Below are 144,179 nucleotides of genomic sequence, written 5' to 3' on the forward strand. Positions count from 1 at the left end.
TGACTCAGACGCCAGGCCAGGACAATCAGTGCCTCGAACACCCAGGACCCATGACTGGCCCAATCAAAGTGAATCCCAAAACTTCTGCTCTCCCAGGAAGAGACTGCCTTTCCACCTGAGCTGGGGCACTAGTGGTGCTATACTCAGCTTATCACCAAAGGAGAGGGAATGTCTGTCTCAGAAGTAAGCCAACAAAGCCAAAAGCTGGAGAGACATAAACACATAAACAGATTTGGTGCATAATTTGAGTGCCTGAAGCCTTGGACTTTTCAGGCTTTTTGGTTTGTTTGTTTTTGAGACAGGGTCCCACTCTGTCACCCAGGCTGAGTAAAGTGGCTCGATCATGGCTCACTGCAGCATCATCCTCCCTGGGCTCAGAAGATCCTCCTGCCTCAGTTTCTTGAGTAGCTGGGACTACAAGGTGCACCACCACGCCTGGCAAATTTTTAAGTTTTTTGTAGAGATGGGTTTTCATGATGTTGCCTAGGCTGATCTCGAACTCCTGGTCTCAAGCGATCCTCCCGCCTTGGCCTCCCAAAGTACTGGGATTACAGGAGTGAGCCATCACACCTGGCCCAGATTTTTCGGTTCTTAAACCATCAGGCTTTCTTCTTGGCTTAACTTAGGTTGGGTTTTCTGTCACATGCAGAAAGAGCCCAAATTTTCCAGATTTTGTTTTAATAATACCTAATTTTATTAAAAAGGACACAATAATCTCAAGTGTTCATATTAATTGTTATATCCTGATGTAACAAGCCAGTTTCTCTTCATTCACTGAGGGTCTATCTGAGTTTCTTCAGGTATTTTGAATCTTTTATCAATGTATGTGTAAGAAGATGGTAAGAGGAACCAATGATGGCTGCTGTCTCGTGACATCCAGTCGCTTGAGAAGGGTTTCTAAATATTCTTAAATAAGCGGCATCTCATCTTCATCCTATTTTACAGTCATTATTGTGACAAAGGCTAAGTCAAAGAACCTGGGGGGAAAAATCAGTGTTCCTTCGCTGGGCACGGTGGCTCACACCTGTAATCCCAACACTTTAGAAAGAGGCCGAGGCAGGCTATCCCTTGAGGTCAGGAGTTTGAGACCAGCCTGGCCGACATGGTGAAACCCTGTTTCCAGTAAAAATCCACAAATTAACCGGTCATGGTGGCATGCGCCTATAGTCCCACCTGCTTGGGTGGCTGAGGCACGAGAATTGCTTGAACCCAGGAGGCAGAGGTTATAGTGAGCCAAGATTGCACCACTGCACTGCAGCTTGAGCTACAGAGCTGAACTCTGTCTCAAAAACAAAACAAAACAGTGTTCCTCTATTCCCTCTTATTGTTTTATTTTATTTATTTATTTTTTTGTAGTGTACTGTTTTGATTTTTTTCTTATTTCCTTTTCTGTATTTTGTCAGTTACATTATTAGTGGTTATCCTGGAGATTATAATTCAACTCTTAAAAATTCAACTCATGCAACAATCAATTTTGAATTCATATCACTTAGCTTCAATCATATACAAAAACTCTTCTCCTATAGCTCCATCCCCTTTTTATGTTATTAGTAATGTCGCAAATGTTTTTTCTTTTCTTTTTCTTTCTTTTTTTTTTTTTTGAGACGGAGTCTCACTCTGTCTCCCAGACTAGAGTGCAGTGGGGAGATCTCGGCTCACAGCAAGCTCCGCCTCCCGGGTTTGTGCCATTCTCCTGCCCCAGCCTCCCAGGTAGCTGGGACTACAGGTGCCTGCTCCCACACCTGGCTACTTTTTTGTATTTTCATTAGAGACAGGGTTTCACCATGTTAGCCAGGATGGTCTGGATCTCCTGACCTCGCCATCCGCCTGCCTTGGCCTCCGAAAGTGCTGGGATTACAGGCGTGAGCCACCGCGCCCGGCCGTATTGTCACAAATTACATCTTTAGACATTATGTGGCAATTAATATACACCTATAATTATTATTTATGCACTTGTGTTTGAAATCATACAGAGAAGAAAAGGAATTACAAACTAAAAATATAATAACACTGGCTTTGTTTTTACCTAGGTAGGTACGTTTACCGGTGCTCTTTATTTCCTCACGTGGTTTCAAGTTACTGTCTAGTGCCCTTTCATTTCCACTTAAAGGACTCCGTTTAGCGTTTCTTGTAGGGTAAGTCTACCAGCTGCACATGTCAGAACAAGGAGGTGGGAACCAACCTAGGGATGTCTGGGAAAGACACTTGGCAGCTCTTTCCTAGAAGCCAAAATTGGAGCCAAACTCCACCAAGCGCCCCATTTGGAACTGGACTCAGAGGGAAGCTGTGATCTCTTCTGCCTCACTAGACCTTTGAACTGGGAGTCAAGGCATCTAAGTTTTTGTTCTGGTTCTGTCCTTAACAAGCCGTATGACTGTGGAAAAAGCTACCTATCTTATTTGGGCCTTTTTCCTTATCTGTAAAATCAGGTATTCCAGATCAGGGGCTGTCAAACTTTTTTTTCTGTAAGAGGACAAATAGTATTTTAGGCTCTGTGGCCGTAAAGTCTGGCACAACTACTCAATTCTGCCATTGTAGTGCAAAAAGTGGCCATGGACAATAGCTGAACAAATGGACATGGCTGTGTCTCAATAAAACTTTATTTATAAAAACAGAAGGCAGGTCAGATTTGGCTTGTGGGCCCTAGTTGGCCAACCCCTATTCTATAATATATAGCCTTGGAGAGTCCTTTTAATTTTAAAATATATAAGGTCTGATGATCTTCATTGTTACGATCAGTGTCCTGTCACTCCTTTATACCATCCTAGGGCATTACCCCTATCAACAATACAATGGTAAGAATCACTGTTATTTTTAGGTGTCTATGGGCCAAGCATTTTTTTTGTACTTTATTCATTCCTCCCAACAAACCTATTAGGTGGATATTTGCTGTGGTCTGAATGTTTGTGTCCCCTACCAAATTCATATGTTGAAATCCTAATGCCTGTGTTGATGGTGTTAGGAGGTGGAGCTTTTGGGAGGTGATTAGGTGATGAGGGTGGATTTAGTGCTCTTCTAAAAGAGACCCGAGGTCAGGTGCGGTGGCTCATGCCTATAATCCCAACACTTTGGGAGGCGGAGGCAGGTGGATTACGAGGTCAGGAGTTCAAGACCAGCCTGGCCAAAATGGTGAAACCCCATCTCTACTAAAAATACAAAAATTAACTGGGCACAGTGGCAGGTGCCTGTAATCCCAACTACTTGGGAGGCTGAGGCAGGATAATCGCTTGAACTTGGGGGGTGGAGGTTGCAGTGAGTCGAGATCAAAGTGAGATTCCATCTCAAAAATAAATAAATAAATAAATAAAAGAGACCCAGAAAGCTCGTTCACCCCTTTCACAATGTGAGGACACAGTGAGAAGGCACCATGTATGAACCAGTAAGCCCTCACCAGGCTGAATCTGTTAGTACCTTGATCTTAGACTTCCCAGCCTCCTGAACTGTGAGCCATAAATCTCTCTTATTATAAGCTACTTCGTTTATGACATTTTCTTATAGCAGTCTGAACAGACAGTACTATTATAATTCCCATTTTACATAAGAAGAAATTAAAGTCAGAGATATCTGCTAATAGATCCAAGGCCACAGAGTTGGTGAGAGCAGAAAGCAGGCCAGTGTGACTCTAAAACCTTTGCTATGCTTTTTCCATCTCACATCATAAATATATATTTATGTATATTTATGTATTTATATATACTTATATATTTATATATACTTATATATGTATATATATTTTATATTTTGTATATATGTATTTTTTTTGAGACAGAATCTTGCTCAATCTTGGCTCACTGAAACCTCCGCCTCCTCATTTCAAGCAATTATCCTGCCTCAGCCTCCTGAGTACCTGGGATCACACGCACCCACCACTACACCTGGCTAATTTTTGTATTTTTAGTAGAGACGGGGTTTCACCATGTTGGCCAGGCTGGTCTGGAACTGCTGACCTCAGGTGATCCACTTACCTCCGCCTCCCAAAGTGCTTGGATTACAGATGTGAGCCACCGTGCCTGGCCTGATTAAAGAATTTTTTAAAAGCACAGTAGAGAATCCAACTGTCTTGACAGGGAGGAAATCAAACCTTAAATACATTAAAGATTAAGAGACAAAAATTCTACGCCAACCCTTTTTTTTTTTTTTGAGATGAGGGGTTTACTATGTTGCCTAGGGTAGAGTCAAACTCTGGGATGTAACAAACTTTCCTCCTCAGTCTCCTGAGGAGCTGGGACTACAGGCACTCCAGGCAGGTGCCTGGCTCCACACAGACTGTTTTTGAATTATAAATACTTCAAGTGATTAGTTACCCCTTAAAAATGCTCTCTCTCAAAATGCAAAGTCAGCAAAAGAACCTGTTGATGCTCTCAAAGAACTTGCCATCTGTTTGGCAAGACATATGAAAGAACTAGTGAACAAAAATACAGTCCCAGATTAACTGCAGAAGTGCTTTCAATTACCCTTCACTTACTGCAGCTGCCAGACAGATGAATGCATTCCCTCAGCACCACACTATACTCTGAGTGCCTCTTGAGAACAGGACATTTGGGTACTGTATTAAGATTCCTTTAGCTGCTGTAGCAGATTATCACAAACATAATAGCTTAAAACACAGATTTATCACATTACAGTTCTGGAGCTCAGAAGTCAAAAATCAGGTTCAGTGGGCTAAAGTCAGGGTCTTGTACAGGCTGTTTCTTTCTGGAGGTCTGAGGGAAAAATTGGTTTCCTTGCCTTTTTCAGCTTCAAGAGGCTGCTAGCTTCCTTGGCTTGTGGCTCTTTCTTGGTGTCACTCCAACTTCTTGCTTCTACCATCATTGCTATGGTTTGGATATTTGTCCCATCCAAACTTCATTTTGAATTTAATCCCCAATGTTGGAGGTGAGGCCTATTGGGAGGCATTTGGGTCATGAAGGCGGATCCCTCATGAATACATTAACGTCCTCCCTCAGGAGCTAGTGAATTCTTACTCTATTAATTCCCATCAGAGCTGGTTGTTTAAAAAGAGTCTGGATAGTCAGGCATGGTGGCATGCACCTGTAGTCCCAGCTACTTGGGAGGCTGAGGCAGGAGGATCATTTGAGTCTAGGCGTTTGAGATTGCAGTGAGTTGTGATGGCACCACTGCACTCCAGCCTGGGCAACAGAGCAAGACCCTGTCTCCAAAAAAAAAAAAAGGTCCTGGCACCTCCCCTACGTTTCCACTTCCTCTCTCACCACGGGATCTCTGCATAAGCCAGTTCCCCTTTTCTTCCCACTGTGAATAGAAGCAGCCTGAGACCCTCACCAGGTGCAGATGCCCAGTCGTTAACTTTCTGAATTGTGAGCCAAATAAACCTCTTAAGAAAAAAAAAAAGATTTCAATAGTTTTTGGAGAACAGGTGGTTTTTGGTTACATAGATAAGTTCTTTAGTGGTGATTTCTGAGATTTTGGTGCACCTGTCACCCAAACAGTATACACTGTACGCAGTGTGTGGTCTTTTATTCTTCACCTCCTTCCCACCCTTCCCCCCAAGTCCCCAAAGTCCATTATTATCATTCTTATGCGTTTGTATCCTCATAGCTTAGCACCCACTCATAAGTGAGAACATATGATATTTGGTTTTCCATTTCTGAGTTACTTCACTTGGAATCATTAAACCTCTTTTTCTTTATAAATTACGCAGCCCTGGGTATATACTTTTATAGCAACACAAAAAGGTTAAGACAGTCACATCTCCTACTACTTACTGACCCTCCTGCCTGCCTCTTACAACGACTTTTGGAAGTACATTGGGCCCATCCAGATAATTCAGGAAAGATCCTTAATTTAATCATACCTGAAAAACCCCTTTTGCCATACAAGAAACATTTGTAAGTTTCTGGAATTAGGACATGAACATCTTTGAGGTGCCATTATTCAGCCCACCACAGATACTATCCCCCATCTTCTCCTCCCACAGTTGAGCTGTATGCCTAAGAGTAGTTGGCTGTGTTTGTTTCTGGACGTGATTTGTGTTTGCTTTGGTAACTAATTTTAAAAATTAAGAAACCAATGAGGCCGGGCGCGATGGCTCACGCCTGTAATCCCAGCACTTTGGGAGGCCGAGGTGGGCGGATCATGAGGTCAGGAGATTGAGACCATCCTGGCTAACATGGTGAAACACCATCTGTACTAAAAATACAAAAAATTAGCTGGGCGTGGTGGCGGGCGCCTGTAGTCCCAGCCACTCGGGAGACTGAGGCAGGAGAATGGCGTGAACCTGGAAAGTGGAGTTTGCAGTGAGCCAAGATTGCGCCACTGCACTCCAGCCTGGGCGACAGAGCAAAAACTCCGTCTCAGAAAAAAAAAAAAAAAAAAAAAAAAGAGACCAATGAAATCTGAGGGCAAAAAGAAAGACTTGCAATGTGTATGGAAAACAAGTAAAATGAACTAAGGTAAGTCACTAAAGAAGTACGGTCACATGGGGTATGTAGCATGTGCCTGTAGTTCCAGCTACTCAGGAGACTGAGGAGGATTGCTTGAGCCCAGGCATTCAAGTCCAACCTGGACAACATAGCAAGGAACTATCTCAAAAAAAGAAAATATGGTCAAATTAGATGTGGCCAGGAAATCTATGGAAGTTTTAGGAAATAATGCACAACTCAAGAAGGATTAATCAATATATATAGGGATGGCTTGTGTAAGAAAGAAGAGGCAGAATATATCTCAAGGGAGATCTACTCAAACAAAAGGACTAGGCCCCGTGTCAAAAAACTGGCCAACAAATGCACATTTAAATGTTCTTAAACATTTAAAGTAGGTATGTTTAAATTATGATTTGCCTGCCTTAACCAACTTTTCAGGTTAACTAAGCAACTTCTTACCAATCCTGATAAGAGGAATCCAATTAAATTTGATTCAGGGTTTTAGAGACAATACTAATCAGTTAATATAATAATTTGGCAGAAAGGTTTAAACAAGAGAGTGGAGCATAAACTGTATCGTGGATGTTATGTGGGATCTGAACGGATGGTTGGGGGTCAAAGCAAGGCATGTGAGATGAAACAAACAGCATACAACTGTAGGGTTAGAAATGAGTAGGAACGGTCATTTCCACCTATAAGGTAGAACCCTGATAACTCCGAGTGTGGTTCTCATTCCAGCAGTATCAGCAACACCTGGGAGCTTGTTAGAACTGCATATAGGGTAAGAGGAGGGACAGGATCAGAAAAAATAATGAATGGGTACTAGGCTTAATACTTGGGTGATGAAATAATCTGTATAACAAACCCTCATGACACAAATTTACTTATGTAACAAACCTGCACATGTACTCGTGAGCTTAAAAGTAAAAAAAAAAGAAAGAAAGAAATGCATCTTTCTGAGCACTCTGGCTCACTCCTGTAATCCTAGCACTTTGGGAGGCTGAGGCAGAAGGATTGCTTGAGCCCAGGAGTTCGAGACCTGCCTGGGCAACATAATGAGACCCTGTCTTTACAAAAAAATACAAAAACTTAGCCAGGTCTGATGGCACATACCTGTAGTCCCAGCTGCTTGGGAAGCTGAGGCGGGAGGATCAATTGAGCCTGGGAGGTTGAGGCTTCAGTGAGCTGTGATCATGCCACTGCACTCCAGCCTGGGCACATAATGAGACCCTGTCTCAAAAAAATAAAAAAGAAAGAAAAAAAAAAGAAATGCATCTTTCAGATCTTTCAGGCCTCAGCCCAGACCCACTGAATCAGAATCTGCAATTTAACAAAACTCCAGGTAATTTAATTGCACACTAACCTGTGAGAAAGGCTGGTTTAGAGAGAGCAAGAGTCTTCCTAAACTGCACTGTAGAGTTAATATGGTACATATAAAACATAATGACAACTGAGTTATTAAGCACCTTCTATAGGCCAGGCAAACTACCAGGTGCTTTGCAAACCTTGTCTTACTTAATTCTGAAAGATCCCAGTCTTGTAAAATAGAATTGATCTTTATTCTCAATAATGAAACTATCTTTTCTGCTTTCTGCCATCCCTTTGGTTGAAGTTGGTATAAAGAATACATTAGTGTCTAAAAAATCTCAAATAATTGCTTTTTGAAATTCAGTATGTAAAATATTTTGACATAATATTTTTTTGCTCCCTTCATTGGCTGGGTTGCAAACTCTTATAGGTAGGAAAATCTCAGACTCTGATAATTTCAACCTATGAGAGAGAGAGAAAAAAAACAAAAAACAAACAAACAAATAAAAAACACCAGGGGAAACTCAAAAGCATTCTGGTTAGGATAGGGTAAAAAATGAATTAAATAAAATCAGCAAGAAATACACTCTATTAAGTGGAATTTGGAAATGATAAATCAGATTGAACCAAATCTTGGGGAGTTTGCAATAAATTCTGGGTATTCCTAAAGTGCTGCATGTCTCAGCAGTTTATGCAAAAAGGGAGGGCCAAACCTTCTCTTTCCAAAGAAGGCATTAAGATAGTCTGCCCTTTCCTTGCCCAGACTGGAAAATATGAAGTCCTTTTACCTTCTTGCTGCTCCCTGAGCTCAGTGCCCAGCCCATACCAAACAGGGTAGAAGGATTACCAGCAGCAACCCCGATGTTGGGATGTTGGGATGTTGGGCAATAGTGGGGCACCATTAGTATGCCTATGCCTCACTCACAAGGGTGGTTTTCAGTAGGCCTCCAGTTCTGACTAAGCTCCTTTCAGCAAGATTCAGCCAGACACTGTGGCACACGCCTGTAGTCCCAGCTACTTAGGAGGCTGCTGCAAGAGGATCGCCTGAACCCAGAAATTTGAGGCTGCAGTGAGCTATGAGTGTGCCACTCCAGCCTGAACAACATTGCAAGACACCAGCCTCTAAAAGAAAACCCAAACAAAATTTAAGAAACAAGAAAGATTCAGTGGTTCTTCACCCACTTGCAGACAGAGGGTCCCTAAAACAGACAGGGTCAAGTGCTGGGTCCTAGTGCTCCTTGCCGCTGTGCTTAATTGTGACAGGAGTGGGGGCTGAGGGGATAGGAGGGCTGGGGTGGGGGTGGGAGGGCATTCCTTTCCCTCAGGCTTTCACAGTGTACGTTTTGTATTCCAGAATCAGAAATCTGAGTGTAGGAAGAAGTGGGTTAGCCCTGGAGAAAGGAAAAGGAGGATCATGGTTCTCTGCAAAGAGCTGGAAGCTAAAAAGCAGGCTGTGTTTACTTACCAACCAGGACTAAGTGGGATCTTTGCCAGCTTCCAATACGGCCTTAAAAGTATATGAAATCCAATAAATATTTCTGCAAAGCAAGAGATCTTCACTGCTTTACTCTCCACCACCTGAATCCTTGCAGGGAGTGTAGTGTGTATCTAATCAATCTATTAAAAAATACTTTAAAAGTTCTATATATGTATCAATATTTAATATTGTTTTTACATTATTTAAATGTTTTTCTAAATAATATTATAGTATATATATTCTGAAGCATTCTATTCAGTGACAAAGAATTATGTTTAGACATTTATATTTATATAGGAAAACTCATAACCTGAATATGTCCTGTGGGATCAAACCACTGACCCTTCCAGGATAGAAGAGACCTAAGGTAGTCAGCTTCCATCAAGTGGCCAGTTGGTCTTGTTGAGGAATGGTGTCACATCAGGGGCTCAGTGTTGGTCTCTGTTGCAGATGTATCGGACATTTGATAATGGCAGCAGCTGGATAAGTCTTGGTAAGGGTTGGAAGTATAGTTAGTCCTCACTTTGCATGATCCCAATATGCACAAATCTTAGTTACCACCACTTAAATCACACCAGAACCCCAACAACATGGTTTAAATTTCAGCTACAACGTTATTAACTGTGCACAATTACACAAAGTACAAACCTCACTGTCAGCTCTTTAGTCCACAAATCACTATGTAAATAACAGATGCATAGCATGATCAATAACCAATCACACCACTCCTTTCAAAGTCCACTGATGATTGGCCACTGCACATATGTTCAGTTCATACACAGCAAAGCATGTAGTTGTGTTGCTGATTTTCCTGTGAATGAAGACACAGGATGATTTACAATAATGGATACTCAAAAGAGGAAATTGGCCAACAAAGATCAAAGCACAGAAAAAGTCCAAAAAGTGGTAACGCTGGAAGTGAACTCTGAATTGAATGAGTTACAGAAAAACAGTTCACTGTGAGGATGTGGCCACTGCGTCATTCAAGAGTCCCAGCTAGAGGAACTTAGAAAGGCAAACTTAACATAAACGAGGAAGGAAGTGTGGCAAAAAGCATGCTGTCGCAGAAGAAGTGGTCCTGGCAGAAACTTCACATTGAAGCAACTCTGGGAGATTTTTCATGATATTGAAGAAACAAAGGATACAACGTGAGAAGCTGATCCAGTCTTAGAAATGACAGCAGTTCATCAAGTCAGAGAAAAGATGCTCTCTCCATGTTGTAAGTTACACAAGAAGGTAAGCACTATCCAAATGACTCTTGTTGTTTCATTTACAATTTATTTACTCTTGCTATTTGTTTTCTTTTTCTTTTTCTTTTTTTTTTGAGAGGGAGTCTTACGCTGTAGCCCAGGCTGGAGTGTAGTGGTGCAATCTCGACTCACTGCAAACTCTGCCTCCAGGTTCAAGCAATTCTCCTGCCTCAGCCTCCCAAGTAGCTGGGATTACGGGTGTGCACCACCATGCCCAGCTAATTTTTATATTTTTAGTGGAGACAAGGTTTCACCATGTTGGCCAGGCTAGTCTCAAACTCTTGACCTCAGGTGATCCACCCGCCTTGGCCTCCTGAATTCCTGGGATTGTAGCCATGATCCACCGTACCCCGCCTACTCTTGCTGTTTATTTTCTATGTTGTTTATTTACGTAGAAATTTAATGTTACTAATGTTTAAGTTACTAACGTTTCAAAACCTTAGATAATATACGTTTACTAGTATATTTTGAGCAAAGAACAATTCATGAATTGGTAGCTCTCAGAACCAAAAGAAATTCAGAATGCTTTATTGCAGCAGCATGGGCAGTGAGCTTCTACACAAAGGGAAGATGAAAGTGTACTTCACTGGATTAGGTGGAAAGACCCTAGTTAGAGGTTAGCTGGTGTTTTCTTATTGGTAGTCTTGAGTTTTGTTTTACTCTTTACATTGGGCTCCAGTCTGCTTACACGTAGGAACCTAAAGTACTAGGCTTGCCTCCATCTTGTTAAAATAAAAATTTCAGCCGAATTAAATTTAAAGGAGTTTAATTAAGCAATGAATGACTCACGAATTGGGCAGCCCCCAGAATCACAGCAGATTCAGAGAGACTCCAGAGAAGGCTTGTGGTTAGAACAAATTTATAAACAGAAAAAGGGAAGTGATGTACAGAAATCAGCAGTGAGGTACAGAAACAGCTGGATTGGTTACAGGTTGGCGTTTGCCTTATTTGAACACAGTTTGAACACTTAGCAGTCTATGAGTGGCTGAAATATGGCTGCTGGGATTGGCCAAAACTCAGCTGTTGTTACAGGCGCATGCTTCTAAATTAGGTTTTCAATTTTGTATGCCTATTAAGCTAGGTTACAGTTTGTCCACAAGGACTCAAATATAGAAGCACGAATTCTTTCTCAGGCCATATTTAGTTTGCTTTAACAGTCTAATGCCCTCCCTGTTAGAATTTTTGTTAAAAACAATTATTCTGTGTTTTTGGTGAGCCTCTTATGAGAGACTGAACAATACTTAGGCATAGGCACCCCTCCCTGTTACCATCACAGGTAAGTTGTCTTTGTCTCTGTGGAACTCACAAGTCATGATGTCAGGCTCATTGAAGAAAGATTCCTTTTGTTGTTTACGTCATTATTGTCACTCTGATCAAGGTGAGTGCATCTAATGTACCGCTGATGGCTGAGAGCATGCATTTAAGACTCTTGACAGAATACAGCAAACCAGGGTGATTACAATGATGACCATCAGGAGGATAATACCAAGAGACTAGAGTATGCTCCTTAGCCAAGGTCCTCATGAATCAAACCAGCTAAAATTGAATAAGTCAAGGAATGAACCAGAGGGGGATTCAACTTGTTTTAACCAGGTGGCCTGTTTGTTAATTTCTTGTGATTGAGTTTCTAATAAAAGAGGTATTTATCCAGGCACAACAGGAGGAATAGGGTAAAATGAGCTTATTGCATAGACTCTTCCTTGTTCAGCCAATAGTCCAATGCAAGCCTATTATCTAAAATTACTTGAGTAAAAGAATTTAGAGATTTTTGTTGGATAGCTATAGCCATAGCTGTAGAACCTGCAATAGTAACTAATGTCAAAGAAAAATTTTTGACCTTTATTTCATTTGTAGTCATCCCAAGCCATGGGAACATGGACCTAACATATGATGCCCCCTTGGCAGGGTTGTCATCTGCTGGTCAGTTTCTTTTTAATCTGTGATGCAGGTTTAGAGGGGTGTACCAATGTTTAGCTTCTGACTGGTTGTGTAGTGACAATGGCACCTTTAAAATCCCTAGTCCCGGCCGGGCACGGTGGCTCAAGCCTGTAATCCCAGCACTTTGGGAGGCCGAGACGGGCGGATCACGAGGTCAGGAGATCGAAACCATCCTGGCTAACACGGTGAAACCCCGTCTCTACTAAAAACAGAAAAAAACTAGCCGGGCGAGGTGGCTGGTGCCTGTAGTCCCAGCTACTCGGGAGGCTGAGGCAGGAGAATGGCGTGAACCCGGGAGGCGGAGCTTGCAGTGAGCGGAGATGGCGCCACTGCACTCCAGCCTGGGGGCAGAGCGAGACTCTGTCTAAAAAAAAAAAAAAAAATCCCTAGTCCCCACTGGCCTTTCATTCTCCATCTGTCAAGATATGGGGTGGTCCAAGCATATGGCTGACAGTTAAATTCTCTGCTGATGAATATGTACGTAGGACATTCCTGAAAGCCTAGGGGGTGGGGGGGAAGGATGTACCTAGGGTGAACAAGGCTCCTCCTTGGGAGACTTCAGTTATGGCGTAATTAGCTGGCATCACCTGTTTCTAACCGAGAGACTGATACTGAGTTATTACGTCCTAGAAGTCTGCCAAAATACCTATGTAGATAGGCATTCTTGTAAATAGCTCTGTTAATGTTCTCCTTTTTGTGCATAGCCTCCTTGCAATATGGTCAGCAGACCTGGCCATCCTATTCCATGGTTGGGTTAAAAAAGAAGAATAAAGGGGTCTAGAAGTTTAACTCTATAAAGGGACCAACGGTATAATCTAAACAGATTGTTGCATTTGGGATTCTGGCAAATTGAGTCACAAGATACACTAATGGGTCTCTAAAAAGCTATGCAAGTATTTTGACTTAGCATGGAAAATCCAGAATTTAGCAAAATTTTCTGCAGAAGCTATAGACTGTGAGATTCTAATTATGGCATTATCATGCTATACACAGATAGAAAGGAAGAGTAAGAAACAGGAGAGAAAAAGAACAGGGGTTCCACGATAGGAAGGGGAGGTTCTTTTTTGAGATGGGGTCTCGCTCAGTCACCCAGGCTGGAGTGCAGTGGCGCGATCTCAGCTCACTGCAAGCTCTGCCTCCCAGGTTCACACCATTCTCCTGCCTCAGCCTCCCGAGTAGCTGGGACTGCAGGCGCCCGCCACCACGCCCAGCTAATTTTTTGTATTTTTAGTAGAGACGGTGTTTCACCGTGTTAGCCAGGATGGTGTCGATCTCCTGACCTCGTGATCCACCCGTCTCAGCCTCCCAAAACGCTGGGATTACAGGCGTGAGCCACCGCGCCCTGCCCAGGAAGAGGAGGTTCTTGATCTCTGATCTTGGGAAAGCCGTCTACATTCAAGATGCCATCTGCTTCGGGGAGAGATGTTCCTGGTCAACTTTACCTTCAGATCCCTAACTGGTCGTCAGTTCTAAGAGTCTGGAAGGGCCCTCTTGAGTTGAGAAACATTGGTCCAAAACTCAAGGCTTTACTGTATTGTAAGTGGTGAGAAGTTGGTGTGGTCCCTTCCAGTGAGACTCAAGGGCAGACTTTCTTTGATATAAATTCCAAAAGACACAGTGTCCAAGTTCTAGACCATGAGGATTCTGATAATCAATCAGTGGGTCACAGAAAGCTACTATTATTACCTGATGGAAATACAGTAAGTTCTCAATTGATGTCATCATTGATAGTGTTTTGGAAACAATGATTTTAAGCAAAACAATGTTCCTTGAATAACGTGTTTCATTCAATGTTGCTTCATTTTAACATTGATGAGAAAAATAAAATTTGTTTTATTATACTTTTTTTTTGCTTAAAGTCACAGTTTCCAAGAGCTGATCAATGATTTTGTGAGAACTTATTGTATGCTTCAGCATAATTTATCAAGGTCTGGCAATACTGAGTCATACCACAGGTTACAAATATGGGAGATACATGAAGCTCTATTATTAAGGGCATAGGTCTTCCAGTACAATTTCATGAGGTGTCATCTTGCACTTTCCAGCATGGGTAGATATAATTGCCATTAAATCCAGTGTTCAAACTTTTGACCAGGCAATCCAGAAGATTCCATCATCTTGGCCAATTTTAGTTTTAGGATGCCATTTGTCCTTCAGCCTTTCCAGAAGACTAGGGATAAGGACAACAGTCATGCTATTTTGTTTGTAAACCTTTAAAAAATTGTTTAATAATTTGTCCAATAGGCCAGGCTTGGTGACTCATGCCTGTAATTCCAGCACTTTGGGAGGCTAAGGCAGGCAGATCACCTGAGGTCAGGAGTTTGAGACCAGCTTGGCCAACATGGTAAAACTTCATCTCTACTTAAAATACAAAAATTAGCCAGATATGGTGGTGCATGCCTGTAATCCCACCTACTTGGGAGCCTGAGGCAGGAGAATCGCTTGAACCCAGGAGGTGAAGGTTGTAGTGAGCCAAGACCATGCCACTGTACCCCAGCCTGGATAACAGAGTGAGACTCTGCCTCAAAAATAACAATAATAATAATAGTAACAATAAATTTGTACAGTAAAATGAGCTCCCCTATCACTGGAAATCTTTCTAGGGATATCCCATAAAGGAAACACATTCTCTGTTTTTTGTTTTTTCGGTGGTTTTTTTTTTTACTACTGTTGTGGCATCAGTTTTCCTGCATGGCAAGGCCTCAGTCCACCCTGAGAACAGGCATACAGTTACAGGAACATACCAATAGCCCATTTAGGGTGGCAACTAAATTAAGTTCTTTTGTAGGTGTTCACATGGTCCAGCAGGTGGTAGAAATGTACTGTTTGAAACCTTAATGATTTTCACAGAATTATGAATCTCATAAATCAGACATGGGTTATAAACCATTTTTGCAACTTTAGAACAATTACTCCACCTATACTTTTTCATAATTTGAACCATATTGTCTACACTATGGTGAGCTGTGGAGTGCAGAGCCTTTAACACTGGTAGTTTTAAGGACTTGGGGAGGACTAGGTGGCTGTCAGGGCCCTCATTGAGTTCATGTTTAGTATTAAATTTGCATCCTTTTAAGTGCCAGTTTTGTTTTTCTAATTCAGATGCATAGGATCGTTTATTGACAAATTATCATAGGTGATTTGATCAGAATTAATGTTATAGAGTTCAACCAAATTGCATACCCTAACATGTTTAGTGACAGCTACCTTAGCGTGGAAATTCACTAAGGCGTTGTCTTGATATTCAGGTTCAGTTTTACAAGTGAGCTTCAGTTTTAATAACAGCAACTTGTGAGGGCAGCAAAATAGCAGAAAGAAGTTCATTTGCCTGGGGCTCATTTTTGGTGGTGGACCCACTAGAAATGAGGAAACCTCTTTGCTTCTAAAACATGCCAAAATCATGGACTACCCCCAAAGGCTTATCTACTGTCTGTATAAATGTTGTCTGATTTGCCCTGAGATATTTGACAGGCCTTGAGTGAGAGCATGCACCTCTGCTAGTTAAGCTGACTTCAACTGGGGAAGAGCTCTCTTTTCTGTTAATTCATTCTGGGTAGTCCAGGCATGCCCTCCTTGGTATTTTACTTCTACATTTTTAGCATAAAATCCATCAGCAAAATGTATTATCTTAAGGTGTTTCATGGGACATCTTATAAATCAATTGAGGAGTCAATAGCTGTGATATGAGATTTACATAGTTGTGGTCCTCACCTTTGTCAAGTAAGGGTAGTAGGGTAGAAGGGTTAAGTAGATTGCAGCATTATTTTATTTATTTATTTATTATTTTATTTTATTTTGAGATGGAGCCTCTGTTGCCCAAGCTGGAGTTCAGTGGCGCAATCTCGGGTTGCTGCAACCTCTGCCTCCCAGGTTCAAGCAATCAACTTGAGGCCAAGAGTTACAGACCAGCCTGGTCACATGGTGAAACCCCATTTCTATTAAAAATATAAAATTAGCTGGGTGTGATGGCACGTGCCTGTAGTCCCAGCTACTTGGGAGGCTGAGGCATGAGAATTGCTTGAGCCTGGGAGGTGGAGACTGCAGTGAACCAAGATCGTATCACTGCACTCCAGCCTGGGCAACAGAGCAAGTCTCCATCACACACAAAAAAGAAGTAAGTTGAATCTATTTCTGACTCTTCCTTAGTATGAGAAAGAACATAGCAGTAGGTTATCAACATATTGAATAAGAGCAGAATTCCTAGGAAATTGCAAATTTGGCAAATCCTGATGTAAAGTCTGAGAAAAATGAGATGGGCCTTGGTAAATCCCTTTGGCATTATAGTCCAATTATATTGTTGATTTTTTTCCAAGTAAAAGCAAATCAGTAGTGACTCCCTTTATCAGCTGGAATACTGTGTGTCCTCACTGTGAACCATTTTAAATTTTGGGGTACCTTATAAAACAAGGTATTAGAATTTGGAACTACTGGTAACCTTAGTATTACAATCTTATTTATTGCATGTAGGTCTTCAACAAATCTCCAACCTTGTCCACTGGGTTTTTAAAGTGGTAGACTGGGGTGTTACAAGGACTAGTGCAAAACATTAGAAATCTTTGTATAATTAATTCCTCTACAATTGGTGACAGCCCCTGAATACATCTGGTTTTAGTGGATATTGAGGTAATTTAGGTAGCAGCTTAGAATGACCTATTTGGGTTTTTTTTCTGTTTTGATTTTTGTAGGTTCAGCACTTTAAATATTTCCTATGTCATTTAAGGGGGAAGCCCACAAATATCTAGGTTCTTCAGAAAGAACAGGTTTTTATAGGTTTGAGTTTCAGTGTTAGCAGCTTCTGCCAGTATGTAACAGAGCAATTCAAGTTCAGGAAAGTTAGGAAATTATAAGATTATCTCTCCTTCCAAAGATAATTTTGTGTAAATTTTTAGCAAGTCTTGTCCCCATAGATTCACTGGGGCAGCATCACAAAGTAAGAAGGCATATTTTTCTGAAAATGGTCCAAGTATCATTTGAACGGGTTCAGACATGGAGACATTTGGACTTGATTTTAAACCTCCACCATGAAACTATTCTTTTTATTGCAAGGAATTTGCTGATTTACGAAGGTGGGGTTTTAAAGTATATAAGGTGGGCCAGGCACGGTAACTCATGCCTGTAATCCCAGCACTTTGGGAGACCAAGTCAGGTGGATCACTTTGAGGTCAAGAGATCAAGACCAGCCTGGCCAACATGGTGAAACCCCGTCTCTACTAAAAATACAAAAATTAGCTGATATGGTGGCATGTGCCTGTAGTCCCAGATAGTCAGAAATTTAAGTAGGAGAATTGCTTGAACCTGGGAGGCAGAGGTTGCAGTGAGCCCAGATTGTGCCACTGCACCCTAGCCTGGGCAACAGAGAGAGACTCCATCTCAAAAAAAATAAGAATAAAAAAATTTAAAGAAGTACATAACGTGGCCAGGCACATTGGCTCACACCTGTAATCATTACACTTTGAGAGGCCAAGGAAGGGAGGATCACTTGAGGCCAGGAGTTTTGAGATCATCCTGAGCAACATAGCAGGACTCCATTTCTACAAAAATGTTTTTTAAAAAATTAGCTAGGCACAGTAGCATGCACCTGTAGTCCTAGCTACTTGAGAGGCTGAGGTGGGAGGATCCCTTGAGCCTAGGAGGTCAGGATTGCAGTGAGCTGTGATCATGCCACTACACTCCAGCCTGGGTGACAGAGTGAGACCCTGCCTCTTAAGACAAAAAAAAAAAAAAAAAGATTAATGGGAAGTCTTATACAATTTTGGTAAATACTAGAGCCACTTTATCTACTTTTTTTTTTTTTCTTTTTGAGACAGGGACTCCCTCTGTCACCCCGGCTCAAGTGCAGTGATGCAATCATAGTTCACTGCAGCCTCAAACTCCTGGGTTTGAGTGATCTTTGCACCTCAGCTTCCCAAATAGCTGGCATTACAGGCATGAATCACCCTGCCTGTTTCCCATTAATCTTAATTTTAATTTCCCCTTGTTCATTTAAAGGTATTATGGAAAAAAACCCTGGGAGCCTCATTAGTGTTATTATTCCAGGAGTCAAACCCTCAGGGGCTTCATCTGGAGGGGAAAATGTTTGGGTCAAAAGAAATGGGTTCATCACATGCCTAGTGCGAGACTGAACAATTTTGGCCAGGCATGGTGGCTCATGCCTGTAATCCCAGCACTTTGGGAGGCTGAGACGGGCGGATCACCTGAGGTCAGGAGTTCGAGACCACCATGGCCAACACAGAGAAACCCTATCTCTACTAAAAATACCAAAATTAGACGGGCATGGTGGTGTGTGCCTGCAGTCCCAGCTGCTGAGGAGGCTGAGGCAGGAGAATCACTTGAACCCAGAAAGTGGAGCCGAGATTGCACCACTGCACTCCAGCCTGGGCGACAGAGTGATACTCTGTCTCAGAAAAAAAAAAAAACTGGACAATTTTGATTCCAGTGGCCTGGCTGTTTACAATAAAGAAGGACATCTAGAGGCACAAGTTTCTTTGGTCCTCCTCCAGTATATTCATGTATTTGAAATCAATACTAAGAGGTCCCAAACTAAAGAAACTTGCGCCTCAAGATGTCTTCCTTTATTGTAGTTGCTGTGAGTATTACTTAAACCAGCCCAATCGTCCCATGTAACTGATGTTTATGGTTTCTTTTGAATAAACATAGAAATTAACCCTCCCAGGCTGGGCATAGTGGCTCATGCTTGTAATCTCAGCACTGTGGGAGGCCGAGGTGAGTGGATCACTTGAGGCCAGGAGTTGGAGACCAGCCTGGCCAACATGGTACAAACCTGTCTCTACTAAAAATACAAAAAAATAAAAAATAAAAAAAATTAGCTGGGCATGGGTGGCGTGCACCTGCAATCCCAGCTACACGGATGGCTGAGGTAAGAGAATCGCTTGAACCTGGGAGGTGGAGGTTGCAGTGAATCAAGATCATGCCACTGCACTCCAGCCTGGACAACAGAGTGAGACTCCGTCTCAAAAAAAAAAGAAAAAGAAATTGACCCTCCCAGTCTTGAAACTTGAGAAAGTTTCATTTGTCTTATCTGAGATCTTTTTTTCAGGAAATCAACCATCAGGCCTCCCAGATAGTATTAAGGAGCTGAAATTTACCAGATGACCACATCTGGACAATGAAATGCCAGACCCTTTGCTCATCATGATTGCCTACTAAGGGGTCCCCAATCCCCAGACCATGGACTGGGATCCATGGCCTGTTAAGAACTGGGCTGCACAGCAGGGAGTGAGTGGAGGGTGAGTGAGCATTACCAACTGAGCTGCATCGGCAGCACCATTAGATTCTCATAGGATCAGGAATGCTGTTGTGAACTGTGCATGCAAGGGATCCAGATAGCACACTTGTTATGAGAATCCAACTAATGCCTGATCATCTGAAGTGGAACAGCTTCATCCTGAAACTGTCCCCTATCCGCCACCATTACCACCATGTGTGGAAGAATTGTCTTCCATGAAACTGGTCCTTGGTGCCAAAAAGGTTGGGGACTGCTGGCTTAACTGACCACCTGCTTCCTGATTGACCAACTCCTCCTCCTTACCCCTTCCTAATTCCTGTTTTCCCACACATGGCTACGTTTCTTCCCTGATACATAAACTTCCAATTTTATTTGGTCAGGGAGATGGATTTGAGACTAAGCTCCCATCTTCTCGGCTGCGGCAACTGATGAAAGCCTTCTTCTGGCCGGGCGCGGTGGCTCAAGCCTGTAATCCCAGCACTTTGGGAGGCCGAGACGGGCGGATCACGAGGTCAGGAGATCGAGACCATCCTGGCTAACACGGTGAAACCCCGTCTCTGCTAAAAAAAAACTACAAAATACTAGCCGGGCGAGGTGGCGGCGCCTGTAGTCCCAGCTACCCGGGAGGCTGAGGCAGGAGAATGGCGTGAACCCGGGAGGCGGAGCTTGCAGTGAGCTGAGATCTGGCCACAGCACTCCAGCCTGGGTGACAGAGGGAGACTCCGTCTCAAAAAAAAATAAAAAAAAGAAAGCCTTCTTCTCTGGCGATACTCACTGTCTCAGTGATTGGCTTTCTGTGCAGTGAGCAGCAGGACCTAAACCAAACCCCTGGCATTTTGGTAACATAAAGACATGAGCCTATTTGCCTCTGTTTGTGTTGTTGTTGTTGTTGTTGCTTTTGAGACAAGGTCTTGCTCTGTCGCCCAGGTTGGAGTGCAGTGGCACAATCAGGGCCCATTGCAGCCTCAACCTCCTGGGCTGAAGTGATCCTCCCACCTCAGTCTCCTGAGTAGCTGGGACTACAGGCCCATGTCATCATGCCTGGCTAATTTTTTCATTTATTTTTGTAGAGATGGGAGTCTCTCTGTGTTGCCCTTTATTTGCCTTTTGATTTTTCTCTTGCTTTAGAATCCTCTCAGAATGTTCAACTAGGGCCACCAATTCAATCATATCTATAACTTTCCATCCTGGTGTATGTTTTCTAATTAAATCACTAAATTTAGGATGAAGTCCATTTACAAATACAGAAGCTAATGCCATTTCAGTCTCTGCAGGAAGCGCCCCTTGTGGTATTTCAAGTCCAGCATGTTTTATAAATAGTGTTTCTAAATGGGCTCTGTAATTTGAAATTGGTTCATCTTTTTCTGTCTATAAGATTGTATGATGGACCAATCAACTTTTTGTGGAAAAATCTTAGGAACTGAATTTGAAAGGCCTTCGGCAATTCTTCCAGCTTTTTTCTGCCTTTCTTTTCAGGAGGTTTGGAGGGTCTTTTACATCCTCTGCAGGCTGGTCCCATTCCACTCCTGCTATCCATCTTCAAGCATCACCAGCTCCCCATAGCACATGAATAAATTGGTAAAGATCAGGGAGTACTGGATCAAGTGTTCCCATAAGATTTCTGAATTCCTTAGTACATTTCCAGGAGGTTTTCTTGGGGCTAGGGAAGTCATTTACAATGGCCCAAGCTCAATTTTAGACCATGGAGTGAAGGTGATTATGGCAGGCATGCCTGCCTGATCAGAGGGTCTCATTTTGCAAGCATTTGCCTAATTCCTTTTTTTCATTGTCTTCAGGGTGAAAGGGTAGCTGGGCAAAAGGGTTAGCGAACTCATAGTATTGAGGTAAGGACAGATAAAGAGAAGTAACAGTCAGGGTTAATTCAGTCAAAGTACAGTCCTTTTTTTTTAATGTCCTGAGTCTGTTGCTTAAGATTTTCCTTTGCCTCCTGTAAGGAATTTTTTAGGGAGACAATTTTTCATTCATTTTATCTTCTAGATGTTTCTTTGTACCAATTAAAAAATGCATCCCATTGCATTTTGGATTCTTTCTTTTCCAATGTACCTCACAGGTGAACGATTTCATCTGGGTGAAAAGTTCCCCATAGTGACCACTCTAATTCTAAGTTATCTTTGTAAGATTAACCAACTTTTCTAAAAATGTGCAAGTCCTGGGTCTGTAATTCTTATACATAAAATTTGCTGGAGTTCCAGAAGATAGAGTGCCAGACTCATTTGATTCAGATGAACCTATTGTCAATAGGTACCTAGCCAAGGCCTATATCTGGATCCAATCCGGTTAATCATCAAATCCAGTTTGATCCTGGACCCTGTTTGCTCAAATGAAATCTGGAGAGCTCAAAATATAATTCATGGAGCTCAGTCTGAGAGGGAATTAATCACAGCCTCCAGTTACAAACAAGAGAACAGTGAGCATAGTGTGATCTATGGCTACCTCCCCTGGTAGCTCTGTGTTCCTGGGGCTGCCAGAGAATGCCTTGGATCCCATTTCTGACACCAAATCTGTTAAAAATAATACCTTTAGACAAAAAAAAGTAATAGAGTTTATTTTATTTATTTATTTATTTATTTTGAGACGGAGTCTGGCTCTGTCGCCCAGGCTGGAGTGCAGTGGCCGGATCTCAGCTCACTGCAAGCTCCGCCTCCCGGGTTTTACACCATTCTCCTGCCTCAGCCTCCAGAGTAGCTGGGACTACAGGCGCCCGCCACCTCGCCCGGCTAGTTTTTTGTATTTTTTTTTTTAGTAGAGACGGGGTTTCACCGTGTTAGCCAGGATGGTCTCGATCTCCTGACCTCATGATTCGCCCATCTTGGCCTCCCAAAGTGCTGGGATTACAGGCTTGAGCCACCGCGCCCGGCCTAGAGTTTATTTTAAACAAAGAACAATTCATGATTTAGGTAGCACTCAGAATCAAAAGAGATTGGGAGTGCTTGGCTACAGCCCTTTTACAAGGAGGGAAGACAATGAAAATGTTCCTGATTGGTTTAGTGTGGGAATGCCCTGGTTAGAGGTCAGTTGGTGTTAGTGTTGTTTTATTGTTTTATATTGGGCTCTGTTTACCTAGAAGCTAAAATACTGGCCTGTCTCTGTTTAATGCCCTCCCTATTATGATTTTTTTAAACAATTAATAAGAGTATACTAAGTAGGCCAGGCGTGGTGGCTCACACCTGAAATCACAGCAATTTGGGAGGCCGAGGTGGGTAGATCACTTGAGGTCAGGAGTTCGAGACCAGCCTGGCCAACATGGTGAAAACCCATCTCTACTAAAAATACAAAAATTAGTGAGGTATGATGGTGGGCACCTGTAATCCCTGCTACTTGGGAGGCTGAGACAGGAGAATCACTTGAACCCAGGAGGTGGAAGTTGCAGTGAGCTGAGATCATCCCACTGCACTCCAGCCTTGGTGACAGGGTGAAGACTCCATCTCAAAAAAGGAAAAAGAAAAAAAAAAAAATATATATATATATACACACATACACACACTAAGCAAATATTAGTTTTACTATGATTTTTCATTTCCTCTTTCATAACTGGCAGAAAGACAGTTTTTAATATTTTGACAAAACTTTTTACAAGTTGCAGAACAATCATAATTCTTCCTATTGAGTATTAAGATCGCTTTGTACTATTCACGATAGCCAAGATACGGAATCAACCTGTAACCATCAACAAATGAATAAAGAAAATGTGGTGTATACCCAGAATGGAATAATCTACAGCAGTCCATTGTGAAAGAGAAGGAAATCCTGTCATTTGTGACAACAAGGATGAATCTGTAGGACATGTAAGTGAAATAAGCCAGGCACAGAAACAGATATCCTTTCAAACACGTGGGAAAAAAAAGAAAAGAAAAAAGACAAATTCTGCATGATTTCACTTATGTGTGGAATGTATAATAGAGTTAAACTCATAAAGAGTAGAGTGGTGGTTACCAGAGTCTGGGGGATGAGGGTTGGATTGGGAAGATGTTGGTTAAAGAGTACAACATTTTAGTCACATTTTAGTCAGGGCTGAGTACAGTGACTCACGCCTGTAATCCCAACACTTTGGGAGGCTGAGGCAGTAGTACTGCTTGAGCTCAGGAGTTCGAGACTAGCCTGGGCAATGTAGGGAGACCCGGTATCTACAAAAAATAAATAAGCCAGCATGGTGGCGCATGCCTGTGTTCCCAGCTATTGGCTTGGTGCAAAAGTTATTGCGGTTTTTGCCATTATTACTTTTAATGACAAACCTGCAATAACTTTTGCATCAATTTAATACTTGAGAGGCTTAGATGGGGGGATCACCTGAGCCTGGGAGGTCGAGGCTGCAGTGAGCCATGATCGTGCCACTGCGCTCCAGCCTGGGTGACAGAGTGAGACTCTATCTCAAAAAATAAAATAAAATTTTAGTCAGACAGGAGGAAAAAGTTCAGGAGATCTATTGTACAACATTGTGACTATAGTCAATACCAATGTATCATACACTTGAAAATAGCTAAGATAGTAGATTTTAAATCTTTTCACCACAAAGTGAGATAGTAGGTATGGTAGCTTGATTTAGACATCCACAAGATATACATATATCAGATCATCATGTTGTATGCCATAGATCAGGAATCCCCAAGTGCCAGACCACGGACTGGTACCAGTCCATGACCTGTTAGGAACCAGGCTGCACAGTAGGAGGTGAGCAACAGGTGAGCAAGCAAAGCTTCATCTGTCTCGGATGCCTGATACATTGCACCTGCTAGTGCATTCACTGCCATTGGTACACTCCCAAGTCATTCCAGTGAAAGATTTAACAATTGAATGGGGCCTGGTGCTGTGGCTCACGTCTGTAATCCCAGCACTTTGGGAGGCCGAGGTGGGTGGATCACGAGGTCAGGATATTGGGACCATCCTGGCTAACACGGTGAAACCCCATCTCTACTACAAATACAGAAAATTAGCCGGGCCTGGTGACAGATGCCTGTAGTCCCAGCTACTTGGGAGGCTGAGGCAGGAGAATGACATGAACCGGGGAGGCAGAGCTTGCAGTGAGCCAAGATCGCGCCACTGCACTCCAGCCTGGGTGACAGAGCGAGACTCCATCTCAAAAACAACAAAACAAAACAAAAAAACAGTTGAATGGCCACCGTGCCAAAGGTGCCTGGGCTCTACCTGCCACCAGTGATGGGGTCCTCACAGCCAACCCAGTGGTGTGTGATCCACTTCCAAAACCATCTTACTGCCTGTTTTCTTGGACCACTCCTGGCATCAACTGTTTCAGGTTAGAGTCACTGGAAATTTGGGTTATAAGATATTTTTTAGAGATCAATACCTATAAAAAATGTGAAAGGAAGCAGGATTGTGCTGAGAAAGAAGATAAACAACAAAGATAACTACAATGTCAGCCCATCAAAGCCTTTGGCCAACCCAGCAGAAAAAGCTGGAGCAGGTGTAGCTTTTCAGAGTCTCCCCAGTTAGGTCAAAATGGCTGCGCCTTTACACCCTCAATTCCCTCAGTCACGGGCTTCGGGCTGTCCTGGGCATGACCTCAGATGAAGTGGCAGCTGAGGCTAGCCTTGTCGGAGCTGACAGCTGAAAGCTGTTTGCTGACCACACTCCCACAGCTGAGCAGCACGCCCTTGCTTGAAGGAAGATTGGATGACACAGCTCTGTCTATCATATTTTGGGGGTCACATTCCTCACACCGAGCTCTGCCTCAAATAGCAACATTGACAGAAATTAATTCCAGTTGCAAACCAATTGTAGAACACTATAAAACCAGAGTACAAGTCTAATAGCATAAATCCAAATCTCATCCTAAGTGGAAAAGAAAGGGTCATTTATTCACACATTAAAAAACAAACAAACAAACAAAAACCTTTGCCATGTCTTTATTACAAATGGAATCACAAAAAATAGTCATGTATATTTTTCTCTTTTAAATCTTCTAGGAAAAAAGGTTGGGCGTGTGGTGGATCACTTCTGTAATCCTAGCACTTTGGGAGGCTGAGGCGAGTAGATTACCTGAGCTCAGGAGTTTGAGACCAGACTGGGCAACATGGCAAAACCTTGTCTCTACTAAAAATAATAATAATTTTAAAAAGCCAGACGTGGTGGCAGGCACCTGCAATCCCAGCTACTAAGGAGGCTGAGGCAGGAGAATTACTTGAACCCGGTTGGCAGAGGTTGCAGTGAGCCGAGATAGCACCACTGCACTCCAGCCTGGGCGACAAAGCAAGACTCTGTCTCCAAAAATTAAAACAAAAGTTAAATTTAAAATAAAATAAATCTTCTAGAAAAAAAAAGGAATAATTTTTCCTTTTCAGTATCACTGGAAAAGCAGAGTCATCTAGTAAACCCTGTTACTAACATGCAGTTAAACTGTACAAAATTAAACACATCTCACATGACTGTCATGGGTTCCCTCTGCAGAGCTGAATCACATCTACAAAAGCAAACTCCCCTAGGAGAATAACAGAAACATGGAAAATGGGAGGAAGGCTCACTGTTACAGACACAGCAGGAAAGGAGCTCGGAGGTTAACCACAGCCTGAATTCCTAACATGCTGAAATAATAGAATGATTTCAGTCCACCAACAAGTGTGTTGTTTTTTTTTTTTGAGACGGAGTCTTGCTCTGCCGCCCAGGCTGGAGTGCAGTGGCCGGCTCTCAGCTCACTGCAAGCTCCGCCTCCCGGGTTCACGCCATTCTCCTGTCTCAGCCTCCCGAGTAGCTGGGACTACAGGCGCCCGCCTCGTCGCCCGGCTAGTTTTTTGTATTTTGTAGTAGAGACGGGGTTTCACCGTATTAGCCAGGATGGTCTCGATTTCCTGACCTCGTGATCCGCCCGTCTCGGCCTCCCAAAGTGCTGGGATTACAGGCTTGAGCCACCGCGCCCGGCCAACAAGTGTTTACTTAGTGTCTTCAGCATTGCCTCTGAGGCTCCAGAGGTCCTGAGGGGACGCTGAGGACCACAGGGACTAAATGACTGCCCCAAGGTCATGTTGCTCATTTCTGGCAAAATTGGGACCAAAACCCAGCCCTCCTGACACAGGATGGTGCTTGTTTCTCTCTTCAGGTTTCTCTTCAGCGCTGAATGATATGTGTGGTATATGTAGGGTTATAAAACAAACCAAGGTAACAGCTTTGCTTCTTTTTTGTTAATTATTATTATACTTTAAGTTCTAGGGTACATGTGCACAATGTGCAGGTTTGTCACATATGTATACATGTGCCATGTTGTTGTGCTACATCCATTAAACTCGTCATTTACATTAGATATATCTCCTAATGCTATCCCTCCCCCCAGCTTTTTGCTTCTTTTCATGATGCTACTCCAGTTTCAAGATCACTGAAGCAGATGCCATCAGTGCGCACTGGCTCTGGGCATGCCTTCCTCCCACCCTGAACCTTCTCTGCCAGAGCTCACATTACCTGTGATCATAACAGAGCCTTGTGTGCCTGGAGATTATCCCTCTCTCCATCCCCTAAAGCAGCCCTTAATCAATGACTGACAGGTATGGAATAGAAATTTTTCCATTCCTGGACCAGGCACTGTGGCTCACGCATGTAATCCCAGCACTTTGGGAGGCCGAGGGGGGCAGATCACCTGAGGTCAGGAGTTCAAGACCAGCCTGGCTAACATGGTGAAGCCCCGTATCTACTAAAAATACAAAAATTAGCCAGGCATAATGGTGGGCGCCTGTAATCCTAGCTACTCAGGAGGCTGAGGCGGGAGAATCGCTTGAACCTGGGAGGCGGGGGTTGCAGTGAGCCAAGATCTCGCCATTGCACTCCATCCTGGGCAACAGAGGGACACTCCGTCTCAAAAAAAAAAAAGTTTCCATTCCTTTTCCTCTGAGGGGACAACTCTGAGATAAGACCTACCCCGTCCCCGAGACAACTCTGCTTGCTGTCACCCCGTTCCCTTATTTGGCCTCTTCCCTTTCCTGCTCCATTTTCTTATTCACCTAATGATTTTTCCTGAGAATGCTCTCTATTTAAACCATTTCATATGGATTATCCTTGTCTCACATGTGCTTCCGAGGAATCCAAAAGAAAAAAAATACCAACTCTGGAATTATTATTATTATTATTACAACCACGTTTTCTTTTTAATTTTATTTTGGTTTTTTATTGCAATATCATGGTTGTACATATTTGTGGGGTACAGGTGCTATTTTGATACAGATATACAATGTGTCATGATAAAAGCAGGGTAAATGGGATATCCATCACCTCCAACATTTATCATTTCTTTATGTTGGGAACATTCTAAACCTTCTAGCTATTTTGAAGTGTATAATAAATGATTGTTAACTATGATTTCCCTACTGTACTATCAAATACTAGAACTTATTCCATTTAACTGTATGTTTGTACCCCTTAACCAACTTCTCTTCATCCTCCACCCCCTTCCCTTCTCAGCCTTTTGTAACTACCATTCTACTCTCTGTCTCCATGAGATCCACTTTTTTAGCTCCCACATGTGAGTGAGAACATGCAATATTAGTGTTTCTGTGCCTGGATTATTTCACTTAACATAATGACCTCCAGTTTTATCCATGTTGCTGCAAATGGTAGGATTTCATTTTTCAATGACGGAATAACTGTTCCATTGTGTATACATACCACATTTTCATCTTCTTTTTTTTTTTTTTGATGGAGTTTCGCTCTTGTTGGCTAGGCTGGAGTGCAATGGTGTGACCTCAGCTCACTGCAACCTCCACCTCCCGGGTACAAGAAATTCTCCTGCCTCAGCCTCCAGGGTAGCTGGGATTACAGGCATGCACCACCACATCTGGCTAATTTTGTATTTTTAGTAGAAACAGGGTTTCTCCATGTTGGTCAAGCTGGTCTCAAACTCTCAACCTCAGGTGATCTGCCCGCCTTGACCTCCCAAAGTGCTGGGATTACAGGCGTGAGCCACAGCGCCCGGCCACACATTTTCTTTATTCATTCATTTTTCAGTGGGCACTTAGTTTGATTCCCTGTCTTGGCTATTATGCCTACTGCTACAATAAACCTGGGAGTGCAGAGATCTCTTTGACGTACTGATTTCCTTTCCTTTCCTTCAGATATATACCCAGCACTTCATATGGTGGTTCTATTTTTAATTTTTTGAGGAACCTCCATACTGTTTTCCATAGTAGCTGTACTACTTTACATTCCCACCAACAGTGTATGAGCATTTCCCTTTCTGACAACCACCCCTTCTTGAGCACTTACTGTGTGGATCTGGGTATCAGAGAACCTTGGTTAAAATCCTGGATCTGCTACTGACTCATTGTGACTTTGGACATGTTATTGAGTCTCTTATATCTAAGTTCCTTTGTAAAACATGGAAAATAATCTCTCTAAAGGATAGTTAAGGACTGTGGGTGTGTGTTGAGGGTACTCAATTAGACAGTGAGCTGGGCTGCATGCAGCCTTGGCACACAGTGAGGCTGCAGCTAAGTAACTTTCCAAAATGTCTATCACTGACATCTGTGGCCACGGAGTAAGTAAATTATTTCCAAGCTTTCTGATCACCAGGGCAAGATAAATAGTGATTTTCTGTATCCCTCATGGGATTAGACCACTGAAAGGTTTTTTTGTTGTTGTTGTTGTTTGGTTTTTTTGAGACAGAGTTTTGCTCTTGTTGCCCAGGCTGGAGTGCATCTTGGCTCACTGCAATCTTCGCCTCCCAGGTGCAAGGAATTCTCTGCCTCAGCCTCCCGAAGAGCTGAGATTACAGGCAGGCACCACCACGCCCAGCTAACTTTGTATTTTTAGTAGAGATGGGGTTTCTCCATGTTGGTCGGGCTGGTCTCGAACTCCCGACCTCAGGTGATCTGCCTGCCTTGGCCTCCCAAAGTGCTGGGATTACAGGCGTGAGCCACCGCACTTGGCCACTGAAGGGCTTTGTAAGCATTTATTGACAGACTGGTGACCATAGCCAGGTAAGCTCCCCAAGAGGATAAGAGTATTCTTGGGACACAGGGGGAAGAATAAACTGAAGGGGAGGGAATGGACCAGTCAAGAACTGGAGCATCAAGTTGGTATATCAAAGGGAAAGGGGGCCTGGTCCACTGAGGTCCTCTGGAGCAGCTGAAGATTTCAAAACAAGATAATGGTGATGAGGGTGGGATGGCCTGGGGGGCACAAATAGAATAGGTGAAACTGGATGTAAAGTGTGGGAATCTGTATTTTCAACAAGCATCCGGGTGATTTGGGGATAAAGCCTAAGTAGAGGATCTTGTTTTTATGAGAATGTTGGGATACAAGAAAATGCAGGGAAAACCTCAGCTGCCCTTGACATGCTAATTTGTATCTGAATTTCCAAGAAATGATGATTGCAACCCCTGCGGGGTTATAATCCAGCCCCCTACTGGGGCAGGTGGACCTTCCACCCCCAGGAATTTTAATTCCTGTGTCATTCATGAATGTATGCTGCCATATTTTTCAAAGCCCTAGGATGGGGCTTTCCTTGGACTAGATGAATCTTTTAAAATAGGTCTGAGCTCTTACTACACTTCCCATCCCTGTTTTATAAATGTAAGGTATTTACTTATTTATTAATACTTATGTAAATCACAATATTCTAACAGTATAAATGAATTCAGTTTTTTATTTTTATTTTTTATTTTTTAGAAGCTCTGAGGAGTGAATCCATAATACAGTTCAAAGAGAGATTTAAATTGCTAATTTCCCGGCACTGGAATGTGGGAAAAGATTGTCACAGATTTAGCATGAAAGCCACGTATTTAACATTCCTATGTAATAACCCTCTCTTAAATTGCATTTTGGTTTGAGAAACAGCAAGAACAAATTCCGCACTAGGGGGAAACTTTGCTGTTGATTTCAGAGGGAATGAGAATTTATGGAGCGCCTCTGCCCACCAGGAAAGAGCTTTCTCTTGAGTCTCCCACATGACTGTGTACTATGTATCACATTGGAAAGAACTTCTCTTTTTCCTAATGCTGTCTGAGTTCTGCATTTTGCTGCCAGAACAGGGAAGTGAAGGGATACATAAGAGACATACATAATAGAAATGTAAAAGACAAGCAATACCACCAGCCGATAGATATAATTTGGAACAAAGATATTTTTATTTGCCTAAGGCTCAGAAAGTCGTGCCAGGTGATGCTGGAAGGAATTAGTTGGCTGCCTCTCCCAAACCACTTCCTTGGTGCTCATTCTCTTTCAGGTGGACAAGATGTGGCATTTTGACTGCTAGCAAATGTCAGATGTCATTGTGACATTTCAATGGCGCAATTGGTGACAATTTAGCCAATTTTTTGGGGCACATTCCACATGCCCCAGGGTCTGGGCTCAGCCCTTTATGTACATAGGCTCATTGATTCTTCCATATTTTCTAGAATGGGATTTTACCCTGGCTGGCACAGAGCAAATGCCCAAAGAATGGTAACTATTGTTTTTAATCATCATTATTATTTTTATAAATAACTTCCATATGAGGTGATGGGAAAATTTCAGATTTTGACTTGGGTCTTGGAAAACAGGTTCAATTTTAGTAGATGGAGGTAAAAGGAGGCAAAGAGTGACCTTATATAAACCCAAAGCTGAAGGAAAGAGGCTCTAAGGGGTATGTGGGTGGTTAGGAGTAAAGTATCTTGTCTGAAATGAAGTTTGTATACAGCAGGCTTATTTGGAGTCATGCCTAACAAGATTACTTTGGGTCTAATTTTGGAGGCTTGGTAGGCCAGGGAGCTTGGACATGAATTTAAAGACAATGGGAACGCACATTAAAGTTTCTGAAACGGCTGGGTGCGGTGGCTCATGCCTGTAATCCCAGCACTTTGGGAGGCTGAGGCAGGCAGATCACCTGAGGTCGGGAGTTTGAGATCAGCCTAACCAACATGTAGAAACCCCATCTCTACTTAAAAAAAAAAAAAAAAAAGCCAGGTGTGGTGGTGCATACCTGTAATCCCAGCTACTCAGGAGGCTAAGGTGGGAGAATCACCTGAACCCGGGAGGCAGAGGTTGCAGTGAGCTGAGATCGTGCCATTGCACTCCAGTCTGGGCAACAAGAGCAAAACTCCATCTCAAAAAAAAAAAAAAAAAACCGTTTCTGAAGGGGGAGCTGTTCTGGAGTATGCAGGAAGGATTGGGGTAGGAGGAGAACAAAGAGAGGAATATGTTTTAGTGATATTGCAGTTATTTCAGGTTAAAAGTGTTAGAGTCAGGGGCTGAACCAGGATATAGGCTATAAAAACAGAAAGGAAGGGATATGTGTGAAAGAAATTAAGAAAGAGGACTTGTTAGGACTTGACGTCAGGTGAAAATTATGAGGAAGATGGATAAGTTAAAGAGGGTATAAAGGTCTTAATCTTGAAAGTATAGTAGTATCATTTCCAGAAAAGGGAGATGATTTTTAGATATAAATTGGTAACCTGACTTTGAACACATTGATTCTGATTAGAGTGGATCATCTCAGTGAGACTGTCTACTAAGCAATTGCAAGTGGAGGATGGGTAAATAGTGTAAACTCTAGGAGAACAGAAGAATGGAGAATCTATTGTGTGGAAAGACTCATTTTTTGTGGGTAGAGGAGGAAGGGAGCCATTGCAGGAGAAGGAGGAGAGGTTTGATATGTGGGAAGAGAAGTGACATAGAAAGTAGCATCACATAAGTCAAGAGAGGAGGTAGATTAAAGCCAGGGGATGGGGAGTGATCAAAAATGAAGAGAAGGCCGGGCGCGGTGGCTCAAGCCTGTAATCCCAGCACTTTGGGAGGCCCAGACGGGCGGATCACGAGGTCAGGAGATCGAGGACCATCCTGGCTAATACGGTGAAACCCCGTCTCTACTAAAAATACAAAAAAACTAGCCGGGCGACGGGGCGGGCGCCTGTAGTCCCAGCTACTCGGGAGGCTGAGACAGGAGAATGGCGTGAACCGGGAGGCGGAGCTTGCAGTGAGCTGAGATCCGCCACTGCACTCCAGCCTGGGCGGCAGAGCAAGACTCCGTCTCAAAAAAAAAAAAAAAAAAAAAAATGAAGAGAAAAGCTTGGGGCAGTAGACATCTGTGGGGGGCACTCCTGTTCTCCTTATCTCCCTGCTTCTGGATGATATATCAGAAGGCATTACTTCTATGATACGTGTTTATAACACCACACTAATTCTGACACCAAATGTGTGTGTGGTTTATTCCCCTAACACCAACCAATTCTTCAACTCTCCAGATGCCAACTGGATGTCCTACCATTTAATTAAATTATGATACTAATTACCAGGAGTTAGCACAGGCCCCACAGGTTAAGGACTCATTCCTAAAGACTTCCCTCACTTCAGATGCCAATCAAAAGTCTGGGCCACTTATACTTCTGTCAATGAGAAGAGTCAAACTCTGTAAAATATTGGAAGAGATTTATTCTGAGCCAAATGTGAGTGACCAGTGGCCTGTGACACAGCCCCAGGAGATCTTGAGAACATGTGCCCAAGGTGATCGGGCTATAGCTTGGTTTTACACATTTTAGGGAGACATAAGACATCCATCAATACATGCAAGATGTACATTGGTTCAGTCTGGAAAGACAGGACAACTTGAAGTTGGGGGGAAGTGGGGAGGGGTTCCAGGTTATAGGTAGATTAAAAGATTTCCTGATTTTCGATTGGTTGAAAGAGTTAAGTTATTGTCTAAACACCTAGAATCAACAGAAGGGAATGTCTGAGTTAGGATAGGGGTTATAGAAACTGATATTCCCACTATGCAGAGGAAGCCTCTAGGTAGCAGGCTTCAGACAGAATAGATCATAAATGTTTCTTATCAGAGTTGATTCTCTCCTGGATCAGGAAAAAGAAGGAATGGGGATTCTCTACAAAATGTAGATTTTTCCTCACAAGAGACAGCTTTATAGGGCCATTTCAAAGTATGGCAAAAAATATAATTTTGGGGGTAAAATACTTCAATTTCTTTCAGGCCTGCTATACCATAGGCTGAAATTTGATGTCTTATTGCTACAAAGAGTCTGTTTTGTCTGTCTTAAGATCTGTTTTAATGTCAATGCTGGTCAACTGTGCCTGAATTCCAAAAGGGAGGATGGTATAATAAGGCCAGTCCAACTCCCCCTTTGCATCATGGCCTGAACTAGTTTTTCAGGTTAACATTGGAATGCCCTTGGCGGAGAGGAGGGGTCCATTCAGATGGTTGAGGGGCTTTGAATTTTATTTTTGGTTTACATAGCCAACCACTTATAAAGTCGGGGGTTCCCACAACTCCCCTTTGGATTGGATAATTTGCTGGAAAGTCTCACAGAACTCAGGAGGACATGTTACTTACTACTGCTGATTTGTTATAAAGGATATTATAAAAGATATGAACAACCAGATGAAGAGGTATATAGGGTAAGGTTGGGAAGGGTTCTGAGCATAGATGCTTCTGTCCCTGTGGAGTTCGGGGTGTGCCACCCTCCCAGCACATGGATATATTCACCAACCCAGAAGCTTTCTGGACCCACAAACCCCACTTAGGGTTTTTATGGAGGTGTATTAGGGTATGATTGATTAAAGCATTGGACATTGGTGATTAACTTAATCTCTAGCCCCTCTCCCTCCCCAGAGGTTGGGGCTAGGGGTGGGGCTGAAAGTTGCAACCTAATCACTTAGTCTTTCTGCTGATTCACCCCCAACCTGAAGTTACCTAGGAGCCCCAGCCACCAGTCATCTCTTTGGCATAAACTCAGGTATGATTGAAAGGAGCTTACTGTGAATGATGAAGATGCTCTTCTTATACCTATCCTTCAGAAATTTACAAGGGTTTTAAGAGTTCAATGCCAGGAACCAGAGATGAAGACCAAATATGTATTTCTTAGTGTATCACCATATCACAAAGTGTTCCGAGGCTTAGAGAAAGAGGGTAGCTTTGTGAAGTCAAGATTGTAAGTCTTGGTTGATAACTTTACTCAAAACCTCACGAATAAATCTTTTTTTTTTTTTTAGATGGAGTCTCACTCTGTTGCTGAGGCTGGAGTGCAGTGGCACCGTGTTGACTCACTGAAACCTCCGTCTCCTGGGTTCAAGCAATTCTCCTGCCTCAGCCTCCCGAGTAGGTGGGATTACAGGCGCCCACCACCATGTCTGGCTAGTTTTTATATTTTTAGTAGAGACAGGGTTTCACCATATTTGCCAGGCTGGTCTTGAACTCCTGACCTCAGATGATCCACCCACCTTGGCCTCCCAAAGTGCTGGGATTACAGGCGTGAGCCACCACGCCTGGCACAAATAAATCTTAATCATGGTCAGTAGCAACATCCTTGAAGATGGCAATTCTGTCATTTTATTTTTCACATCATTGTCAGCATCATCTGGAACCGATATTTACTGACCCTCAGTTAGGATACCTTGGATGCAAATACAGAAATATAGTCTTGGTCAGGTGCTGTGGCTCATGTCTGTAATCGCAGCAGTTTGGGAGGCCAAGGCAGGAAGATCACTTGAGCGCAGGAGTTCAAGACCAGCCTGGGCAATATAGTGAGATCTTATCTCTACAAAAATTTACAAATTAACTGGGCATAGTGGTGAGCACCTGTAGTCCCAGCTACTCAGGAGGCTGGGATGGAAGTATCACTTGAGCCCCAGAGGAGGAGGCTGCAGTGAGCTGAGATCATGCCACTGCACTCCAGCCTGAGCAACAGAGTGAGACACTGTCTCAAAAAAAAAAAAAAAGAAAAAAAAAAAAAAGCAGTGAGGGGGAGGGTAATTAAGGACTCATGTTTTTTTCCATTTCTCCAGTGGAAGCCATCCCCAGGGGAAGCTTCATTCTCAGGGAGGTAGCAAGATGGCTGTAGCATTTCCAGATTGCAACTGAAGCATGATTATTTTGAGGCAAAGGAAAGACCACCTCGTCCTGTAGGTCTCTCTTAAGAGCAAGAGAACTCCACGGAAGCTTTCCAGCAGATTTCCCCTTATGCCTCATCTGCCAGAATTAGATCACATGCAAATACCCGAAGCAATCATTGGCAAGAGAAATGGCATTACCTTCAAACATTAGAACCATTCCTGACAGTTTCCTCTGACACACTTGGCTAAACAGATGGGTCCCTGAACAAAACTGTGGTTCTGTTAGAAAGGAAGAAGAGGGAATTGGACTCTGGGTGGGACCCTGGGTGGAAGGTACATTGCTTATCAGTTTCTAGGACTACAAAGACATGTTTACTTAGGATCCCTATTTGAAAGAGGCTTTTAATCTAGTTGCGGGTAGACACACCAAAAAATGGCAACAGAATGTTTAGTAAGGTTCTAAACACACAGTAGGCACCTAAAAATATTCACTGAATGAATGAACACATACTAATATTACACCTTGGGTGCTAAGTGAGTAACACAGCTATGCCGCAGAGGTTCAGAAGAATGACTGCTCAAGAAGTTCTAGTGCAATGACTCATCAAATTTCATGAGGTCCTGTGACAATGCAGATACCCAGGCCACAACCTCCAAAACTTGGATTCAGTGTTTTCATGGACTGCAGATTTAACAAGAATTTCAGTACAACCTCCATTAGTGTTAGGGAAGGTAGCTGCCGGGTGTGGTTAGGGTAAACAGGTATTGGTTCCCCATTCCCAAAATCATTTAATGAATCATCAAATTAAAGACCTACGAGTTTACCTTCTGATATTTGTAAAGTGATTGCTAAGATCCAAAACATAGTGTTTGGCCAGGTGCAGTGGGCTCACGCCTGTAATCCCAGCACTTTGGGAGGCCGAGGTAGGCAGATCACAAGGTTAGGAGTTTGAGACCGGCCTGACCAACATGGTGAAACCCCATCTCTACTAAAAGTATAAAAATTAGCTGGGCATGGTGGTACATGCCTGTAATCCCAGCTACTCAGGAGGCTAAGGCGGGAGAATCGCTTGAACCCGGGAGGTGGAGGTTGCAGTGAGCCGAGATTGCTCCATTGCACTCCAGCCTGGGTGACATAGCAAGACTCTGTCTCAAAAAACAAAATAAAACAAAACAAAAAAGTGTTTAATAGTTCTTTTTTTACAGACATGTAAAAAAGACATGAGCCACAACACCTGGCCACCTGTTATAGCTTTGGGGAGTTCCTCCAGGTAATCAAAGGAAGCTTCAATTTGGAGAAATCTCCACAGTCATCTGAGGGCTATGTGATCTACTAGTGATGTACACTTGAAGGTTTTTTTATTATGACTTATAAGGTATAAGTCACTATATTTTGGGGAAAGAGTAAAGATAATGCCTGCCTTCCATACAGTCCTGGGATGTACATGGCAGCTCTGGGGACAAAGTGTTGTTTACAGGGCCGGGCACGGTGGCTCATGCCTGTAATTCCAGCACTTTGGGAAGCTGAGGTGGGAGGATTGCTTGAGGTCAGGAGTTTGAGACCAGCCCGGGCAACATAGTGAGACTCCATCTCTACCAAAGAAAAAAAAAATCAGCCGGATGTGGTGGTGCACACCATGGCTATTCAGGTGGCTCAGGGGAGAGGACCCCTTGAGCACAGGAGTTCGAGGCTACAGTGAGCTATGATGGCACCAGTGCACTCCAGCCTGGCTGACAGAGTGAGACCCCATCTCTAAAACAATTTAAAATTAAAATTAAAAAAAAGAAAGTGTTGTTTGCAATTGTTGGGATCCCCCAAATGAGACTTATACCATTGGATGGGCATAGATTGACAGTAACACCAACGTGACCTCAGGGTCAGCTGTTAAATCAAAAGTTCTAAGGTCACTTTACACAACTGAATCTAGTCCTTATTTATGGAGGAACTGCCTGAGGGCAGTCAGCCCAGTCGCTCCGGTTTGTTCATGTCGCCAGCAGGGTGACATTATCAACCCCATGGAATGACTGAGCAATGGCAATAGGAATGAGGCTGAGGAAGACATCTGGAGGTATTGACAGGTGATTTGTATGGGAGGTGCAGGAGCTGGAGCCATCCCCTGCTGTTTTGGTAAGATTAAGAGGAGTGATAGCCGGGCGCGGTGGCTCAAGCCTGTAATCCCAGCACTTTGGGAGGCCGAGACGGGTGGATCACGAGGTCAGGAGATCGAGACCATCCTGGCTAATACAGTGAAACCCTGTCTCTACTTAAAAATACAAAAAAAAACTAGCCGGGCGATGAGGCGGGCGCCTGTAGTCCCAGCTACTCGGGAGGCTGAGGCAGGAGAATGGCGTAAACCCGGGAGGCGGAGCTTGCAGTGAGCTGAGATCTGGCCACTGCACTCCAGCCTGGGTGGCAGAGCGAGACTCCGTCTCAAAAAAAAAAAAAAAAAAAAAAAAAAGAGGAGTGATGGTGAAACTGCGGTCACAGCCATCTGGCAGGACATGGCTGACCCAGCAGTGAGTTAAATTTAGGGTGCTTCTCCTAAGGTGCAAGTTCAGGAGAATCACACTAAGATGTTTTCCTTCCTGAAGAAAGCTCCGGTGATGATTTCGAAAGACAATGGTCGTTAAGGTCTCTCTCCCCAGCACTGGCTAAGGTCTAAGGTGTTACTTCCCAGATGCTGGGGTTGTTGTTCTCAAAGTGTGCTTAAGACTAGTATTCATTATTTCTGTTGGTAATTTTTTTTTTTTTTTTTTTTCAAGATAGGCTCTCACCTTGTCACCCAGGCTGGAGTGCACTGGCAGGAACACGGCTCACTACAGCCTCAACCTCCTGGGCTCCAGGGATGCCCCCACCTCAGCCCTCAAGTTGCTGGGACTATCGGTGCCTGCCTGCCACTACACAAGGTTAATTTTTATACTTTTTTGTAAACACATTGTTTCACCACGTTGCACAGGCTGATCTTGAACTCCTGAGCTCAAGTGATCAGCCTGCCTCAGCCTCCCAAAGTGCTGGGATTACAGGCATGAGCCATCAAGCCTGGCCTCCTGTTGATAACTTTTTAACCACACCCTCCCCTTTAGTAAATCAGTTGCCCTATGTATCGTTAACTATTTTGAAAGACATATGTTTGTACATTCACGAATTAGGTGTAACAACACATAGGGGACTACAGGGATGCTGCTTATAACCATTAAATATGGTGCATTGGTGTTTTGTGTTGTTTTTCTAGAGACAAGGTCTTACCCTGTCACCCAGGCTGCAGTGCAGCGGTACAATCATAGCTCACTGCAGCCCCCACCTCCTGGGCTCAAGTGATCCTACTGCTTCAGCCTCTGCAATAGCTGAAACTACAGGTGTGCACCACTGTGTCTGGCTAATTTTTTAACTTTTATTAGAGACGAGGTCTTGCTATGTTTCCCAGACTGGTCTCAAAGTGTTGGGCTCAACCTTCCCATTTTGTTCTCCCAAAGTGCTGGGATTACAGCACTTTGTGAACCATCTTGCCCTGCCAGTTTTTTTTTTTTTTCTTTTCTTTTTTCTAATCAGATTGGTGCATTATAACTACTAAATACTAACTTCCAGTTCTGTCACTTTTAGACTACGTGGTGTAAATAAGATGAAAATCAGATTTAGTCCAGAGGTGACTACTTCTTTTTTTTTGTTTGTTTGTTTGTTTGTTTGAGACGGAGTCTTGCTCTGCCACCCAGGCTGGAGTGCAGTGGCCGGATCTCAGCTCACTGCAAGCTCCGCCTCCCGGGTTTACGCCATTCTCCTGCCTCAGCCTCCCGAGTAGCTGGGACTACAGGCGCCCGCCTCGTCGCCCGGCTAGTTTTTTGTATTTTTAAGTAGAGACAGGGTTTCACCATATTAGCCAGGATGGTCTCGATCTCCTGACCTCGTGATCCGCCCGTCTCGGCCTCCCAAAGTGCTGGGATTACAGGCTTGAGCCACCGCGCCCGGCCAGAGGTGACTACTTCTTAGTATAGCACAGTACTAAGAACTGTTCAAAATCTTTCCCACTGTGTCATGTAAGCAAAGTAAAAAGTAGTAATAAACGGAACAAAATCCTGAAATGAAGGCGGGAGAGCAGAACCAGTTTTTTAAGAAAATATATTCCTATTTCTATGAACATTTGCTGCTCCTAAGATTTCATACCATTTCTAAGGAGGTAATGACAAAAATGATGTTTTCTGCTGGGCATGGTGGCTCACTCCTGTAATCCCAGCACTTTGGGAGGCTGAGGCGGGTGGATCACTAGGTCAGGAGATTGAGACCATCTGGCTAACACGGTGAAACCACATCTCTACTAAAAATACAAAAAATTAGCCGGGAGTGGTGGCGGGCACCTGCAGCCCCAGTTTCTCGGGAGGCTGAGGCAGGAGAATGGCGTGAACCCGGGAGGCAGAGCTTGCAGTGAACCGAGATCGCGCCACTGCACTCCAGTATGGGCGGCAGAGCGAGACTCCGTCTCAAAAAAAAAAAAAAAAAAAAAGGGATTTCTATTAGTTCAAGGACCAAGACTGTGAGGGACCAGAGGAAAGGAAGTGACGGTTTTAACTACTCAGACAACACAGTACCTCTTCCCTTCCCCATCCTCTGTCATAAAATGTTTGAAATCTGCTCTTCCATTTGATTGTGAAATCTGTTCAGCTACCCTTACTGAATGCTTACTAGGTGCAATGCATATTCAAGACTCTCTGGTACAAGGCCGTCTTGGTAAGGCTGATAAAATATAATGCAAGTGGAATTAGCTAAATGCCAATAAGTGCCACAAGAATTCGGAGTATAAAAGGAGTATGTCCAAGAGACAATAAAATAAACGAATAAATAAGAAAAAGAAAAAGAAAAAAAAAAAGGAGGCCAGGCACAGTGGCTCATGCCTGTAATCCCAGCACTTTGGGAGGCCAAGGTGGGTGAATCACTTGAGGCCAGGAGCTTGAAACCAGCCTGGCCAATATGGTGAAACCCCATCTCTACTAAAAATACAAAAAATAAAGAAAAAAAAAAAGAAAGAAGTGAGAAGAGGCTTCACACCGCAGAGGACATGGGTTCATGCTAAAGCATGGCCCAAGGGGCCAGAGACCCTTGGTTTAGAATTCATACCTGCCACTTACTAACTTACTGAGCCCATGGTGCAGGTTGCATAAGTGCATGAACATGAATAGAAATATTCTAGAAGAGGCCAGCTGCGGTGGCTCACACAGTAATCCCAGCACCTTGGGAGGTCGAGGTGGGTGGATCACCTGAGGTCAGGAGTTCGAGACCAGCCTGATCAATATGGTGAAACCCTGTCTCTACTAAAAATGCAAAATTAGCCGGGTGTGGTGGCATGTGCCTATAATCTCAGCTACTCGGGAGGCTGAGACAGGAGAATTGCTTGAACCCGGGAGGTGGAGGTTGCAGTGAGCCGAGATCGTGCCACTGCACTCCAGCCTGGGCCACAGAATGAGACTCCATCCCTCCCCCCCCATAAAAGAAAGAAATATTCTAGAAGGATGTACCCAAGTGATTTTTCCTGAATGGTAGAATAATGGGTGATGTTTATATCTTCTTTTTGCTTGTCTATACTTTCCAATTATTAAACAGTTAATAAGTATTAATTGTTATAACAAGAATAAAGAAAAACATAGTTTAAAAAGCTGGTATTCACCACTTAAACCAGGCAGGCGGAGGTTGCACTGAGCCAAGATCTTGCCACTGCACTCCAGCCTGGGTAACAGAGCGAGACTCTATTTCCAAAACAAAACAAAACAAGACAAAACAAGACAAAACAAAAAAGGCTGGTATTCACTAAATACTTGACATTTATTGCTATGACAATTTCTGTTCCTAGTCTTCTCAGCAAGGGACATGATCTATAGAAACGTGTGACTGTGTCGAGTCAGAAATTCACTATGAGGCTGGCATTCAGGAGCAGATCTCTTAGCTAGTGAGTGAACCTGAGGTGGGAGGCGGGACTCGACTCCAGAGGTAGGGCTCCAAATCGGATGGAGGACTAGCTAGACCAGGGCAGGGGCAAAAGCAGCTTTTAATCAGACACACCTACCAGTGTGCCATGTCAATTTACAGCTGCCATGGGAACAGCCGGGAGTTGCCACCTCCATGGCAATGACCTAATGACCCAAAAGTTACTACCCCTTCCCTAGAAATTTCCTCATAAACCGTTCCTTAATCTGAATGCCATTAAAAGTGGGTATAAATATGACCAAAACTGCCCTACTCTGCCTACTGGGTAGCCTCACTCTACAGGAGCAATCACCAAACTGTAACACTGCCTCCTCAATAAAGCTGTTTTCTTCTACCTCTGGCTTGCCCTTGAATTCTTTCCTGGGAAAAGCCAAGAACCCTCATGGACTAAGCTCCACTTTGGGGCTTGCCTGCCCTGCATCAAACCTAGCTGACATCTCAAAGTGGCAAAGCAACTATAATTTATTATATGATTCAATTTTATTCTCATAACAATAGAGGGAGATATTATTGTCTCACCTTACAGATTAAAAAATTGAGGGTATTATACATTATGCAGTAAGTCATGAATTTGGGAATCTGAGAGTGTTATAAGTCAAGTACCAAGTTTCTCAGCCTCAGCGCGGTTGACATTTTGGATTCGATAATTCTGTTTGGGGTCTGTCCTGTACATTTTAGGATGTTTACCATCATCCCTGGCCTTTACCCACTAGGTACTAGTAGCATCCCTACCCCTAGGTTGTGACAACCAAAAATGTCTCCAGACATTGCCAAATGTCCTCAGGTTAAGAATCATGTCCTAGTATATTCTATTCATTAACCTTGAGCAATGAACTCCAAAAATTCAAGATATAAACCTCATACCATTTTCAACACTTCACCGTCACAGGGCCTTAGTTCTTAATGAAATCTTTATGTTTGTTGATGATGAAAATGAACATAAATAATGATGTAATAAACATATTTTGCATAAATACTTTTCTATCTTTTGCATTATTTTCATTCTAATGACAGTCAAACAGAACAAACATTTTAAAGGCTTCTCATTTATACTGTTAATCACTGACTAAAGAGTTGTACCAATTTACATTTCTACTATCAGTTTAAGAGTCTACGCCGGGCGCGGTGGCTCAAGCCTGTAACCCCAGCACTTTGGGAGGCTGAGACGGGCGGATCACGAGGTCAGGAGATCAAGACCATCCTGGCTAATACGGTGAAACCCCGTCTCTACTAAAAAATACAAAAAAACTAGCCGGGTGAGGTGGCGGGCACCTGTGGTCCCAGCTACTCAGGAGGCTGAGGCAGGAGAATGGCGTAAACCCGGAGGCGGAGCTTGCAGTGAGCTGAGATCCGGCCACTGCACTCCAGCCTGGGCGACAGAGCAAGACTCTGTCTCAAAAAAAAAAAAAAAAAAAAAAAAGAGTCTATCTTACCACACCCTCACCAGAATCAATTATTATGTGTATATTTCTATCTTTGCTAATATGAATTCTGATTTCTATTTTAATATTTATGTTTATACAAATTTGTATTGTTCTTATTTATATTTTTGAGCACTAATCAGAGTGAATATTTCCCATATGTTATAGCCAGTGGCACTTCTTATTTTCTCAACTGTTTTGTGCTTTTTGCTCATTTGGCTTTCGGATGGTCTTAGTATTGTTCTTTTTTTTAGAGACAGAGTCTCGTTCTGTCACCCAGGCTGGAGTGCAGTGTCGCCATCTTGGCTCATTGCAACCTCTGCCTCCCAGCTTCAAGCGCTTCTCATCCCTCAGCCTCCTGAGTAGCTGGGATTACAGGCATACACCACCATACCTGGATAATTTTGTATTTTTTAGTAGAGACAAGGTTTCGTCATGTTGGCCTGGCTGGTCTTAAACTCCTGGCCTCAAGTGATCCATCTACCTTGGCCTCCCAAAGTGTTGGGATTACAGGCATGAGCCACCATGCTCGGCCCTTAGTATTATTTTTATCAATTTGTTCAAGTTCTCTGTATATTGTAACCTGGATAGCATATATTTCTACAAAAAAATATTTTGCACAAAGGCATTAGAGCTTAGACTTTATTAAAGCTCTGGGAAGATGGCAAAGGATTTAAATCACAGCAACTGAAGGAAGCTCAAATTGAGTTCTAAACACTCCTCTTTTTGTAAGTCCTTTGTCATTTGTCTTTCTCTTTTCTCTTTCTTTCCTTCTCTTCCCTATGCCTGCCTCCCATCTCTTCATTCCCCAATTTCTGTTGCTTTTCAGTGGAAACTAACTTAGTTATTTCTTTGGTCTTTGCCTCCATTTACCTATACTCTCAGTTTGTCTTCCACCCTAGTGGAAGATATTAGTTTATCAAGGTATTTTCTTAAACGAGGACACTTAGTTTCCTAAGGGAAACGCCAGGAACAACTTTCAAGATATCTTGATTATTATACCAGAGTGAAAAAGAGTTCTGAATCCTGTTGCCCTATTTGTTTCAAATACTTTCTCCACTTTGTTTAACTAATGGGTAATAGGCTTAATACCTGGGTGATGAAATAATCTGTACAACAAACCTCCATGACACAAGTTTAGCTACGTAACAAACCTGCACATGTACCCCTGATACTTTCTCCACTTTGTTTAACTAATGGGTACTAGGCTTAATACCTGGGTGATTAAATAATCTGCACAATAAACCTTCGTGACACAAGTTTACCTATGTAACAAACCTGCACATGTACCCCTGAACTTAAAAGTTAAAAAATATTTTAAAAATTAAAAAAAGAAAACAGTAATCAAAAAACAAAATAATTTATTACTAGTATGATTCCATCCTGCACAGCTGTTCTCTGGAGTGTGGTCATTTACCTCTGTCTGGCTTCTCTCCTACCTAAGTGCTTGCCGCCACCCATGGAAGATTTGATGGACATGGACATCAGCCTCCTGAGGCTCCAGAACTATCTTTTTTGGTTGTGAACTAGAGGTCAACAAAGATTATCACTTTAAGGTGGATAATGATGAAAATGAACACAAGTTATCTTTAAGAATGGTCAGTTTAGGGGCTGGTAGAAAGGATGGATTGTATATGGTTGAAGCAGAAGTAACGAACTATGAAGGCAGTCCAATTAAAGTAATACTAGCAACTTTAAAAATTATGTACAGTCAATGATTTATCTTGGGGACCTTGAAACAACATCGCCTGTGGCCTTAACACTCAGTGTGTTTCAGGGCCTGGGCATATGAGTACACAGCACTTAATAGGTATGAAGGAAGACGCAAAGCAGGAGATGAAGAGGAGGGAGATGTGAGACTCTTTAGTATATCTGGAAAGTGATCTGCCCCTGGAAGTGGGTGCATTTCCACAAGAAAAAAATAAAACTTCTTGCTGATGAAAATCACGATGATGATGATGAAAAGGAAGAAGATTTTGATAAGGGGAAAGCTGAAGAAAAAGCTCTAGTGATCTATACAAGATACTCCATCCAAAAAATGCACAAAAATCAAACCAAAATAAAAAAGACTCAGAACTATCAAGATTAAGACCAAAAGGTCAAGAATCCTTCAAAAACAGGGGGAAAAAACCTCTTAAAACACCAAAAGGACCTAGTTTTGTGGAAGACATTAAAAGCAAAAATGCAAGCAAGTATAGAAAAAGTTGTTCTCTTCCCAAAGCTAAGTACATCAATTATGTGAATAATTCCTTCTGGATGACTGACTAGGAGGCTATTCATGATCTCTGGAAGTGGAAGAAGTCTCTTTAAGAAAATAGTTTGGGCCAGGCGCGGTGGCTCACACCTGTAACCCTAGCACTTTGGGAGGCCAAGATGGGCGGATTACTTGAAGTCAGGAGTTCAAAACCAGCCTAGCCAACATGGTGAAACCTCATCTCTCCAAAAATAAATAAATAAATAACAATACAAAAAATTAGCCAGGCATGGTGGTGGATGCCTGTAATCCCAGCTACTTGGGAGGCTGAGACAGGAGAATAGCTTGAACCTGGGAGGTGGAGGTTGTAGTGAGCAGAGATTGCGCCATTGCGTTCCAGCCTGGGCAACAGAGTGAGACTCTGTCTCAAATAAATAAATAAATAAAATAGTTTAAAGAGTTTGTTAAAATTTTCTATCTCTTTTTCTTTTCTTTCAAAAAAATCTTTTAACCCAATGGTTCTTTTAGAGACAAAAATTATCTATCTTTTCATTTCTATAACAGTTGATATCTAACTGTCCTTTTTATAATTCAGAGTGAGAAGTTCCCTACCATGTTGGATAAATATTGTCCAGGTTCCATGGGCAAAAATGTGTTGTCCAAAATGCCCCTTTAGTTTTTAAAGATGAAACTCCATCCTTTGTTTTTTTTTTTTTTTTTTTTTTGAGACAGAGTCATGCTCTGTGACTCAGGCTGGAGGGCAGTGGCACTATCTTGGGCTCACTGCAGCCTCTCGCTCCCAGGCTCAAGCGATTCTCCTGCCTCAGCCTCCCAAGTAGCTGGGATTACAGGCATGTGCCACCACACTCAGGTAATTTTTGTATTTTTAGTAGAGATGGGGTTTCACCATGTTGGTTAGGCAGGTATCAAACTCCTGGCCTCAAGTGATCTGCCCACCTCAGCCTCCCAAAGTGCTGGGATTACAAGTGTGAGCCACCATGCCTGGCTCTTTGCTTGGTTTTCAGTATACATGTATGTATGGAATAAAAAATAATTTTTTTCCCTTGAAAAAGTTGTAAGAAAAAAATAAATCTTCTTGTATGCATCTTAGGAGTGCTTAAACTTAGATATTTCCAGATGAGTAGTGTTTAGATAGGTGGAAATGGAGGAAAAGGTGTGGCATGCCCATGGATATCTAGTATGCTTATATGCATAGTACAGTATTAAAAAAGTGAGTTGCTTCTCTGTAAAAACATATTACTTTACTATTAGAAGCCACTGGAGAGCAACCATGCCCTGCTTATATTAAACATCTTTGCTAGATTCTTACTTGATTTTTTGAGATGGGGTCTTGCTTTGTTGCCCAGGCTGGAGCACATGGCGCAATTGTAGCTCACTGCAGCCTCAGACTCCCGGGCTCAAGGGGTCCTCCCATCTCAACCTCCCGAGTAGCTGGGACTATAGGCATGCACCACCATGCCCAGCTATGCTTGCTAAATTTTTAAGTGAGATACATTAAACTTCATAAAAATTAGAGCTAACATTTATTGAGCACTCTGTTATACTGCCTCCCAAGTATAACATGGTAATTAAAACACTGGAGCCCAGGCATGATGGCTCACCCCTGTAATCCCAGCACTTTGGGAGGCCCAAGTGGGCAGATTACTCGATCTCAGGACTTGGAGACCAGCTTGGCCAACATGGGAAAAACCCGTCTCTACTAAAAATACAAAAATTAGTTGGGTGTGGTGGTGCACGCCTGTAGTCCTAGCTATTCAGGAGGGCGAGGCACAAGAATCACTTGAACCTGGGAGGTGGACGTTGCAGTAAGCTGAGATTGCACCACTGCTCTGCAACCCGGGCGACAAAGCAAGACTCCATCTCAAAAAAACCCCGAAACTAAAAAAAACCCAAAAACATTGGAAAGTGCTGCGAGGTATAGTTCAGTTTAGAAACTAAGAATCCAAGACAAATCCCAGCACTTTGGGAGGCCGAGGCGGGTGGATCACGAGGTCAGGAGATCGAGACCATCCCGGCTAACAGGGTGAAACCCCATCTCTACTAAAAATACAAAAATAAAATTAGCCAGGCGTGGTGGCAGGCACCTGTAGTCCCAGGTACTCGGGAGGCTGAGGCAGGAGAATGGCGTGAACATGGGAGGTGGAGCTTGCAGTGAGTCGAGATCGTGCCACTGCACTCCAGCCTGGGCAAAAGAGTGAGACTCCGTCTCAAACAAAAAAACAAAACAAAACAAAACAAAAATCCAAGACAAAAAGTCTGCTTCAGGACCACACACAAGCACGAAGAAATCAAGATAGTTCAAGCATATATCTAACAACAACAACAAAAAATTGCCTTTAGGCTCATTTTGTGATGGCAGATAAAAGCCTCTGGAATTCTGACAAGTTTGTGAAGCCATCTTACAGAACTGGTTATTGCAATTGCGTGAACTTCATCCAAAACTGGTGAAAGCATCAGGTTGGGGATAGTCTGGTGGTTGTTACTTTCTGTCCGACCTAATACTGAGGCTCTAAGAAATTCTGTGGTGAATTTCTGTAGGGGGACACAGCAGAAAAGGTATAAGATAGGTCAGAAAACCTGGGTCCTATAATATATAGTAATAATGACGACCGTTTACTGGTTGTTTCCTATGTACCAGGCACTGTGCTAACCGCATGCTTCATTTAATCCTTACAGTACCTCTGTAAGGTATTTATTATTACCACCACTTTGCAGGTGAATAGGCTGAAGTTCAGAGGTGTAAGGTCACACAACTAGTAAGTAGGAGAGCCTGGATTCAACACCTAGTGTCTATTCCCTTGTGCTAAACAACACCGTGCCCTCTGATTCTTCACTTTCCTCATCTGTAGATCTAAAAGGATTAAATTAGAAAATCTCAAAATTTCTACTGCTTCTAAAACTCTGTGTTCTAAATTACATTACTATCTTCCAAAGCTAATGAAATATGCAGGGTTCCGAGGAGCTTGATACCTATTTTTCTCCAAAGGACATGATTTCCCCTGTCTACGCCTCTGTCCTAAAACCTCCTTTGGTTTCCCATTATCTAACGTGGTTTCAACTATTTATGAGGAGCTTTCGTGGCAAGGAGTGATTCTTCCCAGTAGGCAATCCTAAGAATGAGCGCAGTGCTTGGCGCACAATAAATGCTCCATAGACCATTTATGAAATTAAGTCTAAGTGGACTTCAAGGAAAATGTGAATCTGCTGAAATGAACTACTAGCCAGGATATTAGGAAGAAAACCAGGCTGACGAAGAAAACCGCAAGTGGAGAAGCCCTTTTTGGGGGCTGGAGACAATTTCTGACCCGCAGAAACCTGAAGTGGAGAGCCGTTAGGCATGGTGGCGGTGACGTTTAGAGGTGGTGGACAAAACGCCGCCTGCGACACTGGAAGAAGCGGAAAACCCCACCCATCCTGGAACAACCGCAACCAGCCCCGACGCTGGGGTCCCCTTGCCGCCCTGTAGCCTCTTAGTCCCGCCTCTCTCCCAAGGCCCGGCAGTGGCAGCGGCTGCGGCTGCGCAATGGCGCGCGCGTAGGCGGAGCGGCGCGCGCCGCGGTCAGCTGACTGCTGGGCTGGCACGTGACTTGTTCTGTGGGCGCTGGGGTAGAGGAACCCTTGAGGCCGGAGCTTAGGTCCGGAGGGGATGGATCGCTGAGCCGATAGCGTCCGCCAGGCCGCCAGCCTCCGTACCTGTTACTGCTGTCACTTCCTCGTTTGACACCTGCCTGGGTCAGTGAGCGATGGCTCTCCCCGGATGGGGAGTCCTGGTCAGGCCGAAGGTTGCGCTGCGGTCGCCGTCTGGGAAGGACGGGGGTGGGTGCGGGGACAGAGACCGTGGCGTTGGGGCTGGAGCTGGCTGGGTGGCTGTGTCTGCTTTCTCGGCGCCAATTCACCGTCTGGGGCCTAGGTTCCGTCTCTAAGTAAGAGAAGGAGGGAAAAAGAGAAAGCTCTCGTGGGTAGTTAATGACAGGCGGAAAGGAGAGATACAGCGATCTGGCACCTTTCTTCTTGGGTAGGAATGCACGCCGCCTGATTGAGGGGGATGAAGTGACAGAGAGGTCCAGGTGAGGCTATGGAGTGGTGTGTGTGAGGTCACAGCTAGCTCAAGTGCCTTCACTGGGTGTGTGTGGGTGGGGGGGTGCGCGGGTGTCGGGGGCTCGAGGGTGGTGGGATGACAGTTTAAAGGCCTAGTAGCCCCTCACTGTAGGCAGGGAGCCCTCACAGAGTACACAAAGTCCCTCTAGGAATGGGAAAGAAGAGGAATCCAGAGAACCCCACTATTTTTTAGTAGAATGTGGGAGGGTAGGCAAAAAAACAAAACAAAACCCTAGAAGATAACTCGGTGAGAGTCACGTAAGGCATATTGAATCACTTGAGAAACAGGAGTATGGGGGAAGCTAGTACTCTTTTCAGAGGAAAGTTCTGGTATGTTAGGGAAAAATCACGTGCTTCAGTGAGAGCCCAATATTTAGCACCTCTCTGGGAATGGAGCGGTGGGATGTAAACCGTCTATCCTTAGGAGTTCGCACTAATGTTAGAGAGAAAAGTCACACACAGGTCACGTTAAAATACGATGCAGTTTATATATAATTACCAAAAAGAGAATGCGAAGTGCTTAGAAAGTGTGGAGCAACGACAAGTGCTTAGAAAGTGTGGAGCAACGACACGTGTAAACTGGCACTATGGGAAAATATTCTGGAGGAAAGAAAACTTGAGCCTTGGCAAGCCCTTAGGATTTGAACAGGTTGAGAGAAATGGGAGTAATTTTACAGGCGGGGAAAGCCACAGTATTTGAAAGCCTGAAGATGGGGATAGGGAATGCTTCTTGGGGAGTCAGAAGTCTGGCTTTTCTAGTGGATTGCACTGTGGAGAAGTGGGAAAGAAAGTTGGGAGTCAGGTAACGAGGACTTTGGAATGGTAGTCATTTACTTATTCATGCAAATAATGTGTATTGAATACATGCTATATGCAGGTACGGTGCTGATGGTAGGGTTTAGAAAATTGTCTTTATAGAGCTTACAGGCAAGCATAGGGGATGGATTTTAAAAATCAAGCAAGCGTGAAATGTGCTTTGAAGGAATGACAGTGGTATGAAAGAGTGTACTAGGGGCATGTGTATTATGGAAGATTTTAAAAAAGGCATTGCTAAGAATATGACTTTTTAAAAATTAAAACAGTTTTATTTATTTTTTCATACCCTCTCCCTCTGAGACTTTTGACCTGAGATCTGAAAAGAGACTGAAAAAGGAATGTGAAGGTGTGAATGAAAAGAACATTCCAGGCCTGGCAGGGTGGCTCATGACTGTAATCCCAACATTTTGGGAGGCTGAGGTGGGAGGATTGCTTGAGGCCAGGAGTTCAGGACCAGTCTCGGCAACATAGTGCGACCTCCGTCTCTACAAAAAATAAGAAAATTACTAGCTGAGAGTGGTGTGTGCCTGTAGTCCTAGCTGCTCAGAAGGCTGAGGCAAGAGGATCATTTGAGCTCAGTAGTTCGAGGCTGCAGTGAGCTATGATCATGCCACTGCACTCCCTCCTGGGAAACAGAGCTAGACCCTGTCTGTGAAAAACGAAAAAGGAACATTTCAGGCTGAAGCAACAGCGTATGTCAAGGCCTTGAAATGTGAAGAGGAAAAAAGCTTTTCAGCGTTTTTGAAAGGCTAGTGTGGCTGACACGGGGAGGGAGAGAGGCAGGTGGAGAAAGCTGGGGTCAGGCCAAGCAGAGCTTTTATTCTAAAAACAGAGGGAAGCCAGTGAAGATTGAGACAGGTTGTGGCTTTTTTTTGGGAATAATGGAGGGTGGCAAAAGTGAATGAAGGGAGACCCGCTCAGGGAAACATTGTTGTAATCCACTGCAGGATACCTTCTCTCTCCACTGAGGACTTATGGAGAACGTTTAACTGTGCTCACTTTTCGAGGGTTCAGGAGTTGGGGAAGGGAAAGAATGATTAGATTCTATCTGCACCTTTCACAGGGTAGTTGTAACTACCCTCGAGGCAGTCCTGAAGTACATATCGGAGGCTCTTTTGCAAAAATTTGTTTTGGCTTTTCAAATTTATCGTTTTGTAAGGTCATCTATTTCAGAATATCTTTTATTGAAATATAGTTACAGGGAGGGATCACTTTCATGTCTATTTTGTTCTCACAGTTCTTTGAAAGACAGTGAATGAAAATGCTATTCTTTATATAGATGGGAACCTGGAACTAGAAACAGGTAAAGTGATTTGGCTGAGTCTGGAGTAACTGCCACAGTTTCTGACTGCTGATGTATTCCTGCTGATTACCTACGCAGTACTAACCCACAGTCACATCTAGAGAAAAGGGCGTTTTTTTTGAAGTGCACAGTAGTCTTTGATTCAGCTTTTTTTTTTTTTTGGCGAACTTCTCCCTGAAGATTCAGCACTGTTGATGAACTTTTTCTAGTAGAACAGCTTCAAAGAAATTGGCAGTAGTGGGCTGTGTCTTATCTGTAATCTTGGGTAGAGCTGTTCAATTTACAGTTCATCTGGAGGAGACAATGAACAACAAGGTGAACTGAAAGTGCTCAGGTTGTCAATCACAGCTCTTTGGCAACAAGTGAGTCTCAAATTATGCTGAAGAGTGAGTCTCAGGGTTCTGTCTCAGAAGTCCTGGATCTTTTTCTCTTTTGGTATACCTTGCAGGGACTAGATAAAATCTAAAGAAACAGTACTCAGGATCTAACTGAATGTTGAGAACTAGATAGTGCAATTCAGCTTTTAAAACTTGGCACAAAATACTCATTTTTATTTTTTTGGTATATTGGTCTTAGAAGCCTCATGTACATTAGTTTTTGCAACCTAAAAAGAAACTTTAGGGCTTCAAAAATCTGATTTTGTGATTATTTCCACAACTCATGAGATAATACCATTGGCCAACTGGAATGCCAAAGTAAACCTTTGCCAAAGGTCTCCATGTAGTTTACCCATCCCTAAGCAGTAAGTCTTCTTTTGAACTTGATTCTGCTTAGGAGTACTACAGTTTTGACTGAGTACCTCCTACTTACAATTTTGCTCTTGTACATATTTGAATCTGTCTACAGGTTACATCTTTTTCACTCTTTGGATGTGGAATTATATATCATTTTATTTATAAATTAATTCATGTTAGATTTCCATTTTTCATCAATTTTTTAAGACAGACATGGTATAAACTTTAGCATAGTGCCCTTGGGAAGCTTAGGCAATGAACCAAGGCAATCTAAAATTTCCTATTGACATGAGTGATTCTTGGAACTAGAAATTTCAAACTATATTCTTGATGCTGAAACAGAATTTTTTTCCAGCGGTACATCTACTTCTAACATTATACTATGTGCAAATGTGCTATGCATTTATTGAGTTAAAAAATGAGCCAGGTAGGCAGTGGAGGAGAGGTGCTTTGGTTACTATGCATTTATTGAGTTAAAAAATAAGCCAGGTAGGCAGTGGAGGAGAAGTGCTTTGGTTACATCAGGGGATGAAAGTATTAACTGTATATCTAAAATGTGGGGGATATGTGTGTGTCTGTGTGAGTATGTGTGTGTATTTGAAAATGCTAGGTAAGTGGTGTTTTATAGAAAGGGATCAATGTATCTTCTAAGGTATTTTAAGCAGACTATCAATGAATAGGAAGTTATAAATTAAGGCATGTTAACAGGTGGTTTAACTTTACCATGAAAGGTTTTCCTTTTGAATCAGCCCATAGTTTAGTGTTTCTGTGTAGGTGCTATTGGCAGTTTGGAGGTCTGTTTCGCCCCTCCCACTAAATGCTGATTAGCGATCTCCACACTGGGACAACCCAAAATGCTCCCATACATTTCCAAACTCCTCCTGGAGGAGAGAGGCACCATTTGGTTGCAAAACATGCATGTGGTGTCATTGTTTATTTGTTGGACAACTGTTAAGATGTTGAGGATACAGAGGTTAAAAGTAATATTTTAATAAACTGCATATAATGGAATTCAAGTAATTTAAAATCCAGTTTTTGATGTTTTAATGTAACTCCTTTAGTATAAAATTACTGAAACTATATCCTAATATTTATTTGAGGCACTTGTCTTTCGTAAAACTGCATGAATAACTCAAATAGAGTCCCCTCGATCTCAATAAAATGTAGTCACTAACTGACTTTGGGCAACTAATTTCACCAGCTGTTCCCTCGTTTGCAGGTAGGGGTGGTGATAACATCTCTTTTGAAGGAATTAAGTACAAAATTGCTTTAGTAGATGGAAGTGCTTGTCACTGGGCACAACACATGGTACATATTCAGTGATTGTTGTTACCTGTAAACAGAATCTCAACCTTACTTAGAGTCATGAATTGGAGAAAACTAACTTATCTTAAAGTGTTTAAGTTGGTGAATTTCATGCCAAAATACATTGTATTAGGGATATCAGCACCTTCTAGCAGAATGTGGTACCGTACTCCAGTCACTATTATAAATTACCGGCCCTGAAGAAAAGGGAAGTCATGTTTTGCAAGCCATGAGTGTAGATTCAGGGAATCCCCTGGCATGGAAGGAATTATTTGCCCTCTGGGTCACTGCTGAGTTGCCTGTGCAGAGGAGGAGTCTCTAGAAGCTGAGAAGGTTTTGGTGATTACTTGCAGTAATGGGTGTACGACAGGGCCCTCCTGGCCACGTCTGCCAATTCAGCAGCTTTACCAGAAGTTACTAGAAATTTTTCCAGCATTGTATTGTGTATGTGTTACATCCGCAACCCCACTCCACGATGTCACAATGTGTTTCCAGTTTTTATGACAGGCATCTGTGTGAAAGTAAGGCTTTGCTTTTACAGATTGCTTTCTAGGCAAATGTGGAATAAAAAAAATTGTAGTTGTTGATAAAATGTATCTAATAAAGATTAAATTGTCTTTCATATTTAAGTATACTTATGGCAATAAATTATGGTAGACTTAATAGGATTATAGAGCATTTATAAGTATTGTTTTCATTGAAAATAAAGCATGGAATATTTAAGATTTATTTAAGAACGGCGGGGCCGGGCATGGTGGCTCACGCCTGTAATCCCAGTGCTTTGGGGGGCAAAGGCGGACAGATCCCTTGAGGTCAGGAGTTCAAGAGCAGCCTGGCCAACATGGTGAAACTCCATCTCTACTGAAAATACAAAAAACAGTTGGGCATAGTGGCTCGTGCCTGTAATCCCAGCTACTCAGGAAGCTGAGGCGGGAGACTTGCTTAAACCCAGGAGGCAGAAGTTGCAGTGAGCCGAGATTGCGCCAATGGCACTCCAACCTGGGCAACAGAGTGAGACTCTGTCTCAAAAAAAAAAAAAAAAAAAAAAACACATATATTCTGACAGTTTAAACATCTCATTTTGTATGAATCGTGGAAGTATTTCTTGAAAGGTAAAAATCTCCCTTTTAGTTACTGAAAATGTTTAAACAAATTGTATTATGTGCAAGCCCCTCCCACAATCCCAGTTAAGATGCTTCTGTTTTGAAGGATAGAATTTTTACGTTCAAAGAGGAAATAGTTATTTTTACTTTTTATTTGTATGGTGTTAGTGATTTCTAGGGTAGGATGTGGCAACTTTTTACCTGAGTGGATTGTGGTAAATGTTTCCCATAGATCAGTTCTGTTAAAAGTTGATGTGCATATTTAGAAGGCTAAATGGTACTTCACTGATAGCTGAGGTATGCCTTCTTGTGCTTCTTAAAATAAGCCGCTTTAGTAAACTTGGTATTTTCAAGTATTGAAGAGGAAGTTGTTTTGCATGGAGACTACCTTCTAGGCTTAATTTATTGTGAAATTTAATTTACCGTGAAAGATGATTGCATTTCAGAGACCACGGTTTGGTTTTCTTGAAAGCATTAAAGTCAGTTAAGTGTCAGAGCGCTTAGTGGAGTCAATCCCATACCTTCCATTCACAGAAGCAGTGCCAGCAGCTCTCTTGTTCAGGCTTATAACCCTCCCCCCCCACACCTTTTGTGTTGTAATCGTTGTTGTTTTGTTGTCTTTGTATGCAAATCAATTGTGGTAGGAAAATAATCCATAGCCTTCAAACTCTCAGAAGTGGGAGATAAAATAAATGAAATTAATAGTCCCAGAGCTTTGGATCCAGGTTTTTTTGTTTTTTGTTTTTTGTTTTTTCCCTTTCCCCTTTCCTCACACATTTTTCCCTTCCATGTTGAAAAATAATTGTTACTTTTTTTTTTTGAAGCAGCACACTTATTGCAGTCAGACAAAATAGAAGTGCCTACAGAATTGACTAGTGTTTCCCTTTTACCTGCCTGTATCTTCAGTGTTTTTTTCTGTCTTGACATCTGTATGAAGTCTTCCTCCCACCCTCCCTGCACACACACAGACCTGCCTGCTCATAAGACCTGCCACTCTCTCCCACCACCAGTTGTAAGCTCCATGAGGACAGGTTCTACATTTTATTTGTTTTGTTTCTCAGAGCCTGCTACAGTTTTGGGAACTTAAGCACCCAAAATATTTTGTGAGATGAATAAGAGCTTAAATTGAGAACAGTTACAGTCAGATGAGATGTGTGACAAAATATAATATAGATGTCTGCCTAATGCTGTTAATGACATGAGTGTAAGTAGACATGGGGGAGAAGTAGTGGAATTATAGTAACAGGTTTCGTGCATGGATGGACTTAGTTGGGAAAATCATTTTGTTAAGGGAGGCTTGGGTTGGCTTAAACTGGAAGAGAGAAGTTTGTTTTGTGCGAAACGAGCAAAGGCAGAGTAGGAAAGAGAAAGGAGACCTGGGGTCAAGATGGATAAAGAGAACTCAGGAGGAATGCGAGGATAAGGCAGAAAAACTCAGACAGGGACACTAGTAGTGATGACAGTGAAGATTGGCAGATTTGAGTTTTGTTTCCAAGAAAGAAGCAGGAGTAGGGGTGTATGTTTTTGTGAGTTGTTCAGCCTTCTGTCCATAGCCTTCAAGAGTATTGCCATTTCTTGTAAAAGTAAATATACTGTATAATCATAGAAATGCCTGTTTTGTAACAATGGTTCTGAAATTTGGGTGAATTACCTGAGGGACTTAAAATAGAAAAAAAGAATCCTGGGCCTCACCTAGTATAGGTTCAGGTAATGAGTATAGGAGCAGAAGAGGATCCTGGATATTGTAATCCAGTCCTTTCATTTTACAAGTGAAGACTTTTATGCAGACAATTATATGCAGAACTGGGATTATATTTCGAGTCTTCATATCCTCAGTGCAGTGCTCTGGCCATTGCATTGTGCTTCCTGAAATTGACATTTGGGTTTCCTTTGGCTATGATTCCCAGTGAGGTAAAAGGACCATTTACCAACTTTGATCACATCTTCAGACGTAGCTGCAATTAACCACATTTGCCCTTCTCTTTTGTATGAACTCCAGGACTGTTTGTTATAATGCCATTTAATGGTCTCTAAACTTTTCAGTGTTTTCAATTATGAAGATACTGCCCTAATAAAGATGTGATGGGGCATTTTTGTGTGTGTGTTTACATGTAATAATTTATTATTAAAGAATTAGGAAAAAGAAATATACAAAAAGGATGAAAACAAATGTTCATAATCACTCCCAAGAGGTAATTGTTAACAGTTTTTTTTTTTTATAATTTAATGTTTATACCTATGCATATCCTTATTTCGTTTCTTAAGATGGGCATAGCTAGGTCAAAGGATATGCACATTTTGTGTGTTTTGATAAATATTTCCAAACTGTGTTCCAGAAATTGTCCATCTTTTGTTTCTCTTTTAGACAGAGTCTCTCTCTGTCACCCAGGCTGGAGTGCAGAGGTGTGATCTTGGCTCACTGCAACCTCCACCTCCTATGTTCAAGTGATTCTCCTGCCTCAGTCTCCCCAGTAGCTGAGATTACAGACGTGTGCCACCACATCTGGCTAGTGTTTGTATTTAGTAGAGATGGAGGATTTCACCCTGTTGCACAGGTTGGTCTTGAATTCCTGTCCTCAGGTGATCCACCCACCTCAGCCTCCCAAAGTGTTGGGATTACAGGCGGGAGCCACTGAGCCCAGCCCATCTGTTGTTTCTCATCTGCAGAATTTTCTTGGGCTCTCGTGTAATATACAATTATTTTAGATTATTTTAGAAGTAGATGATGCAGTGTATTTAAGATATATCTTAGGTATTTTATTAATGATGACAAGTTGTTATAGCTGTATTAATGCTTTATTTTATTTTATTTTTTAAAAAAGTTTTTCGAGATGGAGTCTTGCTTTATCAACCAGGCTGGAGTGCAGTGGCACAATCTCGGCTCACTGCCACCTCTGCCTCCTGGGTTCAAGTGATTCTCCCACCTCAGCCTCCTGAGTAAGTGGGACTACAGGTGTGCACCACCATGCCCAGCTAATTTTTGTATTTTTACTAGAGACAGGATTTTACTATGTTGGCCATAGTTGGTCTCGAACTCCTGAGCTCAAGTGATCCGCCTATCTTGGCCTCCCAAAGTGCTGGGATTAAAAGTGTGAGCCACTGCACCTGGCCTATTAATGCTTTTAAATAAATTTATATTTTACCCATCAAGATAACATGCCTTACATTTGCAGATTAATGGCACATAAGTGAATGTTGGAGACATTTATTCAAGCTGCAGCTGTTTTTCTTTTTAAACAAAAATGAACATTTTCCTTGTTAGTACAAAAGCAATACATGTTCATTGTGTTCCATTTTTCACAAACACAGTAGTACACCAGTCTTTTAGCCTAGATTTGGTAAATTTTTGCCTTTTATTGTTGCCAATCTTGTTTTCTGTTAAATGTTAAGACATGGGGCTGAGAGAGGCTAGGAGGTTGTGGCTGAATCCCTGCATAGAAACAAACAGAACAATTAGCAAAACCGAACACTTGTGAATAATACATACAACAAAAACTAGATGAGACTTCAGTTTTTGTCTGCAATGGAGTAACTGGTACCATATTTGCTTTCCCACCATAAACAATTACAAATCTGGACAAGATATATTAAAAAACTGCTTCCAGACATCGGACAATAGGCAGTATGGGAGCTGAGAAAAAGGAAATGAGTAATTCCTCCTGCTTTTTCCTGTAGATACTCTCTGCACCATGTTTTAGGAAGCGGACACCCATGTAGAGCGTCTTGGTCTTGCTGAGTGGAGGAGACTGGACTTGGGGAAGGTTTATCTGGCTGGAATTCGCAGGTGGGATTGACGAAGAGAGGGAGCTAGGAAGAGAAATAAACACCAGAAACTTATAGGGGGATCTCTGCAGGAGCTCTCACAAAGAATGACCAGAGAGCTTTAAAGAATTGACAGAGCTTATGGTGCTGGGAGGCGTTTGAATTCTGACCACATATGGGGGAGAGACCTTATTGAATACCTGGGACATTCAATAGAATCCCCAAAAGGTCAGACCTCAGTGTTAGAGACTAAGTTAGCCCTAGAGTAAGGCCTTAGATCTGTCCTAACAATGTTTGAAAACAAGCCTTGGGTGGATCAAGCTGATCCTCCACTAACTTACCTGCCCACCAGAACAAAGTACAACACTCTTGAAAGGAGGACAGCAAAGTCCAGTGATAAACAGTGCAACATTTTTACAAATATGCTCAGTGTTTTGACAGAAAACATGAACATAATGAGGAAAGAAATGGAAGATATTTTAAAAATGGAACTTAAAGCAGAAAAATACATAAGAAGTGAAATATTCACTGGTGAGAAGAATAACAGATTAGATACTCCAAAGAAAAGGTCAGCAAACTAGAAGATACAGCAAGAGACTGTGTTAGTCGTATTTGTTGCCATAAAGGAATCTGTGAGACTGGATAATTTACAAAGAGGTTTCTTTGGCTCACAGTTCTCTAGGCTGTGCAAACATGGCATCCAGATCTCAGCTTCTGTCGACGCTTCAGGAAGCTCTTGAGTCATGGCAGAGGGGAAGGGGAGCAGGAGTGTCACTTGGCGAGAGAAGGAGCAAGAGTTAGGGAAAGGTAACAGTCAGATCTCATGACAACTTCTTACTATGGGGAGGGCATCCTGTTTTTAACAATCAGATTTCAAGGTAGCTTATTACTCCAGGGAGAGCACCAAGCCATTTATGAGGGATCTGCCCCAATGACCCAGACAGACACCTCCCACCAGGCCCCAGCTCCAACAATGGGGTTTATTCAACATGAGATCTGGGGAGGACAGACATCCAAACTATATCACTATCCAAAGTAAAACACAGTGAGAAAAACAACTGAGAAAAATGAATGAAAGCTCAGTGACCTGTGGAGCAGTATCAAGTGGTTTAACATACATGTGATCTTGTATGTTAAAAGAAGGAAGTGAAGGCAAAGAAATTTGAGGAAAAATAATGGCTGAAAACATTTCAAATTTGATGGCAACTATGAATGGATCCAAGAAACTCAACAAACTCCAAGCAGAGTAAATACTTGTGACCTTGGGATAGGCAGATTTTTCACATGCTACAGAAAGCATATATTATTAAAAAAAAACAAAAACAAAAACCAACAAACAAACTTATAAATCGGACGTTGGCAGAATTGCAAACTTCTATTCAAAAGCATCATTAAGAAAAGTCAAGCCACAGACTGAGAGAAAATATGTAAATATGTATATTTCACAAGGAAGTTGTGTCAAGATCATATAAAAATTTTGTGCAACTCAATAAGTGAATCTGGTATTTTAAAAACTGGGCAAAAGACTTGAATAGAAAATATACAAATGGCAAATAACATGAAGAGCCCCTGAACTTCATTAGTCCGATTAGAAATGCATCATGGAAATGCAACATAACCCTGCAACCCACTGGAATGGCTAAAAATGAAAAGACCAAGAACACTGAGTGTTGGTGGAACATCTGGAGCCTGAATAACTTGCTATTGGGAATATAAAATGTTATATATCTGCTTTGAAAAACAGTTTGGCAGTCTCCCCTCCCCTCCATTCACCTCCCCTTACTTTTTTTCTTTTTCTTTTTCTTTTTCTTTTCTTGCTTTCTTTCCTCACTCTGCCTCCCAGGCTGGAGTGCAGTGGCATGGCTCACTGCAACCTCCACCTTTTGGGTTCAAGCAATTCTTTTTTTTTTTTTTTGAGACGGAGTCTCGTTCTGTCGCCCAGGCTGGAGTGCAGTGGCCAGCTCTCAGCTCACTGCAAGCTCCGCCTCCCGGGTTCACGCCATTCTCCTGTCTCAGCCTCCCGAGTAGCTGGGACTACAGGCGCCCGCCCCGGCGCCCGGCTAGTTTTTTGTATTTTTTAGTAGAGACGGGGTTTCACCGTATTAGCCAGGATGGTCTCGATCTCCTGACCTCGTGATCCGCCCGTCTCGGCCTCCCAAAGTGCTGGGATTACAGGCTTGAGCCACTGCGCCCGGCCTAGGGTTCAAGCAATTCTTGTGCCTCAGCCTCCTATGTAGCTGGGATTACAGGCCTGCACCACTACATCTGGCTAATTTTTGTAATTTTAGTAGAGACGGGGTTTCAGCACGTTGGCTAGACTGGTCTCGAACTCCTGGCCTCAAGTGATCCACCTGCCTCGGCTTCCCAAAGTGTTGGGATTATGGGTGTGAGCCACCACGCCTGGCCAATTTCCTATAAAATTAAATATACATTAATCATTCAACTTAGTAATTCTACTTTTAGAACTTTTTATCCAAGATAAAAATATATCTTCACAGAAAACTTTGTAGAGGAATGTTCATAGAATCTCTATTCTTAGTGGTCCCAAACCAGTAGTAACAATCCAAATGTTCATCAACTCGTGAATGTGTGAACAGACTGTAGTAGATGTATGTGATAGAATACTAAGTAATAAAACAGATTGAACTAGACTAATACACACAACATGGGCAGATACCAAAGACTTGCTGAGCAAAAGCCAGATACAAAAGAGTATCTAATGCATGCTTCCATTTACAAGGAAATTCTAGATCAGGCAAAACTAATCTATAGTGACAGCAGACCAGCATTTGCCCAGGGTTGGCAGTGAGGTAGGGATTGACTGGACTGAGTGTGAGGGAAGGTTTGGGGATGATAGAAGTGTCCTTAGTCTTGGTTTTGACAGTGCTCACACAGATGTATACATTTGTCAAAAACTCATCAAACTCTTATCATAGGTGCATTTAATTCTATATACATTATATTTTAATGAAGTTGATGTTATGGAAAACAGTGGAAGTGAGGGAAACTAACCAACTATAATCCAGGTGCTTGATGTTATCTCATTTAATCCTCACAGTAGTTTTTATTGAAGAATATTCAGCAAATATTTTCTGAGATTCTACCATGCTGGTCTCTATGCCAAGTACTGAGGATAAAATGGTGAGCAAAAACTATCAGGATTTCCACTTACCCTCCTGGGCAGTTTATTTGAAAGACAGATATTAGTAAAAAGTGCCGCCCCCACCCCCAGGGAAATACTAGCAATGAAGGTGCTATGAGAGCATATAATACATTCATCCTTAGCATATAATATGTGTTCTCATATGATCTGTGACGAGACACATACTACGTAATATATCTTGTATAATATATAAGATGCTTTATGTGCCCCAGTTTCTTTGTAACTACTACCCCTCTACTGGGGTTTCTCTAACTACTAAATGAGTTAATACATGTGAAGTGTTTTGACTGGTGCTAGTAGATAGGAAGTGCCCAGTAAGTGTTGGCTGCTATGAACATTTGACAGTTCTAATTGTCTAATATTGCAGGGGTACACCTGTGCTAACTCAGGGAACGCTGGAGTAGGACTGCATGTTGGGGAAGAGATCGTAAGTTTGACTAGAAGTGTTGGGTTTTAGCTGCTTTTGAGACATCCGAGTGGAAAATGTCTTGTAGTCAGATGTGGATACTGGTTGGGTACAACTCTAGATGCTGCAGAGGGCCCTGGGCTGGAGACATACATTTCAGAAAGTGTCCAGCATCTAGACTAGAATTTCCTCAAGTGTAGAGGAGATCATCAAGAAAGGTGCTATACACACACATTCTCTCTCTCTCACACACACACACACACACACACACACACACAGACACACACACACACAGAGGAGGACGTAGACCTGGATCTGAGCCTTGAGAAACTCTACCATTTAATCAGCGTGCCTTTTTGATCATCATCGCCTCTGTTTAGCATATGATTTGCTGCATTTAGGCCAGACTTCCTTTGTATTCAAGATAAAATAAAGGGAAATAATTACGAATAAAAACAAGCAGTGATGGAGGTGGTGTCAGGTTCTTGGTGAGTTGATGACAAATGGCCACCAATTTTTACAGTTTGTTTCCTTGCAACTGAGAGAAAAAGGGAAATATGTTTAGCAACATGGATCCCATTTTCCGATGAATAAAAACATACATACTCATCTGCAAAGATAATTTTTGTTTGAAACTAAACTTAAATTGTTCTTAAATTTCAAGGATAATGTTTTTTTGTTTTTTTTTTTTTGAGACGGAGTCTCAGTCTGTCACCCAGGCTGGAGTGCAGTGGCTCCATCTCAGCTCACTGCATCCTCTGCCTCACGGGTTCAAGTGATTCTTTTGCCTCAGCCTCCCGAGTACCTGGGATTACAGGCGCATGCCACCATGCCTGTAATTTTTTTGTATTTTTAGTGAAGATGTAGTTTTGCCATGTTGGATAGGCAGGTCTTGAACTCTTGATCTCAGGTGATCTGCCTGCTTCAGCCTCCCAAAGTGCTGGAATTAGAGGCGTGAGCCACTGTGCCTGGCCTCAAGGAGAAATTTTTTTACCTGACTTGTGTGACAGGTTGACAGTGGACATTGTTTAAAAATGGAAAAAACAGATTTTGCAAAATACTTATGATGTTACTGTCATAGGAAGTTCTTACATTCCTCCTTAGGTACTTAAGTAGCTTGTCTTTCCTATTAGGCTCTTTACTGAGAGTTAGTTTGCTTTGATGAGGGGTAGAAGAACTGAGGCCATGGCTTTGCCTGAAGTACAGATAGGTTCTTTTTTTTTGAGACGGAGTCTTGCTCTGTCACCCAGGCTGGAGTGCAGTGGCGCGATCTCGGCTCACTGCAAGCTCTGCCTCCCGGGTTCATGCCATTCTCCCGCCTCAGCCTCCGAGTAGCTGGGACTACAGGCGCCTGCCACCTCGCCCGGCTAATTTTTTGTATTTTTAGTAGAGACCGGGTTTCACCGTGTTAGCCAAGATGGTCTCGATCTCCTGACCTCGTGATCCACCCACCTCGGCCTCCCAAACTGCTGGGATTACAGGCTTGAGCCACTGTGCCCGGCCTCCAGATAGGTTCTTTATCAAACCCTCTTTTTTGTATCTTTGACTTTGTTCACCCTTGACGTAAAAGACAAAGGCTTACTTAGGAATCTGCAACTCGACCAATTTTTAATTTTTACTGTAAAGTAAGGGTTTTCTGGAAGACTATAAAACACTTTTAAAAAACGTGAATATTTTTGCCTTTGTTTTATCTCTAATCAGACTTTTTGATTGGTTCCATCATTGTTATATTTGAATTTGAATTTTATTTATTAATTCAACAGGCATTTATTAAGTCCCTGCTATTGCCAGGAATTTAGTGTATTCTGGCTCGCAGGGTTTCACAGAGAAGAAGATATGATTCTAGCTCTTCAAGATTTCTCAGTAAGGTGGAGAGGAAAATATGTTATAAAAATGAGGGAGAATATGAGTGCGTAGTAGGGGCATTTATAAAGTATGAGTAAGCAAAGGATATTTCCCATCTGGTGTATGGGGGAGAGTCTTGGGAGGTAGGATGAGGTGGGGCAGCAGCAAATACAGTCACCCCCAGAAAGGGCGGCTGCATGGAAAGGGGAAGGTCTAGGTACATTATTCATACTTTCCGACAGCTGGGTGAAGAGAGGTGTCATGTTTCCACTTTACAGATGAGGAAACTAGTAAGAGGGTAGAGTCAGAGTTTTAACTGTTGCAGGACTCCAAAGTTTGTGTTCCTTCCTTCATGATCTGGCAGGTCCATCGAATCTCTAGTATCTGATCTCTAGTCTCACAGTATACTTTGAATTTTGAATTTTGTGTGTGTGTGTGTCCTTTTGTTTGGAGGAATCATTGTTCCTTCTAGGAGGCAGGATAGTTTTGGATGCTGGGCAATGCTGCTTTAGAAATTGTGATGATCCAGGATGAAGGGAACAAGTAAAGGAAGCTTGGATCCCTTTATCAGAATTCACTGTACTAACAGGGTGCTCTGAGCCTGGAACCAAACATAGGGTGAAGGTGTTGAAGCTTACATGTGGATCGCTCTTCAAACAGGACAGCCCAGGCGCACCAGAGCACAGAACATTCTTTTCTCCTAGTGTGACACAATAGAGAGAACATGGCCTTTAGAGTCAAACACAACTGAATTTGAACCCCATCTGCCAGTCTTGAAACCTTGGGTAAACTATTCACCTCTCTCTGTATTACTGCCTATCTCCTGGGTTGTAGTGAGAATGGAATAAAATGATGTATGAGAAGTGAAAAGCATGGCATCAGACTTAGAAGGCACCTTTTCCTTCCTTTCCTCCTCATCTTCTAACACCTAGGCTCTAGGGAGGTCTCACTTAAAAGCTAGAATTATGAGCACAGTGGCTCACACTTGTAATCTCAGCACTTTGGGAGGCTAAGGCAGGAGGATTGCTTGAGGCTGGAAGTTGGAGACCAACCTGAGGAACATATCAAGACTCCATCTCTACAAAAAATAGAGTTTTTTAAAAGCTAAATTAGAGAACTTCTATAATATTTTTATTTTTATTTTTATTTTTTATTTATTTATTTATTTTTTTTTTTTTTGAGGCGGAGTCTCGCTTTGTCGCCCGGACTGGAGTGCAGTGGCCGGATCTCAGCTCACTGCAAGCTCCACCTCCCGGGTTTACGCCATTCTCCTGCCTCAGCCTCCCAAGTAGCTGGGACTACAGGCGCCCGCCACCTCGCCCGGCTAGTTTTTGTATTTTTAGTAGAGACGGGGTTTCACCATGCTAGCCAGGATGGTCTCGATCTCCTGACCGCGTGATCCACCCGTCTCGGCCTCCCAAAGTGCTGGGATTACAGGCTTGAGCCACCGCGCCCGGCCCTATAATATTTTTAGACTGTAGTTTTGTTCAGAATTTATCATGACATTATTTCCTTTGATCCTAATAAAAGCTCAGTGAAGTAGATAGGGCAAGTATTATTTATAGATGAGAAATGAAGTCCTCTTTCCTATTCCTTGAAATCCTTTGAAAACCTGTTAGAAGGAAAGATTTTCTGGAACTCTAAGTAGTATGATAGTGACATCTACTGTAATAGCTCATAGTATTACAATCTTTGAGGAAGTGGCAGTTTAAATAATTTAGCAGTATCATCAGGAAGAATTTAACGGTTGACTTTACTACCTGCTATTTTGGGAGGAGAGGAGATACAAAAATTTATCATTAAATATACTAACAGAAAACTACTTGCATAAAATTATTATAACAAAATCTCAATTTTCTAGAAACCACGATCACTTAGAAGATCTGGATTACTAAAAGAGGTTTAAAGCTGCTATTAGATTTTCTAATAACTGAAAATGTTAAAGTTCAAGATAGTTTGTGCTAAAAAAGCTAGATTGGGTAAGTGCAAGAGTATTAACTGGAAGAAACCAGAGATAGGTGGTGAGGTGATCCAGGTGTTGCGAAGAACAGAGATAGGATGACAAGAGGGCAGGAGATAGGTCCACGAGATTTCAGCAGGAATTTATTTTTAAAAGCAACTTCTTGAGATAGGTTCTGGAATTAGTATAGGTATAGCCTGAGCCTTGCAACATTATGCAGTTAGATTGTCGAACATATTGACCCCCAAATACTTTTTTAAATTGATTTTTTAAAAATAAAAATAATTAAAAAAAAAATAGAGACAGGGTCTCGCTATGTTGACCAGGCTGATCTTGAACTCCTGAGGTCAAGTGATCCTCCTGTCAGGATCCAAAAATACTTTTAAAACAAATCCTAAACTCTAAAAGCATTGTCTACAATGTATTATACTTGGTCATAAGAAGATATAAACAGACTAGTAAGCATTTCTACTAGGTGTAAAACAAAAAGGTTGTACTTTGAGGATTAATTTGGTATCTAGATTATTCTCTGAATATCCCCTTTTAAAGTTCACTAAAATTTTATTTTTAATAAATTTGCTCTGCAATGTTATGTTTGAACTTGTGAATTAAATACATTCTTGTAACAATTTTAAAAATATTTAGTTTTGAAGTATTTCAGATATACAGAAAAATTTTAATACTGCAATTAATGACATCCATGCAGATTTAGCAAGTATTAACATTTTGCTATATTTGCTCAATTTTTTTAATGAAATCTTACAAAACTAAAGCTCCTTTCTCCTATGCATATTTTAGTATTTTCTGTAAGTGTATATAACTCTGAACAATATATACTATTGTGTGTTTTTCAGTTGTGGAAATAGAAACTTACTCTGCTGGTAGGAACTTAAGTTGGTGGAGGCTTTGGAGAACAGTTTGGCAATACCCAAAAGAGTTGGCAGTGGTCTGTGTCAGTTGTCTCATGCTGCACAACAAACAACCGCAAAACTTACTGGCTTAAAACAGTGATTTCTTATTTCTCCTAATTCTGTGAGTTGCTGGGGTAGTCCCTCTGCTTGTTTTACCTGGACTCATTGATGCAGCTGCATTCAGCTGGGAGATTGGCTGGGCTGGAGGGCTCATAATGGCCTCAGTCACATGTCTGGTGGTTCATGCTGGTTGTTGGTTCTCTACATGTGGCCTTATCACTTGCAGTAGGCTAAACTGGCTTCCTTATGTGGTAGTCTGAGGGCAGTGGTCCAAGACACAAGACCTCTTGACGTCTGAGCCCTGAACTTGCATAGTGTGGCTTCCATATGTTTTGTTGGTCAAACCAAGTCACCAGCTCCACCTTTTGATGGAAGGAGTGGCAAAGTCACACTGCATAGAAGCATGGAAAGACATGTCGCCACTATCTTTGAAGACATATCCTGTAACTCAGCTATTTTACTTTTATCCCAGACAAAATCTTTCATAGATAGAGACATGTACCTATTGTTCACAGCAGAATTGTTTATAATAGCAAAAAAGTAAAAACAATTTAACAGCCATTCCAGGAAGAAGCAGATAATAAATTTTAGTTTATTCATATGATAGAATATCATATATCAATTAAAATTAATGATCACTGGATAATTCTAAAAATAGGTTGAACGAAAAAATCAGGTTGGAAAAGAGTATGGTAGTATAATAGCCTTCAAGTTCAGTATTTGAAGTTTCTCGGGTAGGCTAATGAAGATTTTGCTTTTGCTTCTGTTTTGAAATCAAAACTGATCTTTGGATGGTCTCATTAGAGCGTGGGGATCATGAGTAGCTTCCAGCCTTGGATGGCCAGTTCAGCTGTGCTGTTCTCTGACCAGACTGGCTGTCACTAAAAAGCTTGTGTTTAACTTCTTGGCCATTTGGGAAAGTGTAGCTCTTTCATTTGAGAAGGTGTAGGGAGAGCTGATAAAGGTTTAACTTCATCAGTAATGTCAGAAAAGTCCGCGTACAGTACAGTTTCTTTTTAAATTTTTTTTTTTCTAGAATATGGTTTCTGAACATATTCATTTAATACCACTGTCTACATCTGTACTGAGTTTAACCTTCATTTCTTACCTGTAAATGGGAAGCATGATATTTACCTCGTAGAGGTGTTGGGAAGATGAATTGAGCTAATAATGCATTTAGAGCAGTACCTTTTATATGGTAGATCCTCTATAAACAGTAGTTAGAAAAATTAACAAGTATATAGGATGACATCTATGTTAAGTTCACTTTCAATCGTATTGTAATGAGTAGGTAGTATTGATTACCTAATCATAGGTACTTTAATTAAAATGGACTACTGTAATTATGAAAGTCCATTATGATTAACTATAATACTTTACATTTTAAAGGAAAGTTACATTTACAGACTTTTTTCACCTTAATTATCTGATTTTGTTCTCAGGACAACTTCGTAAGATAGTTATATTCAATTTAGAGACATTAAATATTAGTTTCAGGAGGGATTAAATAAGCAGTGTTAGCAGAAAGCTTATGTTGGTTCTCATGAAGGCACATTAAAATGGGAATAATGGTACCAAAATACTTTGATTTTTTCACTTGTGTTTATGTGCTTTACCTACCTAGATTCTGAATAGTTTTGTCTCTGTACTTTTTTCATCCTTCTGTGTGTGTGGGAAGGGGAAGGAGGAGGAGGAGGAAAATAGATTGTAGAGAGGGTTAAGTGAATCTTAATGGGACTCTTTGGAAAGGGAGATCTGCAGCCTGCCTCTCAGATCCAAAAATGTTACATTAACGCCACCCTCCCAACTCCCTATATTTTAAAATAGCCAAGCAGATTGGCAAGTTTTATTTGTTTTTTTTTTTTTCCCCCAAATTTGTAAATGTGCAATGGCAACTAAGTGTATGCATCAAAGATTTGAGGAGATTTCTCTAGATTGACTGTGGATTAGAATTAGCCACCAAATTTACCAGCCTTGTAGGATTTGCTAAGCCAATGTGACAAATTTATTTGGTGACTGCTGTTTATAAATGCATTGATTCAATTAAATTCTTTCTTCAAGATAAAAGTTATGCTTTTTTTTTTTAATTTCCTTTTTTTGGTTGTAAGCTTTAAAAGTTTGAGATAGATTGCGTGCGGTGGATCACTTGAGGCCAGGAGTTTAAGACCAGCCTGGCCAACATGGCAAAAACCTGTCTCTACTAAAAATACAAAAATTAACTGAGCGTGGTGATGCATGGCTGTAATCCCAGCTACTCGGGAGACTGAGGCATAAAAATCACTTGAACCTGGGAGACAGAGGTTGCAGTGAGCCCAGATTGTCCCACTGCACTCCAGCTTGGACGACAGAGTGAGACACTGTCTCAAAAAAAAAAAAAGTTTAAGAGAAACCTATAAATTTGTAACTCTCTACCTTTTTGGTTGAAGGAAACTATTGGTGGCTGGTATTTTGGGTAATCTCACTTCTCAACTAACTCCCATTAAGAATGTTTTATAATGAAAAAAAGTAGGTACTTCACATACTAGGTTTTTATCACCTCACTTTCCTGATATCATAAATAAATCATTTTTTTCACCATTTATATAGATTTACTTCGAGGTAGGTAAATTTCACTTTGCTTGAGATCATATGCCAATATTAGATTAGTTTTGAAACAGGTTATATGTTATAACGTCTCCTGTGACTCTGAAAGACTTTAGAAACAAATGATTTTAAATGTATTTCTTTTGTTTTGTTTTACATTTCAGAATCTCTCTTGATTTTTGAGGAAATACCCAGTAACAAACATGACTGAGTTCTGGCTTATATCTGCTCCTGGGGAGAAAACCTGTCAGCAAACATGGGAGAAATTGCATGCGGCAACTTCAAAGAACAATAATCTTGCTGTGACTTCCAAGTTCAATATTCCTGACTTAAAGGTGAAGCTGCACTGTGCAGAATTGCATATGAGTTCATCATCCAGGGGAGGGCCAGTTCTCTCTGTTAGTGGAAATGAGATACCCAGGTTCCTTCCAAAGAAAACCTCCTCTCCAGCCATTGGCATGATTTACAATGTATCTTTGAAATACCGGAAGTAAACTACCAAATTGAAATAACGTCTCTCCACTTAGGCTTTTTGTGCTCTTCTAAATTGCAATGAAAAATCTTATGAAAATGTTTGATGTATTACATTCACAAATAACGATTTTCAGAAATTAAAACTCTTAGTAGTATATATTCTTAAATATCATAGTGAAGTTGTTAATAAATTTATATTACACTGATTCTTACATTGTAAGTGTGTTACCATAGCACCTACTTAATCATACTTGACAAATCTAACCCAGTTATTTAATCTGGTTAATCTATTTAAGATTTACTGTATTAAAGATTAGTAATCTAGCAACATCAAAGTGAAGCAGGTATCCAGTAATCAGTTGATGGAACATTTGTAAAGAATGGAAAAGATCATGATACTGACATTTTGCTAGTTAACTGAATGAGGGAGTCGTAGGCAACATTCATTTAAGAAATATTTAAAATGACTGATTCTTGGTGGGGTGCGGTGGGGCCTGTAAACCCAGCACTTTTGGGAGACTGAGGTAAGCTGATCTCCTGAGGTCAGGATTTTGAGACCAGCCTGGCCAACATGGTGAAACCCAGTCTCTACTGAAAATACAAAAATTAGCCAGATGTGGTGGCAGGCGTCTGTAATCCCAGCTACTTGGGAGGCTTGAGGCAGAAGAATCGCTTGAATCCAGGAGGCGGAGGTTGCAGTGAGCAAGATCACCACACTCCAGCCTGGGTGACAGAGCGAGACTCCGTCTCAAAACTATAAATAAATAAATAAATACACTAAAATGACCGATTCTTAATATTTTTGGAGTTACGGATACCTTTGAGGCAGGACGTTTCCTCCAAAACGTACTCGCTGTGCACAGTTTTGCATGCCAATTTAATTACAGACCCTCTAGCACACATCTGTGGACCTCCTACTTGAGAGCCTGTGTTGTAAACTAAGATTTCAGATGATCCAGTGTCATTGAATAGTACAAGCACAGACCTGTCTTTGAGGAGTCTTCAAGTCTTAAGTGGTGCTTGTACCCATGAATTAAAGGATTATCTTGTACATATAAATAGCTTTGAAATGTCTGGCAAACATCTTTTAACATACTTACACATTATGAAATCAAATAGGGAGAATTTAAGATTTACAAGAACTTTAGGTCAAGATGTATCAGCTTGTATTTTTAAAAAAGGATGCCAGCTAAATAACAGAATATATTTTCTTTTTAGGTTGGCACGCTGGATGTCTTGGTTGGCTTGTCAGATGAACTGGCTAAACTGGATGCATTTGTAGAAGGGTAATGTACTTACATGCATGGAGTAGAGCAAAATGGGAGACACTGTTAACAGGCTCCGTGGACACTGGGTTTATTATCACATGTGTACTCTGCTTACTGGAATGGTTTTAGAAAACGATGACTTTTTTCCTTTTGTATATCAATTTTATGAAGGTACAATTTACATACTATAAAATGCACCTGTTTGAAATATGAAAATGCTGATTCTCTTTTTACTATCTTTATTGGGATATAGTTTACATGCCGTGCATTTCACCTATTACAGGTGTACGATTCAATGATTCTTAGTGTATTCAGACTTGTGTAACCATTGCCACGGTCAATTTTAAATATTTCATCATCCTCTATTCCTATTCCCAGGAGCAGTCACTTCCTGTCCCCACCACCCACAAATTGTTCTGCCACTATAGATTTGCTTGGTCTGGACATTTCTTGTAAATGGAATACAATACATGGTCTTTTGTGACTGTCTTCTTTTGCTTAGCATAATGTTTTGAAGTTTATTCAAGCTGTTGCATGTATCAGTATTTCATTTCTTTTTATTACTAAATAATATTCCACTATATATGTGTACACACACTTATCACATTAATCCATTCATCAGTTGATGGACATTTCTTTTGCTTCCACTTTTTGGCTTATAAGAATAATGCCGCTGTGCACATTTGTGTACAAGTTTGTGTTCTTAAATATCTTCATTTTTCTTGGGTTTGTACCTAAGAGTGGAATTTCTGGGTCATATGGTAACTCTGTGTTTCACTTTTTGAGGAACTGACCAACTGTTTCCCAGAGTGGCTGCACCATTTAATATTCCTGCCAGCAGTGTATGAAGATTCTCATTTCTCTACATCCTTGCCAGCACTTGTTACTATTTGTCTTTTTGATTATAGCCATCCCAGGGGGTATGAGATAATACCTCATTTAAAAAAATTTGCATTTCCCTGTTGACTGATGTGATGTGATGTATTGAGTATCTTTTCATGTGCTTTTTGGCCATTTGTTTTTCTTCCTTGGAGAAATGTCTATTCAGATCCTTTGCCCATTTTTAATTGGCTTATCTTTCTGTTATTGAATTGTAAGAGTTCTTTATACAGAATATGCTAGATATAAATCCCCTCTCAGATATAACTTGCAAATATTGTCTCTTATTCTGTGAATTGTCTACATTTTCTTTTTTTTTTCTTGAGACAGTCTCGCTCTGTCAACCAGGTTGGAGTGCAGTGGCGAGATCTCGGCTCACTGCAGCCTCCGCCTCCTGGGTTCAGACGATTTTCCTGCTTCAGCCTCCCGAGTAGCTGAGATTACAGGTGCCTGCCACAACACACAGCTTAGTTTTGTATTTTTAGTAGAGACGGGATTTCACCATGTTGGACAGGCTGGTCTCGAACTCCTGACATGATGCACCTGCCTCAGCCTCCCAAAGTGCTGGGATTACAGGCATGAGCCGCCGTGCCTGGCTATGTCTTCATTTTCTTGATTGTGTCCTGTGAAGCACGAAAGTTTTAAATTTTGATGAAGTCCAATTTATTTTTTTTTTTTGTTGCTTGTGTTTGTGGCATTGTGTCTAAGACACCATTGTCTAATCCAGGGTCGTGTCGTTTTATGTCTATGTTTCCTTCTAAGAGATTTACAATTTTAGCTTTCACATTGAGGTCTTTGATTCATTTTGAGTTAAGTTTTATTTATGTTGTGAGGTAAGGGTCCAACTTGATTCTTTTGAATGTGAATATCTAGTTGTCCCAGCACCATTTGTTGAAAAGACTGTTTTTTCCCACTGAATTGTCCTGGAACCCTTACTGAAAATCAATTGAACGTAATATGAGGGTTTATTTCTGGACTCTCAGTTCTGTTTCATTGATCTATGTTTCTCTCCTATGCCAGTACCACATTGCCTTGATTATTGTAGCTTTGTAGTAAGTTTTAAAATCAGAAAGTATGAATTCTCCTTTTTTTTTTTTTTTTTCAAGATTGGCTATTCTGGGTTCTTTGTCTTTTTGTATGAATTTTAGGATCACAGTGTCAAATTTCTGCATATAAGTCAGCTGGAATTTTGATGAGGATAGTGTTGAATCTATGTATCAATTTGGGGAATGGTATCATCCTAACATTATTGTCTTTGATCCATGAACATGGGATATTACTCCATTTATTTGAAGATGGTTATGCTTTCGTCTTCAAAATTCAGTTGGAAGAATTTTTCTAAACTGCAGTTTTTATTACTTTTGAAATTCAGGTACATGTATATTTGAGCTGAAAATGGTTATAGGCTGTTTGATAGCTGCATTTTGATTAGTTGGCAGAATCAATCTACCGTTCCTTCAACTCTGGGGATACAAAGCTTTTATCTTAGAGTTTAGATACATAGGTGTAATTTGTAAAATACAGAATTTGGAGAATCTTAGAAATGTACATTTGATAGAAGCTTTAAGGGAATAATAGGCTTGGATAGGAGGAAATTTTTTTGTGAAATCTATATGGAAGATTTTCTCATTTCTGCTGTTAAAATGCTTTTCTGAATTGATAGAACCACCTCAAAGTGACGCTGTGGCAATAGAGACTGAGGTCAGGGTTGCAGAGAGAGAGAGATCTTTTAACATAACACCATGTAGTGAGGAAGTAAACAGATCTAAGGATGTATTGATGGTCTTTAATATTGGAATCAAGAAGGCCACTTAGCAGACAGTTTCACAGTAGATTAGTTAAGAGATAGTAAAAGCTCAATTGGGACCAGACACTTGGTCATTAGAATGGAAAAGAGAAGATGAAAGGAAAAGCAACTTTTAGGATTATAATTCCATATATTCATATAGAGCAAATGAGTATTATGAATTATTATACATATAGTGAAAATAATTATGATACACTCAAAGCACGAACTGATGGAAAGAATAGTCTCTTGGTTTCTTGCTTACACATTTTTAATTGAGAAAAAAATTTGAGGGAACTTTTTTTTTAGTTGTCATCCCTGGAGTGAGTCTTCCCTGAGGTCTCATCTACCTCATTACAGTTCCAAGTTATGACAACCAAAGAGACACTGAGAAAGGAGGCCCCTGAGAATATAATTATTAACATTTATTTGTACCCATGTCAGTCACCTTGATGGCTTTATAGTTCTTTCTTTAAATTGTTAATGGGATGTACTGAATATAATTTAAAGTTTGCCCAGATTTTAAATTTTATTTATTTATTTTTTTAGAGACAGGGTCTTGGTGTCACCCAGGCTGGAGTGCAGTGGCGCAATCATAGCTCATTGCATCCTTGAACTCCTGGGCTCAAGCAATCCTTTTACCTCAGTTTCCTGAATAGCTAAGACTATAGGCTTGCACCACCACATCCAGCTAATATTTTTATTTTTATTTTTGTGGAGACAGGGTCTCACTATGTTGTCCAGGCTGGTCTCAAACTCTTGGCCTCAAGTGATCCTCCCACCTCAGCCTCCCAAAGTGCTGAGATTACAGGCATGAGTCACTGCACCCAGCTGGCTCATTTTTTAGGGAATTTTTAGATTTTTTAGGGAAGGAATCTGAAAAGTATTAAGGGCAAATGTAGTTAGTTTGGTGAGTAGAATTTAAAGTTACCTGTGCAGTGTGTCAGCTGTTCTTTTCTGCATTGTTCCACAGGCGCATCTTCTTCAGTCCTCCTGAAAGATACGAGGAATTTAAAAATCATGTTGTTGTTAGACTTTGGTAGTGTTGACAGATGATAGCTTAATGACTTAAATGCTCCAAGTGTTAAAGTCCAAACATTATAGAATATGGTATATGTGGTAAATCATAGTTTATACTTTCTTAAAAATGTAATCATTGGAGCAGATATTTTTGAGGTGACATTTTGTACATTGACACAGATCCTCTTGTAAATAGGCTTAGGGAGATCTCGAAGTTGTGGGTTATGCGACGTTAAGTTTATAAATTTGACACCAGATGATTCTACACGCTGAAGTACTTCTGTGGGTAAACATGCAACATTTTAGAATGTTCATAGCAAATGGTTCTGTTTACAAGATGCTTGTCAAATTTTATGAGAATGATTTGTCTCTTTTGAAGGAATGGGTGAATTTTGGAGACATAGGCAAATGTATGTACAAACCTCAAGTTAAACATGTTGAAGACTTATGACTTACATCATTATTTCTGAAATTGTTCTAATTTTTAGGTTTGAGACCACTCAGCATAGGATTATCATTTAAATTTAGCTCTTCTATCACCTTTCCTGGCCCGTATTGGCCCTTGTTTAAACTGTCAACACACCACGCTCTGTGGCTCACACCTGTAATCCCTCCTGCTCGAGGGGCCAAGGCAAGAGGATCATTTGAGCCCAGATGTTCAAAGCTGCAATGCACTATAATGGCACCACTGCACTCCAACATGGGCAACAGAGCGAGACTGTTTCTTAAAAAAATACATATGTGTGTGTGTGTGTGTGTGTGTGTGTGTGTATACATATATATATATGTTTTAAGAAAAAAATAAAACCGTTACAGGAATTTCTTAATTTGTCTTCCAGTTTCCCCTCCTAGCTGTTGAGCATATAGTCATCAGAATACTTGTCCTGAGCCCTGTTTCAACTGTGTTACGTCCCTGTCTAGAGTGTGACTTCACAGGCTATATATCTACAATCTGGCATCCCACTTTCCTAGCCTAAGCTCCCCTCCCTACTTCTCAGCCTGCTGCTCCCATCAGTCTGGACTCCTCACCATTCTCTGGATGCCTACTGCTTTTCCACCTCTCATCTTGACTCACATTATGCCCCATGGCAAGAATATGCTTTCTTCCCAGGTAATCATCCTTGTAAAACCATTTCTGTCCTTCATTGCCCTGCTCATGAGCCTTTGGGCTTTCTTGACTACAGTAGCTGCAAGTGATCCCTTTTCCCTTTATCTCTCTCTGTCTGCAACCTGGCAATCTCAGCTGGCACTGACCTCAGATTGCTTTATATTTAGTAATTTATATATTTGTGTATCTTTCCAATGAGATTTTAAGCAATGTGTGAAGGTAGTGATTTTGTCTTGTGTGATTCTGAATCCCACCCAGGGCCTAGAGACAGAGATGGAATGAGGAAGAGAACGCTGGACTCCAAAGTCAGGACAATGTGTTTCTAGTCACATCTTTGACATTTAACTGGTCTTGTGACTTTGGATAAGTCACTTATTCTTTTATACCTCAGTGTGAATGAAGGAAAGAATTGACAAGGTCATATGTAGGTGCCTTGGTTTAGGTTGGTGCAAAAGTAATGGAGTTTTTGCCATTTTTTTGTTTCTAAAGTAATGGCCAGAACCACAATTACTTTTGCACCAACCTAATAGTTTTGGCATTATGACTTCCTCTATAGCATAGCTCCTTGTAGATAGTAGATGCTCAATAAACAATTAATTAATAATGTAGGACCTAATTTTTCATCATGACTATTGCTTACGTTCTCTTGCCTGTAAGATCCCTTTTTTCCTAAGGGAAACCACAGTGTCTTGCATGTCGTAGGAACATGGTGAGTGCTAGTTCTCAGCTGCCTCCTTTGTTCTTGGTCCTTGCATTGTCCAGTTTTTGGCGTATAAATATATGCCTCTTTACAGACTGTTTCTCACTAGCTTCCAACCACTTTCTTTCTAGACTAGTAGACACACTGCATGTAGTCTCCTTAAAACTCTACAGTTACTCAGTTGACTTTTGCATGTAACAAAATCTTGGTCCATTTTATCCTTAAAACATTATAAGGTAAGATCCATTTATTGTATATTATATGGATAGGTATAATGGGAACATATATAGTCAAACTCATGTCTTTATATAATATGTTCATCATATAGAATGCAGTTTAGATCTTTTTCCTGAAAATGGTTAATTTTTTTTCCTCCTCAGAGTGGTTAAGAAAGTGGCTCAATACATGGCTGATGTATTGGAAGATAGTAAAGACAAAGTTCAAGAGAATCTCTTGGCTAATGGAGGTAAGCTAATGCTCATGATTGATCATTATTAACTCATATAAAGTGAATAAGCTACAGAAACAAAAAGTAATGTAAAAAAGTCTATAGAAAAGGACACTAAATACAATAGAAAACCATTAAAGTACAATTATCATTACTGAATTTGGTGATACTTCCAGGTACATCCTGTTCCCTGAAACATAACCCAGTAGAAGACAGTCTTACATAATATATAATATGGCTTATGATATGATGCCAAGTCCCCTGCAAGAGCAGTATTGTAAAGATTAGCCTTAGTTCTTTCCAGCACCTATTTGTTCACTCATTTACAAGTTTCCAAGTTGTATATCTCAGCATTGTTCCAGTTGGATACCTGCTGTCTTATGTAGGTTTTTGTATTTAAAAGTATATAGCTATTAAAGCCTTAGAACAGAAATTATTAGCTTTATTGCAGAATAGTGCCTCCTCCCCAATATGATTTTGGCATTTCTTTACTTAATACCCATAAAATAGCCTACTGACTTCTCTGTGGATAGAAGCCAGTATTTATATAGAGTTTGCTCTATGTAGTAATGACTTTATAAAGATGATTCTGACCCCATTGTTTTCACTTGTACTAGCATTTCTTATTTTCTTACGAAATGTCATTTTAGCATTTTGCTTCATTTAAAATTAAGCCCATCTTTAGGGATATGTCATTATAATAGGAAATAATGAGCTGGGCATGGTGGCTCACGCCTGTAATCCCAGCACATTGGGAGGCTGTGGCAGGAGGATCGCTTGAGTGCAGGAGTTCAAGATAAGCCTGGGCAACGTAGGGAGAGCTTGTCTCTAAAAAACCCAAACAAAAAGAAAGAAAGAAAAAAAAATTACCTGGATATAGTGGCGTATGCCCATAGTCTCAGCTAGTCATTGCTTGAGCTCAGGAGTTCAAGGCTGCAGTGAGCTATGATTGTACCTCTGTACTCTAGCCTGGGTGACAGAGCAAGACCCTGTCTCTTAAAAAAAAAAAAGAAGGAAATAACGCTTTCCTTTCATTCTCTACGGGATCGCCTACTCTGATAAGATTACTATATTTTAAATCCAGTGTTCCTGAAATCTCATTTCTTCTTGCAATTAATAGCTGCTCAATGAATATTTAATCAGTTAAAAATGTAGTAACTTATTCTTGCTCTTTGTTATCAAAGTAATTCTGATGTCATTGTTTACTGTGTCTGTTAATTTGTGTTTTGAGAAGGAACAGAAGGTATATTAGATATTAATAAGTTAATTTGTGTTGTCTTTACTGACCTTCTGTGTATTTTATGAACTAGGGCAGTCAGTCTAGTAGGTGGAATGGTGGTTGACCAAGAGGGGCAGTGCATCTAGATAGAGTTGCTTTCGGAAATACCATCTGTGTTGTTGACTTACTGGTATTATGTAAGGAGATATTGAGAAGAGAAAGATATTTTTATATGAATTACTTTTGTCAATGAGTGCTGCCATAATTGTCCTTGATCCCATTAGGGGTGAAGTCACTTTGATTAATAAACTCCAAGGAATCAGTTGTTGAGTACTTTTTTAGCTCTACATGTTTTCTTCTTTCCATTTGAAAGTGAAAGGGTCCATGTTTTGAAAATTGTTAAAATGTGAACTCCTGGAAACAGTCATCAACATGGTTTTAATAGACAAGTTTATTTTCAGTTTGCTTGGGTAAGTTATCAAAGAAAGAACATTCTTTTGTGAAATTTTACTTATCAAGGAGACAATTTGAAGTAGTTTCTTAATCTTTGTGTGTCTCTCCTATGTATGAAGCATATTAGGAATATGTACATATTTCATTTTTAAAGTAATCAAATTAGAAGGAGCATCTTAATTTGTATTAAATTTTGAGTAAGAAGAAGAGATTACAAGGTAGAAATTTTGATTAATCCATGTTACTTAATATAGTTCACATTTAATCAGGATTCTTCAGAAATGACATCTTTGCTGATTTCCTCAATGCCAATTTCAGCGTTAAAATATATTGCTGTGTAAAAAACTGAACAATTCTATTGCTTCTCTTCAGTAATTAGTTTATTCCCTTATTTCAGTGGACTTGGTTACTTATATAACAAGGTTCCAGTGGGACATGGCCAAATATCCAATCAAGCAGTCCCTGAAAAATATTTCTGAAATAATTGCCAAGGTAAGATAATACTTAAGACAAGTAGGACACATTGATTTATAGTGGCTTTGCTTATTTTATAATTTCACTATGAAATACTTTTTAGGTTTTGATAAGGCAGCTTAGTTATGTGTCACAGAGAGAGGGTGTCCTTACTACAACTTTAGACATTAAAAGATGTTAAAAAGTATAACACTTTCATGTGTAGATTATCTAAGTTGTATACTTAGTTACATAATTAACTTGAATATTATATCAACAGTGTTTAAGAAAGTGTGAAAATTCTGTATTATTTATACAAATTCTAAGGGCATCTGAGATTGTGTAGAATAGGAAATTGGGGTCTATTAAGATTTCTTAGTCGTTCAGGTAGGTGATAGTGGTCACTGAAGTATGTTTGTGTGCATAGTGTACTTGTTCAAACATTAAACCCTATGGGTTCTCTGACCCCTTCCGACTATTTAGTTTTGATCCTCTGCCTGGAAAAATTCCCCTATTCATGTGCCACATAATTTTATGTAGTTTCAGCGAGTACATGGACCTTGAAGCCGATGCATGAACTCACCAAGAACTCCTTTTATATTGAGAAATCCTTGAACTTGAGAAGAAATGTAAAAGTCTGTTTTTTCCCCCAAGATCTGTTTGTGGAATAAAAGTCTTAACAGTAACTATAATGAGACAAATAGACAAGGACCTGTTAATTGTTTGCCAGCATTCTTATTGACCTGGCTGGGGCAAGAAGTGTAGTTTAAATTATTGGACAGACTTTCCTTTGCTCCCAACTTTAGTTATGCAGTGTGTTACATAGTTAAATGTAAATAAATAGACTATCAAAGATTTTAACTAAAGTCATCATAAAATTTGATGACTATAGTTTAAGAAACTATTATTTACATTATTTGATAATATAAAGTGGTGTTCTTACTGTGACTGAGCCTTATTTTCTGGATCCTTAAGGATTAGATCATTTGCTTCCTGATGCTGCTGTAGATAGGGAAGCAGGCTTAGAGACGTGAAGTGACTTATCCTCGTGCTACACAGCTAATAATGCTAGAACTATGTTAAAGTCAGTTCTTCAAATATTGTTTACTTCACATTTTCTCCCTATGTAGTTAGTTTAGTATTCTATTCGTTTGGAAAAGCAGCTTTTGTAACATTTATGAATAAATTCAACTATAATTTTAATTTCATAGAAAAATATTCTATGTAATAGTGATGTTTGCAATAATTAAAAGTCTTCATGTAATTTAGTTTATTTTGGAAAATATCCTTCGGTCTTGTGAATTGAAGCCTTGTAATTAGTAATCTCCAAACCCAGTAGCCTAGATTCCATTTCCATGGTTTAAGAAGTAATATAATAATTAAAATACGTGTGGACTGAAACATTATTTTTAGTAGAAAAGATTTATGTGGAAATTATATTAAAAATGAAGTAGACTGTTTTTTAAATGATCTCCTAAAGTCGTGCTTTTAAAATAATAGAATATGCTTACACTAGAAACTAGTGGGTTTTTTTGTAGAAGTTAAAGTTTAGCTACTTTGTTAGTATTAGTAGAGGCAGATTTAGGAAAATTTCGTCTATTTTTCTTCTTTTTCGAAGGGAGTTACTCAGATTGATAATGACCTGAAATCTCGAGCATCTGCATACAATAACCTGAAAGGAAATCTTCAGAATTTGGAACGAAAGAATGCGTAAGCAGATCAAGTATATTTGAGTATTAAGAACTCGGGAAGCACACTAGCATACACCGAAGGAGATATTTTTGGGATTTAGTTAGTTTCAGTTTATGTTGTTTCTGTAATCAAAATGGTATTTCTTTTACTTCATGGAGAAAAGCTCACTAAGGTAAGTTTATAGAATTCAGACTAATCAAAACAGATGTGAGGCTGATTTATTATACTTGTTTTATAAATAATACTTGTGAACTGGGTCCTGGCTTATCCCCTTATCCATTTGATATTTCACTGAAAAATAGTCTAAAATTAATTGTTTTAAATGAAATCATAGTTTAACTGCATAGTAATTACCTATCGCTTAACTATAGAATAATCCTTCTATGATGTAACAATTATTCTCTTATCTGTTTTCAGAGTTTAGGTTTTTCACTCATTAGGATTTTAAAAACAGGACTGAATTGTTTTGGTTGATCCCCTCGTACTATGACTACTACAAGTGCAGCTTTAAGCATGAAAGTATTCAAGTTGTGCCTTCATATCCTAGAGGGAAAGTTGGTTGGATACTATGAGTGATACAAACAGGGCAAGACATATTTATTATAGCAAAGTGATTACTGGAAGGCAAATGAAGACTGATTTGAAAGAGTTAATTATTGGGTTAGCTACCAAAATTGCCTGGTATCAGATGATACCCAAGGGAGGGAAGAACACCGAAGGTGTTGTGCTTAGATGACATAATTTCATAATTATATGATAGAATAGACTTTAATTGATATCTAATGAGTAGATAGCACTTTTCCAGTCAAGATATTATATATGTAGACAAGAGAAGAGCTGAATTATAATAATTAAAACAAACACAAAACACTAGAGGCAAATTTTGATAGAAGATATTTCCCTGGTTGCCAGGGTAGGATATATTCAGCTAAATGATGACTCCTTACAAAGTAAAACTCTTAACTAAGACTAATCCCTCTCAATGTATATATAGTATATGTGAAAATGATTAGCCTGCTGTTTGTGTTACAGAAGCACATAATTATCAGCCTAATGATTTTTTTTAATTCCTCAGAGGAAGTTTGCTAACTAGAAGTCTAGCAGAAATTGTGAAGAAGGATGACTTTGTTCTTGATTCAGAGTATCTCGTCACATTACTCGTAGTAGTTCCCAAGTAAGTCTTTCTATTACAAAAGGTTTTACTTGTTAAAATACAAGAAAAATGTTAGTATCTAGTATTGTAGTTTGAAGTTTTCCATAAAATCCAAGCGTAAAAGGAATATAACCTTGCCATTCATTCTGTCAATCAGCATTTGCTCATGTGGCACATAAAGTAGAAATTAGATCATAACCTGGCAATGGAGACTTCAATTATAAATTGAGTTTCAAATCAAATTTAGCAGCTTGGTGGAGTTGGCTCATTCAAACATTAGGTAATGCTAAATTATTGATTGTTTAACAAATACAGATTTTAGATTTCTCAAAATAGGAAGGTCTTTGCATTTTTTCCCAAAAAAATCTTTATGACTGGTTAGGATGAATTAAGCACTGTAAGACACAAAGAATGGATTAGAGCAGAGAGTAGCAATTTTTTTTTCTATGAAGGGCTAGATAGTAAGTATTGTAGGCTTTGTAAACAATGTGATCTCTGTCACAACTACTCCACTGTGTCAACTTTGTGGTTATAGCTTAAGTAGCCATAAATGATATATAAATGAATGGATGTGGCTGTTTGAATAAAACTTTATTTACAAAACAGGCTTGGCTATGCACATAGTTTGCTAACCACTGGACTGGACAACCTTTGAAATCTCCTTAGGATTAGGCCTTCTGTGTTATTTAATATTTGATCGTAGTTAATCTTGAATGAAATGAAGTGAAACCTTTGGGTACTTGTAGGAAGACCTGGACTCTGTGCGTGTCTGTATAGCACTATTAATGATTTCACTTTTGCCTTACACTGAAGTCTTGCTATCAGGGAATGTTTGGGGGATCCGAACTCAGGTGGGAGATTTGGGTCTTTTTCAGAGTATCTTTGCATGCAGACTTCCTTGCTGTGCTCTGCATTTTTATCTGGTTCAGAGATAGGGAGTACTAGAAAATAATGCCTCCATGGAATTTGCAGTGGCTACAATATTATCTCAGTTCTGCATTTTTTCCCCTTTATTGCAGTATGCTACCTTTTGGATTTTTCTTTGCAGAGGGAGAAGGCCTTAAATCTAAGGATTTCACTCCAGAAGTTTTATTTTGTGTTCTGGTTACATAACTCCCCTCTGCTACACTGAAACACTGATTATTTATAACAAATTCTATGTATCTGTGCTTTTTTATACTATGTAGGAAAATAACTTTTGCCCAGATAAAATATTTGACTCATTCAACCTTTATTTAAAACTCAGGGTCAAAACCAGAAATTTTTATGGTTTTCTGTACCTCGTAATTGAAACATAGGACCTAAGACATCTTATATGATGAATTATTCTCTATCCTGGCCTATAAACACTATAATTATTTGTTTTCAATCTCAAACATAGTTGTCTCTCACCGCACCCCGGGAAGCCAGTGGCCTCTAGAGAAGGTTGTTGCACAGTGCTTTGTGGCAACATAGTTTACTGTTACTTCATTTACTTACTACCTCATGGTACTCTGTGCTTTCCATAAATACAGTTTTTTTCAGTCCTTCATAACTGCCACTGAGCAGGAATGACAGTGATTTTAGCATGACCATTTTTAAAAAATGAGGCACTATACGTATGAACTGTGCAGCTTGAAAATAATTTAGAATCCATACTGTGCTTTACTTCTTTTCCAAACGTAGTTCTAGGATGTGCCTCTTTTGCAATAGTTACTGGAGGTAGGGTGGTGATCTGTATTTCCTGCATTACTCAGTGTATGGGAAATTCATTCTCAGTAGGAAACCTGAATTTTTTTTTGTTACATAGAGTTGGAGTATACTCACTATAGCCAGATTTCCTATTTGTCACATAATTTTTTCTCCTCCTTGATATGGCAGGAAACAGGACTTGTTTTTCTTTTCCAATGTGTATTGTACCTTTCCTGCAGGTTAAACCACAACGACTGGATTAAGCAGTATGAAACACTAGCCGAAATGGTAGTTCCAAGGTCTAGCAAGTAAGTAGAAGTTTTTGTAAAACCATTTGGTTCCTAGAATTCCTTTTAGAGTTTGGATGTTGGCTGAGGAAATATGTTTGCTGTCTTGCCTTTGTGATAAATTAACCTCATGAGTGAGTTCTGTGAACTCTAGCTGTAATAATTTTAGACCTAGAAGGGACTTGGCACAGTCTGTTTGACAACCTCCTGTTTATAGACTTAGAAGTTTGAGGCCGGTGAGGTATTAATAGTTTGCCCAGGGTCACACATCTCATTTGTGGCAGGGCTAGAACTAGAACCTCAATGTCTAGTGTGGTACTTTTTCTGCCTCACTGTGCTGCCTTTTGAAAATTCTTTATTCATTATTGCGTACCTACTATGTGTCTATAATTCCTCATTTTACTTGGCAAAGGAAGTGTACCAGAATGGCTACTGGACTGCCGTATTGATCTCCAGATGTTCACCATCACTTTGAGCTTAGATTTTACCCAATCTGTATGTTCCTTTTATTTAAAAAACAAGCAAACCTGTTTTTATTAGGCACTTTTAAAATTTATAGATTTAACATGCATTGCCTAATTTGAAATTTACAAGTCTGTGAAGAAGTATGGACAGGTATCACTCTTATTCTCATGGAAGAAGAAGTTAAAATGCTTAAATAGTTCCCTGAGGCATATGGCTGTGTAAAGTGTCCAATGGCAGAGTTAGGGCTAGAACTCACATCTTTTAGCTCCAGGTCCTGTACCCTTTTAACACTATTCCATGTCATTTTTCCATATTCTGCCATTGCCACACCAGATATTCTTTGAGAAAATATAAATACAGTGTATCTCCACCCCAAAGGATTCTTTTTTTTTTTTTTTTTGAGCGGAGTCTTGCTCTGTCGCCCAGGCTGGAGTGCAGTGGCCAGATCTCAGCTCACTGCAAGCTCCGCCGCCCGGGTTTACGCCATTCTCCTGCCTCAGCTTCCTGAGTAGCTGGGACTACAGGTGCCCGCCACTGCGCCCAGCTAGTTTTTTGTATTTTTTAGTAGAGATGGGGTTTCACCATGTTAGCCAGGATGGTCTCGATCTCCCGACCTTGTGATCCGCCCGTCTCGGCCTCCCAAAGTGCCGGGATTACAGGCTTGAGCCACTGCGCCCGGCCAAGGATTCTTATAGATACATATATGCTTCAAGGGGAGGCAGCAGGGTGGAAGATACAGGAGGTAGTAAAGAAGTGGAATTAGTAAGGTCAGGCCCATGAAATATTTTCTTTTCCAGTTTCATTGTGTCATGTGGGAAGTAGCTTAGTATAATGGAAAGAGTCCTGGACCCAGGGATCTGAGTTCTATTGCTGGTTCTATCACCGGTAGAATCTGTCACTCGTAGGGTCTGTCAGTGGTAGGGTTGTGACTTCAGGTTGTCCAGGTTCTTGGTGTTTTAAACAAAGAATTGGACAAAATGCCCAACAAAGCAAAATAAGAATGAAGCAACAAAAGAACAAAAGCAGGGATTTATTAAAAACAAAAGAAAGTACACTCCACAGTGTAGGAGCGAACCCGAGCAGTGGCTCAAGGGTCCGGATACACAATCTTCTTGGGTCCAGATAACTCCTACAAGTTTCCCATTGGCCACTTCATGCTCACCTCATGTAAATGAAGTGGTAGCCTGCAGTCAGTCTCATTGGTTGCAGAAAGCAGCCAACCAGAGGCTGAAGTGAAGTTACAAAGGTCACACTCCTGTGCAAACATCTGATTGGTTGCAGAAAGCAACCAATCAGAAGCTAGGGTGAAATTACAAAGTTATACTTCTCTACAAATGAAGACTTGGCCTGGAATCAGTCTGATTTGTTGCAGACAGCGAATTTTCCATCTGCCATGCAGGAAAGGTCAAAAGGAGTAGCCTCTGGTTCTTTTGTTACTTAGGCATGGAAAGTTAGGGTTTTCCTTTCAATTTAGTTCTAGGAAATCGGGGTGAAACAACCTTCCTTAGGTTCCCTGCCTCCAGACCCTATTCTCCTGCCTCAGTTCTGCTACCAACTTGCTGTGTGACCTGGGGTAAGTCTTTTAACTTCTCTGGCCTCATTTTCTTTGTCTGTAAATGAGCATAGCCCCTTCCTTGTATATATTATGAAGATATTTTAAGGCTTGATGAAGTATTCAAAATACAAGATAATGTTACTGTATTTTCACAAATGTTGATCTTTTAGGAACTAAACAGCAAACTTGTGCTCATCATGAATTTTTTTTTTTTTTTCATTTGGGGAAATACCTTCATTCATACCAGCTCTTCACATGATAACCTGAAGACTACAGTTGTGTCTTCATATTAGTGTCTCACTTAGGCTGTTGATACTGACAGATCTGTAGGGCATTAGAGCCGTAGAGGTTGACTCTGTGTCTAGGAGGCAGGTGGAGGAGGAGAATGAGGACCCGGTACACACAGAATGTCCTCCAGAGGTGGACATATGCCAACCCAGATGTCCAGGGGGATGGTGTGTAGGCTCATTAAGTAAGCTCAGATTTACTCTGATAGAAGGACTTTAAAAATATTCCACCAGAGATTTAGATCTTTGGACAGTCACTTTAGTAGTTTAAAGGGCAAATTTCAGGCAGGGAACAGTTTAATGCAGTCAAGACTTGTTTGCAAATGACTTGTAAGTGCACACTGATCTTCTGAGAGCTCCCAGCCTTTCCTTGCTCAGTGAAAACATCTGTTCTACCTATTTCTCAAAGTACATTTGGAATCACTGACTCAAAAACTTACCTACTTAAATTTAGTCAGAGACAACATAGCATTAGCTCAAATAGCACCATCAAGAGTACATGCAGTTCATGTAGGGGCAAATAGGCTTTTTGGAGTGAGCCTGGAATTTTGTCTGCCATTTAGGAAAGATCTCTATGACCTGATGCTGAATTTTTGGTTTATCACACCCAGCATTTCTGAGTAATTTCTATGAGCTGGTCATTGTTCTATGTGTTTTACACAAGTTAATTAATTATGGTAGTAACATCACTTTTTGGCATGATAACTTGAGTGATTATCGTTGGGAGTAGTGAAGATGAAAGTGGAGTTCTGAGGTAGAGTCGACTGAAAAATATTCACTCTAATATCCAATCTAACATTTTTCAATCTTTTATTCTAACCGTCCTCAAACCTGAAAGAACTTTAAAATTCACAAAATATAACTGTTTGTAAAATGTTCTACAAAGATGGGAGAGTTTTGAAATTCTACCGCTACTGTGAGGCTAAATGCAGCACTGTGGATAAATGCCGTGTCAAGGCTGTGGACAAAGAAGTGGAGGCTGGGCTGCTGTTCTGCTTTTTTTTGTAGAAACACTGTTCAGAAAGAGGTGTTTTCACTTGTCCTTTCAGAATTACCACTTTCCTTGTTTTTATTTTTTTATTTTTTGTCTGCTTTTGCTTATTAAAATAGTCTGATTGAGTCAGATCACTGGTTAACTTTTGCCTTTTCTCTGTCATTGGAAGCAGCATCACAAACTCGTGGGTGCTTCACAGAAGTTTTTGTTTAGGGATCTGGAGTCCCCAGTGAAGCAGAACAGCCTAGCTAAGAAGTGCAGGAAAAATGATACTGGCCACTGTCCAGAAGTTTCTCTGTGTTTCAGAGTTTCTGAGGGAGATGATCTGTTCTCCTGTCAGTATCACTTCAACCACACCCATGGCTCTAACTTCAACTGCAGTTTTCGGACTCCTAAATCTTTATCTGTGGCCAGCCTTCCCCCCACCTACAAACTCACATACCTGGGTTCCTACTGGACCACTCCATGTGGTATTTCCTAGGTAACTGAGACCCCAATCTCAGACTCAAACGCTCTCGTTGCCTTGAAGTATATGGCAGCAACATCTGCCCAGTGATCCAAACCGCAAGTGTGATAGTCATTTTGGAATCTTCCTTCACCCTTGCACCCCACCCCCCCAACAGACCCGCCGCCTGCGTTAGTCTAATCAGTTGTGGCATTTCCACGTTCCATAGTATTTGGCTGAACCATTAAAAATTGCTGTTTTGTAGGTCAAAAAATGGTCAAATATCCACAATTTCACGTGGTTAAATCTACTCTCCCCACTCCCCCAAGACCCACTGCCACTGCTCCAGCTCTGACTCCCTCATCCCTTGCCTGGACCATGGTAATTGACCCTAGCTGGTCTCCTTTTCTCCGGTATTTTCTCTTCTCATCAGTCCTCCACATTGCTGCTGTTTTCATCTTTGTGACATATAAATGTGTTACTTCCCTGTCTAAAACCCTGCTTGTCCCTCCCCATTTTGACTACCCTGCTTGTCCCTCCCCATTTTGACTGCCTGTACTCAACACACACACACACACATGCACACACACACACACACACACACCCTCTTCTTGTACCCTAGATCCCAGCCATATATGTATGTATATATTTTTTTCTTTTCTTTTTTTTTTTTTTGAGACACAGTCTCTCTCTGTCACCCAGGCTGGAGTGCAGAGGCGTGATCTCTGCTCACCGCAACCTCTGCCTCCCAGATTCAAGTGAGTCTCCTTCCTCAGCTTCCCACGTAGCTGGGATGTGCTACCACACTCAGCTAATTTTTGTATTTTTAGTAGAGATGAGGTTTCACTATGTCGGCCAGGCTAGTCTCGAACTCCTGACCTCAAGTGGTCTGCCTGCCTTGGCCTCCCAAAGTGCTGAGATTACAGGCATGAGCTACCATGCTGAGCCCCAGTTATACACACTTCTTGCAATTCCTCAAATGCACCATGCTATTCCACATCTGTATTCATTTGCATATGGGGTTCTGTCTGGAATGTTCTTCTCTTTTTTGCCTTTCTTTCAAACTTCCACCTAGTATCACCTCTTTGGTGAAACTCCTTTGAATCCCCTCAGATAAAGTAACTAATTCCCCAGTGTATCATGTACATTTTCTGTGGCAGCACTTACAACTCTGTATTGCAGTTACCTGTTTATGCCTATTTCCTTTACTAAACCCATACCTGGAGATCAGGAAATGCTGTCTTAGTTTTATAGTAATGTCTAGCAAGCACTTGCATTACAGAGTATTAGTACATGTTAAATGACTACAAGTCCATTATAGTAAGGACTCGTGGTTTATTTTTTTATACAGTTTTTAAGAAATACCTTTCCTTAGGGGAAAGAGGAAAAGCAAGTGGCTTTGATTTATTTTTCATAATAAGGTAGCAGAGTAGGATTTAGTTCTAAGGTGAGATGGAAGTTTTATCTTGGCTTTTATCACCATCAGGATTTTGAGTAAGCCATAGGAATTTGCTGTGTCCCAGATCTCTGCACAATAGCTAGGAACCTGTTTAATAGGTAACCTGCTCATTGACACAGGGCCATGTCAAGCACCAAATGCTTTTGGAAGGGTCTTCAAAACAGCAAAGTGTTGGATACTAAAAGATTAGTATGCTTATGGTGAAGCATTATTTGTGGCTCTGAAATAGCCTACAAGTTAGATTTAGATTTGTTTTGATCTCAAGCAGTTCACACATCACTGAGTAAATCTTGGCAAAGCAGAAGATCCTTAAAGGGCTTTTTTAATCGAGCTTTGTCCACTTGGTAGCTGCCCTTCATTGGGTTTGATGGATACCAGGAGCAAGAACTAAGGGTAATCATTTTGAGAAGATACAGTCTAACAGGAGGTTTCAGTGTTCTAAATCCAGAGGACTTGCGTTTTCTCTGCATGTCAACAATTACAGTGATCAGTACTCCCAGAGCTGTCTGCTGGTCATTCGCTGGGGAGGTGCCCCTGCTGGCTGGCTGATCAGAAGTGGGGTAGATTCAGTACTTAAAGCCATCCTGTGATTAAACACTGTAGTTGCCTCCTGAATTTACTTGGCTAACCAGGTGGTTCTTAGGCTTCAGGAAAAACTACACTTGCTTTAAAATTTTTTTTAATATAGTATCTTTAAATTCCCCAGCATTCCTCCGTTTTGTAAAATTTACTTTTTCTGATTTCAGAAGTACCACATTGTAAGTAAAAACTAAACATTAAAAAACAAAACAGTCAACAAAAGGGCACAGGACCCTTTTGGTAGTGAGGGGTATGTTTATTGTCTAGATTGTGGTGATGGTTTCATGGGTATATGCGTATGTCCACACTTCAGATTATAGACATTAAATGCGTACAGTTTTCTGTATAATGATTATATCTCAGTAAAGCTGTTTAAAAAACACTAAACATTAGAAGACCTCCAATATGTGAAAGATAGAAAGGAGAAGAGACTCCCCTCAGTATTCCCCGCCCCAAGGTTATCCCTGTGGAACAGCTGCCCGTGCAGCCTTGTGGACCTCGCGTAAGGACTTCTATACAGGAGGCACTGTAGGTAAATTCTGAAGGCCAAATTTGGGCCATACTATCACAAGCGATACCATTCCCCTTTCAAACAGTGGACTTTCACCGAAGGTATTACAGATTTAAATGACCATTAAAATTTCCTGGCAGTTGTGTCTAGAAAGGTCTTTCCAGTGATGTCCATGGAACTGTGACTGAATGTAAGTTCTGACCTCACTGGGACCTTCTGAAGCCTAAAATGGAGCCATGGAATGCATACAAGCACATTTATTCAGAGATTATTTGGACAGTTGTGTTCATCAGGTTGTTTTTGTTTGTTTGTTTGTTTGTTGTTTGTTTGTTTGTTTTTGACAGGGTCTCTCTCACTCTGTCACCCAGGCTGGAGTGCAGTGGCACAATCTTGGCTCACTTAGCCTCAACCTCCCCAGCTCCAGTGATCCTCCCACCTCAGCCTCCTGAGTAGCTAGGACTACAGGCGTGCACCGTCAAACCTGGCTAGGTTTTGTATTTTTTGTACAGACACAGTCTTGCCATGTTGCCCAGGCTGGTCTCAAAGTCCTGAACTGAAGCAGTCACCCACCTCAGCCTCCCAAAGTGTTGGGATTACAGGCATGAGCCACTGCACCTGGCCTATCAGTTTTTGATTGAGAGATGTCATGGGAGCAAAGGAAAGATCCAAGGTTTGATGTACTGGCAATGCAGAGAGGCTAGGCTGGGCCTCAGTGGGGCTGAGTTGGCCTGGAGAAAGGAAGAAAGAATTAGGTTTCCAGAAAAGAAAAGTGTGCTTATCAAGGAGACACTGGAAACAAAGCAGCCTGGTGCTAATGTTGATTGAAAAGTGTGGTTCTTAGCATTTGGATGCTTTACTGGAGTTAATGTCTAATTTTGTTGGTTAGTAAGAAAAAAAGTACCATTAGCAGAATAAATCGTAAACATTCAGTGTCTTCAGTGTTTGAGGCAATCCAGATTGAAAAGCTTTGAGGTAATTTGGGAAGGGCTCTTATACCCTACTTTTCTCTTCCACCTGTTTCTGAATTTTGCCTTTAATATGAAAGACAGCAATATGTATAAATCTTTAAATGGACTTCTTTTTTTTTTCTCCATAGTGTTCTTTCAGAGGACCAAGACAGTTACCTGTGTAATGTTACCTTGTTTAGGAAAGCAGTTGATGACTTCAGACACAAAGCCAGGGAAAACAAGTAAGATGATTATTTTTGTGTGTATTTACTTTGTTAGATCAGCTGTATACAACATGAACAATTTTATTTTTTTCCCCCAAATTTAGATTCATTGTTCGTGACTTCCAGTATAATGAAGAGGAGATGAAAGCAGATAAAGAAGAAATGAACAGGCTTTCTACTGATAAGAAAAAACAATTTGTATGTGTTTTAAATATTTAGTATTATCAATATTAAGCAGAAGAAAAAGTGGTATTACTTTCCTTTGATTTAAAAGAAAGTAAAAATCTGCTTTCGTTTTAAGACATTTGATTTTAGGTTTTTTTTTTAATTGAATAATTAGAATGAATTTCCTCTAAAGCTTAACTATTCTAGAGATAACTATTCTATTTCTAAGAAAGCTTTCTTCTAAAGCTTACATCTATCTTAGATCGAATAGAATAGTTACCTTAAAATACATACTTAAATTACTCCACCTAAATCCATATCAGATATTAATTTTAAATGCAGTATTCTGGTTAACGTCCTTGTAGGTGAAGGGAGATTTTAGTTAAGTAACAAAGTTCTTTTCAGTAAGACTTTTCACTTTCTTGAGGCAGATTTGTTCAATGCCTCAGTCTTTTATTGAAACAATTTGTATTGAAACTATTGGAGAATTGGTGTGTTCTAGGTGTAATGGGAAACAGTTGGAATTGTGAAAATGAAAGATGGTGTTAACTTTCTTGCCATCTTCAAGTGTGGGATTACTGTGAAGACTAAAAGCTTGTTTGGAAAGGGAAACATGAGTGAAAATGTGTTTCTCTTAATAATGTGAGGGGAAATGAAGGGATATACTGAAAATTATTTCCAGGTAGTTTATAAGCCATATCATCTCAACTAGGAGGAAACTAATTCCTCCAAGTAATGTCCAAAACAACCAGCTTTTTAGGGAAAACCCAAAATCCTTTTACAGAATAGATATTTTGACCGAAGATTTCCACTTTGTTTTGCTATCCTTTTTGCTTACATTAATTGGTTGGTACATCCAAATGAACCTAATAATGTTATCTAAGTAAGTGTTAGCCAAATGGTTAAAGTGTGTCTTTTAAGTATCAAGAGAGAAGGTATTTAAAATCCGCTTAATCGTACTAAATATATGAAGTTTAAAAAGAACTTACACTACATAATTTAGAATGTAAAGAGATTTTAGATGTCTAGACCAACTCCCTTTTTTACAGATGGGAAAACTAAGAGCTAGGGCTGTTAAATGACTTGCCTACGTAACTGTTTATCTTTGTTATGAAGTTGTTTGTAAGTTGAATTTGATTTTGCATGTATTAAATGTTTTAGTGTATTGTGTAGTAAATTCAGATCTTTGTATTTTGATTTTCAAACCTAAGGCATTTCTATATTTTGTACCGGTTTAACTACTTTTATTAAAATATATACCTTTTTCTGTGTTAATGAATTGGCTCAATGCATTTTAGCATCTGTTGAGATCACTCAGTAGTGGCTAACCTTTTAATCTAATTTAAGGTAAAGTATCTGAGATAATGAGAATAATAGTGAAACATGTAGAAAGTGAATTATGTGACTTAATTCTTCTATAGATTCCTAATACGTAGTCACTTAAAAAAAATTTGGTCTATCTAATTGCTATTTCTAAGACCAAATTTGTGGTAATTTTTCTTTTTTTCTTTTTGTAGGGACCACTTGTACGGTGGCTGAAAGTGAATTTTAGTGAAGCATTTATTGCATGGATTCATGTGAAAGCATTACGGGTTTTTGTTGAGTCTGTTTTAAGGTAAAGAAAGTTAATTGTCAAACTTGGAACTGAAGAGTTCATAGATTCCTTACATTGGACCTCTTTATTATAACAGAGTCCAGCAATAGGAAATTGATTTGGAGAAACCAAAGGGCCAATCATGAGACAGAGGTTGTCAGTATCATCATACAGCTTATACAATGCGTGCTAGTCTTGTTCTTTAGCACCAGGTTTAGAAAAAGAGATTTATGTTGCTGTACCCTCAGGTTCTTTTCTTGTGTAGGTACTTAAAAGTAGATTAAATATTGGCCGGGCGCGGTGGCTCAAGCCTGTAATCCCAGCACTTTGGGAGGCCGAGACGGGCGGATCACGAGGTCAGGAGATCGAGACCATCCTGGCTAACATGGTGAAACCCCGTCTCTACTAAAAATACAAAAAACTAGCCGGGCGAGGTGGCAGGCGCCTGTAGTCCCAGCTACTCGGGAGGCTGAGGCAGGAGAATGGCGTGAACCCGGGAGGCGGAGCTTGCAGTGAGCCGAGATTGCGCCACTGCACTCCAGTCTGGGCGACAGAGCGAGACTCTGCCTCAAAAAAAAAAAAAAAAAAAAAAAAAGTAGATTAAATATTAACCAGTATTTGTTTAAAAGGAAGATCTTTCAGATGTTTTATATGTCATGGATACATAGTATGCTATGACTTATTGGAATCATTTCATATTAACCTAAAGTATTTTTATATTTTGAGTTACTTAAAAAATCACATTCTGATCCTATGTATGGTTGCTCATATTATAAATAGTTTTTAAAAACCCAAAACTTGGCAGGGCACAGTGGCTCACGCCTGTAATCCCAGCACTTTGGGAGGCTGAGGAGGGCAGATCACGAGGTCAGGAGATTGAGACCATCCTGGCTAACATGGTGAAACCCCGTGTCTACTAAAAATATAAAAAAATTAGCCAGGTGTGGTGTCGGGCACCTGTAGTGCCAGCTATGTGGGAGGCTGAGGCAGAGAATCACTTGAACCCAGGAGGTGGAGGTTGCAGTGAGCCAAGGTTGCACCACTGCGTTATTGCACCACTGCACTCCAGCCTGGGCAACAGAGTGAGACTCCGTCTGAAAAAACAAAAAAAAAAAAAACAAAGAAAAACACCCCAAAACTTATGTGTAAACTATGCTCACTATTTTTAAATTTTTTCAAATTTTCAAAGTAGATGTGGGTAACCTCATGCTATTACCATAAAAGTATCTTCTGACCTTACTTATTATTATTTCCTGAGGATATTCATTTATTACCTTAAAAATTGAATGGTAAGCCGGGTGCAGTGGCTCACGCCTGTAATCCCAGCACTTTGGGAGGCCAAGGTGGGCAGATCACGAGGTCAAGAGATTGAGACCATGCTGGCAAACATGGTGAAACCCCGTCTCTACTAAAAATACAAAAATTAGCTGGGCGTGGTGGTGCGTGCCTGTAATCCCAGCTACTCGGGAGGCTGAGGCAGGAGAATGGCTTGAACTCAGGAGGTGGAGATTGCAGTGAGCCAAGATTGCACCACTGCACTCCAGCCTGGCGACAGTGAGAATCCGTCTCAAAAGAAAAAAAAATGGAATGGTAATTGAAGTAATTCCTAGCAATTGGCTTAGAGATTTCTAGTGGACAGTGAGTACCAAAGGTTTGTGTTTCTGTTTATATTAAAGTTTTTTGTGTATATTAGTTTCAGTTTCTATATATATTAGTTGAACTTGTAAAAGTAAAGTGAGATACTGTCTCCCTGTTAACCATGATTAAAGAGTATGAGAATATTTGCTTTGAAAAGAAAATGTCTTTACATGTTTGCTTGTATTGCATACTGTATTTCTGCTTTTTTGTAAGATATGGCTTGCCAGTGAACTTCCAAGCAATGCTACTTCAGCCTAATAAGAAAACTTTGAAGAAACTGAGAGAAGTATTACATGAATTGTATAAACATCTAGACAGCAGTGCAGCAGCTATTATTGATGTAAGTACATATTAGCCCAGTAGAGTAAGAATTGAAGTGAATTTCAGAAAAAAGTGATTGAAAGAAGATAGAAAAGGGAGAGTATGATACTTAATCATTTTTTATTACTTTGAAGTTCTCAATTTGTTATATAAACATAGTAATTTACATCGTTTACCCTGTTTTATACTAATTATAGCTGTCTTTTGCTTCTTGGCATTTCTACAAGCTGGTAGTTATCTTGCTGTGTATCAGATGTTTATAGCTGCAGAAATATAGAAACTAGTGATACTAGTTATTTATAAAAACTATAAATTGCAGAGAGGAAGAAAATAAGCAGTTATTTTAATTTTATTTGGTAGAAGTGAGAGAGTCAATAGATGAGTATTTTCAAGGTAGGTTCATATTGGCATATCTGGGCATGGTGACACATGCCGATAGTCCCAGCAACTCAGGAGGCTGAGGTGGGAGGATCACTTGAGCCCAGGCCTTCAAGACTAACCTGGGTAACGTAGCAAGACCCCATCTGAAAAAAGAAAAAAAACAGACCAAAAAATATATATATGTGTTTATATCTTCTTTTAAACAAAAGTGTTATTTATTTATTTATATTTTTTTTGAGACGGAGTCTCGCTCTGTCGCCCAGGCTGGAGTGCAGTGGCCGGATCTCAGCTCACTACAAGCTCCGCCTCCCGGGTTCATACCATTCTCCTGCCTCAGCCCCCCCGAGTAGCTGGGACTACAAGCGCCCGCCACCTCGCCCGGCTAGTTTTTTGTATTCTTTAGTAGAGACGGAGTTTCACCATGTTAGCCAGAATGGTCTCGATCTCCTGACCTCGTGATCCGCCCGTCTCGGCCTCCCAAAGTGCCGGGATTACAGGCTGGAGCCACCGCGCCCGGCCAAAAGTGTTATTTTTTAAACAAAAGAAGATATAAACAGAGTTACTCGTGTTTTTTTGTTGTTGCTATTTAAAATTGTAGTGGGCCGCCGGGCGTGGTAGCTCATGCCTGTAAACCTAGCACTTTGGGAGGCTGAGGCGGGTGGATCACCTGAAGTCAGGAGTTTGAGACCAACCTGGCCAACGTGGTGAAACCCCATCTCTACTAAAAATACAATAATTAGCTGGGTATGGTGGCGGGCGCCTGTAGTCCCAGCTACTCGGGAGGCTGAGGCAGGAGAATCACTTGAACCAGGTGGGGGTGGTTGCAGTGAGCAAAGATTGTGCCACTGCACTCCAGCCTGGGTGACAGAGGGAAACTCTGTCTCAAAAAAAAAAAAAAAAAATTGTAGTGGGCTTTTATTTTATATTTTTTGTTTTAAATATCTTGCTGATTTTTTTTTTTTCTTTTTAAAAGTTTAGGGTGGATGGTAGTATCTCACATAGGCATTAATTAGAACTATGAAAAATCAGTTTTTCTTGATAGAAGGAAATGCAGGAAATGACTTGCTAAACTTTTTTTGTTTTTCTTTCTTTTTTTTTTTTTTTTGAGATGGAGTTTCACTTTTTTGCCCAGGCTGGAGTGAAGTGGCATGATCTTGGCTCACTGTAACCTCCGCCCCTGGGTTCAAGCAATTCTCCTGCCTCAGCCTCCCAAGTAGCTGGGATTATAGACGCCCGCCACCACGCCTGGCTAATTTTTGTATTTTTAGTAGAGATGCGTGCGGTTTTGCCATGTTGGCCAGGCTGGTCTTGAACTCCTGACCTCAGGTAATCCACCCACCTCGGCTTCCCAAAGTGCTAGGATTACAGGCATGAGCAACTGCACCTGGCTGACTTGCTACACTTTCATGAAATTGTGGATAAAATAAGAGGTCTAATTATTTGATACATAAATGTTCTAGCATTAAATTCTTACAACATGCATATATAATAAGTGTTATCCTTGCTCGTTTTTTGTTTTGCCATCAGATCTTGCTCTGTTGCTCAGTCTAGAATGCAGTGGCATGATTCTGGCTCACTGGAGCCTCAACCACTATGCTCAAGTGATCCTCCCACCTCAGCCTCCCATGTAGCTGGGACTATAGGCACGCACCACTACTCCTGGTTAATGTTTTTATTTTTATTTTTTTGTAGCTATAGAGTCTCATTATGTTGCCCAGACTGGTCTTGAACTCCTGGGCTCAAGGCGTTGGCCTCTCAAAGTGCTGAGATTACAGAACAAGCATTACTTTTAAATCATACTTGCTTTATTTTTACTCCACATTTTGTAAGTCTTGTATCGTATCAACTCAGTATTCTAAGTCCAAGATATAAAAAGTTAATTTTTACAGTATACATAAAAAAAGGTTGGTGAGATCATGCTAAATACATATGTGGGCTTTCCAGTCAGAATGCTTGAAGCTGGCTTTACCACTTACTGTCTGTGTTTCCTAGGAGAAGTCAGTCTTTCAGAGGTTGTTTTCTCATTTGCAAAATGGGAATAATGTCTAACTCAGTTAAGTGCATACCTTTAGCCCAGAGTAGATGTTCAATACAAAGGTAAATGTTAATACTTGCTTTCTTTTTTTCTGAGTTCTGTAAATACAAAATTGAATAATTGTCTTTTTTTTTTTTCCATAGGCTCCTATGGATATTCCAGGTTTAAACCTGAGTCAACAAGAATACTACCCCTATGTGTACTACAAGATTGATTGCAACTTGCTGGAATTCAAGTGAAAATGGGCTCCTCCCCCGACAATCCTGTCCTTGTGCTGGTGTGTGCTAACAGAAATAAGTTGCAGTGTGGTCGTAGTTTCACCTCTAGTATCCTTTGCTTGCTTCTGACCCCCTTTCCTAGGTGAATTCTCCCACAGTGGTCTGTATCTCAACATTTTCTTTTTAAAGGAAAATATATATATAGTTTCTTTTTATTGATCAGGTCTGTAAATGTGTACTAAAAAAATCAGAGTTTATTTATAAACAGAATAGTTTATTTAAAGAGAAGGTCTTTTCTTTATTGATATCATGGTATGCATTAATTCCATTTGTTACTATTGTGCCCAAAACCCCTGTGTACAAGGGAATGGTGTAAACATTTATACTGTTTTGTTCACTGTATTTCGTAGACATAACTGTTGAATAGTTACTGAATCGTGATGTAAAGAATATGTGACCATCTTCAGGTATGGGATTTCTGAATGTTTCAAATTTCAATCAATGAGCACTGTCAACACCCACAGGAGGAATAAAATTACCTGTGCAAAGGTGTATTGTGGTGTGTGTAACTTAAGATTACAGTTCGGTTTGAGAGTTAAATGATGTCATAGCTCACTTGCTGTGATACTTCCAGGATTTTGTTATATGCTGAGGTGTAACCATTTGTGTTATCTGACGTATGACTTAATTGAGCCAAATTTGGGTCGGAACTAAATTTGAAGATTACTTCTCAGTATATGATGGGTATTTACATTTGAACACTAGAATTTTAGGTCTCTCAAATCATTAAGTATAGGGCCAGTTTTGAATAAAGTCTAGGAGAACTATGCAGCTTTAGTCATTTGTTTTGTCTAAATCTGTATTTTACGTATTTTCTTCTTAAGATCTATAATTTTGGCATTTATGGCATTTGTGACATAGTCTGAAAATAGAGACATTGTTAGCCTTTAAAATCTCAGAAATGAATGACTTAGTGTAGTGTCTTGAAAGAGCTTTTAAAAGAGGATTTTGTGGCAATGCTTCTCTTACTGTGTACTCACAGGTTTGCAAATGGGAAAAAGAAGTTTACATTTCAGTTTAGGGGCATGTCTAAGCTGTGCTATTCCCTTTAGAAAATTAGCCTCCAAAATCTTTTGTTTCAAAATTTTATAGTATTTCATAAATAACTTTAAGCAAATACAGACGTCCACAATGTAGAACATGAGAGACCCCCTCCATCAATTGCCACCTCCCAGTATTTTTCTAGGCCCTTTTCTATGTCTTTACATCTCTCTCTCTCTCTCTCTCACACACACATACACACACAGAGTTTATTTTTAATAAAATAGGATTATACTATGCACATTCTGTCGCTTGCTTTTTTGCTTAATAGTATATCTAAGATAATCCTTTATGTAGTGAAGCTAGAGCTACCTCATTCTTTTAACCAGCTACATGGTGTTCCATGGAGTGTCTGCCGTCATGTGTTTAGCCGAGTGAATGGTTAGTCTGCTTGTTTTTAGTTTTTGCTGTTAACAAACACTGCTGCAGTCAGCATCCTTGCACAGATTTCTTTGTATACTTGTATTAGTTTTTCTGTAAGATCCCAGAAGTAGAATTTGCAGGGTCATAGGTTATGTACATTTAAGTTTTTGACACTCACTGCCAATTCATCTGTCAGAATTCTAAACTAAAGACACGTTTGGAGTGTGGATTTATCTTCAGTTTTTCCTTGGACAAGAGAAAGCTGTGAAAAATTTTGATATCAGAACATTCTGTTTTTTTTGTCTTCTTTTGCACATGTTCTTTGAGTCTTAGTATCTTTAACATGGGGCCACTCTCTCTATCATGGGGGGTGTGTTTTGACAATAAATTGACTTTTAAGAAAAACATGTCACTAACCTGAAGCTCAGCCACACAGTGACTTTTAAGGTTTTATTTAGACTTTACTGTTGTTCTCATGAGAACAGGTACAGACTGCGTAAGGTTTAAAATCCCAGCCTATGTCGAAACTACGGGACTTTCACTGTGATTTCCGCCAGGGGACTTATAGCAGAGTGGCTGAGCGTATGCTCTGAGGCCAGGCCCCAGCTCTGCTGCCGACGAACTGTGTTGTCCTGGGCAGAATGGTCTCCGAGTTCCGGTCCCTCCTCTGGAAAATGAGCATGGTTAGAGTGGCCACCTCACTAGAGACGTTGGGGTGAGTCGGTGTGACCCCATATGCACAGAAAGTGCTGTGGGTGGTGCACTGTGAGAGGTTGATGCAGGTACTTAGCCCTTGGGGAACACATGTAGTTCCTTTTCACTGTGTTTAATTTGGGAAAAGCCAGGTCCACATCATTGTAGAGTCCGAGGGTTAGAAGGAAGTCATTGTGTCTAACATAACATTGGAGCAGTTTGTGTCACTGAGCTCCAGTCTGTGCTGGATTATTGATATTGTTGGTGGCGGTCACCATTCCTGGGAAGGGACTGTCCCAGGCCACTTGCCTCCCTGAGGAGTCTACTGGTTCTCCTCGAGGATAGTACTTAGATAACAGATTCATTAAACATTTACTGAGCGTCTGTCAGGGATCATTCACATCCACACCATCCTCCCGGCCCCTCCCTGTGTTGTTCATGGAGGGAGTACTAGCGGTCCCCATTTTCATGTATGGAGACTTCGGGTCAAAGAAGTTAAGTGAATTCTTTGTTGAGTTACAAATTTTGAGCCAGTCAGAATTTGAACCTAGTATTTCTGACTGCGGGGTGTCACACTTCTCGCCCCACACTCAACTGTTGTATGAATGAGCCAGACACATTCCTTGACCTGAGTCCGAGATGGACAATGGTATGGGAAAGATATTAGGTATGGAGAATCAGATGTTAACTTGTATTGCTATTTGTTTTGTTTTGTTTTTGTTTTTGAGACAAGGTCTTGCTCTGTCACCCAGGCTGGAGTGCAGTGGCATGATCAGGGCTTACTGCAGCCTCAACCTAGACTGCCTGGGCTCAAGCAATCCTCCCACCTCAGCCCCCCAAGTAGCTGGGCCTACATGTTTGCGCTACCATGCCTGGCCAATATTTTAAATTTTAGCACAGATGAGGTCTCACTATGTTGCCCGGGCTGGTCTCGAACTCCTGAGCTCAAGAGTTCCTCCCGCCTCAGCCTCCCAAAGTGTTGGAGTTACAGGTGTGAGCCACCGTGCCTGGCCTGTGTTGCTATTATTTTTGGCAGGAACCCAGGAGTCCAGAACATTTCATCTATGATGGGTTAGATAATGTGTCTAGTTGTTTGCATGCCAATTTTAGTAGCCTCAGTTATTCAACCTAGGAGATCTTTCTACCTCTCTACTACCCTGCTGAAGTTGCTCTTCAGCAGAAAATCTTTGTGGAACATATTCCACACTTTGAAATCTTCGTGGGACAAAAGATCTTTGTGGAACCAATCTTTGTGGAACATATTCCAGCTTTTTGAATGAGTGCATATCCAGTAGTACCTTTAAAGTTATACTTTGTACATAAAAAATACTCAGCAAATGTGAACCTTTATTTGCTCTTACTTCAAAATTAGTCCCAAATGTTGGAAATAAAATATAAGACATTGATCTAGATATGAGGTTTTTCTCCTTCATTCTCAGATGTTGAAGAAATGAAAGTAGCATATGCACAAGGTTAAAACCCACATATACAAATATTATAGAACAGCTTATAATGAAAACTTTGCCTGCCTTTATAAAAAATGTGATTATCTTCTTCTGTTAATGTCAATAAAAGATGGTTTGTCCTAGAAGGTCTATAAATGGTATTATGTTCTGGAGGAAACCTAGCAAAAACTTTCCTGGTTTAGTACTTGTCTCTAAATTGATGTTCACCCATTTCAATATTGCAGACCTATTCATGGTCTTTATTTTTCTAGCATAGATAACAGTTGATTCTTTAGATTCATATATGCAGGCAATTCTTGCTTTCTAAAAAAAAGAAATATGGGACATTGGAACCATTTTATTCACCAGTGGATTTACCCTTAGAGTATTTTTAGATCTGAGCTGATGACTTGTTAGAGAAAAAGGGAACAGAGTAAAGCCATGGAAGCCATGAACAGTAGGAGACTGCCGCCTGGCATGGTTTCTTCTGAAGAAGATGAAACTGAGGAGAAACAAGACAACATCCTTCATACCAGGAATGGTCAAGATGATGCAAGAAGAAAAAGGCTTTCAAACAAATCAGAAGGCAGTCAACAAACACAAGGGGGACATTCCTTCTCTGGCAGTTGCTCAAAACCGAAATTGCTTATTGTGTACACTGGGGCTTGTACTTGGGAAATTTAATAAAAATGCTCATTACCAAACCCCATAGAGATGTGGTTTAAAGTCTTAAGTAGATCTGAGGAATAACCTACATTTTAAACAAATACCCAGGAGAATCAGAGGCTAGGGGTTAGTCAGTTATGATCGGATACTATCTTTTAAAGATTCTTCCTCTGAACCCTCAGATTCGGGTGTTGATTTAGAATTTATAAACATCTTGAGGTCTCATTCAAATAGTGATTCTTCTCTATTCACAGAGACCACACTTACTAGAATCTTCATAGGTAAATCAGCTTTTTCTACTGTCACTTGAAGAAATATACCACATCGTTAAATCAGTAGAACTGGAGAGTTTTGTCTCAGCAGAAATTGATCAATAAAGATGTCTTTTGCCCTTGGAAGGCCATAGAATATCAAGTTGAAATTTGCAAAAACTCTCAGATGATCAAGGTCACATTTTCTTTTTTTTTTCTTTTTGAGACAGAGTCTCGCTCTGTCATCCAGGCTGGAGTGCAGTGGCGCGATCTCGGCTCACTGCAAGCTCCGCCTCCCGGGTTCATGCCATTCTCCTGCCTCAGCCTCCGAGTAGCTGGGACTACAGGCGCCCGCCACCACACCCGGCTAATTTTTTGTATTTTTAGTAGAGACGGGGTTTCACCGTGTTAGCCAGGATGGTCTGGATCTTCTGACCTCGTGATCCGCCCACCTCGGCCTCCCAAAGTGCTGGGATTACAGGCTTGAGCCACCGCGCCCAGCCCAAGGTCACATTTTCATCTTTTGAGAACTCATTCTGGACATGATCTATCACTGGTTGTAAAGTGTAAAAAGGAACAACCAAAACAGACTTTGAAAGAATGGTTTATATGAGGAAGCCTTCCTTCCCCCTAGAAAAGGGCTATTAAGTTGAAAGTGAAAAAAGGAGTTGGAGGCAGCAAAGGTTATTGTTGATGTTGGACAAAGGAAGGAATAAACTGTATGATGCCACCTTGAACTTGAAGGTCATATGTTTTTAACTAGAAGATGAACAGGAACTATTTAGAATATCAAATCCCAAGAGCAGCTTTCATGTATTTTGCTAGTTCCTAGATATGTGGATGACCTCACCACAAAATCCTGTGACAAATCTTTATTTTTTTCACCAGCACAACTTGCCATATTTTATATAAACTACTTAGATACATATTTAGACTGTTTCTCAAGAGTGCTTTATAGTTCAGTACAGGTTTTATGCATTGTTAAGACACTTGTATTTTAAATAGAAATTGTGACTATGCAGATACCATATTTTACCACAAGAGGGCACTCTGGTGCCATTGAAAAGCAAACAGTTTCTCCTCCCTGCATTTTTCGTTCTGACATGTACAGTCAGTTTAGAGAAACCTACACTCCACTGCATTCTGGTCTGGTATATTTTGTTACAAGCGTTTATTAATATAAAGTTCTCAAAAAAAGTTAGATGACATATTTATTTTGTGGCACTCTAGCCTCTGTGTGTGTGTGCATAAAACCCACACACCTTTCAGCAGACCAGTACCAGCCAGTGGCACTTTTCACTGAAGATCCAATGAAAAAGGTAAGGACATATGTATGTGTGTGCATGTGCGTGTGCGTGTGCATGTGCATATATAATCACTCAGATAGTTACTGAGCATGCGCTATGAACCAGGCATTGCATTAGGCGTTGGGGATTTAATGCAAGCTGTCAGATGGGCACAGTGCCTACCTGCCCTGATGGGGCGTGCAGCCTGGTGATCTGGTGGCAGTCTTACTGGACAAAACACAAACCTGGCAGCCCTAAGTTAGGAAAAGGATTTTACTGATCTGTGAAACCCATAGTCTGAAAACATACTGATTTAAGGATATCCAGGAAAATCAACCTATGTTGTCAGTCAGTGGGTAAAGAATAGACACATCAATTTGTCACGTTTGACCATCTAGTTGGCCTGGCTTAGCACTGTCCAAAAGAATTTCCTATGATGATGGACATTCTATACCTGTGCTACCCAATGTGGTAGCCCCTAGTCACGTGACTGAAGATCTCTTGTGGCTAGTGTGACTGGAACTGAATTTTTTTTATCTTTTTTTTTTTTTTTTTGAGACAGGGTCTGGCATTGTCGCCCAGGCTGCCTTCTGGGCTCAAGCCACCCTCCCTCCTCAGCCTCCCAAGTAACTGGGACCACAGGCACACGCCACCACATCCGGCTATTTTTTTTTTTTTTTTCAGATAGAGACTCCTCACTTTGTTGCCTAGGCTGGTCTCAAGTTCCTGAGCTCAAGCAATTGGCCTGCCTTGGCCTCCCAAAGTGCTGGGATTACAGGTGAAAGCCACTGCACCTGACTAACCTTATTTAATTAAATAGCTACATGTGGCTGGTGGCTACTGTGCTGGACATAACAGGTCTAGTTGGTCACACCTGGCTAATGAGCCTTTTTGACCTTGAGTTTCCAGTATAGCCCATATCCTTTGGCTTTTTCGTTTGTTTTTATGACTGGACGAGCTAGCCTTGCTTCTGCTTACTTTGATTGCCACATTTAACATCCCCACAAGCCTGAGAAAGAGGAAAGGATTGCTCTTGGAATCATTGTTGGTGTGCCTCAGATTGCTATGCAGGACAGCATTCTCTTAAATCACAAAAGACAACTACTTACACTTTGTGCATTGATGTGCACAACAGTAAACTGGTTGTTGTATTGAAAGACCAGAAGCTGTTTCTGATGGGAAATATTGAATCAGCAGAATTGAAAACACAGCTGTGTGGTTCTAATGGGAATATAATTTCTCCTGTCAGTCACTGCTCGCTTAGTATCCATTGTGTGCAGGGCATTCACTATTCCAGCCTCTGCAGGGAGACATCAGGGAGATGCTCACCACGTACTTTTGAATGACATTATTTGTCTTTATTGACTGAGAAATGTAAGAGGTTCATAAAACATTGAAACCATTAAGGCCTTATTTGAGAAGTCTAGCAACTCACCGTTGCCCTTGGAAAGAGGCAAATAGGAAGGGGAGAGCCCTCTGTCAGAGACTTGTTTTCCATCAGTGACATGTGGCATGGATTTTACCTCCTACTGTCAGCTGGCCAACCTCTGCATTCAGGCTTGTGAAGCATTCTGGAGGCCTCCCGCCCCATCCTCCACTCCCAGCTCTTCTTTTGGCATCCCCACTGGCCATATTTCTTTCCAGGTCTATTCTGACAGCCTCCTAACTGGCCACTTGTTCCCGGTCTCTGGTCACCTTCAGCTCATCCCGGCTGTGAGGCCGGAGGACTGGCAAGTTAGTGCTCAGAAATCCCGAATTGCTGCTCACTTGCCCTCAGGATAAAGTCTGTGTTCAAACTGGACTTTTTTCCCTTTTAGAATTGGCTTCTCTATGTGTTCTCTGAAAGGAGAATATCGTTTACTGTTTGTTGATTCGGTGGGGGCCGCTTTGGAGGAGGAATTGAGACCATAGATGACTCCTAGGGATGCTCCAGCAGTCTCCTTTCCTACCTCCTCCAAGCGGGACACATGGGCCAGCTTCACATCTGTGCTCTCTCAGGATGTAAAATTGTGGGCAGCCTAGCATCCCAGAGTCTGAATCATTCCTTCCTCTGTAGAAGAAGGATAATGAGGATAACACTATAGGACTATTGTGAGAATGAGGATTAAACTGCAGGTCCAAATCTTCTAGCAAGGTACATGGCACAGATGAGGGGTTCAACATATTAACTGCTGCTGTTATTGTTAGTACTCCTATTTTCCATGCTGCATAATTTGTGTTTCTTTTTTGCCTATTGCCTCATATCTTATGTGAGTTGAAATTAGTTCTTCTTTAACTGCATCTGTTTAGAAGGCAGATTTCCCATTAAAAACCTGCTGGCATCACATGACCAGCAAGTTCAAATCCAAGACAACTGAAACCACATATTCACACAAAAACCTGTACACAAAACTTCTTAACAGCATTATTCGTAATAGTTAAAATTGGAAACAACCCAAGTGAGCATCAACTGATGAATGAGTGGATAAACAAAATCTGGTGTATCCACACAATGGAATATTACTCAGCCATAAAAATAAATGAAGTACTGACCTATGCCACAACATGGATGAACCTAGAAAACATCGGGCCAAGTGCAAGAAGCCAGACACACAAGATTACATATGACTTCATTTATAGGAAATGTCATGCGTAGTGAAATAAATAGGTATAGAAAGAAGATTTGTGGTTGCCAGGAACCAGGATGGGAAGGGATTTGGTGGTGACCGCTAATGGGTACAGGATTTCTTTTTTTTTTTTTTCTTTTTTTTTTGAGACGGAGTCTCGCTGTGTCGCCCAGGCTGGAGCACAGTGGCAGGATCTCAGCTCACTGCAAGCTCCGCCTCCCGGGTTTACGCCATTCTCCTGCCTCAGCCTCCCGAGTAGCTGGGACTACAGGCGCCCACCACCTCGCCCGGCTAGTTTTTTGTATATTTTTTAGTAGAGACGGGGTTTCACCGTGTTAGCCAGGATGGTCTCGATCTCCTGACCTCGTGATCCGCCCGTCTCGGCCTCCCAAAGTGCTGGGATTACTGGCTTGAGCCACCGCGCCTTGCCAAGGTACAGGGTTTCTTTAGGGGCAATCACGTTCTGGAGTTAAAATAGTGCTAATGATCATACAACTTTATGAATATGTTAAAAAAACACTGAATTGTATACATTAGAAGGTTAATGTTATGGTAGATGAATTGCTTCTCAATTTAAAAAACCTACCAGAATTAGCTCAGATGTTCTACAAATTCTCTTAATTCTTTGCTTATCTGTTTATATCAATAGAGGTTTAAAAAATTAATTTGAATTCCCGTTTATGAATGGTAAGGAGATTTGCCCTTTGGGGTTTCCCTCCGTCCAGTGCTCTTGCTGTCGATTCTGTCCGTTTGCCTTTTTTGGTGTTTTTGTTTGTCTACTCAGCATCTCAGTTGGCCTTGGCTGCAGCCGTCTGCAGCCGCCTCCTCCACTTGGGGGTTAGGTCGCAAATCTGTCCCAGAATAGCTCATCTCACTGGTTATCACATCAGCAGTCACTTATGTCAGCAGTCCCTAAGAAAAGATAGCTGGCTGGCTGGGGATAAAGCGTCTGAAACTTTGCTGGTCTGATGATATCTTTCTGTTGTTTCAGTACATGTGTCACTGACAACTTGCTTAGGTAAAAGTGCCCATAGTTCCATCATTTGTTCAGCAACCATTTGCTGAGGGCAGAATCCTCATTCACTTAGTGAATACTTAGTAATTGTTGAATACCTGGGCGCTAGGGCAGGAGCAGCCAAATGAGAAAAAGGAATCTGTCTGCATGGAGCCTACCTGCTGGTGGACGATACACAGTAAACATAGTGAACAAGGTTAAGACTTTTCGCCCTCTGCACCTGTAAGGCCATTGAGGACTGACCTGGGCTGGGAATGGGTAGGAAGAGCTGCTTCCAAGGGGTGTCTAGATGTACCCCAGAAGATGCGAGCCACGTGAAGATGCAGGGGAAGGAAGTGGCTCAGAGAGGTTGGGTAACAGAGGGTCAGCATGGCAATAGCCGAGTGAGTGAGGGGTGTGGGATGTGCAGCAGATGCACCAGGCAGGGTCTTCAGAACATGGTGAAGAACTGAGACTTTTTACTTCTGAAAAAGGGAACCCATTTTAGGGACTCATGTGCATGTTTCAAGGATCACCCCAGCAGTAGTCATACTTGTGTGTTTGTAACCCCAATTTCTTACATTGTGCTTGACACATGTCATAGTAGGCACTGGGTTCTGGTTCACAACTGAAGTGGATGAATTCATGGAGAATGTACCAGACCCAGAAGTGTGCCAGACTGCACCCGAAAGTTCTCTGCAGCTTCTCAAACTTTAAGAGTGTTTTGCAAACATACTGAATGCTTTGCCTGAATCTTCCCGTGAAGATCCACGCAGAACTTAGTAGTAGTAATTCGTAAAATTTATTATTAAATTCTTTTGCGACTGCCTTGATTTCTTCACATAATCATCATCTGTTTATCAAATTGGAATTTTAAATAATATTTGACACATCACTGGCTGACTCCACAGCTCCAAATTAGTCACACTGTAGTCTTTTGGTGATAGCCAACATGTGACAACAGGGATATTTTGCACGAGGCAGGGAGCATTCTGGTTTCCTTTTCGTTTTTCCAATATGTCATATTTCTCGCTTCCACTCTTCTTAAAGGGGAGAGTTGTCTTTTTGCTTCAAACTATTATAGGCTTTTGCTGAGAGACAAGAGGCTATGATCCCCACTTAGTAGAAGAAGTGTTTAAGTCTATCATATAAATTGTCGCTGCTCCAGCTTCTCTCTGTCCCTGCCTCTTAAGTCATTTAAGGTATTTGTTTGGGTAGCTATATCGGGTTTCTTCTGGTTTTCCAGGGGAAATACAGCAACTTTGGAGAGACGTTAACATGCGAATATATGAACTGATTGCTTGAGAAGTGTTAGTGTTAGTTCTGGAATGGGGTCCTGTGTCATTAGGTACTTACGTTGAAAGGAAATGTAAAATTTTCCGTAGTCACAGCTTTCCAGATTGTAATTGGCTGCTTGCCCTGGTGTCAGACTTTCTTTTCTAAAATAAATGTGTTGGATGCCTCTTATCTTTACAACCAGGCACACAGCTTCAGTTCCTCCTGACTAGGAAAGCTGACTCTTCAGCTACATGGTGGTACACAATGTTGTCCCTGCTCAGCAGCCCTTGAACACTCATTAAATCCCACATTAGAGTTGCAAAGAGACAGTAACATTTATTTGGTGCCTCATTTTTCTTTTTTTTTTTTTTCTGAGATCAGATCTCGCTCTGTCCCCCAGGCTATATAGTGCAGTGGTGCCATCAGGGCTCACTACAGCCTCAACTCCCAGGCCCAAGTGGTCCTCCTGCCTCAGCCTCCTGAGTAGGTGGGACCACAGGCACATTCAGATATTTTAAAAAATATTTTGTAGACTATGTTGCCTGGGTTGCCATTGTTTATCCATTTATTTATTTATTTATTTATTTACCTTTTTTGTTGCCTAGTTTCCCCCCTGTTCTTTGCTTCTTAATTTTGGTTGTTCAAAATCTTTCTTTTAACATTTTGGTTCCTCTTCAACCTTGGGAATTCTTCTGTTTCTATTCTTTCTTGCCTTTTCCTTGCTTCATTTCAGGACTCCTTTCCAATGAACCTGCCATTTTTTTCCTGCAAGGATTGTAGTTTAAATGAAAGCCCACTTGCTTGAAACTTTATGTAGCTAAGCAACTATTTCAAATTCTTTCTCAGGTTGAGGGTAATAAATGATAAAATCATGCAGTGAGGCAGTGTGTTAGTTCTCTAAAGACAAGAGTTCAGAGTTCGGAGTTCTCTAAAGACAAGAACCAGTATATGAAGAGGTTTATTATAAGAAACTGGCTCACATAATTACAGAGGTTGACAAGTCCAAAATCTGCTGAGTAGATGTCCTGGTTTGAGTCAGAAGGCTGGAAGCTGCTGTAGAACCCAGAAGAGCTGAGGTCCCAGTGCAAAGGCATCAGGCAGGAGAGTTCGGTCTTACCAGGGTCAGCCTTTTGTTCTATTCAGCCCTTCAACTGACTGGGTGAGGCCCACTCACATTATGTCTGCTTTACTCAAGACAACTAATTTAAATGTTAATTTCATATAAAACACTGATATGGTTGGGCTGTGATCCCACCCAAATCTCATCTTGAATTGTAGCTCCCATAATTCCTTTGTGCTGTGGGAGGGACTTGGTGGGAGATAATTGAATCATGGAGGTGGTTTCTACCATCCTGTTATCATGGTAGTGAACGAGTCTCACGAGGTCCGATGGCTTTATAAGGGGAAACCCCTTCCACTTGGCTCTCATTCGTCTCTGCTGCCATATGAGATGTAACTTTCGCCTTCTACCACGATTGTGAGGCCTCTCCAGCCACGTGGAACTGTGAGTTCGTTAAACCTCTTTCTTTTGTAAATTGGTTAGTCTTGGGTATGTCTTTATCAGCAGGCTGAAAATGGACTAATACACCCTCACAAAAACACCCAGAATAATGTTTGACTGACCATCTGAGCACCCTGAGGCCCTGTCAACTTGATGCATAAAATGAACATCTCAAGTAACTCTTGCTTTCTCAGTTACAACAGGCCCCGATCCTGGCCTTGGGGTTATTTGTTGTTTGACATATACAGAAATTAAACCCAAATTTTTTAAAAAAGGACTGAAATCTCAATTCCTAACCATGGCATTATTTTTACATTTATACTATTCCGATGCCTGTTTACCACATTTTGTACACATTCTTTTTATTGGTCTCTGGTCATCTGTCTCCCATTCTTCACAAGAATTGTTCCAAATCTTCTCCCCTTTTCACAGAGTCCCTTCCCAAAACTCCAACTCCTTTGTGCCTTGCTTAAGATCTAGCCTCTTCCCGGATAGGAGAGGTTATTTACCTTGCTGAGGTCACACAGCTACTGTGTGATAAGACTGAGATTTAATTTGAAGCCATTGGTCTTGGTAGTCGTGGGAGCCTGCTGGGTGCTAGGCACTGTGCCAGGTGCTAAATGCCCCAGACTTCCCCATGCTGGGTCCTCCTCGTGCTGGGAGGGTGTGTCCTCTTCCAGCCAGCGTGCCCTGCGCCTTCTGCATGCCACACTCTGCTCTGATCTTCCGCCCAGCACCTGTCGCTCTGCACACGGGCCTTTGGCGCTTTGTTTGCTCCTAAATCTTCTCTTTTCTGTCTAATTCTCTCCTTTTTATTTGCATTATATAAACACAATTCTGTTTCTTTCATTAAGAAAACACCTCTCCCCCCAGGCACGATGGCTCACACCTATTATCTTAGCAGTTTGGGAAGCTGAGGTGGGAGGATTGCTTGAGCCCAGGAGTTCAAGACCAGTCTGAGCAACATAGTGAGACCCCCATCTCTATTTTAAAAAAAGCCAGACGTAATGGTGCACACCTGTAGTCTCAGCTACTCAAGAGGCTGAGACAGGAGGATGCCTTGAGCCCAGGAGGTTGAGGCTGCAGTGAGCCAGGATCACACCACTGCACTCCAGCCTGGGTGACAGAGTCAGACCCTGTCTCAAAAAATAAAAAAAAAAGAAAACCTTTTCTTTGACCCCTATGTCCCTCTCATTTGAGGAACTATCTATCTTTTCATTTTCCTCCACACTCTTTACTCTTTTTAACCTCCAAAGAGACCCTCCACCCGCATTACGTGCCTTGCCCTGTTAATAATGTACGAGTGCTATGTATGCTTCATTGTACATAAGTCTTTTACGGTGCATTAAGATCCATTCCCCATGCATATGCGCATGTACATTGCACTAATTACAGTGCACAGCATGTTATATTGCAAGATTACTTCAGATAGATTCAACACTTGGATATTGTCCAGTACATTAATTCCTTTATTTTACATAGGACATAATATCATTGATTGTACATGGCACATTGCATCAAATCAATCCTCAACAACATGCTTATCACCTCCAATAGGATTGCTTTGCCGCAAAGCTTTGATGAGCCAGCAACCTACTTGGGAAATGTCCTTCTTGCTTTGGGCCCATAAAACCTGGGGGCTTCTAGACTTGAAACTATACCTGACATCTGGTTCTCACTTCAGGGCCATAGATTTGAAACCACTCATTTGTTCCCCCTAAATAAGACCTCTCAGTGATGATGACTGACTAGCACATGATCACATGTAACTGTGGTGTCATGTATTTGCTATTTTTTAATTTTGGGGTGTGCTGGGATCCAACGTGGCTGCCAATGCCTTGACACAATCAACTAGATTGTAGCTGTGCTTAAATGGAATATTCTTTACTCACATAAAATCATTTGGTGCTAATTGATTCATGCTCAATGGACATAATAAAAACAAGATACAGACGGACACATACAAGCAGTTTTTCCTGCCATGTATGGTTAACTTTGCAAACCCCTCTACCCTCCTTAAGCTCTTGTAGTATCTGAATAAGTCTTTTATTCTTGCCAACCCTGCCCAAATAAGAAATCTTGTATCTACTGACTGCTAGCTAAAGCTCCTATATATACTCACATGCTATTAAATTTAATTATAAGTTCATCTAGCATTAGCCCAACTCCTAATTAAAGCATTTTTCAAAAATCCAAACAGCAATTAAAAATTAGGCTTTCTAGGCTAAAAGTTTTTTCTTACTAAGATTATCAAAAAAGCCTCCAATACCACATAATTTAGCAGTTTTTCCCCAAGAGACGATTTTCTAGATATAAGTCGATGTAGCTCAGTCCACTAAAGTAAGGCACTGAAAATGCCTAGATGAGTTCATGTAACTCCATAAACACACAGGTTTGGTTCTGGCCCTTCTGTTAATTCTTAGTAAGATTACATGTGCAAGTATCTGCATTGCATGTGTAATCAGTAAAAGGAGCAGGCATCAAGCACACTAATTGGTAGCACCTAACATCGTGCTCAACCACACCCCTACAGGAAATAGCAATAATCAAAAGCAATAAATGAAAAGTTTGACTAAACTTTGCTAATTTTCCTTAGGGTTAGTAAATTTTGTGTCAGTCACCACAGTCGTAAACCTAAATTAATAAAATCTGAAAAGCACGTTTGTGTTTAGGATAGTGCAAATGAACTACAAAAATGACTTTAATATGATCTGAATACACAATAGCTAAGACCTAAACTGGGATTAGATACCCCACTATGTTTAGCCATAAACTTAAAGTTATTCACTAGAGTACTATCAGCAACAGCTTAAAACTCAAAGGACTTGGTGGTATGATATTTCCATCCCCTCTAGAGGAGCCTGTTTTGTAATTAATAAGCAGTGATAAACCTCACTCTTTCTTGTCAATTCAGACTGTATACTACCATCTTCAGCAAACCCTAAAAAGGTCATAAAGTAAGCACAAGTACTTACATGGAAACATTGGGTCAATGTGTAGCTTATGAGATGGAAAGAAATGGCTTACATTGTCTGATTAAAGTACACCCAGCCCATGATAAGCCTTATGAAACTATAGGCCAAAGGAGGATTTAGTAGTAAATTAAGAATAGACAGCTTGCCGGGCGCGGTGGCTCAAGCCTGTAATCCCAGCACTTTGGGAGGCCGAGACGGGCGGATCACGAGGTCAGGAGATCGAGACCATCCTGGCTAATACGGTGAAACCCTGTCTCTACTTAAAAATACAAAAAACTAGCCGGGCGACGAGGCGGGCGCCTGTAGTCCCAGCTACTCGGGAGGCTGAGGCAGGAGAATGGCGTAAACCGGGAGGCGGAGCTTGCAGTGAGCTGAGATCCGGCCACTGCACTCCAGCCTGGGTGGCAGAGCAAGACTCCGTCTCAAAAAAAAAAAAAGAATAGACAGCTTAATTGAATATGGTTGTGAAGCATGAATAGACCACCCATTACCTTCCTCAAATGCTTCAATAAACCCAAGTGTATAATTAACACAGACCCATTTATAAGAGGATATGTCAGAACAAAGAATACTGGAAAGTGTGCTTGGACAAACCACGATGTAGTTTAACTCAAACACCTGGCTTGTGCCTGGAAGGTTGAACTAACACTAACAAAATTTAACAACTACATACACATTTTAACCAAAACATTATTTACAACAGGGAGGATAGGAGATAGAAATTTATTTAGATGCTATAGAAAAAGTACTGTAAGGGAAAGATGAAATAATAAACTGAAAACAGAACAAAACAAAACAAAGCTTACCCCTTATGCCTTTTGCATAATGAATTAACTGGAACAATTTTACAAAGAAAACTTTAGCTAAAAACTCTAAAACCAGATAAGTTACTCATGGACAGTTACAAGAACAAACTTGTCCGTATAGTGAAATTGTGAGAATATCCTTCAGTAGAGGTAAATGCCAATTGAGCTGGGTGAGCGCTGAATTTCAATTCAACCTTAAATTTACCTAAAGAAATATTTAACCTTAATGTAAGTTTAAGTGTTAATTTAAAGAGGGACAACACTTTAGAAACAGGAAACAACCTTTTGTAGAATGTAAACTATTAAATTCTCAGAGTTGGCTTAAAAGCAGCCACCAATTAAGAGAGGGTTCAAGCTCAACAATCAATATCTTAATTCCAACTATTTATATAAACTCCTAATATTTTACTGGACTAACCTATGTATAAATAGAGGCAATTCTGTTAATGTAAGTAACAAGAAAAAATTTATCCTTGCAATAAGCTTATATTAGGTACAATAGCATTCCTAATGTTAGCTGATAGTTGCCAACTCAATAAATTAAACCAGTCAATTGACTGTTTATCTAAACAAATATTGCAGAGTTCAGTGGCTCACACCTATATTCCAATGTTTTAAAAGTCCAAGGTGGGAAGATTGCTTGAGGCCAGGAGTTCCAGATCCCATCTTTACAAAAAATAAACCAATTAGCTGGGTGTGGTGGCATGTGCCTATAGTCCTCACTACTTGGGAAACTGAGGTAAGAGGATCCCTTGGGCCCAGGAGTTGGAGGTTGCAGTGAGCCATGATCACGCCACTTGCCCTCCATTCTGGGTGACAGAGTGAGACCTTGTCTCTAAAAAACAAAAAAGACCAGTTGTTAACCCTACACAGGCATCCACTACTGCACCACTACTTAAGGAAAGATTAAAGAAACTAAAAGGAGCTCAGCAAATACAAACCCTGCCTATTTACCAAAAACATTACCTCTCATGTAACTAGTATCAGACTAGTATATCACCTGCCTGGTGACACATGTTTAACAGCTGCAGTATTGTGACCATGCAAAGGTAGCATAATCATTTGTTTCCTAAATGGGGACTTGTATGAATGACCACAAGAGGGTTCAAGTGTCTCTTACTTCCAATTAGTGAAACTGACCTTCCTGCCCTTGCAGAAAGGCAGGGATATTAAAATAAAACAAGAAGACCCTATGGAATGTAAATGAATTAGTCTACATAACACAACTTTAACCTAACTACTCAAAGGAATAACACCTAATCTACCAGACTAAAAATTTTGGTTGAGGTGACTTCAGAGCACAACACAACATCCAAATGATTAAAATCTAGACTAGACCAGTCAAAGTAACATAATTACTTATTAACCTAAGCAATTTAATCAATGGAACAAATTACCCTAGGGATAACAGCACAACCCTATTTTAGAGTTCATTATCAACAACAGGGTTTGCAACCTCGATGTTGAATCAGGACATTCCAACCGTGTAACTACTATTAACGGTTCATTTGTTCAATAATTAAAGTCTTATGTGGTCTGAGTTCAGACCGGAGCAATCCAGATCCATTTCTACCTATTCAGTATTTCTCCTAGTACAAAAGAATAAGAAAAATAGAGCCCATTTCAAAAAACTTCCTCAATTTTAATAGATTATATATCATCTCAACCTAATATACTATTAAATGTCCTGCCAAGGACAAGGGCTTATTGAGATGGCAGAGCCCAGTTATTGCATAAAACTTAAAACTTTACAATCAGCTCAACTCCTTTTCTGAACAGCATGTTTATAGTTAATCTTCTACTTATTAGTCCCCCTCTCCTTGCAGTAGCATTGCTAACAGCTGAATAAAAAGTATTAGATTATATACAGTTTCATAAAGGACCTAATATTGTAGGCCCCTATGGCCCACTTCACTTCTTCACTAATGCCGTAAAACTATTCACTAAAGAACCATTACGACCACTAACATCTTCTTTACTATCATATGCCATTGCACCCAGCCTGGCCCTGACCGTTGCACTTACTATGTGAATTCTACTAACCTTACTGTACCCACTAATTAACATGACTATAGGAACACTATTCATTTTAATCACATGCAGCCTACCCATGTATTCCATCCTTCAATCAGGATGAGCATCAGTTTGACAATGTGCATTAATTGGTGCACTATGAGCAGCAGCACAAATGAATTTATATGAAGTTATCCCAGCCATCATTGTTAGTTCTCTCAATAAGCAAATCATTTACATTACCAACTTTAACTGATACCTGAGAATACACATGACGATGTTTTTCATCATGATCCTTAGCCATAGTACGATTTACTTCAACAGTAGCAAAAACTAATGGAGCCTCATTCAGTTTGACACAAGGTGTTGGAACTTGTGTCAGGCTTTAACATTCAATATGCTGCAGGCCAATTTGTCCTATTTTTTTTTTTTTTAGATAGCATAGTACACCAACGTCATTATAATAAATGCCCTAACCACTATCCATCACCTAGAAGAACTCCATGATATTCACATACCAGAAATTTATACACTCAACTTCATCCTGAACACCCTTTTCCTATCTTATAGTTCTTGACTTTGAGCATTATACCCATGATTCCACTATGATAAACTCATGTACCATCTATGAAAAAATTTCTAACCACACAAACTAGCCTTCTGCCTATGACACATTTCAGTACCTATTTTACTACTGCATATTCCACCACACACATAAGAAATTTTCTGATAAAATAGTTACTTTAAGAGAGTAAAAGATTTAAGTCCTCGTATTTCCAGAATGATAGGAATTGGACCTACTCTAAAGAATTCAAAAATCAGCCGGGTGTGGTGGCTCACACCTGCAATCCCAGCACTTTGGGAGACTGAGGCAGATGGATCACCTGAAGTCAGGAGTTCGAGACCAGCCTGGCCAACATGGTGAAACCCAGTCTCTACCAACAAAACAAAAATTAGCTGGGTGTGGTGGCACATGCCAATAATCCCAGCTACTCTGGAGGCTGAGATAGGAGAATTGCTTGGACCCGGGAGGTGGAGGTTGCGGTAAGCCGAGATCTGACCACTGCACTGCAGCCTGGGAGACAGAGTGAGACCCCATCTCAAAAAAAAAAAAAAAAAAATCAAAAATCTCTGTGTTGCCTAATATACCATATTCTATAGTAAGGTCAGCTAAATAAGCTACCAGGCGCATATCCCCAAAAACGTTGGTTTATATTCTTTCCATACTAATTAATCCCCTATTTTTTCTACCATTCTATTTACTCTCTTCATAGGAAAACAACCACAATATTCAGCTCACATTGATTAATAATCTAAGTGGGATTAGAAATAAACATATTAGCCATGATTCCCATTTTAATGAAAAAAGCAAATCCATGATCCACAGAAGCAGCTACCAAATATTTCTTAACACAAGCAACCATATCTATACCCCTAATGATAGCATCATTTACATATTGTATTCTGGGCAATTAACAGTCATAAAAATTCCCAACCAAACAACATCCCTAGTAGTTACCATAGCACTAATGATAAAACTTGGATTCTCGGCCGGGCGCGGTGGCTCAAGCCTGTAATCCCAGCACTTTGGGAGGCCGAGACGGGCGGATCACGAGGTCAGGAGATCGAGACCATCCTGGCTAGCATGGTGAAACCCCATCTCTACTAAAAATACAAAAAAAAAACTAGCCGGGCGAGGTGGCGGGCGCCTGTAGTCCCAGCTACTTGGGAGGCTGAGGCAGGAGAATGGCGTAAACCCGGGAGGTGGAGCTTGCAGTGAGCTGAGATCCGGCCACTGCACTCCAGTCCGGGCGACAAAGCGAGACTCCGCCTCAAAAAAAAAAAAAAAAAAAAAAAAAAAAAAAACTTGGACTCTCCCTATTCCATTTCTGAGTCCCAGAAGTAACATAAAGAATTTCACTAATACCGAGCATAATCCTATTAACATGACAAAAACTGGGACCAAGTTCAATTATATTTTCAGTATTATTATCATTAATTAATCTAAATATAATACAAATAATCACCATATTATCTATTCTAATAAGAGGATGAGGATAATTTAATCAAACACAACTATGAAAACTCTTAGCCTATTTATTCATCAACTGTGCATACAGTCTGAATAATAACTATCCTTATTTATAATCCCCCACAATAATCATAAACCTTCTAAGTTTTATCATTCCACTGGTTACCATATTCACAATATTTAGTTGAAACATAAATACCACAACACTATCACTATTGCACACATGAAATAAATTACCAATAATAACTTCTATAATCCTTATGACTCCATTATTCTTAGGAGGCCTACCCCTACTTACAGGATTTCTATCCAAGTAAATTAACATTCAAGAATGTTGTTATGCCAACATTCATAATTATTTTCTTTTTTCTTGCCCCCCATTCATAACTGTTAGTGTTACTCAACTTATATTTTTATGTATGACTATTCTTTATCATTAACTATATTTCCAACAACCAACAACACAAAAACAAAATAACAATTGAAAAATATAAAACAGCTTGGGTAACATAGTGAGACCTCATCTCTATTAAATATTTAAAAAAACAAAAAACAAAAAACTAGCTGGGCGTAGTGGCATGCACCTGTAATCCCAACTACAAAGGAGGCTGAGGCGAGAGGATCACTTGATCCTGGGAGATCAAGGCTGCAGTGAGCTGTGATCATGCCACTGCACTCCAGCCTGGGTGACAGAGTGAGACACTGTCTCAATAAAAAAATTAAAATATATATGTATAAAACAAACATTCTTTGTCCCATCACTTGTTATACTATCAGCTCTTCACCTCCCACTTTCACCAGTATTCTCAACATCAAACTAGCAATTTAGGTCGGATAGACTAAGAGCCTTCAAAGCTCTAAGCAAGTGCCCTATACTTAATTCTTGAAACATAAGGATTCCAAGACTCTTACATCAATTGAATGCAAAAAAAAAAAAAAAAAAAAACCAAAAAACTGTAATTAAGTGAAATCCTCACTAGATTGGTGAGATCCAAAGTCACAAAAACTTAGTTAACAGCTAAAACACTCTTTTTTTTTTTTTTTTTTTTTTTGAGACAGTCTCCCTCCGTCGCCAAGGCTGGAGTGCAGTGGCGCAATCTCCGCTCACTGCAAGCTCCGCCTCCCGGGTTCACGCCATTCTCCTGCCTCAGCCTCCTGAGTTGCTGGGACTAGAGTCGCCCGCCACCACGCCCGGCTAATTTTTTTTTTTTTTTTTTTTTTTTTGTATTTTTAGTAGAGACAGGGTTTCACCGTGTTAGTCAGGATGGCCTGGATCTCCTGACCTCGTGATCCGCCCACCTTGGCCTCCCAAAGTGCTGGGATTACAGGCGTGAGCTACTGCGCCGGCCAACAGCTAAAACATTCTAATCAACTGGCTTCCATCTACTTCTCCCACTGTCGAGGAGAAAAAGGCGAAAGAAGACCGGGCAGAATTGAAGCTGCTCCTTTGAATCGGCATTTCAGTGTGAACATTCACCTCAAGACCGGGTGAAAAGCGGGTTCAACCTCTGTCTTTAGATTTACAATCCAATGCTTACTCGGCTACTTTATCCTCATTAACCCTTGATAATTCTCAACAAACAACAAAGATAGTGACACTATAATTTTCTACTTTGTGCTTGAGCCAGAAAAGTAGGGACTGCCCTAAATCTTGTAATCTGAGTAGAATTAGGTCAACCAGGAGTCCTATTAAGTGACAATCAAATTTATTTAATTAATTAATTAATTAATTTATTTATTTTGAGACCGAGTCTCCCTCTGTTGCCCAGGCTGGAGTGCAGGGGTGCGATCTCAGCTCACTGCAACCTCCGCCCCCCGGTTTCAAGCTATTCTCCTGCCTCAGCCTCTCGAGTAGGTGGGACTACAGGTGTGCGCCACCACCACACCTGGCTAATTTTTGTAGTTTTGTGACAGGGTTTTGTCATGTTGGCTAGGCTGGTCTTGAACTCCTGACCTCAGATGATCCACCCGCCTCAGCCTCACAAAGTGCTGGAATTACAGGTGTGAGCCACCGCGCCTGGCCAAGTGACAATCAAATTTATAATGTCATTGGCACCATATCTTTATGGCATACTTATTCCAATTAGGCTTTCAAGATGCAATATCACCTATATGATAGAAGAACTTCTACGCTTCCATAATTACAATTTAATCAGCTTTGTATCTATAACAATCGTTTTAATATTTATGCCTATTTTAATGAGAGAACATGGCAACTGATTAGTCCCCTTATTAATCAGAGACCCTGATATAGCATCTCCCTGAATAAATAACATGATTCTGACTTCTCCCACCATCATTTCTACTCCTGCTTGCTTCCTCAATAGTGGAAATCAGCGCTGGCACAGGAGTAGCCACCTGTTCTTCTTAGGCAGAAGTCTTGAGCACACAGGAGCCTCTGTAGGTTTTGCCATTTTCTCACTATACCTAGCAGGTGTCTTATCAACCTTAGAAGCTATTAATTTATTACAATTATTAACATGAAACCACCAGCTGTGTCCCAATCTCAGACACTACTATTTGTCTGATCAGTGCTAATCACAGCTGTATTATCATTTCTCTCCCATTCTGCACTAGCAATCATATTCTTAAAAGACTGAAACCCTAATATCACTCTTTAAAAAATCTAGGTGCAAGAGGAGATCTAATTTTATATCAACATTTATTCTTCTTCTTTTTTTTTTTTTTTTTTTGCCACCTGGAACTATATATTCCTATCTTCCCTGGCTTTGAAATAACCTCACATATTATAACCTATAATTCTGGGGGAAAAGAATCATTTGGTTATATAGGAATGGTGTGAGTCATGATATTAATTAGTTTTCTAGGCTTTATCATATGGGCTTATCGTATGTTTACAATAAGGATAGACATTGACACTCAAGCATATTTTACGTCAGCCACTATGATCACTGCTATTCCCACAGGAGTTAGGGTTCAGCCAACTGGCAACCCCATGCAGAGGTAACATTAAAAGATCTCCAGCTGTATGATGAGCTTTAGGCTTTATCTTTTTATTTACAGTTGCTGGCCTCATAGAAATGGAATCAGCTGACTCATTGCTAGACATTGTTCTTCACAAAACATGTTATGTGGCAGCACATTTCCACTATGTCCTATCAATAGGAGCAGCCTTGCCATTGTAGGAGGATTTATTCACTGATTCCCACTATTTTTAGGTTACACACTCCATTCAACCCAAGCCAAAATTTATTTTACAATTTTATTTGTAGGTATTAATTTAGCTTGCTTTCCGTGATACTTCCTTAATTTATCAAGAATTCTGGCCGGGCGCGGTGGCTCAAGCCTGTAATCCCAGCACTTTGGGAGGCCGAGACGGGCGGATCACGAGGTCAGGAGATCGAGACCATCCTGGCTAACACGGTGAAACCCCGTCTCTACTAAAAATTACAAAAAAAACTAGCCGGGCGAGGCGGCGGGCGCCTGTAGTCCCAGCTACTTGGGAGGCTGAGGCAGGAGAATGGCATAAACCCGGGAGGCGGAGCTTGCAGTGAGCTGAGATCCTGCCACTGCACTCCAGCCTGGGCGACAGAATGAGACTCCGTCTCAAAAAAAAAAAAAAAAAGAAGAAGAATTCTCTGAGTTACTCCAATTACCCTGATGCATATAAAACATGCAATTCCATCTCATCGGTAGGCTTATATATTTAATCAATGGCAGTAATATTAATAATCTTCACAATCTGAGAGACTTTCACGGTAGTGGAAGGAAGCCAAGAAGTGCCAAGAAAGTAGCGAGAATTCTCAGTAGTGGAACTTTCAACTACAACTTGAATGGCCTCCTGGCTGCCCACTAGCATATCAGATATTTGAAGAGCCTGCTTACACAAGAGCTTAGAATAAGAAACAAAGGGGCTTGGCATGACGGCTCACACCTGTAATCTCAGTACTTTGGGAGGCAGAGGTGGGTGCGTCACCTGAGGTCAGGAGCTCGAGACCAGCTTGGCTAACATGGTGAAACCCCGTTTCCACTAAAAACACAAAAACTTAGCCGGGAATTGTAGCGTGTGCCTGTAATCCCAGTTACTCGGGAGGCTGAGGCAGGAGAATCACTTGAATCTGGGAGGCGGAGGTTGCAGTAAGCAGAGATGGCACCATTGCACTCCAGCTTGGGCAACAAGAGTAAAACTCTATTAAAAAAAAGAGAGAGAGAAAGGAAGGAAGGAAGGAAGGAAGGAAGGAAGGAAGGAGGGAAAGAAAGGAAAGAAGGAAGGAAACATACCTCCTTAACTGGTTTCAAGCTGATGTCATCACAATTATGACTTTTTCTTTTCTTTTTTTTTTTTTTAGGGAGGCAAAATTTTACCACTACCCTTTCAGGGTGCATTTATTTTTTATTTTTTACAATGTGCAGGTTTGTTACACATGTATACATGTGCCATGTTGGTGTGCTACACCCGTTAACTCGTCATTTACACTAGGTGTATCTCCTAATGCTATCCCTCCCCCCTCCCCCCACCTCACGACAGGCCCTGGTGTGTGATGTTCCCCACCCTGTGTCCAAGTGTTCTCGTTGTTCAATTCCCACCTATGAGTAAGAAGATGCGGTGTTTGGTTTTCTGTCCTTGCGATAATTTGCTCAGAATGATGGTTTCCAGTTTCATCCATGTCCCTACAAAGGACATGAACTCATCCTTTTTTATGGCTGCATAGTATTGATGGTGTATATGTGCCACATTTTCTTAATCCAGTCTATCATTGATAGACAGTTGGGTTGGTTCCAAGTCTTTGCTATTGTGAGTAGTGCCACAACAAACATACGTATGCATGTGTCTTTGTAGCAACATGATTTATAATCCTTTGGGTATATACCCAGTAATGGGATGGCTGGGTCAAATGGTATTTCTAGTTCTAGATCCTTGAGGAATCGCCACACTGTCTTCTACAATGGTTGAAATAGTTTACAGTCCCACCAACAGTGTAAAAGTATTCCTATTTCTCCACATCCTCTCCAGCACCTGTTGTTTCCTGACTTTTTAATGATCGCCATTCTAACTGATGTGAGATGGTATCTCATTGTGGTTTTGATTTGCATTTCTCTGACGGCCAGTGATGATGAGCATTTTTTCACATGCCTGTTGGCTGCATAAATGTCCTTCTTTTGAGAAGTGTCTGTTCATATCCTTCACCCACTTTTTGATGGGGTTGATTTTTTCTTGTAAATTTGTTTAAGTTCTTTGTAGGTTCTGGGTATTAGCCCTTTGTTAGATGGGTAGATTGTAAAAATTTTCTCCCATTCTGTAGGTTGCCTGTTCACTCTGATGGTAGTTTCTTTTGCTGTGCAGAAGCTCTTTAGTTTAATTAGACCCCATTTGTCAATTTTGGCTTTTGTTGAAATTGCTTTTGGTGTTTTAGTCATGAAGTCCTTGCCCATGCCTGTGGCCTGAATGATATTGTCTAGGTTTTCTTCTAGGGTTTTTATGGTTTTAGATGTAGGATTTAAGTCTTTAATCCATCTTGAATTAATTTTTGTAAAACATGTAAGGAGGGGATCCAGTTTCAGCTTTCTACATATGGCTAGCCAGTTTTCCCAGCACCATTTATTAAATAGGGACTCCTTTCCCCATTTCTTGTTTTTGTCAGATTTGTCAAAGATCAGATGGTTGTAGATGTGTGGTATTATTTCCGAGGGCTCTATTCTGTTCCATTGCTCTATATCTCTGTTTTGGTACCAGTGCCATGCTGTTTTGGTTACTGTAACCTTGTAGTATACTTTGAAGTCAGGTAGTGTGATGACTCCAGCTTTATTCTTTTGGTTTAGGATTGTCTTGGCAATGCAGGCTCTTTTTTGGTTCCATATGAACTTTAAAGTAGTTTTTTCCAATTCTGTGAAAAAAGTAATTGGTAGCTTGATGGGGATGGCATTGAATCTATAAATTGCCTTGGGCAGTATGGCCATTTTCACAACATTGATTCTTCCTCTCCATGAGCATGGAATGTTCTTCCATTTGTTGTTTGTCCTCTTTTGTTTCATTGAGCAGTGGTTTGTAGTTCTCCCTGAAGAGGTCCTTCACATCCTTTGTAAGTTGGATTCCTAGTTATTTTATTCTTTTGAAGCAACTGTGAAAGGGAGTTCACTCATGATTTGTCTCTCTGTTTGTCTGTTATTGTCGTATAGAAATGCTTGTGATTTTTGCACATTGATTTTGTATCCTGAGACTTTGCTGAAGTTGCTTATCAGCTTAAGGAGATTTTGGACAGAGACGATGGAGTTTTCTAAATACACAATCATGTCATCTGCAAGCAGAGACAATTTGACTTCCTGTTTTCCTAATTGAATACCCTTTATTTCTTTCTCCTGCCTGACTGCCCTGGCCAGAACTTCCAACACTATGTTGAATAGGAGTGGTGAGAGGGCATCCCTGTTTTGTGCCAGTTTTCAAAGGGAATGCTTCCAGTTTTTGCCTATTCAGTATGATATTGGTTGTGGGTTTGTCGTAAATAGCTCTTATTATTTTGAGATACATCCCATCAATACCTAGTTTATTGAGAGTTTTTAGCATGAAGGGCTGTTTAATTTTTTCAAAGGACTTCTCTGCATCTCTTGAGATAATCATGTGGTTTTTGTCCTTGGTTCTGTTTATGTGATGGATTATGTTTATTGATTTGCATATGTTGAACCAGCCTTGCATCCCAGGGATGTAACCAACTTGATCATGGTGGATAAGCTTTTTGACGTGCTACTGAATTTGGTTTGCCAGTATTTTATTGAGGATTTTTGCATCGATGTTCATCAGGAATATTGGTCTAAAATTCTCTTTTTTTGTTGTTGTGTCTCTGCCATGCTTTGGTATCAGGATGATGCTGGCCTCATAAAATGAATTAAGGAAGATTCCTTCTTTTTCTATTGATTGGAATAGTTTCAGAAGGAATGGTGCCAGCTCCTCTTTGTACCTCTGGTAGAATTCAACTGTGAATCCGTATGATTTTTTCAACAAGCAAGACATTAGGAAAAATAATTACATAACTTTGTCAAAGTTAATTTATAGGTTAAAATTCTTTTTTTTTTTTTTTGAGACGGAGTCTTGCTCTGCCGCCCAGGTTGGAGTGCAGTGGCCGGATATCAGCTCACTGCAAGCTCCGCCTCCCGGGTTTACGCCATTCTCCTGCCTCAGCCTCCCGAGTAGCTGGGACTACAGGCGCCCGCCACCTCGCCCGGCTAGTTTTTTGTATTTTTTTAGTAGAGACGGGGTTTCACCGTGTTAGCCAGGATGGTCTCGATCTCCTGACCTCGTGATCCACCCGTCTCGGCCTCCCAAAGTGCTGGGATTACAGGCTTGAGCCACCGCGCCCGGCCTAAAATTCTTTATATCTTTATGGCATACCCATTCCAATTAGGCTTTCAAGATGCAACATCACCTGTGATAGAACTTTTACACTTCCATGATTACACTTTAATCATCATTTTCTTAATTAGCTCTTCAGTCCTTTATATCATTTCATTAATAGTAACAACTAAACTAGTCCACATGAGTACTATTGATACTCAAGAAGTAAAAACTACATGAACTACCCTACTGATATTATTTTAATCCTAACTGCTTTACCACCTTTACAAATCCTATATAGGCATACCTCAGAAATATTATGGGTTTGGTTCCAGACCACTGCAATAAAGTGAGTCATATGAATTTTTTGGTTCCCCAGTGCATATAAAAGTTACGTTTACATGGCTTTGCAGTCTTCTAAGTGTGCAATAGCATTATGTCTTTAAAAAGTACACACCTTAATTTAAAAATACTTTATTGCTAAAAAATACTAACAATCATCTCAGCCTTCAGTGAGTCATAATCTTTTTGAAGTCATAATCTTGGCTCAGTGTTGAAGTGTGGGTGGCTACTGACCAATCAGGATGGTAGTTGCTGAAGGCTTTGGTGGCTGTGGCAATTTATTAAAATAAGAGAACAATGAAGTTGGCCACATTGACTCTTTCCTTCACAAAAGATTTCCGTAGCTTGTGATGCTATTTAATAGCATTGTATCCATAATAGACATTCTTTCAAAATTGGAGTCAAACCCTGCCGCTGCTTTATCAACTAAGTTATGTGATATTCTAAATCCTTTGTTGTAATTTCAACATTGTTCACAACATCTTCACCAGGAGTAGATTCCATCATAAGAAACACTTTTTTAAAAATTATACCTTAAGTTTTAGGGTACATATGCACAACATGCAGGTTTGTTACATGTGTACACATGTGCCATGTTGGTGTGCTGCACTCATTAACTTGTCATTTACATTAGGTATATCTCCTAATGCTATCCCTCCCCACTCCCCTCTCCCCACGACAGGCCCCAGTGTGTGATGTTCCCCCTCCTGTATCCAAGTGTTCCCATTATTTAACTCCCACCCATGAGGGAGAACATGCAGTGTTTGGTTTTCTGTTCCGGCAATAGTCTGCTGAAAATGATGGAAGAAACACTTTCTTTACTCAACCATAAGAAGCAACTCCTCATCCGTTCAAGTTTGGTTATGAGATTGTAGCAATTCAGTCACATCTTCAGGCTCTACTTCTATCTAATGAAAGTTCTCTTGCAATTTCTACTACATCTATTGTTACTTCCTCCACTGAAGTCTTAAACCCCTCAAAGTCATCCATGAGGGTTAGAATCAATTTATTTCAAATTCCTGTTAATGTTAATATTCTTTTTTCTTTTTTGAGATGGGGTCTCACTCTGTCACCCAGGCTGGAGTGCAGTGGTGTGATTTCAGCTCACTGCAACCTCCACCTCTCTGCAACTTCCACCTCCCAGGCTCAAGCAATCCTCCCACCTCAGCCCCACAAAGAGCTGGGACTACAGGCTCATGCCATCATGCCCAGCTAATTTTTGCATTTTTTGTAAAGATGAAGTTTCACCACGTTGGCCAGGCTGGTCTTGACCTCCTGAGCTCAAGTGATCCCCCGAGCTCGGCCTCCCAATGTGCTGGGATTACAGGTATGAGCCACCATGCCCCAGACCTGGTATTTTGAACTCCTTTCATGAGTCACAAATGTTCTTAATGGTAAATCCTTTCTGGAAGGTTTTCAATTTACTTGGCCCAGATCCATCAGATGCATCACTCTCTATGGCAACTGTAGTCTTACAGAATGTATTTCTTAAATAATAAGACTAGAAAGTTGAAATTACTCCTTGATCTATGGGCTGCAGAATGGATACTGTATTAGTAGACACAAAAACAGCATTTAATCTCCTTGTACATGCCCATCAGAGCTCTTGGGTGACCAGATGCATTGTCAATGAACAGTAGTATTTTGAAAGGAATCTTTTTTTTTTCTGAGCAGTAGGTCTCAATCGTGGGCTTAAAATATTCAGTAAACAACACTGTAAACAGATGTGCTGTCATCCAATTTTTGTTGTTCCATTTGTGGAACACAGGCAGAAATAATTGAGCATAATTCTTTTAATTATTTATTTATTTTTGAGACAAGGTCTCAATGTGTCACCCAGGCTGGGGTGCAGTGGTGTGATCAAAGCTTACTGTAACCTCAAACTTCTAGTCTCAAGGAAGCCTCCCTCCTCAGCCTCCTGAGTAGCTAGGACTACAGGTGTGTGCCACCATGACAAGCTAATTGTTATCTTAAAAAAAAATTTAGCAGCGATAAGGTCTTGTTATGTTGCCCAGGCTGGTCTTAAATACCTGGCCTCAAGTGATCCTCCTGTATCAGCCTCCCAAAGTGCTGAGATTACAGGTATAAGCCACTGTGCCCAGCCTATATAATACATATATATGTGTGTATATATATGTGTGTGTCTGTGTGTGTGTGTGTGTTTTTTTTTTTTGACATGTAGTCTTGCTCTGTTGCCTAGGTTGGTTGAACTCTTGGGCTCAGGCAATCCTCCTACCTCAGCCTCTCAAGTAGTTGCAATTACAGTAGCTAGAATTATAGGCATGCATCACTGTGCCTGGCTCTTTGATTTAGCATAGTTCTTAAGGACCCTAGAATTTTTGGAATAATAAATGAGCATCGACTTCATCTTAGAGTTACTAGCTGCATTAGCCCTAACAAGTAGGTCAGCCTGTCCTTTGAAGCTTTGAAGTCAGGCATTGACTTCTTCTGTCTAACTGTGAAAGTTCTTTTTTTTTTTTTTTTTTTTTTTTTTTTTTTTTTTTGAGACGGAGTCTCGCTCTGCGCCCAGGCTGGAGTGCAGTGGCCGGGTCTCAGCTCACTGCAAGCTCCGCCTCCTGGGTTACGCCATTCTCCTGCCTCAGCCTCCCAAGCAGCTGGGACTACAGGCGCCGCCATGTCGCCCGGCTAGTTTTTTTTTTTGTATTTTTTAGTAAGACGGGGTTTCACCATGTTAGCCAGGATGGTCTCGATCTCCTGACCTCGTGATCCGCCCGTCTCGGCCTCCCAAAGTGCTGGGATTACAGACTGTGAAAGTTCTTGATGGCACCCTCTTCTGATAGAAGGCCATGTTGTCTACACTGAAAAATCTGTTGTTTAGTGTAGCCACCCTCATCAATGATCTTAGCTAGATTTTCTGGATAACTTGCTTCAGTTTCTCTATCAGCACTTGCTACTTCACCTTGCATTTTTATATTACGAAGATGGCTTCTTTCCTTATACCCTATGAACCAACCTTTGTTGGATTCCAACTTTTCTTCTGCAGTTTCCTTATCTCTCTCAACTTTATAGAATTGAAGAGAGTTAGGACTTTGCCCCGGATCAGTCTTTGACTTAAGGGAATGCTGTGGCTGGTTTGATCTTTATTCAGACCCCTCAAATTTTCTCCATATGAGCAATAAGTCTTTCTTCCTTCCTTCTTTCCTTCCTTCCTTCTCTCCCTCCCTCCCCCACCCCCTTATTTCTCCGGGTATACAGAGGGCATCTCCTCCTTCCTTCCTTCCCTTCTTCCTTCCTTCCTTCTTCCTTCCTTCCTTCCCTCCTTCCTTCTTTTCTCCCTCCCTTCCTCCCCCACCCCCATATTTCTCCGGGTATACAGAGGGCATCTCTTGTGTGTCCCTACTTCAGGGGGAGGTCAGAAAATCCTTCCTAGGTTTTAGGAAAGACTGCAAATGTTGATGGATAAACTTTTCTGCTCCTCCATACCTGGGCTCGTTAGCACAGTCAAAGAATCTCTCAAAGTGAAGCATTTAAGAGGCTTCTCCTGGTTTCCAAAGTGCACCATTCTTTTTAACTTAATGAGGAAACTAGCCAGCAACTAGATGATCCATCAAAAATTTCTTTTAGCCTAGATTTCCTATTGCAAAATATCAAAGAGATACATTTAGAATCATGAGTATTTCAGATTTGTCAACAGAGAACCCAGAAGTCATATTATCATTTTTTTTTAAAGAACGGATGCCTTCTTTTACCCTTTATTTGCCTTTTAAAAATTTACTTTTAGGCTGGGCATGGTGGCTCATGCCTGTAATCCCAGCACTTTGGGAGGTCCAGGTGGGTGGGTCACGTAGGGCCAGGAGTTCGAGACCAGCCTGGCCAACACAGTGAAACCCCGTTTCTACTAAACATAGAAAAAATTAGCCGGGCATGGTGGTGTACGCCTGTAATCCCAGCTACTGGGGAGGCTGAGGCATGAGAATCGCTTGAACCCAGGAGGTGGAGGTTGCAGTGAGCCAAGATCATGTTACTGTACTCCAGCCTGGACAACACAGTGAGACTCTGTCTCAAATTAAAAATAAAATAAAATAAATAAAATTTACTTTTATTTTTTATTTATTTATTCTTTTGAAAACAGAGTCTTGCTGTATCGCCCAGGCTGGAGTGCAGTAGTGTAATCTCTGCTCACTGCAAGCTCTGCCTCCCGAGTTCAACGGATTCTCCTGCCTCAGCCTCCTGAGTAGCTGGGACTACAGGTGTGTGCCACCAAGCCCAGATAATTTTTGCATTTTTTTAGTAGAGATGGGGTTTCACCATGTTGGCCAGGATGGTCTCGATCTCTTGACCTCATGATCCACCCACCTCGGCCTCCCAAAGTGCTGGGATTATTATTTGTATAAATGTATGGTTTACAAATGCAACTTTGTTATATGCATAAATTGTGTAGTGGTGACGTCAGGGCTTTTAGGGTATCCATTACCCAAATAATGCACATCGTACCCATTAAGTACCTTCTCATCATCCATGCCCCTCCCAACCCCTCACCCTTAGAAGTCATATTATCTAGATGGAGGAATTTAGAAGGTGGATTTTCCGAAGTCATATTTTCTAGGATAAGGCTTATATTGTCTTTGCTGTGCAACAGTGCAGTTATATTTATCCATGTAAACCTAGTGAATTGTATTAATCACATAGAATTTGTTTAATAAGAAAAGTTTCTGAGCTGAACACACCACATACGTTTAAACATGGAAACGTAACTGTCTCTTCTCTTCTTCTTTCCCTGATTCCAAGCACTTCACCTTGCCCGTCCGCCCTTGAAGCTGTACCACATTAGCCGCTGAAGCATGTGCTGCAGTGCAGGGCTCTTCATCAGGGCCTGGAGAAGCCTCAGTGTGAGGCAGTGAATGAGGCACTGAGACAATCTCACTTCAATATGGCTAATGCCTAATTAATTTAGTTCTCCATCATTCCTGTTTCCCACAAAAGAGAACAATTCAAATAATCCATAATCCCACATAATTATGTTATTGTTTTAATGTATTACATTATGTATGTCTGTATGTAGTATGTGTGTGTGTGTGTGTGTGTATATATATATAGTGTGTGTGTGTATATATACCATGGTTGTGATTTTTTAAATGTCCTATTTGGTAATCTGTTTTCACTTATCTAGCACATTCTTATTTAGTGTGCCTGATTACCCACTCTTAATTTTAATGCAAGTGTTCAGGCTATTTCCTTTTAATAGAAAAGGAAATGGAACCAGATATAGATGATCCTGTTATTTAAATCTATATTTATCTATAGAAGCAGCGTGCCTGCTGACTTAGCTCTAAGAAACAGCAAGTCTTAAATAGAAAAGCAACAATCAGCTTTGCTTTATTTACTACTGAACTAAATTCCACCTATCAGCATTCTCAGAATCAAGTTCTATTTCCAGTGTACATTATTCCTTGGGCTATTCTATGTAGACTTGCGATGGGGAAATCAGTTCTGAATTCACACTTCACATGGTATTTTGCTAGTGATCATTCTGGTGGCAGGGCCTGTAGTGGCCATGAGCCTTTGATATTCTAGTATGATTGTTTGGTTGTATGATGAGGGCTGCAGAGTGCCCCACTGTCTTGGCTTGAGGGGTAGCAAACAGTTGAATCCAGAGCAAATCCTCCAGCTAACACTGTCCAAGGGCAAGGGTGAGATGTTTCCCTTCCCCGTGCCATCGCCCTGATGGGTTCTAGGGACCTCTTCACCTCAAAGAGGCTTTATGCATGTCCTGCAACATTAAAAGTAAGTCAGAAAGGGACCAAGTCTTGGGCACAGGCAGGTGCCACTCTTGGAGGACGGTTAGTGGATGACAGACAACCTGTCAGAGAGGTCATGGCATATACTGATGGTTTTCTCCTTAGCAGAGTAGCCCCATATTCCTTTTCCATTCATCCCTGTGGGTAGCACTCACCTTCCCCTATAGAGACAGAATATACCAGATATTCATAGGTTCTACTGCAGCTAGGAGAGGGCACATGTGACCCAGTTCTAACCAATGAGATGTAAGGGGAAGTCAGTTGAGAGTTTCTAGGAAAGATTTTCCTCCTTGCTAAAAGGAAAGATGCACAAGAATAGCACTCCTTCTCTGCCTTCTGGAGTTCTGTCTGTGGATGCAGTTACATGAGGGTGTGATGCTTGGAGCTATGGCAGCCACTTGCATCCATGAGGTAACAGCCTAAGAGAAAGCTCATCCCTCTGAGATAGCAGGAGATAGAGCCTGGGTTCTTGATGACAGTAAGCTGCTGAACCAACCTTAAGACCTCTTTTTTAGGACTTCTTATGAGATAATCGTCTCTGTTAAGCTGTCTTTAGACAGAGGTGTTACTTGCAGTCAAAAGCATTATAACAAGGAGTCAGTGGGAACGATCTTCAGAAAGCTCCCCTGCTCTGGTGGCATCTATGCCCACCAGGATGGAGGGTGAGGCTGCTGAGTCAGCTCCTGAACCCATGGCTCTTTCAGGAATAAGGTCCCCTTGTCTTAGGCTCTGTTAACCTCTCCCTTTATCCCTTCATCCCTGTTGCCCTCCCAGTCATTACCTCCAACAGCCTGGGAAATCTCTTTGTTGTCTGAGGATATAGAAATCTGACCCATACTCATCATAATTTTTCTGTGCTCTGAATTTTCTCAGGGTCTAAGCTTTTGAAACTAAAAATAGACTCCTCTTTTTGAGGGCTTTGTTTTAGTTTTGAGATGGAGTCTCACTCTGTTGCCCAGGATGGAGTGCAGTGGCACAATCTTGGCTCATTGAAACGTCTGCCTCTGGTTTCAAGCAGTTCTCCTGCCTCAGACTCCCAAGTAACTGGGATTACAGGCGCTTGCCACCATGCCTGGCTAATTTTTGTATTTTTAGTAGATACGGGGTTTCACCATGTTGGCTAAGCTGATCTCAAACTCTTGACTTCAGGTGATCTGCCCACCTCGGCCTCCCAAAGTGCTGGGATTACAGGTGTGAGCCACTGTGCCCAGCCAGTAGACACTTCTTTTTTTTTCCCCCCTACCATAGCGTCTTTCAATTTGCAAAATATTCTAGATGCTTAAATGGGAAGAAAGCCAAGAGGATGTGTGTGTATACGTTGTAGTAGAGGACGGGGTGGGGTGGGGGAAGGCTATGGTGGTGGTGACAGAGGATGTGGCAGATAGAGGAAGAAAAACACAGATCTCAGCTCACTGCAACCTCTATCTCCTGGGTTCAAGAGATTCTCCTGCCTCAGCTTCCCAAGTAGCTGGGATTACAGGCACCCGCCACCATGCCCAGCTAATTTTTGTATTTTTGGTAGAGACAGGGTTTCGCAGTGTTGGACAAGGCTGGTCTTGAACTCCCGACCTCAAGTGATCTGCCAGCCTTGGCCTCCCATAGTGAAACTCTAGCCTTTTTAGAGATGCTTGTCATGAACATTCACAGTCTTAATATTCAGAGGAGGACATGAGTAAAATCACAAATAACATTTTAAAACTCTTAAACGTTGCCCCTTTGTGATCTGTCAAAAAGGCAAAGTCATTTTCAAATCCAATAAATAGCTTTCATTTGCTCCAGTCATTAAAAAAATAGTTTCAGAGCTTCTGTGTGCTAGGGTCTAGGTGCTAGGGATATAGCAGTGTATGAAACAGAAAGAAATCCCTGCCATCAAGGAGTTTACAGTCTAGAGGGGCAAGGCAACTAACAAACAAATAAAGCAAAAGAGAGAAAGAGAGAGAGAGAGCCGGGAAGCACTAGAAGACGCTGGGGGAGGGACTGTCATTTTGAATAGGATGTCAGGGTTCCTGAGAAAGTGAGAGATCTGAGCAAAGGAGATAAGGAGGAAGCCATGAAGATACCTGGGATAGGAGCTCTGGGGCAGAGGGAATAGCAAGTGCAAATACTGAAGGCAGGAGACCTCCGGGCATGGATGAAAACAGTTTACATTGGTGTGGCTGGAATGGAGTGGGCAAGAGGAAATTAGGAGGAGATCAGGTTTCCAGAGCTGATGGGCAGCCAGACTGAGGAGGGCCCTGCTTTGGGCAAGGGAAGCTTAGAAAAATGCCTCTTGGTTGACTTCCCTCTGAATGGCTGGCTAACTGATGCCACATCCTATACTCTTGGTTGTCAGAGGTCCCAACTTGTTGTCAGAGGGTTTATTCTATGCTGTAGCAGACAATTTTAAAGTCACCTGCACATCATGCAGCTGATGTGTGGGAATTTCTGAAGAAGCCTGAAAATTCAGACGGCATTCCTTCAGGCACTAGGCAACTGAATTTTGTTTTACTTCTTTTGTACTCCGTATCTGGCACATTTCTCTCTCTCTCTCTCTCTCTCTCTCTCTGTCTCTGTCTCTCTCTCTTTTGAGACAGAGCTTCTCTCTGTCACCAAGGCTGTAGTGTAGTAGCCCGATCTTGGCTTACTGCAGCCTGGACCTCCAGGGCTCAAGCGATCCTCCTACCTCAGCCTCCCGAGTAGCTGGAACCACAAGCATACACCACCACATCAGGTTAGTTTTTAATAGAGACAGGTCTCACTATGTTCCCCAGTCTGGTCTTGAACTCCTGGACTCAAGCAATCCTCCTACCACAGCATCCCAAAATGCTAGAGTTGCAGCCACCACTCCCTGTCCTTCTGGCATATTTCTGTTCATGATATTTCTCCTCCCAGAGGCGACAGTGACATTAATATCTGATATATATATATATTTATAAATATATGCTGTTGAAGATAAAAGGAAACCAAAGTTTGCATTTTAAAATCTTGGTTAAAAAAAAAATCATCAGAAGTATATATTTATCATCAATCCTTTAAAAAGTACCACTTCAGTTGGCTTCTGTAGCCCCTTCTCCTTGCTGTGTGTTGATATGGAATCTCTGTTATCTGTGCGGAGGTCGCTATGGGTAATTTTTGTTCTTCTCTTGTGGAGGAACAGATTTAGCAGGAAACCCTGCTGCTCACTACGTTGATTCATCTCTCCCTTTGCATTTTGTCACACTGGATCTTTCCCCTGGTTGGTATGGTGGTGCAGCAGAGGGCTCTGGCTGCAGAAGGTATGTTGTGGGCTGGGAGGTGGCCATACTGGGGAATTCTGCAGGTTTGATGGGAACAATGGATAGAACTGAATTTCTTCTCCCATTATCTAGTACTGACCTCACCTGTAGTGCCTCTGAAATTTTGACCTGGTATAAAATCTTTGAACGAACAGGGATTCTGAAGGACAGCCTGTTTCTGCCTTTATCATCCATACATGTGCCTCAGACTGTTCTTGGCAGATGGGCAAAGGATTGAATAATTCCACCATGTCAATGTATTTGTTTTTCACAATGTCTCCACTCAGTTAACATTTACTTAATTATTTGTACGATGTTCTAGTTAGAAATGCCCACCAGCTGCTCATCAACTACATTCCAAACCTTGGTGTTCTCAAAGGGAGATCTGAGTGTGCTGAGTGGGATGATCAAGTCAGTCATTCCTCAATAGACATCTACTGAGTGCCTGCTGTGTGGGGGTCATTGTTAGCTGTAGGAGTTACGGAGAAAAGAAAATATTTTAACTCTGGAGAAGTTCATGGGTTTTTTTCTAGCAGTATTGAAAGGACTCAAAAGATGGTTCATCCTTTAGCCCCAAAGTCCCTTTTGATCCTTTCCTTGTGGATTGAGTCTTTTTTTTTTAACGGAGTTTTGCTCTTGTTGCCCAGCCTGGAGTGCAATGGCATGATCTCAGCTCTCTGCAAACTCCGCCTCCCAGGTTCAAACGATTCTCCTGCCTCAGTTTCCTGAGTAGCTGAGATTACAGGCATGCACCACCATGCCCGGCTAATTTTGTATTTTTAGTAGAGTTGGGGTTTCTCCATGTTGGTCAGGCTGGTCTCAAACTCCCAACCTCAGGTGATCCACCCGCCTCGGCCTCCCAAAGTGCTAGGATGACAGGCTTGAGCCACCGTGCCCGGCCGGATTGAGGATCTTTATGTCCTACTGGGGCCAGAGGTTGGGAAGGCAGCTCTGGTTAGAGATGCTGATGATGATCTAGAAAGCAGTGAGGCTCAGAGAAGGCAAGTGCCATCCCGGGGTCACCTGGTGGTATGGTGAAGATGTTGGGGAGGGATCCCAGTCATTTCATGAAAAAATATTTTGGAGACGCCTGAGTTTGGAAGTAGGAGAAAGCTTAATTGCTGTGATGCAGGAACATCTCTGAGGAGACAGCGAGGGCTTAAAGCCTGCAGATGTTCCAGAACAGAGAAAGCTCTCTCCTTTCCTTTCTCCTCTTACCTGGCATGCGTCCTCACCCCAGGATCTGGAAGGACTTCAGATGCTCTCCATTCTGGGGCCTGAGGACAGAACTCAAGAGTTAATCAATGTAATGTGCTTAGAACCATGCCTGGCACACAGTAAATGCTATGTAAATGTCTGTTTATTGTTGTTATGCTATGATGATAACTGGTCCAAATTATCTAACCAGGCTTTTCATCTGAGTGTCTCATCAGCAGTGGGGTTGCTGGGCTGAAAATCCTATGCAGGCCACCTTTTGGCAGATGGCACATCTCTGCTGCAACCCTTGCCAGTACCATGTGACTAGATCCCTCTGCAGCCACGATTAGTACTTACCTGGGAAGGGTAGGAGCTGGGGGAGGCTTGCAGGCCCCACCCTCCTTAGAGCAGGACAGGGAGTCACAATGAGATGCCTGCCATGGTCATTCTGGTTCTTTCCACATAGCAAAGAACCCCAGGACACGTTTTGTACAGAGGGCAGCAAGAGGATTCCAATCTCTTTGTGAGGAAGATGGAGGTTCTTATTTGGGAAAGGGGACTCTGGAATACTCAAGAAGTGTCAAGAAATCCCAGCTTACCCTGCTGTTGGAGAGGATGCCCAATAAACATGGAGTGGGCAGGTTTTCTCATGTCCTTGGTGGTGCGAGACCTGTTGGGTTATGACCTAATGGGTTAACCAATCCTCCCAAACCTCACCAGGATTCTTCCTAGAAGGTGCTCAAGAATTTATCTGGAAATTGGATTTAAAAATCAAAATAACAAAACAAAACCTCCCCAAAACAGGTAATTAGGGCTTCCCTGACAACAGGGGGCTCCAGTCACCCACATGATAAATGTAAAGCAAACGTTTCCATTACAGATTTGTTTTGGTAGTGTGATTAGACATTGAGTTTAAGATACATGCTTAAAATTCTTTTGCAGAGGAAATCTTAAGACTGCCATTATAGAAGCTGCCTAAAAAGTGAGATAAGAGTAATTACTTACAGTATCCAGTATCCACCAGGTATGTGGCATAATTATTAAAAATTCATAATATTGCTATCACCCACATTTCTAGAGGGTTTGCTAAGTGGCAGGCTCCATGCTAAGAAGCGCTTTACGGTCACCATCTCATTTAATTGTCGTAACAACGCTGTGATGGTACAACTCTAAGAAACTAGATGCAACATCACTGTGGCCTGCCCAAAGTCACCTTCCTCAGCCCTGTCTGGCCCCAAAGCTGTGTTCTTAGAACTGCTAGGCCAAGCTTTACTGTCTAATGCCTGGAAAGTCACTCTTTTCCTTACGAATGGTTATTTGTGTTCTGGAAATCAGCCAAGCCCTTATAGGAAGACTCTTGTTTTAGATTTTGAGGAGCAGGGAGAGAATATGTATCATGATCTGAAATACAAGGGGGAAAAAAGGAAAATGGTCTGGCTTGTTCTGAAATCTGAAATTGAATGGAAGGTAGAATCTTTTCAGCTAAAGTGGGTTTTTGTCTCCTGCTGGGGCATTTTCCCAGAGGTCCATGTTTTTAGACCCAAAGTCCTTTTTCCTCTCCTGTCACTTCAGGATTAGGCCAGGAGGCAGGAAACTGGATGCTAGCCCAGGCTTCTCTCCTTAGCTTGGGTCAAATCCTTAGCCTCCTAGAATGTTCAGGAGTTTTATTTGCATGTAACGTGAGGATACTCACACTGCCCCTTTCAGAGCTCAGGTTGGCCATGCCGAGTGTTGCACAAATGTGCTGTATCACTGTGGTCAGGACGATGCAGGCAAAGAATCTAGGCACTCTATATAGTAGATGCACGCAGACTTCCTTTTAAGGAGGGCCTGAGTGAGGGAATAGGCACGCTAGAGAGAGCAGAAAGCTTTGCACAGGTATATTTTTGGGACTGTTGCAAAATTCCATGCTGTGACGTTCCAGTGACTCAGCCCAGTGGGTGGAAGTGATTTTAAATAATGACAGTATCATCATCTCCCTCCTCCTACAGTATCACATGTCGCCAAACACACACTTACCGGCCCCAGCTCTCCACAGGGCTGAAATGAATGGAGCCAACACATGTGGTTCTCTGAGCAACAGGGTAAGATAACACATTTATTGTGCAAATGCTTTCTCTTCCCCAGAAACCAAATCCAGGTAAACAAAATGTGATTTTTAAAAAGTCACCTTGCACATCCTCAAATTTTAAATAGTCCTCTGGGAGTTAAGTGATTATAATTATAGCCACCACCATCAGGGAAGAGGCCACTTGAATTAATTAGAAAGGGAAGCCACCCAATTTCAGTTAAAAATATTTAAAAATTGGTAACATTTTAGGAAAAAATCACGGTAATTGGACCGGGCAGCTTACAGATGCCTCTTTTCAGACAGAACAATAGGGGAATCAGCCCAGGACAGAGGGTGCAGGTCATGACCGGGTTTGGATCTAATAGTTGGGGTGCAGGGGGTGGCTCCTGGAACCAAAACAACGCCTGGCACAGTGGGGAGTCTTGTGTCCTTCCGGAACCCGGGGGCCTCCAGAGGGAAAGGGTCAGTTAAGGACATTGCTGGGGCTTCTGAAGGAGTGCAGTGACCCCAACAAAAATCAAAGCCCTGGAGCTAGCAGTGGGGGAAACAGAAGAGTGGTTTCCTAGGAGGCGCCTCCTTGTGAATAAAAATGAGTCGGAGATAGAAAAGGTTGGATTGGAAAGGAAAAGAAATGCTGGGTGGCATCCACTGTGGGAGCCAGAGGTTGTGGGGAGGGGGGTGGGGTTGGAGCCTTCAATTTTATCTTCACCTTTGCTCATCCCAGAGCCTAAGGCTCCAGATTGAGAGCTGGAATCACAGGTGAGTTATTTTGTATGCATCATCTTAAGACACAGTCGTCATGTACTGTAAGGACAAACACGAATGAAAAAATAAAAGGCTTAAGTCTCCCTGTTAAAGATAAGAGATTTCTCTGCCCTCCTTTTTCTTGGAGCATTTACTTTAGAAACCTTATCATTGTAAATTCTTTCTTCTCTCTTTGAAATGTATATAAACCCTTTTGAAGACTAGATTGGCATTTCTCAGCTTTATAACCTAGGAATGTCTTTCTCAAGGATCAGGAGGCCATCTCTTTGCAATGTAAGCATTAATGGAGGTAGTATCCCTATATCCCAGTTTCTGAGGGAAATGAGGGGCCTAACCTCAGTGGGCACCTCGCTCCAAGTTGCAAAACCACCTTTCATAAAAATAGGGGACGTTGGCAGGGCACAGTGTCTCACGCCTGTAATCCCAGCACGTTGGGAGGCCGAGGTAGGTGGATCACGAGGTCAGGAGTTCAAGACTAGCCTGGCCAACATGGTGAAACCCTGCCTCTACTAAAAAAATACAAAAATTAGCTGGGTATGGTGGCACGTACCTATAATCCCAGCTACTCAGAAGGCTGAGGCGGGAGAATTGCTTGAACTAGCACCCGGGAGGCAGAGATAGCAGTGAGCCAAGATCGCGCCACTGCACTCCAGCCTGGGCTGCAGAGCAACACTCTCTCTCTCTCTCTCAAAAAAAGGGGGGGATGTTTGTTCATCCTCTGAGTAAAGTCAATTAGCCAACACAGGCAAATAGTTCTGTCAAGTCCTCTGACTTGACAACTAGTTATTGATGATCTTGAAAACATGTATGTATGGGTTATACCTACTTGACTATATAAAGGGATGAGATTTCTTTCTGTCTTTGCAATCTCTCAGCAGACTGCCTGCAATGTGCACTACATTCTGGTTTAATGCTTATTCAATACTCAAAGTGTTTTTGTTTTCTATTACTTTTGTGGAGAGGATTTGTGGGTTGGGAGAAGATTTTGGTTGTGGTTATGTTTCCCCAACAGATCTTACCATATGTCTGTTCTGTGCCTGGCCTCCTGGACTCAATCCATATTTGTAAGTACAATGTATATCACCTTGGCTTTTTATAGCTAAAGTTCTCTTAAAGGACCCAAACATTTCCCAAGAGATGATCTTAAAGCTTGGTGAAGTAAGAATCAGATATTATTATTTTCATTTTGTGGTGGTCCCAGAAGGTAAGGGGCTTGTCCAAGCTCATGCAATCTGGAGAAAAGCAAGAAATTGTTAAATCTCTGTACTGCAAGACACTCCATGCCTGCTGCCATATCACCCATCCCGCAGCAATCCATGCCACGTGGATTTCCATTCTATTAGAATATTATAGTTTTCTTTTCTATCACCTGGAACATTCACCTTTCCCCCAAATCCCTGCTCCTGCTCTGTATCATTGTATTTGATCCACTCCTAAGTATAATATGTGTGCAAGACAAAGGGGGGCACATGTCCCCAGAAAGACTTGTTCATTAATGTTCACAGCAGCTCTCTTCACGATTGCCCCAACCTGGAAGCAACCCAAATGCCTATCATCAGGCCAATGGCTAAAGCAGCTGTGGCGTATTTATCCAGTGGAATACTACTCAGCCACTCAAATAAACTACCTATACATACATGCAATAATATTAGTGAATTTCAAAAGTATCATGCTGAGCTTTAAAAAAGCCAGATACAAAAGACTGCACATGAATCCATTTATGTAAATGTATGTAAAAGATTACCAGAGTCCATGTATGTAAAAGACTGTACATGTGTCCATTTATTAAAATTCTGTAACAGGCAAACTAAGCTATAGTGATGGGAAGCAGCTCAGTGGTTGATCAGGGTGGGAGTGAGAGAGACTGACTGCAAATGGGCACAAGAACACTTTACGGGATGGCAGAAATATTCTCTCTCTTGGTTAGGGTGGAGGATGCACACACGTATCATTTGTCAAAACTCAAAATGTGCACATAAATTGGGTATCTTAGTCTGTTCAGGCTGCTCTCCCCAAATATCACAAGTTGGGTGGCTTATTAACAACAGAAATTGACTTCTCACAGTTCTGGAGGCTGGAAGTACAAAATCAGGGTGCCAGCACGATCAGGTTCTGGTGAGGGCCCTCTTGACACCTTCTCACCAAGTCCTCTCATGGTGGACTAGATGGGGGAGCTCTCTGGGGTCTTTTTAACAAGGGCATTAATCCCACTCATGAAAGCTCCACCTTCATGATTGAATCGCCTCCCAAAGGCCCCACCTCCTAATACCATCACACTGGGGCTTAGGTTTCAACATACGAATTTTGGGGGGAACACAAATATTTAGTCCACAGCAATGGGCATAGTTGATTGTATATAAGTTATACGTCTATAAAGCTTATTCAACAACAATTATACATTTTTGTCTATGCACAAAATTTTAAATAAAAAAATGCAGTTTACTTTCTCAGCCAAGGTGACCTGGTTCACAGATGACAGGAAAGCGACCTTTCTGCAGAGTGCTCTGCATACATCACAAGGGTTGCCCCTAGCCCATCCCTGGTCTCTGAAAAGATGCAGACAGAGGTCTGGTCATCATAACCCACAGCTGGGAGTGGTGTGTTCCCAGAGTTCTTCTCCCAGGAAAGCCTGCACCGTCAGGAGAATCACATGCAGCCCACAGCTGGCGGGCTTTGTGATGAATCATGATGCTTTTATAGGAAAGAAAGGGCTGTGATTCATATGTGTCATCGTTGATGGGAATATTAAGGGCTCCCTTCTCCTAGGGGAAAAATAGAAAACTCTCTCTTCAAATATTTCATTTCTTTCAAAACAAAAAGTCACTTCAGCTCCTCCCCACTGATTCATTTGAGAGAAAAAGCTGTCAGGCCCTGTATTTCGTTGAGGCAAATCCTTTCTCAGAACAAGATAGTGCCATGTGTAGGAAAATCACCTAACTCTTGTCAGTGTTTATCAGATGTGGAGAGAATACCTGCTTCTCTCTTTGTCATGTGACCCATCGCTCCTGCTGGTCTCATGCCATCAGCTGAGGGGTGACTGGGTTTCCCACCCACAACAAGGGTTGTGGCAGGAGCCATGGGCCTGAATTGTAATTCAGTGTTTTGAAACAGCACAGTTACTAGAGGCTGGGAAGGAAGTGGGATGAAGAAGCATTGGTGAATAGGTGCAAATATGCAGTTAGATAGGAGGAATACGTCTAATGTTTGATAGCACAGTAGGTGACTGTAGTTAACAACAATGTATTATGCATGTCAAAATAGCTAGTAGAGAAGATGTGAAATGCTCCCAACACAAAGAAATGATAAATACTCAAGGTGATGGATATCCCAAATGTCCTGATTTGATCATTACACATTGTGTATATGTTTCCAAATACCTATGTACCCTGTAAATATGTACAAATACCATGTATCATTTAAAAAATGAAAAAAAAAATAGATATCATGAAGTCAGCAGATATCAGAATGGGATCTGAGAGAGATTTTAAAAGAGGCCTTTGTACACAAATCAGATTTCTATTTACCTTAAGTGTGGGCTTCCTTGAAGTCTCAAGGAAAGAAAGTGAACCAGACTAGCGTTTCTCAGTCCAGAAATCATGGGCTGGCAAATGATCTAATTTATTTCTAGTAACTCCAGAAGCAAGGGAGCTGAGAAGAGGATTGGAGGGCCTGAGGCAGAGGGGACTGTGTGGTTGCTAACATGGGTCTCATGAGCCTGAGGAGCTGCTACTGGGGACAATTTGAGGCCCACCAACGTCACCCTCTACCCTGCCATCAACAAGTCCCTCTTGGTTTTGGAAACCTCGAGTCTACGAAGCCAGTGAAGCCTCCTGAACCACTTCAGAGTGGTTGGGTTTACATTAACAACCAAACCCATCACCCCATCCCCAGGAGTTTAAGACAGAGGCCAAGGGGATTGAAGAAAGAAAGGAAATAGAATAAAGACAAGAGTCAGCTCAAAAGCTTCCCCTTTCCTGGAATTAATGGCAGCCCCAAATTATTCTCATCTGTATTAAAAATTGTTAGGTAATTAATGTGTGCATCTCTTCTGAAGCAGATGTCATGTAAGACACTAGGAAAACTGAGACCTAGTCCTTACTCTCAAAGAGCTCCCGGCTCAGTAGGGGAAGCTGATACAGAAACCCGATCTCATCATTCAATGTTTTAGAAACAGTAACAGTGATAAAAGGCTGGTGGGGTGGAGATGTGTAGAGAAAACAGAGACAGGATCCATGGTTCCAGACACCCTGATGACCACAATAATAACAGTTTACATTTATTAAATACTTACTCTGTACCAGACATTGTGGTAGGTTTTTACAGCATATCTTCCCTTTGCCTTCCAACAACTCTGTAGAGGAAGCAGTATCATCATCTTCATGGTCACCCTGATGGCAGAGCCCACCCTACTCTGGTGGCCCTGGGAGTAACAGGCATCCATTCAGGAAGGACTGTCCTTTCACCAACACTACTCATGGCTGACAGCCAGCATGGTTCGTTTCTAGGTGTGCTTCGCCCTGAAGTTCAGCTGATCCTGCTCTAGCTATTTGGGCTGGCGTTGAGCTTTGAGGTGGCCCAGGTAGAGGGAAAGCTGACGCAGAGGTTGAGACCTTAGTAATGAAACGGAGCGGTCAGGGAAGTGAGGGTGGATTTACGAACAAAGGCAGTGGTTTTAGGGTTGAATTGTGTCTTCCCCAAAAGATAAGTTGACATTCTAACTGCCTGACTCCCTGCAGGATAAGACCTTATTTAAAAATAAGATTGTTGCAGATGACTTTAGGTCATATTGGAGTAAGGGAGGCTTTTAATCCAATATGGCTGGTATCCTCCCAAAAAGAGGAGAAAGACACACAGAGAGAAGATGACCATGTGAGAATGAAAGCAGATGGGAGTGATGCCGTGACAAGCCAAGGGACACCCAACATTGCCTGTTGTCGCCAGATGCTAGGAGAGAGGCATGGAACAGACTCTCCCTCAGAAGGAACCACCCCAGCTGACACTTTGATTTCCGATACCTCCAGAACCAGGAGAGATCGATTTCTGTTTTAAGTGCCCAATTTGTGGCCCTAGGATGCTAATCGTAAATGCTAGCATGAGAAAGGGCTTGGTGTGTCTGAAGAAAGATCAGAAGGCAGGCGTGGCTGGCAGTGTGAGTGAGATGGGAGGGCCTCCGTGACCCCTCTGGCTGGGTTGTGGGCCGCTGTGGTCAGCATGCCTGTCACTGCCCCCTCGTGGCCACCAGGGGATACTCCAACCTGCACACTGGCCTTTGGCTGCAGAAAGAACATTCAGACTGAGTTAAGAGAGCTGGGTTCAGTCTACCCCTCTATTTCTAGTTAGGTAACTCGCATTGCCACTTTGCTCCTCTGTCACGTGGGAGGAGGATTATGACATCTGGCCCATCCAACTCTCGGGGTGTGAGTGGGGAGCAGGGGAAACTGTGTTTGGATGCTTACTGTGAATCATTTCTACCAGGATGTTAGGTGCAACTTCTCCTGTTATTCTACAGTTTCAGCAGAGACCCCAGAGGCAAAGAAAAATAGCTGCTTATCCATGCAGGACTCACTAAAAGATTATAAAATCCATTTTCAGACTTTTAGGTCCTTATATGCCTGGCGACTACACAAGAAGAGGCTGGGAGGACAGAGCAAGGGACAGGCAGAGGGGAGTTCTTTAGAATGAGAGTTGTTGGAGGGATGAGGCAGGAGCGTCTCACCCTGCCCCCTTCCTGTCCCTACCACCACCCCACCACAAGCCTCGTGAGATTTTGAGGCTTCAAAACAACCCGCAGGGAGCTTGACAGGTGCACTGGGGAGTTGGAGGGACAAAAGGACTCATACTTGAGCCACATTTCAAACCCTAAAGGCCAAGCCCGGTTAGAGTGGCCTATGGTGGCAGGATGAGGACGGCGGCGTGCAGTGAGCTGCACTCACAGCCACAGGGCGCAGGAGGGTGCTTCTCATGACTGGATGAGGACCCCACAGAAGAGAGCAGGCACTGAGTTACCTTGAATGGGACTCTGCCCCAAAGAACCATCT

At 41.3% G+C, this 144,179-nt stretch overlaps 1 protein-coding gene across 2 annotated transcripts; it reads left to right on the forward strand.

Annotated features, from left to right (window-relative positions):
- The first annotated feature begins 10,193 nt into the window (after positions 1 to 10,193).
- ATP6V1C1 (ATPase H+ transporting V1 subunit C1) lies at positions 10,194 to 101,566 on the forward strand. 2 transcript variants are annotated; one of them, XM_033202863.1, is made up of 13 exons: positions 10,194 to 10,401; positions 69,191 to 69,361; positions 70,719 to 70,786; positions 76,642 to 76,727; positions 78,779 to 78,873; positions 80,453 to 80,544; positions 81,602 to 81,700; positions 83,590 to 83,658; positions 91,029 to 91,121; positions 91,208 to 91,301; positions 92,786 to 92,883; positions 94,714 to 94,840; positions 97,381 to 101,566. In XM_033202863.1, exons 2-13 carry the CDS (start codon positions 69,230 to 69,232, stop codon positions 97,474 to 97,476), a joined length of 1,149 nt encoding a protein of 382 aa, XP_033058754.1. In that variant the 5' UTR covers positions 10,194 to 10,401; positions 69,191 to 69,229; the 3' UTR covers positions 97,477 to 101,566. The 2 variants fall into 2 exon arrangements, with proteins under 2 accessions (XP_033058754.1, XP_033058753.1); XM_033202862.1 differs by lacking the exon at positions 10,194 to 10,401 and adding an exon at positions 48,507 to 48,709.
- Positions 101,567 to 144,179: the final 42,613 nt, after the last annotated feature.

Source organism: Trachypithecus francoisi, unplaced genomic scaffold (genome assembly GCF_009764315.1).
Source record: "Trachypithecus francoisi isolate TF-2019V2 unplaced genomic scaffold, Tfra_2.0 Lachesis_group7, whole genome shotgun sequence".
Lineage (NCBI taxonomy): Eukaryota > Metazoa > Chordata > Mammalia > Primates > Cercopithecidae > Trachypithecus > Trachypithecus francoisi.

Bases quoted from the DNA above. Each gene is read 5' to 3' on its own strand.
- ATP6V1C1 (XM_033202863.1), top strand. From the start codon at position 69,230: ATGACTGAGTTCTGGCTTATATCTGCTCCTGGGGAGAAAACCTGTCAG. The intron at 81,701-83,589 runs GTAAGTCTTTCT...CCTTTCCTGCAG, and splicing joins TTACTCGTAGTAGTTCCCAA to GTTAAACCACAACGACTGGA. The intron at 92,884-94,713 runs GTAAAGAAAGTT...CTTTTTTGTAAG, and splicing joins TTTGTTGAGTCTGTTTTAAG to ATATGGCTTGCCAGTGAACT.